The 144,179-nt window shown below is 36.6% G+C and overlaps 1 protein-coding gene across 10 annotated transcripts; it reads right to left on the bottom strand.

Moving 5' to 3' along the window:
* Positions 1-9,013: 9,013 nt before the first annotated feature.
* UBE3A (ubiquitin protein ligase E3A) lies at positions 9,014-101,431 on the bottom strand. Of its 10 annotated transcripts, XM_013049946.2 has the most exons (16): positions 101,296-101,431; positions 100,634-100,684; positions 97,684-97,784; positions 97,132-97,265; positions 76,895-76,958; positions 74,660-74,779; positions 71,311-71,355; positions 49,483-49,790; positions 41,802-43,048; positions 32,527-32,671; positions 29,396-29,601; positions 28,569-28,733; positions 26,883-27,038; positions 26,715-26,788; positions 12,161-12,304; positions 9,014-11,172 (listed from the first exon to the last, which is right to left on the bottom strand). In XM_013049946.2, exons 6-16 carry the CDS (start codon positions 74,677-74,679, stop codon positions 11,052-11,054), a joined length of 2,631 nt encoding a protein of 876 aa, XP_012905400.1. In that variant the 5' UTR covers positions 74,680-74,779; positions 76,895-76,958; positions 97,132-97,265; positions 97,684-97,784; positions 100,634-100,684; positions 101,296-101,431; the 3' UTR covers positions 9,014-11,051. The 10 variants fall into 10 exon arrangements, with proteins under 10 accessions (XP_012905400.1, XP_012905399.1, XP_012905402.1 ...); XM_013049945.2 differs by lacking the exons at positions 97,132-97,265; positions 97,684-97,784; XM_013049948.2 differs by lacking the exons at positions 74,660-74,779; positions 97,132-97,265; positions 97,684-97,784.
* Positions 101,432-144,179: the final 42,748 nt, after the last annotated feature.

The raw sequence follows: 144,179 nt of genomic DNA on the forward strand, positions 1-144,179 counted from the left end.
TAGATTTTGGATACTAGCCCTTTATCTGATATGTCGTTTGCAAATATCTTCTCCCATTCTGTCAGTTGCCTTTTGGTTTTCTTGACTGTTTCCTTTGTTGTGCAAAAACTTTTGATCTTGATGAAATCCTGATAGTTCATTTTTGCCCTTGCTTCCCTTGCCATTGGTGATGTTTCTAGGAAGAAGTTTCTGTGGCTGAGGTTGAAGAGGTTGCTGCCTGTGTTCACCTCAAGGATTTAGATGGATTCCTGTCTCACACTGAGGTGCTTCATCCATTTTGAGTCTATTTGTGTGTGTGGTATAAGGAAATGGTCCAGTTTCATTTTTCTGCATGTGGCTGTCTTATTTTTCTGACACCATTTGTTGAAGAGACTGTCTTTTTTCCATTGGACATTCTTTCCTGCTTTGTCAAAGATTAGTTGACCATAGAGTTGAGGGTCTATTTCTGGGCTCTCTATTCTCTTCCATTGATCTATGTGTCTGTTTTTGTGCCAGTACCATGCTGTCTTGATGATGACAGCTTTGTAATAGAGCTTGAAGTCTGCAATTGTGATGCCACCAACTTTGGCTTTCTTTTTCAACATTCCTCTGGCTATTCAAGGTCTTTTCTGATTCCATATAAATTTTAGGATTATTTGTTCTATTTCTTTGAAAAAAATTGATGGGTTTTTAAAAAATAATTTATTTATTTATTTATTTGACAGAGAGATCACAGATAGGCAGAGGCAGGCAGAGAGAGAAAGGAAGCAGGCTCCCTGCTGAGCAGAGAGTCTTATGTGGGGCTTGATCCCAGGACCCTAGGATCACGACCTTACCTGAAGGCAGGCTTTAACCCACTGAGCTATCCAGGTGCTCCAATGGTGTTTTGATAGGGATTGCATTAAATGTGTAGATTGCTTTAGGTGGCATAGACATTTTCACAATATTTGTTTTTCCAATCCATGAGCATGGAACATTTTTCCATTTGTTTGTGCCTTCCTCAATTTATTTCATGTGTACTTTAAACTTTTCTGAGTACAGATTCTTTGCCTCTTTGGTTAGGTTTATTCCTAGATATCTTATGGTTTTGGGTGTTATTGTAAATGGGATTGGCTCCTTACTTTCTCTTTCTTCTGTCTTGTTGGTGGGTGTATAGAAATGCAACTGATTTCTGTGCATTGATTTTATATCCTGACACTTCACTGAATTCCTGTATAAGTTCTCAAGATTTGGAGTGGAGTCTTTTGGGTTTTCCACATAAAGTATCATATCATCTGCAAAGAGTGAGAATTAGACTTCTTCTTTGCTGATTTGGATGTCTTTAATTTCTTTTTGTTGTCTGATTGCTGAGGTTAGGACTTCTAGTACCTTGTTGAATAGCTGTGGTGAAAATGGACATCAGTGCTGTGTTCCTGACCTTAGCAGAAAAGCTCTCAGTTTTTCTCCATTGAAAATGATATTTGCTGTGGGTTTTTCCTAGATGGCTTTGATGATATTGAGGTATGTACCTTCTGCCCTACACTTTGAAGAGTTGGAAAGTATGTTGTACTTTGTCAAATGCATTTTCAGCATCTATTGAGAGTATCATATGGCTCTTCTTCTTTTATTAATGTATGTATCACATTGATTTGTCATGTTGAACCAACCTTGCAGCCCTCAAATAAATCTCACATGGTCAGGGTGAATAATCCTTTTAATGTACTGTTGGATCCTATTGGCTAGTATTTTGGTGAGAATTTCCACAACTGTGTTCATCAAGAATATTAGTCTGTAATTCTCTTTTTTGATGGGGTCTTTGTCTGGTTTTGGGATCAAGGTGATGCTGGCCTCATAAAATGAGTTTGGAAGTTTTCCTGCTATTTCTATTTTTTGGAACAGTTTCAGGAGAATAGGAATTCATTCTTCTTTAAGTGCTTGGTAGACTTTCCCTGGGAAGCCATCTGGCCCTGGGCTCTTGTTTGTTGGGAGATTTTTGTTGACTGCTTCAATCTCCTTACTGGTTATGGGTCTGTTCAGGTTTTCTATTTCTTCCTGGATCAGTTGTGGTAGTTTATAAGTCTCTAGGAATGCATCCATTTCTTCCAGATTGTCAAATTTGCTGGCATATAGTTGCTCATATGTTCTTGTAATTGTTTGTTTTTCTTTGGTGTTTCTTTTAAACCTTTTCTCATAGTTAAAAATTTTTTGGATCTGAATTCTCTGCCCAAATTGGACGTTTACATACTTCTATTAACCTTTGTGGTTTGTTCATGTCTGGCCTATTAGATTGTCTCTCCATAATAGACAAAGCATTTTTGAATCAATATAAAACTAGTTGCAGCAATCCTACAATGTGGCAAGCATTCAATTGTTATTTGTTAGTAAACATTAATGAAAGGGAACAACTTGACACTTCAGTTGGAATAGGGTAAGACACGGGTTTTGGTATCTCCTGTAGAAATCTTTTATTGTATCATCATCATATATGCCTCAGGTTCTTTGTGGGCACTAAATACATATCTAATATTTATTTATTTATTTATTTATTTAATAATATTTATTTAATAAATAAATATTAAATGTTAATTTATATATTTATATATCAGACATCATATATTTATAAATATATATAATTTATATTTTTATTAAATATTAAGTAATATTTAATAAAATAAATAAAAATAAATCAGATTTTTTAGTGGAGACTGTAGTGGGGTAGTGTGGAGCAGCAGAAGACAACTTTCTTTTTGTAAACCTACTCTCTGGCTCTGAATTGTTTTCTCAGTCATGAAATCTCAGGTCATGTAACATTTCTGGTATTATGTCCACACTAGTGAAACTCCTTAACTCAAAACATAACTCTCACTCAGGTCTTCTTCTGGTTGGGAAGTCTAAAGATAGGTATATGAGCAACCAGTTTCTTTTCTCTTCTGCCCTTTCCCTTTCTTCTTACTAAAAATCTCCTTCTGGCCCTTCTGGAAGGGAGGGATTTAGAGAAAAGGAATCTCCCATATCCAGTTGGTGCATCTATAATAGGATATTGAAACTTCAGGGAGAGGTGAGAGTTAATTTCTTTTCTTTCTTTTATTTTCTAATAAAATATGTCCTACTGGGAGTCTACATTCTCAAACTAGAGATTGAGAATCTCTAGTTTGGCTGGCAGCTTCCCATTTCTCTTCCTTCTTACAGCATTTGATGGTACTCAGATATTGGGTGGTTGGCCACTCTCAATAAGCCAACACGTGTAGGGTAATTTGCAAGATGGCTCATCTCACAACTACATGTGGCATATAGGAAACATACACCTCTGCCCCATTATTGGTGAGTGTGCCCTTTATTCAGTTGTCACAGACCCCTTCAGCCACATCTTATCCAAGTACCCTTTCCAGGAAGAGTCAAGTACCATCCTTGTGTTCCCCCAAATCTAAAGATCACAGGGTCAAGGTCTCCAATTATTTCATTTGAAACATAACTCACTGAGTTTAAGATGAAGGAAAGCCTCCAGCTCTTTCTATGAAACCAGTATTACCCTGATATCAAAACCAGACAAAGATGTAACAAGAAAACTACAGACAGTATTTATCAACACGGATACAAATATTCTAAAAAAAAACCACTAGCAAACCAAATCCAGCAGCATATAAAAATGTTTGTGTACCATGGACAAGTAGGATTATCTCATGAATGCAAGGTTGGTTCAATCCATCAATGTAATAATATACCCTATTAGATGCAGAAGCATTTAATAAAAATCCAATATCCTTTTTTGATTAAAAAAAAAAAACACTTAATGGACTAGGAAAGGAAGAAATTTTCCTCAACCTGAAGCATCTATGACAAACTTACAGCTAAAATCACACTCAACAGAGAAAGATTGAATGCTTTTCTCCTAAAATCAAGGATAAGACAAAGATGTCTGTCCTTGCCACTTCTATTCAATATTATACCATAAATATTAGCTAGGCACTTAGGCAAGAACAAGCAAAAAGAATCCAGAGTGGAAAGGAAGAAATCAAACTGTTTCTATTCACAGACTCATGATGTTGTATGTACAAACTAGGAAGGAAGGAAGGAGAGGAGAAAGGAAGGCAGGAAGGGAGTAAGGAAGGGAGGGAGGGAGGTAGGGCAATGCAAGATCAATATACAAGAAGTATTTATATTTTATATACTAGCAATTAGCAATCCAAAAATGAAATTCAGAAAACAAATCTGTTTATAGTAGCATCAGAAATATCAACTTAGGAAAATATCTAACCAAAGTAAAAAACTTGTACACTGAAATCTACAGAACATCAATGAAAAAAATTAAGGACCCCCGGGGCGCCTGGGTGGCTCAGTGGGTTAAAGCCTCTGCTCGGGTCGTGATCCCAGGGTCCTGGGATCGAGCCCCGCATCGGGCTCTCTGCTCAGCAGAGAGCCTGCTTCCTCCTCTCTCTCTGCCTGCCTCTCTGCCTACTTGGGATCTCTGTCTGTCAAATAAATAAATAAAATCTTAAAAAAAAAAATTAAGCACCTGAACGAATGGAGAGATCCCAAGTACATGGATTGGAAACCTTTATATTGTTAAAAATAGCAATAGTCCCTATAAACACAACACAAACCCTATCAAAATTCCAGATGTGTGTTTTGTTGATTATAAAATTCATATGGCACTGCAAGGGACCTCAAGTAGACAAAATGATCTTGGAAAGGAATAAAGATGGGGGACTCCCACATCCCAAATTCAACATCTAGCTATATTAATTAAGCTATGATAAGACAGTGTGGTACTGGCATAAGGATAGACATATTGATCAATAGAATAAAATTGCAATTCTGAAAATAAAGTCTAATATTTACAGGCAATTACTTCTCAATAATAGTGCCAGGACCATTCACAGGGGAACAAGTCTTTTCAACAACTGCACCTGGACAACTGGAGATCCATCGGCCAAAGAATGAAGCTGGACTTCTACAATGCACAATATGCAAAAATGGATCAAAGACCTAAAACTGTAAGGCACTTAAAAGAAAACAGGTATGATTGCAGTAGGTTTTTTTTTCTTTTCAAATATGACACCAAAAGCACAAATCTCTCTCTCTCTCTCTCTCACACACACACACACACACAGAATTTGGACATCCCCCAAATTGAAAACTTTGGTGCTTCAAAGAGCATTATCCAAAAAGTGAAAATACTATCCAGAGAATGAGAGAAAATAATTGCAAGTAATTTATCTGGTAAGGAACTTACATCCAGAATAAAGAATTCAGTAATAAAAAGAACCCAATTAAGAAATGGGCAAAGGATATGAATAGACATTTCTCTAAAGATGAACAAATGGCCAAAAACTCACGAAAAGATGCTCAACCTTATTAGTCATTAGGGAAATGCAAATCAAAACCATGAACTACTTCACTCCCAAAAGGATGGCTAGAATAAAAATGTCAGTAATAAATGCTGGCCAGGATGCAGAGAAATTGGAACTCTCACAATGTTGATGGAAATGTCAAATAGTACAGCCACTTTGGGAAAGTTTGATAGTTCCTTGAACGGAGTAGGCATATGACCCAGCAATTTCACTCCTATGTACAAAACCAAGAGAAATAAAAACTTATAGCCACATAGAAACCTGTACACAAATGTTCACAGCAATAGTATTTATAATAGCCAACAAACAGAAGTAATGCAAACATCCATCAAACGAGTGAACAAAAATATGGTATATCAATACAATGAAATATTATTCAGCTGTAAAAAGAACTGAAGTACTGATACATGCTACAACATAGATGCACCTTGAAAACATTGTTCTAGGTGAAAAGTCAGATACAAAAGGCCACATATTGCACGATTCCATTGATATGAAATGTCCCAAATAAGGGACTCTATAGAGAGAAAAGATTAGTGATTACCAAGGACTTTGGTGTGTATTGTAGGGGAGCTTTGGGGATATTGTTGAGGGGAGAATAAACAGTCATTCCTAATAGGTACAGGATTTTTTTTTTTTTAGTCATAAAAATGCTCTGTATTTAATGGTGATGATTGCACAATTTTGTAAATATTCTAAAAGCCATTAATTGTACACTGCAAAAAAGAGTGAATTTTGTTACATGGATTTTATCTTACACAAAAACGAGAGATATACCCCTCCCCACTTTGAGGTAGATGAGGGAGGGTCAACTCCTGCAAAAGCAATCCTATCTCCAACTTCTCAATGGACTCCTTTTAATTGGCAAATATTGATAGAACCTATTGCAGTTTGTCTTGCACCAGGTTTTCTAGCATCTATATCTCAAATTCATTGAATCCTAATAATCAGCAATGAGGTGGGCTTGGATATGATAATCCAAGCTGAGGCAAGGGCAGGGCCCGGAATGAGACCTAGTCATCTGACACTGAAGGTGGCACCCTCAACACCTGTGTACCATTTACCAGACACATGCTTATTGTATTTTCTATGGTTTTCTAAAGACCAGAAGACAGCTAGGATAATTACTTCAGATTCTGTTCAAATGAACCTAAGAATCCTGATTTGAGGATTGATTCGTAGTAAGGCTTATGATGCATTCATTCATTGTGGTGCTTCATTTAGTACAAAAAGCAGTGCTTGGCAGAGGATTGTTCTTTGATAGATATGAAGGTATGGAACAGTGGGGTTGTATAAGATGCCTGCCCCTGTGGGAGAGGAGTGTGGTCACAGACATGTCTGCACAGAGGCTCCTGGTTGTGAGAGCACATCCAAAGGGTAGGGCTGGGGAAGTCACACAATCTTGCTCTCAAAGACATTTGTCCTTTTCATTCTTTCCCTCTGTCTTTCCATGGGTTGGAACAGTCATTGTTCCAGGGGAGCCACTTCCTCACAAAGCAAGTCCTTTAGCCACAAATATTTAAACATTAAAAAAAAAAAAAACAAAACAAAAAAAACCTTTTTGTGGGGCACAAGTGTGGGGAGATAAGAAGAGGTCATCTTTAGTGATAAAACAGGAAGCTTCATTGAACACCCTATTGCATGCTGGGCCGTTTTCAATCATTCAAGTGGTGACAAGCTGGTAGAAAGATTAAAAAAACACTATCTCTGCCATGAATCTGCTCACATCCTGGGTCACGGTTATGGGGCTGGGAGGAGAAAATCTCACGTACTCCTTGTTTAAATAAGAAATGTGCCCCAATGAGCTGAACTACCATGTTAAGTATGGGTTGCTGTGAGGTCCCACAAGCACTTGGAAGTCCATTTTGATGGTCCATGAAGTTTTTATGGGTAAAGTGTTTTTAAATTTTCCTTTTGAAGGAAACTTGAGAAATATGAATTAAGCACAAATGAAGATGTTGTGCTTCAGGGAAAGTGCCTGTAACAGATGGCAAAATTGGAAAAGCACGTGGGACCCAGTTTATGGAGGGCCTTGTATGCCAAGCTTGAAGAATATTCAAACAGGAGCAAATTTTGAAGCAAAGGATATTTAAATTAGCAAAATTGTTTTAGCAAAATGAAAAAGATTGGAAAAGGTTACAGTCAGGGTGGTTATTTGGGAAGCTACTGAAAGCAACCAGGTGATTCAATGGACCAGAACCTGAAAGGAAGTATGATGAACTGGGGAGACTGGAGGGGAAAGGAATTGATAAAAGCTGTGAGAGCTGAGGGATGAGGGGTTTCAATGACTGGGTTGAAAGTGATCCTTTTAATTAATAGTAGGTAGAGATGCAAGATGAAGCAGTTCTGGTATTAGCTTTGAGGTACCAGAAAAATTATCCTGGGGATAGAGTCTGAGAAAAAAAATATAAATTTAAGATAAGAATCTTCAGGAGTGGTTGAGGTTGACTAGAAGAGAACTAGACAAGAACTTTGTAAGTAGAATTATACTATTCATCCAAGATCTGGATGATAAACATTCAACTGAAAAGGACCAGAGTAACAGCAAAATCAATTCCAAGGTGTTGGCAAGGTTAAACAGTTCATACAGACAGTTGAAAAGGTTGTTTTGTTCAGGAAAGCATTTTCAGTGGCACAGAAATGGATTAGCAGCAATTCTCTAAATGTCTGCTAATGTCTCAGTGAGACATTTTCATCAAAATCTTGCAGTGTTTAACAAATGCCAACCTACTGGATTTGAACAGGGAAAGGGTTAAAGCCTTGGGACTTTCAAGTTGTTAACAGTCTTCCCCAGGAAATTCTTGATAGACTAGTAACAGAGAACACAAGAGGGAGCAAACAGAAGTTTGTTCTTTAATTCTTTGGTTAAAAAAATTTAAAAAAAAATTTTATGTATACATATGAGAGAGAGAAGGTAAGGGGATCAAGACTACAAATAAAGTAGCCTTAGGAAAACAATTCTTCTTGAGAGACCATTATGAAATTCTAGAGGAAACCAAAACCAAAACCAAAACCAAACAAAAAAGCCAAAAAACCAAAATGGGGCCTGAAATCCCAGCCATTGTGTTTTTAGGGGAAAAGGGAGTGGTGTTACTAAGTCACAATGAATGAGTATCAGCAAGTTCAGTTTGAAGCCTCATTTTTAAGGTTTTGTTTGTTTTTTTGGATATTTCTCCCCCTACACAGGTATGCATCCCAAAATAAAGCTAGGGAAGTAGTTGTATTTTATCACACAATTAACCACAACTTTGAATAGTAGTATAGGGTGAGGAAATCCAACTCATTTACTGAAGCTGCCAGGCTCCAGAAAGTTTGATAGCAGGTTCTATTTTTATGTTGCATGTTTGAAATTTTCTAAAATAATAAAACTGTAAGATAAAGTTTCTACTTCATTTGGAAAACTAATTATTTTAGTTTATGGTTCATGTTATCCCCACAGTTTCCTGCAGACTGTTGGCTGATTCACAGATAAACAAAATATGTAAGTGTTCAGGCAAAAAAGTACTTTCATAAGAAATTTGGGTAGACAAATTAATTATAGTCAAAAGTTCTGTTTTCCTCTTCCATGAGATACTGTTCAATGGCATTCTACTAAACAGTATGGAACAGGAGGCAATGGTAAGAGAAGTGGTAACATGCCCAGGATAATTACTAAGCAAGTGAGAGCGGCTAGTATGGACAACCAATGACTTTTTCTCTTAAAATATTTTCAAGGGTAGGTTTATTTTGAACTGTTTGTTAAAAGTCTATTTGATGTGAATTCTATATCTGATAACCTATACTCAATTACCATTCACAAACTTCATACAGAAAGGTTAATACAATTATAGAACTTCAATACTGTGATAATAGAACTTGATAACTGAAGAACACACATTTCTTCACGAATTTATTATATAAAATGCCCCCAGAGTATTTGATTTCTCTCCTTCTTTCATTATACACAAGCACATGGATGAGACGCTCTTTAAGATGACTATAGTATCATGAGAGTCCCTTGCATCAAGGTAGTGTACATACCTTAACAGTTCTAAAGGCTGGCCCAGAAAACAACAACAAAAAATGTTACCTTATCACAAGATGAAAGCACTGTTTTCGTTTTCCTCTAAATTATGATGAAAAATGTCACTGTTTTATTTAGCATTACGGTACACAACAGATCTGTCTCAATTACTAAAATAATTAAAATAATCCTGAAAGATATCCTTTCTCCCCTCCCGTGATTTGAAAAGCTGTATTTTTCCTGCCAATTTCAAACAAATCATCAGGTTGATCTAATCTGTCTGTTACAACAATCATCAAAGAACAAGCTCAGCACATTAGCTGTATATAGCTTGTAGTAAAAGGATATATCCATATCTCTTAGTTAAAAATACATAATCCTTTTATTTATATTGTAATAAAAGAAATTAACATCACAGACACAGAAGACTAGAAAGGGGAAACTACTTACTTCTGAACGTCCAGTAATTTAAACCTATTTGTACTTTTCCACATGGAAGTAATATTTAACACTTACTTTCTGAAGTATAACTTAATCTTTGGGGATATACAATGTAAATAGGACTTAAGAGTAATAGTTCCATTCATTCCAGGTCTGCTTAACATATGATTAAGTGAAACAAGGCACAATAGCCATCCTTTCTATTATGTTGCAACACTGATCATGTGCCTTGATAAAATGGCTGTAGACAAGATGATGGCAACATGAAGGGAAGACTTTGGATTGTCTATTTAAAATGCAGGTAATAAGTAATTAATAAAAAATTTAAGTGCACTTTCACATGCTTTGCGTTTATAATAAACAACAAACTTCCTAGCTTTCTTGCAACAGGCTTGACTACCATTTCTTTTGGCCAAATGCACTTTTCCCCAGTAAACTTAAAACAACAACAATAACAACAATAACAACAACAACAACAACAACAACAAGATAATCCCTGTCCTTTCATATACTAAGAAAGAGGATTGGCTACTGAAACAGTTCATTGCAAGACACATGAAGACGACATACTGTGGCATGAGTTGTTTTTAATTTGTTGTGCTGTTACTAAAGTAAAGTTCTGAGGGCTGCAGTTAAAACATTCCAAGTTCTCCCTTCCATCTTTATTGATTTCAAGATTTTGCACAGAAAACTCTTTGGGGACTAGAACAGCAGCAATTGCATCACACTGTTTTCAAAACTTCAAGTTTCAAAGCAAATTGTTTAAAAAAAGAAAAAAAAAAACACAGTTCCTGATTTGAGTTAGATACAGGGACGAAAATAGCACATAGTTGAAGGTTACACAGTCTACAAATGGTGGCAATATATTCCTTGGGAGAGTAGTTTTGTTGGTATATATTTTTTAAATACTCAAAAAGGCTCAACCTCAAGCAGTAATAAACACAAGCAAAAGTGATTTAACCCTTAAAATAAATATTCAGAAAAACCTCTCTGTACATACAAGTGAAAGAATAAGTAACACTTTCACGCAAAAAAATAAAATAAAATAAAATAAAATAATACTAATAATAAAGGATTTGTTCATATAAGTAGCTGAAATCTGCTGTTCCAGCCCACATATCCCCAATAAAGAAGGGAGGCACAGACATAAGGTGACTACTGTGGTTCACTATCATACAGCCTTTTTGTACTGGGACATTATCACCACCAAATTCATCCCTCTTGTTATAATTATTAAAATTTAAAATTTTTCTTTTTCTTTTTTTCCATTCTTCTTCTTCTTCTTCTTTTTTTTTTTTTTACAGCATGCCAAATCCTTTGGCGTAAGTGATGGCCTTCAGCAATCTTTCTTTAAGTTTTTCTTTGCTTGAATATTCCGGCAGTAAAAGGACATTAAAGCAAGTATGAGATGTAGGTAACCTAAACAGAGAGAATAGGAAAAATAGGAAAATAAATCATGGAGAATATGCTCAGCACTAAAAAAACCCCTACTTTTAGATAGTATGTATAGTTGAGAAGGTTTGCAATGCAGGGTACCCATTAATGTAACTCATAAACTTTTTGTTTTTCCTACACAACTACCAAACATCAGTTTGTTTTTATCTTATTATTCAATCCTAATGATATGATGATGATGACTAATGATAACATATTTTATCCGCTGAGTCATTATGACATAACACATATTGTTTAACTGTTAGATCTCATGTATCTTCTCAAAATGAAACTATCATTAACCCCACTACAGAGCTGACATTACTGAGAAGTTAATTTACTCCAGGATGAAGATAATACTCAAACCTGGCTTTTAAGATTTCAAAGTCTATGTTCTTTAATGCCAATTAGAAATATTCTTGGCAGCTATGAGCATATAAGTGACTTAATAACAAATATACGTAAAGTTACATTAAAGCCATTATGCATCAAATAATGTGGAATACTAATAGAAATGCTTCTATATATTTAAACCCTTAAATATGCTACTGTTCATGTAAGATCCTTACTCACAAAAACATTAACTTATACAATGAAGAAAGAACAAGATTATGAAACTTGATTCTAATGTTAAGATTATGAAATCTAGTGAACAATTTTGAGACTCAATTTAACCATTCTTAAGTAGATTACATAATACCACTTTCAATTTTAAAAATTCTGAAAAACTGAATGAATCATATCACTTTGCAAAATTCAAAATCAAGTGAGCCCTTTAATGGCTTTGAACTAGGCCAGTGTTTTAAAAATTACTTCAAACAAAAGCAGCAAAATATTCTCTGAATTACCAGTTCATGTAATTTGGAGAGTTCCACATAAAACTTTTAAAAGTGCTCAGAAGCTCCCGGACAGTTCCCATGTCTGTGACATGGAATTTAAGGTTCTAGGTATACAGTCACAATTTAATAATTACCTTTCTGTGTCTGGGCCATTTTTGGCTATAATCATCTTTAATTTTCCTAGTCCACCCACAGGTGCTCGGTCTGTACCTGTTGTAAACTGCAAGAAAAGTCTTTTCTGCTCATCTGTAAATGAATGAACGATTTCCCAGAACTCCCTAATGAGAAAAGGTAGAATACTGATTTTAGTTTGGTCTTCATTTATAATTAGTACTAATGTAAGTTTATGACTTATTAAAACTGTATTATGGAGATAACCTGGAAGTTAGTATCAGAAACCCTAAACATTCATTCCTGGTGATCAAGGATCTACAAATTACTGATGCATATTTATCTTACGGAAACATTTAAAGGTGTAGTTCATGGCTACATTATCTAGAACAGTAGTAACTGGTAAACTGAAGTGTCCTATAACAGGAAATAATTATGTAAACTATGGTATACTCATAAAATATTATCAGGAATAAGAGACAAAACCCAAAACTCAAATCCTGTAAATCGAAAATACGAGATTGGGGGGAGGGAGGTGATACCAACTAAGGATAAAAATAAAAACACATATACATACACACAGACACACATGTAGTAGTAGTAATACAAAGGCACAATTTTTTATTTAAACCAGAACACTTTTGATTTTGTGGGCTGTGGAAGTAGGGATGGGAATAATTCTGGTATTTCTGCTATATGCAATGATTTAGTCCCTGACATTCCTAAAATCTATGTGATAGAAGTCATGTTATTATAATGATGCTTGTTATAGTCACTCTAAAGACAAAATGAAGTTCATTAAGAGCAATCTTGGCATAAGTGTATGAATAATGAGGTATCCATAAATTTAACAATATGCACTAATTCTCAGCTCAAAAATTTCAGGAAAAAAATATATTTTAACATTTATTTGAAAAGCTCTTTCCAGAATCTTGGCAGAGAATGTCACACTTCCTACATGTGTAATTATAATTCTAGTTTTTTATATCCTTGTATTTCAGTATACAATTTCTATTACTAAAATGTGGGCATTTTTATTGGTATAATGCCAATACTTCTGACAGGGTTAGCAGCTTAATAGACTTCTTGGTTCTCCTTCAATGTCCTCCCACTTCTCTACCCTGATAGTCTAACACCCTCCTCAGTTCCTGCAAACCTCCCATTCACCTGGAGAACACAATAAAGAACTACATCATAACAACAGGAAATTAGACATTGGAACTTGCAGGTGCATTTTCAGGAAGAATTAGAATCATTCCACAGTCAGATCATTCCTATTGGGTGGCTGACAAGAAGAAAGTCTCCTATGGCCCAGAGCTCTCTGTCAGGGCAGAACAGCTAGCTCCCCTGCAAATGGGTAGTCATCGAGTCTTCTTATCAGAGCACTGTAGGAGTGCTCTGAAGCCTAACTGAACCACCCACACCTGAAAAGGCAGATAGAAGGGTACCCTGACCAGTCTGTCTACATTATTTATTTATTTGGTTCTCTCTAGAATTTAAAATTAGAATTTAAAATACTGGGGTTACTACCAGTTTAGACAATGAAAACACTTACTGAATGAAATTCTTCTCTTTCTGTAAGTGCTATGTTCTGTATTAAAATTCTGAATTAGGAATGCAACTACTTAGAAAACTGAAAATGAAGGAAAAAACTTCTGCATTTCTCCCTGAGTGATAGGTTCATGGATCACATCCCATTCACATCTCCTAAAACCTATGCAGATCAAAAAAGGAAATCTGATAAAAACACCCATAACCTAAGTTTAGATTAAAACTAAGAAAACAGAAGAGCAAACTCCCAAGTGACATGTAAGCTGGAAGTATGAACACCTGAGCCTAAACTATCACAGTCCTACAAGAGCAATACAGAAGACAGGGGTGTGCAGAATAGTATGGGTTAGACTTCACCCTGGGCAAACCCTCACCTCAAGAGTGAACTGCTAAAGAAAGGTAAGTGCAATGGGGTGGCTAAAAGGGCGGGCCCTGGAAAAGTACCAGGGTAGAAATGACAGGTAGAATCAAAACCACAGTGAGATACCACCTCACACCAGTCAGAATGGCTAAAATTAACAAGTCAGGAAACGACAGATGTTGGCAAGGAAGTGGAGAAAGGGGAACCCTCCTATACTGTTGGTGGGAATGCAAACTGGTGCAGCCAATATGGAGAACACTATGGAGGTTCCTCCTTATTGAGGTTCCTCAGTAAGTTGAAAATAGAGCTACCCTACAATTCCGCAATCGCATGATTGGGTATTTACCCTGAAGATACAAATGCACTGATCTGAAGGGGCACGTGCACCCGAATGTTTATAGCAGCAATGTCCATTGCCAAACTATGGAAAGAAATTAGATGTCCATCAACAGATGAATGGATAAAAAAGAAGTGGTGTGTATAAGTATATATACAATGGAATACTATACAGTCATTTAAAAAAAAAAAAACACCTGAAACCCTGCCATTTGCAACAACGTGGATGGAATTAGAGGGTATTATGCTAAACGAAATAAGTCAATCAGAGAAAGACAATTATCATATGATATCTCTGATATGAGTAATCTGAGAGGCAGGGTGGGGGGTTGTGGTGGGTAGGGAGGGGAAAAAATGAAAACTAAGATGGGACCAGGGAGGGAGATAAACTGTAACAGACTCCTAATCTCAGGAAATAAACTGAGGGTTGCTGGGGGTGAGGGAGTGAGGGACAGGGTGGCTGGGTTATGGACTTTGGGGAGGGTATGAGCTATGGTGAGTGCTGTGAATTGTGTTAAGACTGATGATGATTCACAGACCTGTACCCCTGAAGCAAATAATACATTATATGTTAATTTTTTAAAAAATGACAGATCAGCATGATGCTGGGAAGTGATGGGGAGTACCCTGGGAGGCAGAGGTGTCTCCTGAAAGTAGCTTCTGGCTATAATGGAATGGAAGCAGCTAATGAAAGATTCAGGCCTTAAACAAGATGGAGCTGAAGAATCAGAAGGTGCTAGGCCGCATAGCCTTATATTAAAGAAACTGCTGCTACCATAGTAACAAAAGAGGGACCCATTCAATCAAGAGACCACTTATGCCACCCAAATTTCTCCCCACTGTACCAGGAGATCTACTAATAGCAGGTCCAGGAAAACCTCAACCAATAGAAACAAAATGGGAGAAACAGAATTCCAAAATCCAAATAATTATGAAACAAGTTCAGCAAATAAATAAGCTAAATTGTCAAGCAGAAAAAAGTATACTTGAAAAATTGAGTCATGAAAAATGGAAAATCCCATATTCCAACATGAAGAGAAAATGCAATAGCAGATCAAAAAGAACACCATTAATCAGAAATACAAAACTCAGAAATGAACAAAAAAAATCTGAAAAAGAATGACAATACTCAAATATACTCAAGAAATATGCAAAATAAATTTGGAAACAGAAGGTTAACTTCTATGGTGACCAAAGGAATGACCAAAATTTTTAGTAGGGACATAGAGAACACAAAAGAACAAGAAAAAATGTATATATCTGGAACACATATCTATGGAATAATCCAGGTATGATTCGCTGTGACATTACTTCTCATAGCAAAATGCTGGAAATAAACACTATGTCCAGGAATATTAATAATCTATACTGCTTTCACACAGTAACAGTAGTCAGCCATACGAAAGAACGTTGTGCCCTAAACTGACTTTTAAAGACCCTATTCCCCAAGATTTTCTTCTAAAAATGGCTTATTTCAGGCCTAGAGTTAACTCCTAGAGTTAGCTCCAGGTGAGCTAAAAATTTCAAAATGTAAAATGAAGTGATGTTAGAAGCATACCAAGACTAAGCAGTATGAATATCCCTAAGAATAATGACTTTCAAACACGTTCAATATATAAAAATCTAAGAGTTCAAAACAGTATCCAGAAAGAGGCAAAAAACAAAATAAAAAACAAAACCAACTAAACTCCAAACCCAACTGTTACTACTCAAATTATTACAGTAACTCCTTACTCTTAAATACTTAATTACCTTTTATTGTGCCTTTTCAGTAAAACTGTTTTACACAGTAATCAAGTAACGACTACCGATGAGGAAAAAGAACACCAGGTATATATGTAGAATTAACAGAAGCAATTTTTTTCCCCCAAATTACCATTTTGCAAGCCCCAGGGAAACAATGGATTCAGATAAGGATACTAATAGATATGAAAATCAGAAGAAATACAGATTAAGAGGTTTGGGAAAGATGATGGTAGCAGTGACAGTTATTTTGTTTTTGCTTTTCTTTTTAATCTTCCTACTCTCTCCCGTAAAACCAGAGCTAATTGGATGGGAAAATGGAAGACCTATAGATAACACCTTCAAAACTAGGTGACAAGATATCCCCCCACAAATCCTTCCATGTAAATGAATAGAACACACACTGACAGCTGGAATACCTGGTTGGTATCCATGTCAGTGGGTGAGGATGCAAAAGGAAGGCAACTGGGTTTCTTACAGCCCTGGGAGCAAGAGAACCTCAAAACCACCAATCCACTGGAAAGCGCAGGACAATTTGAGAGGACAGCTAAAAGAGAGTTACACAATTTGTAGGCAAATGCAGATCATGATACAGTACACAGCAGAAGCTCTGAGCCCTTAAAGCCCTTGAACACCATAATTTCTTTCTGAAACTGAGGAGAAACTGCTGAAAATAAGGTCCAAATTCACCAAATCAAGAATAAAAAGGACAAGAAAAACTCAAATAAATGTACTTTTCTTTTTTCTTAAATCATTTTGCAAAAATACAATGCACAGAGCTGAAGCATGAAAAATCTGCCCTGGCCTATCTCTCCCTCTTCCAAATATGAGAAAACTCATCTCACTTAAAAAGCACACCAGAAAAGATCACAAACACTAAGAGTTACTAGAGAGGAATGATAGGTGTATGTACACATAGGAATGATATCTCTATAGAGAATAAGAGTACATCGACATCTGCCAATAAAAACATGAAAATTGTAAACAAATTTCAAATGAAGCTAAAAATTTTTAAATAACAGTAGTAGAGGACAACAGTTAGCTGTCCTATGAAAGGACAACTAACTTAGAAAAAAATTTCCGACAAAATTTCAGAAAAATTTCAGAATTAATGAAAAAAGATTCTGGAAGGTATGACAGAACTAGGGAATAGCTGGAAATAAAAATAAGTCATGTCAAATTGAGGAAGCAAAAATTAATCTAGAGGAACCACAAGATAAATAAGCACAATGATAATATAACAGAAACAGAAGATTAAAAACTTAAATCAAGAAAAGAAGCCATGCCTGAGAGTCCTCTTCTCAACCCAGACACACAGTTGGCAGGGGATTTCTGCCACAAGAGGTGCTGGCCCGGGAAGTGGTCCCCTTCTTGTGGAGCCTCAGAGTCCCTCCTAGTCCACAGACACTGAATGGCCGCAAGCACCAGCAAGGGGGATCCTGCTATAATACAATGGAGCCCAGGAAGAGCTTTCCAGCCCTATGGGCTTGATACATGTGCAACTCAGCCTGGGGAAGCTGTTAATTTCACCTCCCTAAAGCAACACGATCATGGACCACAGGGAGCCCTCATGGAATGAGATAAATAAAGCAGAGCAGAACAATGGCACAAAAGCTCTGAAAACTAAATCTGTCACTGGAACTACAACCCACAAAAAAGTATGCCAGCACCTGCATGCTACACTTGAATAGTATGAACAGGATGACTGCCTGCTAAAGTAAGAAAGTGTAAACAGGACCCAGATCTCCTAACAGACACAATGCCCAGGACACAATCCAAAACTACAATACGAAGGAAAGAAAATCAAGTGGTGTCAACATTGGGATGAGTAAAATGTTGGAACAGGGGTGCCCGGGTGGCTCAGCCAGTTAAGCATCTGCCTTCGGCTCAGTTCATGATCTCAGAGTCCTGGGATTAAGACCCCACATGGGGCTCTCTGCTCAGGCAGAGACTGCTTCTCCCTCTCCCTCTGTGCTCTCTCTCTCAAATAAACAAATAAAATCTTTAAAAAAAAATAAGATGCTAGAATTATCTGACAAGGATTCTAATGCAGTCATCATAAAAATGATTCTACAATTTTAAGTTCTATTGTTTTCACAAATGAAATAGGAAATCCCAAGAAAGAAAGAGAAGTTATAATTAAAAAAAAAAAAAAAAAGAGTCAAACATAAATTATGGACTTGAAAAACACAGGGTAAGAGAAAAATACTGGATGGGCTCAGTAATAGAGGATAGAAATACAGAGGATAAAAAACTGAACAAGGGAGAAAACTGGAAAACAAAACAAAACAAAAAAATCAAAAACAAACCAGAATCTCAAGTACCTGTGGAACAATGACAAATGACTAGACATTGGTACTAGAGCCACAGAAAGAAAGAAAAGAAAGAGAGTGGACTGAAAAAGTATTTGAAGAAATAATGGCCAAAAACTTTCATGTTGGGCAAAAAACACACCCACAAATTCAAGAAGCTGAACAAACCCCAAATGGCATAAACAAAACTACTCTTCAGGAATACAGGGAAAATAAAGATATCACCAGATAAAGGAAAACTAAAAGAATTTGTCATTACCAGACCTGTCTTTTTTAAGAATAACTAAAAGGAGTAATAAAAGATGGGACTCTTAAAGCCAATGGAAAAAAGAATGGAAATAGCAGAAACAGATATATACGACAGACTGCCATTCTCATCAATTTTGTAAATCCTATGTGATGACTGATACAAAAATCACAACAGCATTAATATTCAAGACAATATTTAAAAGTGGGGAAAGAAATCAAAATGGGGGGGGGGGTGCCTGGGCAGCTCAGTTGGTTAAGCAACTGCCTTTGGCTCAGGTCATGTTCCAGAGTCCCGGGATCGAATCCTGAATCAGGCTACCTGCTCAGTGGGGAGTCTGTGCTCCCTCTGACCCTCTCCCCTCTCATGTTTGCTCACTCTCAAATAAATAAATAAAATCTGGGGCGCCTGGATGCTCAGTGGGCTAAAGCCTCTGCCTTCAGCTCAGGTCATAATCCCAGGGTCCTGGGATAGAGCTCCGCCATTGGGCTCTGCTCAGCGAGGAGCCTGCTTCCCCCCCTCTCTCTGTCTACTTATGATCTCTGTCAAATAAATACATAAAACCTTAAAAAATAAATAAAACCCTTAAAACACAAAAAAGAGAAAAAAAAAAAAAGAAATCTAAATGGAAGCAAGGTTTCCATACTTCACTGGAAGAGGTGTTGATCCACTCTCACATACGTACAGAACAACCAGGAAGAATACTATACTGAACAATACAACCCAAAAAACACTAAAAATAAATCAAAGTGTGTCCAAAAAAAATAAAAATGTATGAGTAATTAACCCATGGAAGGCAAAAAGACAGAAACAAGCAATCATAAAGAGAGAAACAAAATATAAAGTGGTAGACATAAACCCTAACCTATCAATAATTACCTTAAATATGAACTGTCTAAATATATTAATTATAAGGCAGACTGACAAAGTGGATGATTAAAAAAAAAAAAAAAGAACCATTAACTGTTTCTAAAGTCATTTCAAATTCAGCAACAGATTGGTTGAAAGTAAAACAGAAAAAGATACCAGGCAAACATTAAAACAAAACAAAACAAGAATGGTGTGTTCATATTAGATTCAGAGCAAAGAAAATTAAAATCCTAAGGAGGGACCTTACATAATAATAAAAAGACATAATGACTCCAAATGGGTACGTACAAAAAAAAAAGAAAAAAAAGACAAAGAAAAAAAGGTAATACTAAATGACAGAGCCTCAAAATACATGAAGCAAAACCTGACAGAGGTAAAAGGAGGAGGAGATAAATATCAGGAGAGACCTACAGAAATATGCTCAGCTGATTTTTTACATATATGAAAAAGTAATTTATTAGAGGAAAGATAAAAGTAGTGTATCTAGACTATGCAAAGAACTCTCAAATTCAACAGTAAAAAACAATCAAGTGCACTCTTGCCATTTATCAGAGAAATGAAAACTTGTGTTTACCTAAAAAACCGCACATGGTTATTCATAGCAATTTTATTCATAATAGCTCCAAACTAGAACAACCATGAAGTCTTTAATAGCCAAATAATTAAAAAGACTGATGAATCCATATCAAGGAATAAATACTACTCATCAATAAACAGAAACAAACTATTGATTTGTGGGAAAAAAAATGTGGGTAACTGTCAAAAAAGCCAATCCCAAAAGGTGACATATTATTATATGTGATTCACTTTATACAACATCCTTGAAATTACAAAATTAAAGAAATACAGGAAAGATGGATGGTTATCAGGGATAAGGGAATAGAGTGGGGTTAGGGATAGGGTAAAGGTATAGATATATAGGTGTGACTGCCTATAAAAGAGCAACAAGAGGAGGAATTCTTATAGTGATTGAATTTTTCTGTATCTTGACTGCATCCTACTTGTGATACTGTACTAATATTTTATAAAACTTTGCCACTGAGAGAAAAATGGTCACAACTGTATGCCAATCTATAATTATTTCCACAATAAAAAGTTTAATTTTAAAAAAGTGTTAAAGAAAATTAACAGATGAGTAGATTTTGGAGGAAAAAAAATCAGCAGAGACAGAGAGGCACATCACATAATTATAAAGGATCAACTCACCAAAAAGACATACTGAGGCTCAAAGTGTATGTTCCAATCAAAACATTTTCAAAATAAAGTAAAAACTGATAGAGCTGAAAGGAGGAATGGACACATCCACCATTATGGAGGACTCAACACCCCTCTCTCTGAGCATCTCATAGAAATACAAATCAGTCATCTGCAAAGTCATCAACAACCAGAACCTAAATCAACATTTATAGAACATTCCACCCAACCTAAATCAACATTTATAGAACATTCCACCCACCAACACAGAATACACAAATTCAAAAGTATTAGAGGAGTCAGGAAGAGTTAAGTTCTCTGATTATAAAGAGTCAAACCAGAAATCGGTAACAGAGGAGGAAGATAGCCAAAAACCCTGGAAATTCAACAATATATTTTGTTTAAATTACAAAGAGAAAGTCTCAAATCTTAAAAAATACACACACATGAAAAAAATGAAAATGAAACATATAAAAATATGGGATATAGCTAAAGCAAGGATGAGAATAATATTTAAAGCACTAAATGGTTACATTAGGAAAAAGGAAAGGTCTCAAATCAATCAATTTCTATCCTCAGTAACCTAGACTCTTAAGAAGAGCAAATAAACCAAAGTAAGGAAGTAACCAATAAAAAGCAGAAATCAATGAAATTAAAAACAGGAAAAGAACAGAGAAATAAAAAGCTGGATTTTCAATATAATCAGTAATTTCAACAAACCTTTCAAACAAGATTAACAAGTTTAAAAAAGGGGGAAAAACTCCACAAATTACCACTATGAGGAATAAAGAAGGGTATGATAGTTCAGATCTGCAGACATCAAACAGATAAAAATGGAATATTATGAACTCTGCACACATAAATTTGACTACCTTAATAAAGTGGATCAACTCCTTGAACAACACAAATTGCCACCGCTCACCAAATATGAAAGATAATTTTAATAATTTTATAAACACTGAAAAAGTTGAATTTGAAACTAATATCCTCCACAAAAAGTAAATTCTAGGCCTAGATGATTTCCTGGGAGAACTCCACGAAACAATTAAGAAATAATTTGTACCGGGGTGCCTGGGCAGCTCAGTGGTTTTAGCCTCTGCCTTCAACTCAGGTCATAATCTCAGGGTTCTAGGATCAAGCCCCACATCAGGCTCTCTGCTCAGCAGGGAGCCTGCTTCCCCCCCCCCCCTGCCTGCCTCTCTGCCTACTTGTGATCTGTCAAATAAATAAATAAAATCTTAAAAAAAAAGAGAGGAAGAAATAATAAGTACCACTTTAACGTAAGCTCTCCTGGAAAACAGAACACTTCCTAATTCTTTATGAGGCCAGAATTAACCTTGATGTTAAAACCAGACCAAGACAACATTAAAAAAAGACAGAACCTACAGACCAGTATCTTTCATCAACTCACAAAAATCATTAACCAATTACCAAGTCAAATTTGACAATGAACTAAATGGAAATGACTCAGATATGTAACACCGGTTCAATAATGGAAAATCCATTAATGCAATGTGCCATATCAAACAGAGGATAAAGAAAAATCATGTGGGGCGCCTGGGTGGCTCAGCGGGTTAAGCCCCTGCCTTCAGCTCAGGTCATGAACTCAGAGTCCTGGGATCGAGCCCCGCACCTGGCTCTCTGCTCAGCAGGGAGCCTGCTTCCTCCTCTCTCTCTGCCTGTCTCTCTGCCTGCTTGTGATCTCTCTCAAATAAATAAATAAAATCTTAAAAAAAAAAAAAAAAGAAAAAGAAAAATCATGCTTGTATCAATAGATGCAGAAAAAGCATCTGACAAAAACTAAAAGCCTATTCACAATAAAACTTAACAAACAAGGTATATAGGGGAACCTCCTTGAATCTGTAGAGAGAGCACTAACTACACTAATGTCAAGCTTAATAAAGATAAATGCTTTCTCCTAAATTTGGAAACAAGTCAAGGCTTTTGCTTTTACTACTCTTATTTAGCACAGTGGTAAAAGTTCTAGCCAGCATAAGGCAGGAAAAAAAAATAAATAAAAGGCATACAAATTTAAAAAGAAGCATAACTATCCTTATTTACAGAATACATGACTGTCTATACAGAAAACTCCAAGATGTCTCAAAAAACAAAACAGAACAAAAAAACCTTTTAAAGGGGGAGTTCAGTAAGGCCAAAAGATAAATGGGTCAACATATTATAAAACAAAACAAAACAAAACAAACATTTCTATATACTAACAACACGTGGAAACCAACATTAAAAATACAAGCCATTAAAATAAAATAAAAATACAATACCATTTACAATCACCACAAAGGATATCACATACTTAGGTATAAATCAAACAAAACATCTACAGAATCTATGTGCTGAAAATTACAATGCTGAAGAAAGGAATTTTAAAAAGACCTAAATAAATGGGGAGCTATACTGTATTCACAGATTGGAAAAATCAACATAATAAAAATGTTAATTCTCCCCAATTTGATCTTAGTGTAATTCCTATCAAAATTCTATCAAGATTTTCTGTAGGCATAGACAAAGTGAATACGAAATTTATATGTTAAAGCAAAGAGTAGCTAAAATATGGAAAAGGCAAGAAATCTTTCATTTAAAACAGGAATAAGCATTCTATCTGATGTTAATGCTTACCATTTACCTGTACTGACAGTGCAGTACTGGCAGAGGGATGGATAGGCACACACATGAAGGGAAGACCACAGGGATTTCAGAAAAAGATTCACACAAACATTATAAACTGATTTTTTACAAAGATGCAAAAATAATTCAGTAAAGAAGGACAGCCTTTTCAACAAATTATATGGCAACAAGTGGACATTCATAGGCAAAAAAGTGAATCTTGACTTGAATTTTATATATTATATAAAAATCATCTCAAAATAGACCAAGACTTCAATATAAAATGTAAAACTATAAAATTTTTAGGAAAAGAGAGAGAAGGAGGGGGGGGGGGGAGAGAGAATATGTATCTTCAGGACCTGAGGCTGGCTCAGAGTTTTATATCTGACTTTACCAAAAACATGATCCACAAAAGGAAAAATCAAAGCTCAACAAAATTAAAAATTTCTGCCATGCAAAAGATTCTGTTAAGATGGAAAGATTACCCACAAGAGTAGGAGAATGTATTTGCAAACCACCTACCTCAAAAAGGACTAGAATATATGAAGAACTCAAAGTTCAACAATTAAATAAAAAACAGTTCACCAAAAACAATATACCGATGGCAAGTAAGTACAAAAAAAGATACTCCTCATCACTGACATCAAGCATAATTCAAATTACTACACAATAAGACATTACAACATACCTAGCAGAATGGATAAAGCTAACAATTTTGACACAACCAAATGCTAGCAATGATATGGAGAAACTGAATCACTCGTATATTCCCCAGGGAAATGTAAAATGGTGCAGCAACTCTGGAAAACAGTTCAGCAGTTTCTTAAAAAACTAAACATGTACTTATCATATGACCTAGGATTGCACTCCTGAGCGTTTGTACCAGAGAAATGAAAACAGGTTCTCACAAAAATCTCTGCTTAAATGTTTAGTAGCTTTATTTCTAACAGCCAAATACTGACAACATCCAAGTGTCCTTTAACAGCTGAAAGGTTAAACTGAATATGGTCCATCTATGTCACAAAATACTATGCAGCAAAAAAAGGAATGAGCTGTTGATACATGTAACAAAGTTGATGGATCTCAAGACAATCATGCTGGAGGAATATGAGCACACCTAAAAAAAGGAGAGCAAAAGGAACCCTTCTGGTGATGAAAGAGTTGTACACAATCATTATAATACTAGTTATGCAAATCTATGTAATGTGATGGAAATACACAGAAACACAAATACATAGAAATAAGTTCATGAAAAACTGATGAAATCTGACTATGGTCTATAGAGTGAACCAGTACCAATTTTCTGAATTTGATACTGTGCTACAGTAATGCAAAAATGTTACCATTGTGGGAAAGTGGATGGAGGGTACAGGGTACCAACCTGTACTTTATTATTTTTTTCTAAGATTTTATTTATTTGACAGAGGGAGAGAGGTGGTCAGGCACAGAGGGAGAGGGGGAAGCAGGCTCCCTGCCAAGCAGAGAGCCCAGTGTGGGGCTTGATCCCAGGACTCTGGGATCATGACCTGAGCCCAAGGCAAACACTTAACTGACTGAGCCACCTAGGTGCCCCTCCAACCTGTATTATAAAAGAAAAATCCAAAAAATCTATAGTTTTTTCAAAATAAAATTCTTAAAAAACCCCCCAAAACAAAATACCTTCCAACAAAGAAATGTCCAGGCCCAGATAGTGTCACTGGTGAATTTGAGCAAATATTTAAGAAAAAAAATACCAATCTTATACAAGTATGTCTGAGAATGAGGAACAGTACTCCTTTCAACTCATTACGTAAGGGTAGCAAAAACCTGATGTGTATTTAAAAAAAAAAAAAAGGAAATTATAGGTCAATATTCCTCATGAATACAGACCAAAAAACCTTAACAAAATCTTAGTAAAATAAACAGAGGAACATATTTGTAAACTGAAAGGCCAAAGCTATGTTAGGCTTATCTAGAAATAAAAGGCTGATGCAGTACTGAAAAATAAAATGAAATTAATCACATTAACTGTGAAGTGACGATAATCAAATGTGAATTTGACCAAGCCTTTAAAACAGAAACTATCAACTAAAAAGAAACGTAGTCCCTGCCTCTCACCCAAAAACACTAATCCAAAAACACTAAGGAAGACCACTGAAAAAGATACTTCTAAGTCTCTCAGTAGTCAAATGAAATCAGGGAGAGCTTTATCAGCAATTGGAAAACATATACACAAAAACTTGCTTGAGAGTCAACATTTTCACACTTTATTTTTATTAATGCTAGACTTTTAAATGTTCACATTTTACATATAGTTACTTTTTAAATAATTCATTTTCATTAACCTTATTTGTGGTAAGTTGTACTAGAATTTTATTTTTAATATTAAAAACTAAAATATTTCTATTGGTATTTTATATTACACCAATGTTATACTACTAATTTTTAGCTGAAATGTATTACATAATTTCAAAGTTTTTTTTATTCATTTCACTTCAATGAATCCTGAATAATTTAAATGAAATAAATACCAAGATACCGATATTGCCAATTTTTTCCTCGTATTATAATAACTATTCCAAGTCTTCAACTTCCTACTAGTTGTAGATCCTATTTAATGAATTAATATTTTCATATATATGTTGACAAAATAAGTTTGAATTGAGACAACCTCCAGGAACCGAGGTTGCAAAAATGTATTTGCATTTCTTCCACCTTATCCCACTAGGGGGCATCAAAAAAGCATCTTTGTCCCCTTTTACCAATCTCTACAAGGCAGGAAGAAACCTATGTCTTTTAAGACTGAATTGTGTAGTACAGAAAAGGAGATAGTACAGTAGGAAGGGCATTTGAAAGCAGAAAAGATAGGGAATCTCTCCCTCTTGCTGAGAAAATCTGAGGCTCAGTTTCTTCAGGGGTAAAATACATATTAACATGTATGTTGGCATGTGATTGTAACGATTAAGTAAAGTAACATTTCACACAAAAAGTGTTTCATATAGGGTGGAGAATAACAGCTCACAAACACAGAATTCAAAAGAAAGGAGAAATATTCAGAGATGGTAGCTCTATTTTCTCATTTTCTAACCAGCAGTAAGCACATGTTAATCAGAATCACTAGGAGTATTAGATAATTTCTATCCCAAATGCAGAAGAAAACATATGACTTACATAAAACACTTCACTCGATAAATAAACCATACACTGGTGACTGTATTACAAATACATTTCTAATATTACAGATTGAGAATTCGTGAGTTTGCTTACTTGGTAAGTAATACCTAGAGAGATGAAATTCTAATGCATTAACTACACACCCCATTGACAAGTTAAATCTTTCTTTTAAGAATTAAGCACCTCACCTAATCAGAACAGAGTCCCTAGTATAGCCACCGTCATATTCCGTAGTTTCTTCTAGTGCTTGGAAATCTAGATTCTGAAAATTCAAGAAAATATGTCTTAATATATATACCATACCATTATAAACAATAAATCAATTGGATATTTTTGCAGACACTTTGCTTTCTTACCCGGCTTCCACATATAAGCAATTCAATTTCCTCTGGTCTGAATAAATACTTTAAGGGAGACTCATTGGTCACCATATGAAAACCTCTCCGAAAGGCTTTGAATTGTTTTTCTACTGATTTATTGAGAATGTAGTCAGAATAGAGATTGACAAATTCCTGCAGAAAACATTAACCACAAGAACTTCTTATAATATGCTATACAAATAAAACACAACAAGATACTGGGCTGCATATCCTTTTGTTTTTATTTTCCCGAAGAACAATAATCAAGAATATTTTTAAAGATTCAAACCTTACACATAACAAAGGAAAACACAGGTATAACTCAGAGATATTGTGGATCTGATTTCGGTCCACTGCAATGAAGTGAGTATTGCAATAAAGTAAGTCAAATGAATTTTTTGGCTTCCCAGTGCATATAAAAGTTATGATTATGTTATACTGTAGTTTATTAAGTTTGAAATACAGAATACCTTAAAAAATGTACATTCCTTAATTTTAAAAATACATTGCAAAAAATGCTAAGCATCATTTGAGGTTTGAGTCATAATCACTGAGCACAGATCATAACAAATATAACAATGATGAAAAAGTTTGAAAAGTCTGAATTACCCAAGTGTGACACAGAGACTCAGAGTGAGCAAATGCTGTTTGAAAATGGTGCTGACAGACTTGCTCAAGACAGGGTTGCCATAAACCTTCTAATTTATGGGGGAAAAAAAAAAGAAACATCTGCAAAGTGCAATAAAGTACAATAAAACAAGGTATGCCTGCAACTTTAATAATTTCACAGCTCTCTGCAATAGCCAATACTGAACTATAAAAAGGCCATGTACATAAACTAAATATACATATAAGTTTCAATTTTGATATTATATTAAGCAAGACTGAATATAAAAGCTGGACCTCAATACAATTTTGAAATCCCTCAACCAGGTGTGCAAACACAGATAAATCGTATACATCTATTTATAAAAGCTAACAATGCAATGTACCTGATTTGAGCAAACCAGGAAGCCTCATGCTGTCTATGCTACAATATGAGAAGGGGCCTACTGTATCCAGTTCAGCAAAAATGCTGGTGTTTTACTTGATACATAAGCTACTGTATCAAATCATAAAAATAAATGCACTTTGTATCCTAACTTGGAGAATATTTTATCAAAAATTATGCTTTTATAAACAATTTTTTTAAGGCTTACTATTTATTATCTTAATTTTCCTGTCATGTTCTGGATTATTCCCAATTTCCGAATGGATACAAAAAACCTATCTGATTCAACACTTTTCACTAGCATATTTAAGTCACATATATATGTGTATAAACTGAAGATAATCATCACTTGTGGGGAGAGAAGGATCTTAATCATGATGTCCCTGTTCCCTCTCCCATGTGAAGTGTAGTATCAGAAACACACTATTTCTTGCTTTTTTTATAGCCATACTATTTCATTCACTATCTCCTACTCCTGTCCTCTCTCTTAGAAAGGGCTTTAGTGCCCAACTACAGGCTCTCATACCAGCTTATATTCAAGATTTAGGAAATGAGCTATTTCATTTACAGGAATTTGATTACTTGATTTCTTGAGTTTTTGTATGAAGTATTTGCTACTTCTTTAGAAATTACTGTTTAAAACTCTGTTAATAAAGAGACAAAGACAATGATGGTATTAAAACACTTATTACCTTCCTGTTTTCATTCGTAATTGGAATTTTATCACCATTTTCCTTTAGATCATACATCATGGGATTACCAAAGAGGTCTGTCTGAGATATCTGGAAAGTGATCATCATGTCATCTTCCACATTTCCTTCATATTCCAATAAATCTTTTAAACTCTGATATAGGACCTAACAACCAAAAATGAAAAATTAGGGTTACCACAGTACTATAAAATAATTTGTATCCTTCTTCTAGGGAAGAAAAAAATAAATAAATAAAAACAAAAAACCTGACAGTTAGAACTAAAGCATAGAAAAGCATTTTCTCTGTCGCCAAATGTTTACGATACAGAAAGACTGACAGACACTGATCTAATTCTCTGCTGAGAAAACCCGAGCATCAATTTAGCAATGGATTTTCACTGTACTCTATGAGAGAACCTCAGAGGTTTCTCACAGTGAGGGAGGGGGTAGGGACAGAAACAGATATACTAACTGTAGCCACCAAACCCCCTCTCCAGAGCAGCTCTGATTTCACCTGGAAATCTCATGTGGCTTCATTAAAAAACAAAAAACAAAAAAGACCTAAAACCCCAAATCCTAAATGACATGTTAGAACAAAACTTGTTCCTACAGAATCAATCCTACAAAACTTGCCTGCTGACAGTTATATTTCCCCTTTGAGTTTTTAAGTGTTCATGGTACTTCAACAGATTAAAATGACTTTATCTCACTAGGTATAAATATTAATAAAAATGATTTCAAATGAAAACTAATTTTTTTACATAAATTAAACCTTAGTTTTGCTTTTAAATAAAATCTGAACATAAAATTAAAAATTACAGACTTACAGGGTGAGAATCTCCTAGGTCACGAAAAGTTCCTTTTTTCCCCATTAGCTTCCTGTAGACAACCATGGGAAAATGTACATCCAGTATACAGTTATTGTAAATAGCCAGACCCAGCACTATGCCAATCAGAGTGAACTGACCCTCAGTTTCAAAAGAGGATGGATTAAACCAAAATAATTTTGTAGATTCATCATATGTGAACATACCTATAAAAAATTATTTTAAAAAATACATTACTTTTATATTTTATTAAAGACCGATGAATACAAATATAAATATAAAATAATTACACAAACTTATATGTAGTAAGTGTACAAAGTTTTTTTCTCTATTACATTAACACTTGAGAGACCAAAGCTCATACATGATTGTTATAAATTGTGGCAAATGGTAGTATGTCATTTTAAGAAGCCATGGAAACAAAACAGTAAGAAATTCTGGCTGCATTTTCCAAGAAGGTAGGGAAAATGTTCCTTAAAGTTCTCTAATTGTTTACTAATAGACTATTAATTGTCTACTAATACAAACAATAACTTAATTTGTATTGATATTTTATCCACTGAATAGTTGAAAATAAATGTAAAACCAAAAGAAAAAAAAAAGCTTTATTAAAACATATTTAATCTACATGTGCTGATTTCAAAACATAGTTTTGAATTTCATCCAAGAAAAGTTTTTGTTTTTTGAAAAGTGCAATGATCCCATGAGGTTTTTTTTAGTACCTTTCAAACAAAGTCAGATGAAGCCACGTACATAAGCTTAAATAAGTTTGATGAACTTAGATTATATCCAAAACCCAAAGCTATTTAATATACACATTAATTGTGAGCCAATAAATAAAACAAAAGTAATTTGCATTCATAGTCTTATTTCAATTTTACATGATCTTCATGATTCAAAACCCAAGCTTAGAAATCTTTTTGTATCATTCATTTTAAAAACTAGGAATGTTTGGTTTTACCTATTGTGAATACCATTACTAAAGCAGAATTATCTTCTTCCCTTTAGACAGAGTATCTAAAGAAAAGGTTACATGGTATTTTATGAATTTATGACTTTTCTCACTTTGCTAAAATGTTTTTCAATTGCTACTGTGCAACTGAATGAAAATATCTTAAGAATTAGGTCTGAGGGGCGCCTGCATGGCTCAGTCCATTAAGAGACTGCCTTAGGCTCAGGTCATGATCCCAGAGTCCTGGGATCAAGCCCCACACTGGGTTCTCTGCTCGGCAGGGAGCTTGTTTTCCCCTCTCACACTCCCCTTGCTTGTACTTCCTTGCTCTCCGTTTCTCTGTCAAATAAAATCTTAAGAAATTAAAAAACAACAACAACAAAAAAAACAAAACTTAGTTCTGAAAAAAGGGGCAATGTCCAAAAGCACAAACTTGAGAAATCAGTATGACATATAAATACATTCACTTATGAGATTTTTAAAAGCTTTAAAAGTATTTTTTTATTTTTATATTTAGTTTAAGTTCAATACAAAAGGAACTGTAAAATGTTCCCTGGATCATCAAAGTATAAAGTAAGCTAGGACATATTTTTAATGACATTAATATTCATGAAATAAAAGTGAAAATTATCCAATTCTCACCTGAATTTCAGTTTAGATCCAAACTTTTTTTTATCAAGAACAGTAAAAAATAATTACAATTAATAAATAAATTTGATGAAATATCACAAATGTATGTCCTTGGTCTCAAGAGCAATAAACTACAAATGAATCAGAATATAAATTATAGAGGCCATTACTCTCATCTGTGTTATGAAAGATTATAATTTTAAGGTTCAAAGTGATTCCATCTTGGGCACATTTTTGCCAGTCCCTGGAAGAAATGCACCATAAAAAGTGGCTCTTCTAAAATATTCATTTCTTATAGTTTTAACTACTATCATTTCAATTACCTTACTATCAAGTGGAACTATTAAATATTATGTTTTTCTCTTGAAAGTATTTCTGCATATAATGTTAGTATGCTTTACAGCTGATGTTTAACAAGTGGAGACACAAAGGAACCAGAGCTAAGGTTTACCAAACCTAAGAAGATCACTAATTTTCTTTCACAAAAAAGGCACGGTTTTAGGTGTCTTGATTTACTTTGAGCAAATTACGTGGAAATTACATAGGCTTCTGATTAATAAACGTTAGCTAAAGTAGTCTTAACTGTATATAAGTCATGAACTCAAATGTCTACTTCCACTTATATGTATGTATATATATTACCAACTAAGAACAGAAAAGTCAATTCAATTTACATACTGAGAATCAACAAGCTCAATTTTCAAAGCTTAATGGAAATGATATACGCATTATTCTATGTCACATTCTTCACAACTCTGACAGTACATTTAATGGAATTATTTTCCTGTAACTGTCATGCATTGTTTTAAAAATAAGCAAACCTAGTAACCAAGTTAGTGGTTATATTACAGAACTACACAGTCCTATACTACACAGTTAAGAATACAATCCAAGATGCTGCAGTCTTTTACCAGCTCTACTTTACCCATTTTTATCAGTAAAACTCAAATCCTTCACTTTCAGACTGACATATACAGATCAATTTTTCCCAAACTGTTCAATAAAAAACATTTCTGGGAGGCAAATGTGGGGTAGGAAAGAGTTCTGGAGTTTAAAGAGTTGGGAAAACAATGTAATATTTCGCCCCATGAAATCCTGTAGCAAATAAAACCTAATTAATTTGATACCCAGTCAGGGTTTCCAAACTTTGAGCATGATACACTTGTGAGACATTCTCAATATCCTTCAGACCACTGTTTAAAATTCTTATTTCAGAAATGCTGTGAGTTTGACAAATGTTTAGAATTAAAAGAGCAAGAAATCTTTCAGTTGTTCGAAAGTACCATTCTAAAGTGTTTTCAGTTTATTTAACTACGAGGTAATGTCCTGTAGTAAAGTATTTGGCTAAGTAATCTAAGTAAGAACTTGAGTAAATGAGTGATACAAATCAGTACCCCAAACCCACAAGTTCCATCATTAACCATGACTCTAGGAAATCCACATCAAAACCTATTACTGTTCTTTGTAACTGAGAATATTTATAAACCCTCGTAAATAAACCTTTAATTCAAAAGATACGACATCATGATCACATCACTGAAATATTTACCAATATCTGGATTGAAGATTTCCTCCACAACCAGCTGAAAAAATTCTTTGGAAACACCTCCCTCATCAACTCCTTGTTCTCCTTCAAATTCCACATACAACTGTTTCTTCAAGTCTGCAGGATTTTCCATAGCGATCATCTCTAGCTAATGAGTGAAAAGATAAAGTAAAAGAATATGACTGCCAGTTTAAGAATGAAAGCAAAATAAAAATAAGGAGAAGCAAAAAATAAGAACCAGGAGTAGGGCTATGGAGCAAATAAAAAATACTGACTTTTGGTCCGTTTTAAATGGAAACAGGAAGCAAACTGGTAAAAAGCCAGTAAAGGCAAAGATTCAGTCTCACAGATATTAGAAAAAAATAGGACAGTAAAGAAACCAGCACAGATTTATAAAAGGTTACTTTCTAACTACGGATTTGTTATGAAATTAACATATACTAGAAAATTAAAAGTTTTGTTTTTTTGTTGTTGTTGTTGTTGTTACTTCTGTATAACAAACCTGAGTTGTAAGGTTAGGAAGTGAAAAGAAGTCTTGACAGCCAAATACATATGAGACTCCTCAAACTAAATCATTTCAACAAAAACAATGGAGTATAAAAGTTTGGCTTCAAATCTGTTGACTAGTAGTTCTTTATGTTTAATAGAACAGAAACTAAGAAAACAATTTCAATTAAGAGAAAAAACACCCTGAATAAATAGGGAAACAATTTATGGTCTCTTATAGTACTTAGTATAAATTGCCACTTCTTAGTTGATCACAGCACATCTCATATACACTTTTTTTTGGAAGCAGATGAGACATACGCTTGCTCATATCCTTACTCCTCATTTCTTACTAACAAGGTATCAAACCCTAGTATCTAGCATTTTTTAACTATAAAGCCTTACCAGATACTTCTTTGCATTTACAGAATAATATACATAGTAACTGATCTCAGTCATTAAGAAATTAATGTGAAAATCCATACTAGATTCTAATGTGAAATTATACTGCATTTTTTGTTTTTAATGTATCTGAGATTTACTGAGATTTACTAGCAGCTTGCCTGACTGTTCACCCATCTTATTTGCTACGCTGACTTTAAATGCCATTTGGCTATTAAAAATTTTTTAAATTTGCCAAAACAGAATATTTAATAAGGGTGTTCAAGTAACTGCAACTATTCCAACTAGAATTTTAAAAATGGTTTTGAGCAATTCAAACATCAACAAAGTAACTTTATTACAGTCCTAAAGTAATGACTTTAGGTAACAGCACTAGTTTGAACATTCTAGCATGTCTATAAAAATAAAATAAAATTTCCTAGTCCTAAATGAAGCCAGTTGTCCTCAATCAATGTTTTTCAAACAGCCAATTGAGACTCCCTAGTGAGTAGCCTAGTCCGTTCATTTAGCAGTATAAAACCAACAATTGGAGGAAAAACTCAGAACTCCACATACTAATGGCATCTACTGTTCTCTGAAACTTCTATTTCAATTATATGTAGAGACAGATATGCACGTGTACACCTAATGCTATGCAAAATATCTTACTTGGGACTCAGTCAAAAACATTTTAAGAACAAAGGCTGAAATGCTCTCTTAGATACCTTCAACTTTTGGATTCTGTAATTCTGTGAATTTTGGATCTTTAGCTTTAAGTAATGTGCTGCACAACAGAGATCTTTAATATTTACAAAATCATTTTTATGCAAAGTTATATTAGGATAACTTATTTTTGAGACAGCGTGTAGTGGAGACTGAGACAGAATACTCTGTACTAGTTCCAACTATCGCTTAACTTTTAAAATTTAAATTTTAGCAAGCGACTCAGGTAAGCCTCAGTTTCCTCATCTGCAAAGAAAAAAAAGGAATAGTACTCTTCATACTGAAAGATGTGAAGGCTTAATAAAAATATATAGCAAAGAGTTCTAGAATGGGCAATATTAAGGAAACATATCATGTTGCAACCTTTTAAAACAACTTTGATTTTTGAACAAAAAATTCACAAAATTTGGTGCTATAGCCTTGTCCCAAGTTTTGAAAATAACCTTGGGGAAAAATAGTTCCAGTTGGAAACCTGTTTCAAGCCACAGAAAATAAAGAATGCTGAGAACTAAATTAGAATTATCAGCTCCAATGTGGTTTACCCATCACGCCAACATCCCATATTGCCATGGAACGCATTCCTAGTTTCCTTCTTCCAGTTCCCACCTGCCTAGGTGTTAAAGGAATATAAGTCAATGTTTATATATGCCCTTATAACACAAAGACAAACCTGCTTACATCAAAAGTATAATGCATTCCAAGGTGAAAAAAATTATCTGGTATTTAAATTATGCTTCCTATAGTTCTTCCTCAGTAACATTCATAAATGAGAGCAGACTCCATTATCAATGTGACTGTATCTTTTAAAGGATTTGATGTTGTTTCTACAGAATTCTGAGACCATGTGCTGCAGTCTTAGCTCCACGAGAGACACTTAATATGACACTGAAACAAATTTATCTTCATTCTTAATATTAAATATTACTATCTATCTCCACTGAGTGCCAAAATAATTCAACGTCATTTTCTATCATTGTAATTGTAAACATACAGCTTTATCTTTTTTAGTTTCGTCTTTGAAATGAGAACACTATTTTAAGAAGAAATAAATACATGTGAAACAGATGAATTCCCTGTACAACAATGCCTTATAGCACTAGTTTTTGTTGCTATTGTTACTTTAACTTGTATGGAAAATGTTTTCAGGCTTGCCTGAAAACCGAACAAACCAGACATGACAGAAAAAATATTCCAGTAAAAATAACACAACAATATATAGCACTTACATACCAGGGGACTATTCTAAGCACTTCACATACACCAATTCACTTCACTTTCACAACCTTATGTGGCCAGTAATTTCAGGCTCATTTTAAAGATGAAGACCCCAAAGTAATAAGAGATTCAATAACTTGCTTCCAGTATTAGTAAATGGTAGGACAGAGCTTGAATTCAGGCAGCAAGTTCTTAAATACTATGCATTCCTGTTCTCTGCAATGACTACCAAGTAACTTATTTTCTTCCTTGTGCTTTTCTATATTTTTAAGCATTTTTTAAAAAATAAACATCTATTTTAGATTCAGGATGTTAAATGCAAATATGTTTTGAAATAATGTTTTGAAAAACAGGTGTCAAATGAACTCTGCAGGCAAAAATTTCCCATTATTATCTTATTAGATTATCATTATCAGGTATATATTAAGGGGTTCTGGAATACTTTCAATCATTTATGTATACATGGGTAGCCTACCTTTAAATAACAATTTTTACTTTTAATTGTAACATAAAATTTTACCAGTTATCATTTTGACAAAGGCCATTATGAAGTAACACACTGCATGTATTTTATTTTTCTTAAAACAACCACTTCTGACCCATTGAATTGAACAGTAAAGGTGTTATCACTTTCTGTAATATATACATACCATTTAAAACAGAATTTGGAAAATCAAAAGCTGTCCTGAATGCAGCAGGATATGTGGAAACTTAAAAGACTATGTCAGTGAACATTTATTCTGACAAGGAGAATTTGTATGCATCTCTGAACGGAAATCACTTAGTATACAGACCTGTGTTTTTATATATAGAATTTCTTAAAGAAGGGTATATTAATTTAATATGAAGACTGGCAAAAGACAGATTTTGGGGGGAAAATAAACAAAAATAGACTGGACACAATGACATCTACCTCTTCCTTATAGGACTTCCTCTTCTTACTAAGACTCTTGATTTCATCAATTGTTGGACAAAATGATTTTCAAATTCTGAACTTTTAATTGGCCATGATGATGAAATCCTGGAGATCATTTTTTTAAAACTGATCTGGTATCAAAGCATTCCCAGAATACCTAGGTAGGATGACATCTTAATAATAAAATATCATATTTGCCAGATTTACAAGAGTCAAAAGGAAAACCCCATCCTTTAAAATCTTACGGTATTCTGGGCTATTACTCATGATAAAGTCATCTTTATCCATAATTGAAAAAAATACCTTAATGGTAAAGATATTTAAGTAGTAGTAGTAGTCACATAAAACAGACCTCTCTAATACTTGAGAAAACCCAGGATCTCTAAGAATGGCAACTTCATTCAACTTAGTAGATTCTATGGTTAAACACTTTGTTTACCTTTAAGATACTGGCTACAATAACATCTTTAGATTATCCAAATATATTTAATTTTTTTCAATTCTCTAAAACAGATGAAGGAAAGTTTTTTATATCTTACGTATAAAGTTTAGATGTTTGGTAACAGTCATATCAAATAATCACATCTGCTTTTGAGACCAGAAACCCTGACTTCTACTTCCAATTCTACCATTAATTTCTGTAGGCCAGAATTTCTTTTTTCTCACATATAAAGCTAAGGAGTTTGACAAGTTTCATTGTTTTAGATTATTACAGGATCCCGAGAATCTAAGTAGATCTACTTAATTCTCTTAATCTCCTTTGAGAACATTAAATTACGCATGAAGTTCTTCATTTCATTTAGAATAAATTATAAGAAACAATAATGATCACTGCATTGAGCACAATACAGTGAATGTATAAGATACAATTAATCATACTCAGAGCAGCACAGGATAATCTTATTCTTAAAGCACTATCGGTCAATTATTAAATAAAAAAATGGAGTTTTATTTCAATAATAACCAAAAGTATTTGATGAGGAAAATGGTGGGGACTAGGACAGATAGCACTGTTAGAGCCCAGAAAAAAAATGATTTTTTAGAAGGGATTGAGCAGAACCAATTGGTAGTGGGGTTATTTATTTGTGTCTATCACTTTGATCTGTTTTAGTCCCTATTCCGGACTCTCCTATAGAGTTCTCCATTTCAGCCATTCCTTTCAGTCTTTAGATCCCTACACAGAATTCTAGGATTCCCTGACTAATCTGAACCAAGTCATACACCAACGTCAATCCTTACTCTAAACCTGCTATTTTCATCATCCTCTCAAAGACTGCCAGTCTCCTAAATGTATAATTGTATATAAATATGGCCTCAATAAATACATATCTATAAACCATACAAAGAGCCATCTTTCCCAAATACTGGTTTGCAGTATGGCTTTATCAGAGTATCTGGGGGCACTACCAGAAATATAATTCCTAGGCTCTACAATGAACTCCCAGTCTGAATCTCTAGATGGTAGAACCTTGGATTTTTTTTTTTGTTAAACAAATTTCCTGTTCAGATGTGAAGACAGTTTGGGGTACGTCATAGATGGCAATATTGTCTTCCATGATACTCCATCCTCTACTAACATAATCTCTTAAAATAAAAAATAATGAAAATAAATGTTCAGACCCTTTTCCTTTGGAAATGCTTTGTCTAAGAAAAATGACAACTTATCTACTTTTAAAGAATACACAAATAGATAAATGTTATTAGTAAAATATAGTAAAAGCCTTGTCATGGTTTGGATTGTTAATTCAAGTGAGCTCATAAGTATCACTGTATTATTTTCTAAGAAACAACAACAACATATAGTGAAAATAAGTCCAGGGAGAAATATTCCAATAATTTGAAGTGTGGTATAGTCCTTAAATGATTCTGAGACATCTACTTGTGAAAAGGCAACTTATATTTTACCATACTTCACGGACTCTAAAATTCATTTTTTCCCACATTTTAACATCTCTGAAATCAGGATATACCATAAAACTGGTAGCATCTCAAGACAACTGGCAGCATATTTTCCTACTACTGAAAGTGGTAAGAAAATAACCGTGTGTCCTACAATCAACAGTATCTAAGTTTCAATACACTAATTCTTCAGCTGTCATCAAAGACAACTCCTCTAGGGGCACCTGGGTGCAGCTGTCATCAAAAATAGTTCCTCAAGGGGCTTTTGGGTACAGCTGTCATCAAAGACAGTTCCTCTAGGGGCGCCTGGGTGGCAGAGCTGGTTATGGATCCAACTCTTAGTCTGGACTCAAGTTATGATCTCAAGCCCTGCATTGGGCTCTGCATGGATTCCACTTGAGATTCTCTTTCCCTTCACCTCTGCCTGTCCCACACACGCTCTCTCTCTCATAAATAAGTAAATCTTTAAAACAAACAAAAACCCAGTTCCTCTGAAAACTCCAGCTAGGAAATAATTGGCTAGTGTGGTTTGAATTACATAGTACATGAAAGTGAGAAACAGTTTTCTTTTAAAAAAAAAAAAAAATCTGTAATTATTAACGGAAGGTACTACTCCTCCCTTTCCACAATGCCAGCCAGTCTTATGATTAGTAACTAAAAAATAAGACCTAACAGAAAACATACTCAAGTGTGTCATATATGTAGTCATTATTTTCTGGGCCTCATTTGTAGACAAATGAGTAGATGGAACTCCAAGGCTCCTTTTAGCTCTTAAAAGTCTACGATTCTGTAACCTGAATTATTCAAATATTAATACTGAGCTCAGCAAATTTCTCATTTCCTCTTCTCTTCCCAACCCCACTCTGTAGTTCAAATTAGCTGGTCATAAAAAGTAGTCAGTAAGTTTTTTTACTTTTGTTTTTGGTGTTTTTCTTTGTCAAATTGTTACAGAAGAGTAAGAATAATAAAAAAGCAAAGATCCTTGAGGAATAAGATGTTAAACACCCATCAGTACTTTTGAGAGTTCAGCTGAGAGGATGACCTAAAACTACTTTTTGTCATTAAAATACTATGACTTTCTCATAATCACACCACTATGAATATTTTTTTAAAAATAGGAGTGTCAGGGCGCCTGGGTGGCTCAGTGTGTTAAAGCCTCTGCCTTCAGCTCAGGTCATGATCTCAGGATCTTGGGATCCAGCCCCGCATCAGGCTCTCTGCTCAGCAGGGAGACTGCTTTCCCCTCTCTCTGCCTGCCTCTCTGTCTACTTGTGATTTCTGTCAAATATTTAAAAAAAAAAGTCTTAATTTTACTAACTCACAAGGCCTACTGTGATTTTTTTTTCCTAACATTTTCACATTGTTACTTAAAAAAAAAAAAGAAAAAAGGAAAGAAGAGTAAAATTTGTTTAGTATGAGCATTTAGTATGAGCATTTAGCACTAAGAAGATTCTCAGTGGTCATAATTCATCTTTACATCTCTAATGATAAGCAAAGTGCCTCACACACAAGATTTCTGAAGCAAACTGCTTTTGTGGACTTGCAATATTCATGTACAGATATTATCTAGTGAATCCTGATTTAAAATTGGTCAAATTGTAATATTCAGGTTTGACAGAATTAAGAATTCACTTAAAAAAAAAACAGTATAATTAAGAAGTTCAGAGTTCTACTCTTAAAACCCTCTTTTAAAAAAGACCTTATAAACCAAAATGACTGTTTCCTCAAAATTCTAGATGATAAAAGAAGTACATAACAAGTACTTAAACGTTTCTAAGTTCTTGGCCTTGCTTTACTAAGAGGGGGTGGTGGTGGGAAACGAGGCAGGGGAAGGAAAATAAGGTTGGGTAGATTTCTTAGCTGACAGCAGGTAAGGAAGGTAGACAATTCTTTTTATTTCTAACTCTGTGTTAATCTTATAAAGAGTAGTTTCATTGTTTTTTTAAATTAGGCAAGGCATAGCTTTTACTGGAAATAGATGGAAGGATCCCAACCCAAGAAGCCAAACATAAAATGCATGGTCTTAGGATTTACAGTTCTGCTCTATCGAAATTCAAAGACAGACCTCAATGTACTTTCCACAAAACATCACTCAACGTCCTTATATGATACCCCATCATTCTGCCGACCTACATAAAAGTTGCTGGCTGTCTGATGATTATATTAGTTATTTATGTAGCTCAAAACTACAAGAGTAAAATAGAAAGAACACCAGAAAGCAAGTAATGATAATTTCTCCAAACAACTAATGCCTTTCTGCCTCTGTTGAAAAACTGCTTGAGTTGTCTAAGGCAGAATCTCTCAACACCAGAAATATATTTGGTGTTTTTAAAAACCAGTTAAAACAAACAGAAGAGGCACACAATCTCTCCAACTTTCAAATTTCTGAGATATCAAACAACTTTTTCCATTGGTTTACAGTGTTATGAATACTCAGATTTAGACAAATCCATCCTAAAACTAAAATATACTTTAAAATAAGTATCACTATTTCCTAGTTGTGTCTTGCATTCTTATCTTTTATTAGTATGGAAGGTTAACTGTACCTTAATTTTACCTGACATCAAATTTTACTTTAAGTTGTTTAAAAACAAAACAAAACTAGTAATGATGGGTGTATGTAGTATCATAAATAAAACTCTGTTGGTAAAGGGGGTGGCCCCTGGCTGGTACAGCATGAGACTCTTCATCTTGGGGTTTTGACTTCTAACCCTATGTTGGGTGTAGAGATTACTTAAAAGTAAAACTTTTAAAACACACACACACACACACAAATAACCTGTGATAAAGCACCCTAGGACAAATGAAAATTTTGGTACTTGATTGGCAATTGGTTTCTGTCTTCTGCCCAGGCCTGCATTCTTAAATGGGGGCACTAAAATTCTTACTTTTTGTGGAGGCAAGAAACTAACAAAAGGCAATCTGGAGAAACAGGAAGTTGGAAGGTTTGGAAGGTGGGTACTTGAGTTCCTAATATTCTCCCAGCTCAATCTCCCTGGATTGGGTTAATGATAAAAAGCACCATTAATTTCAAGATTCCTGGAGTTTCAGCCAACTCAAAGATACGTAAATGGTAAGAAAATATCACAATAAGGCAGTGCTATACGAGGCATTCTAAGTGATCCAGCAGGAACTCTTACTAGCAGCATGCACCAAACTACCCAGATCACTTCACCTTCACGATAACTCTAAATTTTACATCATGGAATTTCTGGATACCACTTATTATTTTATGGTATGATTTTATTGTTGCACTCTTCCCAGTTAAGATTTGACATTCATACGTATTACTGAGTATCTCCACATTCCCCTTGTTCCTGTGCTTTGGTCCTTTCCCAACATCCACTTGTCTTCTGAACAGAGAAGAAATTTTTGGAGTTATTTGTCAATATTTGGAAAATCTATTCATTTTCAAATAGAGTGTGATCATTATTCAAGACAACCAATACTTTGCGGGACACATTTATAAATTTGGACAGGAACAACAAAAGAATATTTACAACTTGTAATACAACAACATCCATATATTCCTATACCATATAATGCCATATTTTTTTCCAAACAGTCACTATCAAGTGAATGCACTGAACTGTATTACAATCTCCCCAATATTAGGTATTTATTCTAGTACTAATTTTTAAGCATAAGCCCAACTTACCCGGACAAGTGCATCATCTATGATATGGTCACGTCTGACTTTGAGTCTCAAATACGGATTCAACTGCTGTCCTTGAACTAAGCTGTAGAGAACAGTGATTCTTCGTTCACTGTACATGCGAATTCTATTGTCATAATATAATCCCAAATTCTTTGTGACAGCATTCAATATAAAGGGACATGTCATGAAAGAGAATTTGTTCTCTGTTTCTACTTTGAAAAAAGTATAATCTTTATCCATTTCTAGAACATCATTCAGTGGTTCATTAATAAACTCTTCAAAAGGGATAAGTGGTTTTCGACAATCCAGAGTTTTAACACCAAGTTCAGTTTCCAGGGGGTCCACTCGAGGACCTTTCTTGTTTCTTCTTTCCTCTCCCAAAAGCTCCTGAAGTGTCAATTCACTGGACTCAGGGATGGGCTCTTCATCATCTTCTTCATTATGATTTGTGTCCACTTCCCCACCCACTACATTTGCATAGTAAACCATTTTCAAGCACTTTGAAGCAGCAACAATAGCATCATCATCATTCACTAGATTTCGACTGTTAAATTCATTGCTTATGACTTTGTAAGTAATAAGTTGCTGAAATGTTTCCATCATTCTACGAATCTGGTCTGCACTGTATTTAGACCACAGTCTAACCAATTTTCCTTGGGCTGCGAGGGGTAGCTTACTCATTGCTTTGCAAAATAAAGGCAAAGCCATTTCCAGATATTCAGGACTGTGGAGATTTCTATTCTCCATTACAATAATGAATAAATTCAGATAATTAGGATCTCGAGAGTATACATTGTGATACGTCAAGTCACATTCCACATTAGGTGACAAATATACAAGTGCATTGAGAAAAGCAGTTTCTATTTTTTCATTAGAGAGTAATCTGGTGTAGACCCTTCTAATGGCCTCAATATCCACAGACACATCATCAGGGCCTAATTTTTGTAAGTTGTTATCGCCTTGTGAACTATCAGTTATCCTTGAAGAAGATGCTTCTGAATCTTCTTCCATAGCAGCAGCAGAACATGCAGCTTTTTCCTTTTCATCTTCATCCTTGTCTTCATCCTTTCCTTGAAGAGATTTCAGTTCTTCCTTGGTGTGTTGTTTGACTTTCCGAAAGCTCTGTACCAATGCCTCAGCACTAGAAAAAACTCTTCCAATAACACGGATTAAAGGGGAATAATCCTCTCTCTCTCTACATAATTCAAGAATTTCATATACCGTCTCTTCTGTTAGGTAAGTCACATCTAAAAAATTAGAGAAAAAAAGGAGAACATTTATTTTTATAAGTATGTTTAGTTTGTCTTAAGTTCTAGTGCAAAGTAAAACAGCCATTTTGTACTCAATACCATTTATGACTTACAACTCTTTTAAAACATTTCTAATACTTAGATTCAACAAACAAAACAGATTTACTTATTTTTGTCAGTGAACTACTACAATAGCCAACAACCTCACCCAGTCTTTATACATTCTTTCAATAATATGTAGCTTTCAATGAGCTCAAACTCTTTCACAATCACAGTGGAAATTAACATGCAGCTTTAACATGTAAATATGAACCAAGACAATCATGTGTTGATTTGATTCATCACAATATACCTCTTACAACCTTATTTTAGAGCAGAAACACATTCTTCTGAGAGGTTTCTTTCTTATTTCACTCTTCCCAAAAGACTGAGGAAAAGTCAAGAAAGGTTCTTTGAGCATCCTCTTTGGGAAACAGCCCTTGTCTTACTTTTATGTATCTTAAAATCAAACTGGTTCCTTCTTAGTCTTTTCAGTTTTTCCCAGGGTGGTCATTCCAAGGGTGATTGAGAAAAATTACTACACCATTTCTCATATCTCAAGCTGACAAACAATGCCATCTGTAGCCAGGAATCAGGTTGGAAGAAACAGGAAATAGTGACAAGAGTAATAAAATATTGAGTGGTAGAAGGCAACTTAGAAGACAACAAGTGAAAACAGATTACTAGGTAGTCACCAAAATCTTTTTCCTCTCCTTTCTGGGCAGATTTGGATCATATCTCCCAGCTTTTCCAGATTTTTGAGGTTAAGTGCTACTTTCAGGCCAAGGCTTTTCCTTCTGGCTAAATGAGATGATGTTCCCAGGATGCTTGGGAAGCCATGTGCTGAAGATTTACAATGACACTACAGCAGCATTTCTGAATGATTATGTGATGTGGAACTTTGCCAACCTTGAATATCATGGCTATTAGAGGACCTAGAAATAAATTTCCACTTTGTTTAATAAGCTAGTGTTCTGGTATATACTTAATATTGCAGTCTAGTTGATCCTTACTAATACAGAAAGAAGCTTTTCACCTTTCCCCACCTTGCCGTTAAAGTCTTTAAAATACCAGCAGACTGTCTAAATTATGCTTAATCCTTCTTGGTACTTTTCTGGTGCTAAAAATTTTATAGGTAAGATGAGCTGTTTGGTTTTTTCACAGACTGCATTACCATCATTACCATTATATTTGCAGTCTGTATTACTCAAATCCAAGGGAATTTTATTATGTTTTTCTATCACATCCATGAAAACCACATGATCAAGAAACAACCCTTTGTAAGAGGCAAAAATGACAGGAGGCAATGAAAGGCTAGACCAAATATCAATTTATTACACATTTTCAGAGTTATACTAATGTTAACAAGTTGAAATTCCAATGAAATCACAGAAGAAACAAGAATGAAAAGAACATTTCAAGGATTTTTGAGATAAAAATCTCTGGAAGGAGGGACTACTACAGGGATGAAAGAGTCTGTAGCAGTTTGCTGGTATGCATTTTACTTCCCTCTCACATCTGTCTCTAAATAGTAGCTTAGACCTCCATTATCACTTTTTTAAGTACTTTTATATTTGCTCTTTTTATATTTGCCAGGGAATACCCTTTTAAACAAAAACCAGATAAACATATGGCTCCAATTCTCTTCACCAACAAAATATAAATCTATACATACATCGCTTGAAAGGAATTAAGAGTTAAGTTTGGAAATTATGGAATGCATAAGCATTCCACTCCCAAAATGGAATGCCACTGAATGAAACACATTAGAACAAAAAAGGAAAACTCCATGTGTGTTCCCTCTTATGCTTTGCTTACTTACACACACAAAAAAGAATTTTAACATGCTGTTTTCTAAAACTCCAAGTTGTCATCTTTTATTCAAATGTTAATTTAATTTCATCAGTTTCATATGAACTTTCATAATATTTAACTCTTTCATAGAAAGCACTGAATACAGTGATTGAAGAGGAAAACCACATAAAACATTCCAACTCCAAGAGTAATAGAGCTCAATGCTTGGAGACATCATACAATTGACAACTCACAGATTCAATACCTCAAATGATAAACTCCCTGGTACTTACCATGAGTTTCAATTTAAAAAAGAAGGAAAAAACCCAACATTTTAAAAGTTGAAATTAGCTTAGCTCTGATGTACTCACTCTCATGATCTATTCTCAAAAGAAAAACAAACCAAAAAAAAAAAAACCCACCTTTCATTTTCTCACTTATAATCTGAGATAAGCTAAATAATCACAAAATCTCACCTTACAAAAGATAAGAAATATACCTCAACAACACTATTTTTCTCTTATGACTTGCATGAATATCAGGCAACTGGGGATAAAATAAACTTTTTTAATACTCAAATAAGAACATAAATGATCACATTTCACATGAAAATATAGAAATAAAAACATTCTGGCCCTATAGTCAAACAACCTCATTAATAAATGAGGTTGTAAAAATATCCTTTAAACATCAGATAATTGAATTTCATTTTACATATCAACTGTAAAACCTATTCTAAAAGCTAAAGGAAGAATGAATGCTCTGAGCAAAGATAATTAACAACACTTTAAAGTTCCATGTTACTTATATGTACATGTGTGCTTTTTGTGATCCCTAAGGACTATCACACATATCTGCTATTGCTCAAAGTATTCAAATGTTGGTCGACAGCTAAGACTAACCAATTACTAAAAGGATATAAAACCATTAATGATCGACCAAAGGACATAATTTTCAACTGATATAAAGATGTCTACATTCAATGCTGGATAGTACCCCAAGAGTTCTGTGTCCTGTGTTATCCTAGTTTAGTTCACATAAATATAGCAACTTATATTTTATACTGAGATTATTTATAACTCCAAATTAGAATTATTAATCATTCAGTATCTAAAAGGTGATCTTATGAAACCTTGGTCTTCCTCTAACTCTCTAATGTACCTGGACAGACACTATAGGCTGGAAACTCCAAATCTACTCACCCCTCTTCTCTGACATGCCATCATGTAACAGAAACTATAAAAACTAAACACTAGTATTGTTATCCTCATTTGCACCTGGGGGATGACATGTGGCACAGGTCTGCCAATTACCTAAGTGGAAGTCCACTGATGCACTTCTGAAGGTTTCTTTTCCTGTTAAATGGGGTCAAACATGATTAACTCATATTCTGAGTGCAACAGAATCTCCTAATTTTTTATTAATATATCAAATAAGCTAATAACATCTTCAAATTATTTAAGCATAAGCTATACATGTCTCTACAAATTATAAAATACTGTCCTTCAAATTAAAAAGTAAAAAGCAACGTTTACTGATATTTCCAAGACCATTTTCCATAAGGCAAGTACTATACAAGTCAATAAAAAACACCCATCAAATTGTGGAAGAAATCAAAATGGAGCACGCCAAATAGTCTCTGCATTTTGAATAAACTATTCAGATACATTATTTTACAGGAAAGAGAAAAAATGATATATTTTGTCTATTAATTTTATGGAGATTACATTTGTAAAATGTAGTACACTATAATAAAAGCCTAAATATACCAAGGAAGTGGCAGGCCTGTCAACAAATACTTAAATGAAGCACAGGATAATTTTAGAGGCACAGAGGTAATTCAATCTTCATTGTGACAAACATGAGGACTCATATACATGTACTGTACAACATATAAAATTTCTCAATAAAATTTCTGCCTCTTTTAATATTTGTTTCACAAAGACAAGATACATGCAAATGATCATTAAATGAACTATAAAAGTTCAACCACAAAAATAACAGTTTACCACACCATGAATCTGATCTTTGGCCCCTCCTGTCAACACCTGTAGTTTCTTTTATGGGCTTTAACTCTTTAAGAGTTAATCTTTAGATCTGTTCTATTACGATATGTAGATACACCTGCTTTTCAAAAAATCCCACTAGGCAACTTCACTTATAGTAAGAAAGTTAAAAAGCAAAAACACATTTAGTGTTTGTTTTACTGGAAGCCATTATAGAGGCAAAACATACTCAGAGGAGCAAGAGTAGCACTAACAATGCCCTTCCCCAGGAATTACACTCAGCATCTCAGCCTCAAGTCACCATAGCTTTGAACTGTGTCTGCGGGCGTCTGTGTCTATCTCAATTCATTTTGTACATCCATTAGCAAGATGTGTCCTAAGGTATCAGAAAAACCTGAGAGAGGCTATTTTTTGGATAAGGGAACCTCAAAATATTTTCTGTATAAATTAATGATAATTGCTTCTTCGCTGTGTATGCCATTTTGGCTCATGAAAGTTTCATAGGACTGCTCTACTTTCAGAGGACATCTTCTGCTAAACATCAGTAATCTCTTTCCAAAAAGTGTAAAACTGCTAACCGGGAGCTTATTTCCCATTATTTTAACTGGAAAAAAATTGTAACACCTTCTTACAAGAAAATGAAAAACCCCCCATTTCCTAAAATGTAACCAAAGTAGAGTAAGTAACTATTATAAAGTAACTGTCTTGTTGGACATAAAACAGTTTCCTAAATCACCAAATCATAAACTTAATAACAAAAAGTTATTTTTCATGAATCACATGCAGTATCTTAAGGGACAGCAACACTCTAGACCCAGACACCCTTTGTTGACATGTTGTTCAGAATACCTTCAAGTGATTCTGACATTCTACTAATTCCATATAAAATTTAACAATACTTTCCCTAGATAGTGTTTTGTTTAAAATACTAAACTGAATTTTTCAGACATAAATTAGTTTAAAAAACATTAGATACAAATATTCACAATGTTTATCAATAAAAAGAGATGTTCTACTGAGAAAATATTTAATGAAGAAACATTCCTATATGGGATATATGTGTATTTTGTAATATATGTATGTTCCTGAAAATAATCTACAAACTTTTAGACTTAAAATTTTTATGCAAAAACAGAATTTGGGGCACACTAAACAATACATATGGAATTTTGTAAAGAGAACCAACAAATATAATTAACAATAAAAATGAAAGTACTAGTGTAGTTAATGCATTTTTAATTCCTAGTAGAAAAAAACTATAGTAAATAGGAAGTTAACAGAAAAAAGGGAGTAGGAAGATAGAATAGCATACTGGAATAAAGTATAAGGAACTGTTAAATTACACAGACTTGAGAAAAATAGGAAACAAAGACTCGGAATAACCACTCAATAAGCACCTATGATTAAGTACATAGCAAAAAGATGTGTCCATCCACCCTGTACTATAATCCCCTACTGCAGACTGCATTTAACTGCCCCAGCGCATTCTACATTTAGTAACTGTTACTCTGTGATGAACACTTGCTTGAGAAATGTGTATAATAGACTCGCTGCAACTTCCCTGTTACACATACTAACAACATTAACCTACTTATCTATAGTGTATGAGCTAAATCATGTAACAAGCACACCTTTTGAAGCTCTGTAGAGTTACCAAGTTATGAAAACACCTTTTACTGTGAGGTTAAAGTAAAAAGTACAAGAAAATTCCATGTCACCAATTAAATTAATCCTGCATTTAAATCATGCTACTGAAAACTTCGGAGCTGTTCTTCAACTTATACACGTCTTCAACAAAAACCTTCCTCTTTTAAAAAATAATTACCTCTGGTAGGGCTGAGCCCTATCAAATTATTCAGAAATTCAATTACCTTGTTACTAACACTGATTAGTAACTGAGGAAAAGAAAGCTTGGATTTAAAGATTTAAAAAAATTTTTTTAAAAATTTTTAAAAAATGATCCTGAAATGCAGGATCATTTAGAAAATAAGGGCTTGGGGGAAGACTGCCACTGGTAGGTGGTGACAATTCTTCGCAGCATGAGTGTGCCAAATGCCTAGAAGAATCTGAGCAGGATATGGGAAGAATATTAGAAAGAAAAACTGAATTATTTCTCAACGGCTATAAAATTTTGCTTTGCCCTCAAGAAATGGAAAAGAATGCCAACACTTCTTTCTGTTTCTTTCACCTCACAGTTCTAGGTTTCCACAACTCATTCCACATATTCAGTCCAGCTATTCGATAATAGTTAGATTTTGTGGTCTAGTTTAGGAGATTACCACTTAATATATTTTTCCTAGTGGAAAATGTTCAAAAACTTCCATTAACAAAGGAATCCATTAACAAAGGAACTTTTGGAATATAATCTGCTTTTAATTAGGGACCATTAACACTAAAATGTTCTTAAACCGTTACTTCAATTATTAGTTCTGCCCTTTATCGCAATAAGTAACAGAGTGGTAAATAAATACCACTGTACTATCATGTCCTAACGTCCACACAATTAGACAAAACAAAAATGTCACACATTTTATTTAAATCTCCAACCCAGGTTTCAGTCAAAAACTCTCAATTAAAAATAGAGCATCTTACCTCTAAAATCATCTCTTGCTCCTTGTCCTTCCTTCTTGTTCATTTTTATGTCAGAGCAGGAATTGTTAGGGGCACCTTTCGAGTTTTCAAGGTAAGCTGAGCTGGCTCCTTTCTTGGAGGGATGAGGATCACAGAGTTTTGCATTAATCTTATAAAGCTCGAGGGCTTTAATAGCTGCTGCATTGTTATCCATACGAAGAAAAGTTGGACAGGAAGCACAAAACTCATTCGTGCAGGCCTCATTTCCACAGCCCTCAGTTAACTGGTGGTAGTAGCGTTCTATTAGATGCTTTGCAGCTGCTCGCTTCCTGTAGCAAACATTCAAACAATAAGCACAGTGATTAAGATTAGTATAGCTCCCATGTAAAAAGCTCAAGGGACCTTAAAGCAAGGCAAGTTAGTCAAGCAATAAAGTAATAAATCTGCATATTAAGATGAAGTGAAGAACATGGAGATTCACAGTTTATATACAACTTTTAAGTAGTGAAATGTCTGATAAAATACTGCCTAAGATAACTTTTTTTTTAAGCAGAAATTCTATAAACATTTTATTTATTCTTTTTAAGAAAGTAGCTTCAGAAAAAGAAAATAATCTAGGTCATCTATTCATATATATATGAATATGAATATATATATGTATATGAATAGATGTATTCATATATATATGTATATGAATAGATGACCTAGATTATTTTCTTTTATATATATATACACATACACACACACACACACACACACACACACACACACACACACACACTTTTTAATAAAAACTTTTACAAAATCTTCACACATAAAGACCCAGAGGTGGCCATGTTGTCTGTGACAGCTCTAATTCCAGCTGTCGAAGGCTTTTACCTGGGACTCCCCATAGCTGACAGCAGGGCAGCAAAGGCCCTCCTCTTGCCCATAAAGCCCAGCTCCCTGCCTGCCTCAAAAATGGTTTTATGTTCTGGGACTGTAGAAAATAGGTAGGAAATGCTTTGGGCTAGAATAGGAAGGACAGGGAGGACTACCTAACCTGCCATGTTTTATCCAAACTCTTCAGGCAAATCCAGCCAGGAAGCCTAGCAAGATGAATGAAAACCAGGGACCAAACTGAGTTCTGGAGCTTCCCAGAGACATGGAGTCTGTGACCATGAGTTCCTGCACATGGTAGTAGGAAAAGTTTGGTGTTTGTGGAACACTCAAGGCAGGAACAAACAAGCCCTTAAAGATCCATCCCTCCATGGCAGGCACGCACTTCTACGCTAAAAGAGTCAGAAAGACTCTGTTCTGCTTCCTAACTCAGACCAACCCTCTTTTGACTCTAAAACAGTGTTAACTCGTCAGCCTATTTAAGACACAAATTTTCCTTCCTTCTGTGGAAGGAAGTCCTTGTTCAACATCTGTCCTATTATAAAAGGGCTGGGGTACGAGTAGGGTAGCAGGTTGGCATGGAGGGCCACATGACTCGGAAGAGCTGAGAGTGGAAAGGATTCCCTGGTTCTCTGGGGGGAATTCTGCAAAAGGTATTTTATTGACCATTTTTCAAAAGGGTGGGGGAAAAAGGAATGGTCTTAACGATGGTAAAAAAGAGACCTGGCTTCTTTTTTGGGTTCTGAAATCCCAATGTTTTGTTCAGTATTAACAAAAGCCCTGAACAAACAGAGGATGCTGCTCGGGGCAGCAGGAAAAGAGGATGGATTTCATAGCCAACCAAGAGAATGGCAAACAGTGCCAATCAACTCAATTTGGGGGGATCTCTGTGTGGTGAGTATGAATTAGCAGGTGAGTGTGGTGGGAAGAACCTGGGGTTCGCTAGCTCCCAACAATCAATTCTAGCAGGTTCATCAAAATCATTGCTGAAATCAAATGTGCTTTTCTTTGGTTTAAAAAAAGGGAGAAATAAACTTGTTTGATGATATATGTGCTTCAGTTATTCAGCAGAACAAATGAAAGTCACAAGGTTTATGGCCAAGGCTTTTAGTAATTAATCATTTTAAAAAACTAACATTAAGAAAATGAGAGTCTAGTTAAAAGTATCAATCGAACTTCCCTTTATGTAATTACTATTTTGTTTTAAGAGTTTGTAAATACTTTGATTTATAGTTAACATAGAACTTCTAACTGGAAACTTTTTTTTCCCTCCAATTATCTACCATGAGAGATATAAAAATAAACTTATAAATGAAATATCCAAAGCTGTGTTATACTACAAGAAAATGATTCTGAGCATATAAAGCTGAACCTAAAACACGTCACTGAACTTGCTCATTAATCCCACGTCATAGGAACATGGAATATTTTAAGTTCCCTTAGGGCAAAGTCTTGTTTCACTACTATACTGTGAACCTAAAATATGTAGATTCACGTTCTTAACTGGCTGTTCTAGCAGAGCTTGCAAAGATACTGAAGAGATTATTTCATCAAGCAAGAAGCCAAGCTACAATATCTATCTCTATGGTTTATTCAACTCTAAGATCTATGCTTCTATTGTCTGATAATGTGAGATTACCGTAACTTAAAAAAAGTAATCTACTGGATCCAAAGAAACATAATTCATAGCTATTCCTTTGGGTCTGAAATTCACATGCACGAAAATAAAAACTACAAAAAATTGAAACTATTAAAAAAAATTTACATGACTCTCTAAATGTTCCACAATTATTTTACTAACATGTAAGACTAAATGGCAAATGGCAATAGAGTTCACATCTTGTTAATTGTGAGCTGTATCCTGTTAATCATGAGAAACTGACAAGGCGGCAAATAAGCAGTAGATAAGACTTTTGTCTCAAAAGTAGAACTCTGTCTCTAAACTATCAAGGTAAGTGACAAAGACTAGCACAATTAACCCTTGAACAATGTTGGCATCCAGAGGTGCAACCCTCTTGCACAGTCGAAATCTGTATATAACATTAGATTTCCCCTATAACTTAACTTCAAATACCCTACCACTGACCAGAAGCCTTACCAATAACATAAAAAGGCAATTAACACTTTCATATGTTATATGTAATATATACTATATTCTTACATTAAAGTGAGCTAGAGAAAAGAAAATATTTATAAAATCTTAAGGAAGACAAAATACATTTATAGTACTGTCCGGATTTATCAACATGTAAAGTGTGTGTGTGTGTGTGTGTATGAAATACATAATTGCGCGGGTGTGTGTGTGTGTATGAAATACATAATTGCGCGGGTATATATACATACCCACACAATTCAAACCTATGTTGTTCAAGGGTCAACTGTAATTTAAAAACACTCAATTCATTCTGATGCTTCTATTTTTCAAATGTTCCATGCAAACCCATGCATGCAAAGAGAGAGAGAGAGAAAAAAACCCTACAAAACACACTTAAAAACTGCATGGGCATCACCTATTTTATTACACGTACCTACAAACAATCCAATTTCTGAAAATTAAGGATTATTCCAGATATATCACCATGCAAAAGAGTAAAGTAACACCATGTAAAGAAAGAGAAATACAGAACCTAGAAGATTTATATATACCATATGTTGCTTATCATTTACTAAAGAATGGGAGATTAATAATACCATCTTCTCCAGAAATACAGTAGCTTTCCCTAAGAAAATGTAAATGGAATGTATTTCTACTATGTAGGAAAATTATGAACATATATCAAAATCTTAAAATTGTAATGTCTTAAAAAGTCTAAAAAAATATGGAAAAATGTATTAACATTTTGATTTGAATAGCCTCAAGACTTACTAAATTGTCCATATGACTTTAATGACTGATTATCAAAATTCAAAATACCAAATACTAGTTTGATATATATACAAATACATGACTTGAATAGCCTCAAAGCTTACTAAACTGTCTGTATGAGTTTTTAAATGATTAATTATTAAAATTCAAAATACCAAATACTAGTTATTTTCTTAATAAGAATATCAGGTCTTGTCCTAAGAAAAACCTTCCCAAAACCCAGTAATATTACCTAATGCTTCTGTGTGTAATCCATAAAGGAGTGTGAACAGCAAAAATAGGACAAGACTGAGAAATTAGCAGATCTGAGTTACATGACAGCTCCTTCTGCCTCTAAAAATCTGTAAGATCCTAAACAAGTAATTCTCTGACCCTCGGTTTTCCTACCTTTCAGTTCTAAAGTTCAGGTTATTCTACATAAGAGATAGGCAAACACAGTACTAGTGATTGATGAGTGTCTGGTAACATACTATGCACTCTGGCATAGGTTATCTCATTTGAATCCCATGAGGATTACCTTCAGTTCACAGCCAAAGGAGACAGAACTGAAATAAAATCATGTACTCAAGATCACATGAAGGAAAATGCAGAATCAGGACAAGAACAGGAGTCAGGGTCTTTTGGCTCTGGAGTCTAAATCATTTCCACTACATTGTCTCACAGAAAGTGACTGATTTCAAAATAATCCTTAAAAATAGCAGTACTAAAAACTCCTATAGAAAAAAACCCCATAAATAATATGTACTTGAAAAAAAAAAAGCAAAACCCTGAAAAATAAAAAATTTGAATCTCATATTTATGCATATCCGCTACCTCATAAGTATACCAAATTTTTTAAGGAAAAAATACCACAATATTCTGTAAAGGTAATGTATCTGTAATTTCTTGAGAACCAATGTGCTATAGATGTTCCCACTCTGGAAAGGCTGTAAGCCCTAGCAGTTAAGAGCTTGCACTCTGAAGTCAGGCTCCCCAACTTCACATGTTGGCTCTGCCACTTATAATTATGTAACTGTAAATGAGTTACTTAACGTTTCTGTGTCTCAGATTCCTCATCATTAAAGTGATGGTATATATTAACAATTATCATGGGTGTGAGAGAATTAAATGAGTTAATGTATATAAAACAGTAAAAACACTGCCTGGCATCTAGTAAGCCCCACAATGAGTTCACTGCTACTACTGTTATGATTATTACTAAGATCTAAGTTTATGAATTGGCTATATAAACCATCATTGTGCTGATGCTCAGAGCAGTTATGTAACAAGTTATAAATCTAGTAAGAGATTTGAGGCCAGGCTTAACTCAAACCTGGGTTTTAATACCACTAAGGGGAGATTTAATACCAGACAGAAGAAAGCAGGCCCCTCTATTCAGTCCACTTCTCTGCCCAAGACCTAGAAACAGAAGCTACACAGGTGAGACAGGACTGAAAAGAGGCCATGCCAGAACTTCGTTATCAGCAGAATCAATCATATTAAACATTTTTTCTTATTTACTCAACCAATGATACCCTGAATTATCTCTGTACAATTCTGTATCCCCATCTAATTTAGAGCACATAGAAGGCCTCTATGTTGGTAATGTGTACATAAATGACATTTTTATAGATAAGTAAGTTGTACAAGGTTAATCCCTATAGAGTAGGAGTCACCAAATCTTAGCTTATGGGCCAAATCTAGCCTGCAGCTGGTTTTTACAGCCCCCAAGATAAAAATGGTTTTCATAATTTTAAATGGTTGACAAAATCAGAAAAAAATATTTTGTGATATGCAGAAATTATATGAAGATCAAATTTCAGTGAACAAAATTCTTATTAAAACATAACCAAGATCATTAATTTAATTATTGTCTAAGGCTGTTTTCGCATTACAACAGCAGAGTTGAGTAGTTTGAAGAGACTGTATGGCTTGCAAATCCTAAAATAAATCCCACCTGGCCCTTTACAGAAAAAATTTCCCATCTCTTAATTTAGAGTCTGTGTTCTTTACTTTCTGTGACATTTCCATCTAAGCACATGGCCTGCTCACTTTCTCCTCTGCAAATCAATATAGCAAAATGTGTACTTTTCCCTACCTATGATTAAAGCAGAGAAAAAGAAAGAAAAAGGAGGACAAGAGAAAAAAAGAAAAAGAACAAAACAATACAGAAAAAAGGAAAGAAATGAAGAGACTCTTTCCCTAACCAGATCCCTTTAGGGACATCTTACTGCCACTCAATCAAAATTACAAGAGAAGAGGAGCTATGGCTTAATTTCATTTTTAGAAAGTTTGTATTTAAATTCCAGTTAGTTAACAAACAGTATATATTAGTTTCAGATGTACAATACAGTGATTCAACACTTCCACACAACACTCAGTGCTTGTGACAAGTACAGTCCTTAATTCCCATCACCTAATGAACTGATCTCCCCACTCATCTCCTCTCAATTTGTTCTCTATAGTTGTGCTATAGTTTGTTCTCTATAGTTTGTTTCTTGGTTTTTCACTCTTTTCCCCCTCATGTTTGTTGGTTTTGTTTCTTAAATTCCACCTATGAGTGAAACTATAGGGTATTTGTCTTTCTCTGACTTACTTCCCTTAGCATAACACTCTCGAGCTCCATTCATGGTGCTGCGAACGGCAAGATTTTATTCTGTTTTTATGGCTGAGTAACATTCTACTGTGTATATATACCACATCTTTATCCATCCATCAGTTATTGGACACTTGGGCTGTTCTCATAATATGGCTATTATAGATAATGCTACTATAAACACTGAAGTGCATGTATCCCTCTGAATTAGTGTTTTTGTATTCTTTGGGTAAATACCTAGCAGTGCAACTTAAACTACAAAAATCCTAGAGAAGAACATACACAGTAACCTCTTTGACATTGGCTACAGCAACTTCTTTCTAGATATGTCTCCTGAGGCAACGGAAACAAAAGCAAAAATGAACTACTGGACTTCATCAAGATAAAAAACAACTGCACAGAAAAGGAAATAACCAACAAAACTAAAAGGCAACCCACAGAATGGGAGAAGATATTTGCAAGTGACAGATGTGATAAAGGGTTAGTATGCAAAATATATAAAGAACTTAACACCCCCCCCCAAAAAATTATCCAATTTGAAAATGGGCAGAAGACATGAACAGATATTTTCCAAAGACATCCATATGGCCAACAGACAGATGAAAAGATGTTCAACATCACTCACCGCAGTACAAATCAAAACTACAATAAGGTATCACCTGTGTCAGAATGACTAAAATCAACACAACAAGTTGTTAGCAAGAATGTGGAGAAAGGGGAACCCCTCTTGCACTGCTGGTGGGAATGCAAACTGGCACAGCCACTGTGGAAAACAATATGGAGGTTCCTCAAAAAGTTAAAAATATGGCTTACTTTCTATAATTTCCTCACATTTCATACTTTTCTTACTGAGTCAATAATGATGGGAGGGCAAGTGAGATCGTCCAGTGAGAAAGCTCTCAAAGTTAAAGTAGACAAGTGAAAATATACACTTAAAACAGACAACTTTCTATTTACTTATTTTATTTGTAAGGCTCAATTTGTTAGACAGTTCTACAAATAAAATTACATGTGGTAGGCCAAAGTTACTCTAGAAAAGTTGACAGAAATCTTTAAAAAATAGTTTCACCTGAGAGGGAAGGACACTGAGGTCAGCAATTTGAAATGCATTGGTGGGGGGGGGGGGGGAGATGGAATGATACACTGATAGACAAAAGGATATGTGATAATATATTATTAGTAAAATCTAGATAAGCTTATTGTGTCAATTGTAAAAATCTTTTAACTTTGCTGCATGTTTGTTCATTTTTCAAAATAAAATACAGGGAGAAAATACTGTCACCATACTATAACTTTTCAGAGCAGTCAAGAGCCAGAAGAAATCGTTTCAGCCACTGGTGGATGAAAAAGGAAAATCAACATGTTATCAATGGCACTAATACTGTGTTTTCTGACTTTAAATCTAATTTCTGAATCAATCCAGTATTCAACAAACAAAATAAAACAAAAAATGCCTACAATACTAATACAAATAAAAGTAATAAGCTGGCAGTAACTATGCATAGCAACTTAATTTACCTTCATGGGAACAAATACTAGGAAAGTATGTTAAATATTCCTATACCAATGGCAAGCCATTGGGGTTAGAACCACTGAAATGGCTGCCAACAATGTAAAAGATGAAAGTTGCAAATAGATCTTAAACTTAACAGGTAGTCAGAAAATATGTAATGAATATAAGAATGAAGATGAAGCCACAAAAATTGCTATTGCCCTAAAGTGAAGATGTGTTAGTGAACAATAAGCAAACAAGATTGAAATTAGAACATTAAAGAAATAGTAACTGTGACATGCATCATAAAAACTAATGCGGGGTGCCTGGGTGGCTCAGTGGGTTAAGCCTCTGCCTTCGGCTCAGGTCATGATCCCAGGGTTCCTGGATTAGGCTCTCTGTTCAGCAGGGAGCCTGCTTCCCCCCCTCTCTCTGCTTGTCTCTCTGCCTACTTGTGATTTCTGTCAAATAAATAAATAAAATCTTAAAAAAAAAAAAAAAGATAAGGTACAGAATAATTAAAAAGGCAAAGATTAAATAAAAAAAAGTCAGAGTGACTTTAATTGAATATGAAGTTAAATAAAGATGTGAGGAGATAAGAAGCTTATATAATGTCTACAAAGCTAACAACCACTTACCAAGTGGTTTCTCAAAATAAGTTTATTTCTTTGCTCCTTCTGGGATGTTGCCTTTGTAAACATTCGTTTAACATAAAAATTTTGGAAGAGTGAACAATGGTATTCTAAATATACTACACCTCTTAGAAATGGATGACATAAGACATTTGTGAGACAGTTATGGTAGGTTTCAAGTTGGGTCTGTTAAAATGGAATTGCACAAAATATTAGATTATTTCAAGACTGAATCTATGATTGTGAAGTCATTATTACCACATCCAACCAATAAACCATTTACTAGAGAACAAAATATAATTTTCAGGGAAAAATTTTAATTATAAATCAGTATTTTTACTATAATGAACACTTTTAACATAATAATAATTCCTAAACATTACTAGACAAGGAAGGAAATTACCTCAACATAATAAATGCCATATATGATGAAAAGCTAAGATTACACCTAATGGTTTAAAACTGAAAGCTTTCCTTCTAAAATCAGAACTATAGGCAGGGATGCCAGCTCTCACCAATTCTTTTTAAAACACTACTGTAAATCCTAGCCAGAGCAATCAGGCATGAAAAACAAATAAAGGCATCCACGCTGGAAAGGAAGAAACAAAATATATGTATATGTATAAATATATGTAGAAAATCCTAAAGACCCCACACACACACACAAAAAACTATTAGAACTAATAAGCCAAATTTAGTAAAACTGTAAGATACAAAGTCAACCGATGCAAAAACCAGCTGTGCTTCTCTAAATAATGAACAAAAGGAAATTTTAAAAATATTTTCATTTACAACAGCATCAAAGAGAATAAAATACTTTACTAATAAATTTAACCCAAGAGGTGGAAGATTTGTATTACAGTCCTCCTTATCCATTGGGGGATACATTCCAAGGCCCCTGATGAATGCCTGAAACCACAAGAGTGCCAAACCCCGTACATACTTACTTATGATAAAATTTAATTTATAAATTAGCCATGACTAACAGTAATAATAATGAAATAGAACAATTACAACAATATAATAAAAGTTACATGAATGTCGTCTCTCTCTCTCTCTCTACAAATATCTTATTATATTCACCCTTCTTCCTGTAATGATGTGAAAATGGTAAAATAACCTACACGACGAAATGAAGTGAGATGAATGACATAAGCATTGTGATATACTGTTAGGCTACTATTCTGATAATATTTTAAGAAGAATCATCTGCTTCCGGACCGCAGCTGACTATGGGTAACTGAAACCACAAATAAGGGGAGACTACTGTACAATAAGAGCTACAAAATACTGCTGAAAGAAACTAAAGACATAAATGTAAAGGATCCTATGTTCATGGACTGTAAAATGTCCATACTATCCAAAGCAATCTACATATTCAATTTAATTCCTTTGAAATCTCAACAGCATTTTTTAATATTAAAAAAATCTAAAATTCCTGGATATGGAATCTCAATGGAACCCAAAGAGCAAAAACAATCTTGAGACAATCTTGAGGCAAAAAAAAAAAAAAAAGCCAATTTCATACTTCTTGATTTCAAAACATCTTACAAAGCTACAGAAATCAATACAGAATGGTACTGGCATAAAGATAAGACACACAGACCAATGGAACACATCAGAGAAGCAAGAAATAAACCCTTACATAATATATAGTTAAATGAGCTTTATCACAGGTGCCAAGGCTATACAATGGGAAAAGGAGAGTCTCCCACAAATGGATATCCATATGCAAAAGAATAAAGTTGGACCCTTACATCTCATACTACATGGGAAAAAAAAAAAAAAGTTAACTCAAAATGGATTAAAGACCTAAACATAAAACCTGACATTATAAAACTCCCAAAATAAACGCAGAGAAACAGCTTCATGATATTGGATTTAGCAATACATTCTTCAATATAACACCAAAAGCATACACAATAAAAGCAAAAAACAGACAAATAGGACTACAATGAACTTAACTTCTGTACAGCAAAGGCAATAACCAACAGAGTGAAAAAGGAACATACAGAATATGATCTATTCAATCTCCTGGGTCTGAACATTCTATGCCAGGAAGCAGAAGAACCAGAAGGCTAAAACTCAAAGATAAGGAAAAACAGACGGGATGAGAGAAAGTAAGAAAGAAAGCATAAAAAGACAACAACCAAAAATGGGCGTTTTAATTAACATTTAACAATAAACATTAGCATGCCCAAGGGAATAGGAAGGTGCAGCAAAGCAGAGGTCAAGATTTTTGAAGACAAAATGGTTGGGGAATTAAGATGCTAGAGAGTTCCAAGTTAAGCATATAAACAAAGACTTCAGTGATCTCTGGTTAGAGTATGAGTTCCTTAAAGGCTGTGAAGTGACTAGGAGGTCACCAAACAATAAAGACAGAGGAGATATACACATTGTAGCTTTAAAGGAGCAGGAATTTTCATGCTGAGAGAATAACAATAGTCCAGAAGCATCAGTGGAGAACAAGATAACAGTGTGTGGGAAACAAACAGGTCAAGGCTTGCTGCATCTATAACCTAGCCTCTCTTATCTAGTGAAGCAGAAACCATTCTTGCTGAGTCACCACCTTTTTTTTTTTTTTAAGATTTTATTTATTTATTTGACAAAGAGAGATCACAAGTAGGCAGAGAGTCAGGCAGAGAGAGAGGGGGAAGCAGGCTCCCCGCCGAGCAGAGAACCTGATGTGGGGCTCGATCCCAGGACCCCGAGATCATGACCTGAGCCAAAGGCAGTGGCTCAATCCACTGAGCCACCGAAGCGCCCCGAGTCATCACTTTTCACTCCTTATTTTGTTTAACCTTGCTGAGAAATGTAGACCTTCTGGAAACTTACTGTGTGCTTTCTGGACACCATTTCCTGATTTCCTCCTTTCTCTCTGGTTGTTCTTCAGATTTCCCTTTCTAATCTGGAAATGTTTATACTCTCCAGGGACCAGCCATGAGAGACTTTCTCTTTTAAATTCTCTCTGGGCTGTTTCATCTTCTTTCAAGGTAATACCTGGTGGCTTCCAAATGTCTCCTTCAGCATAGTTCAAACTCTGATTGAGAATCTAGTACTATTCCAGGTCCTCTGACTACCTTCATATGGGTGCTTTCTTCAAGAAACTTACTGTTTAAGGAGGTAAAAGCCAGATGACTTTAATAGCATAGGAAATACAGAGGTATGGCAATTTAAAGAAAGGCAACTTAGCCAAGGATGACTAGCAGCTGATGACACACACAAAAAACCAGAATGTTTCTGGTAAGAAGGAAATGAGGGAGTAAGGCACAAGGGCCTGAGAACAGCTTATGATAACTTAGGTTCAACAGTATAAAAGTTCAAAAAGAGGACTCAAAAATATGAAATGGCAGGGAGGAGCCAGATTATGAGACTCTGTAAGAAATAAGGAATTCTGATTTTAGTCAGCAGGAGTAATCAATAAAGACGACTTTCTCCCCATAAAATGCACATGTACTCCATCTTGCAAAAAGTTTAGAAGATTCATATACCATTCATAAACCATTGAATACGAACACCTGCAATACAAGTCACAAAAGGATTTAAGCAAGTAAATGACTAAGTCAAATCTGCTTTTATGATTAACTACATTTTGTAAACTGGGACCAAAGCTGGCAAGAGTGGAAGCATACAATCTAGTTCGGTGATGACTACTGTAAAAGACCAGAGAAAGAAGTAGTAGCAGCAGGAATGGACAGAAGAAAACTACTGCAAGATAATATTTAAAAGATGTAGTTTGTAGGGCCAAAAAGTGTGGAAAGAGCTAAATGCCTAGGTTTCTGTTGTCGGTAACTGGGTAGAAGGTAGTACTACAACTGAAATAACTGAAATAACAAAAACCATGAACATTCATTAGCCTACGGTTAATGGTTTTTGTTATGTTTATCCTTTAATACTTATAATTATCCTAAGAGACTGGAGAAGCCAAAAAAGGACCCAGTAAATCAGAAAGTCCTGCTTTTAAATAAATTAGGGGTAATGGCATCCTTTTTCTTTTCATTGACCTCTTTTAGCTTTGAATCCCACTTATAGCTAGTAAGTTTCTATATAAAAAAGTACACCATTTCCATTAATGTTTCCTAAAACCTTTTTAGGGACACATTAAGATATAATAAATAAAATGCATACTTCACATTGATTCTAAAAACCCTTTATTAGAGTATTTCAACAAAAATGGCCAGGTTTTGCTCATTCTACTTTCGGAGAAGACTCAGCCAGATGCAGTCCATCTACTCATCCATCTCTACCAGGAATAAGAAGCTCGATACGATACCCTCTATTTAAAAAAGAACGTATAAGGTTGCCCGGGTAACTCAGTTGGTTAAGCGTCTGACTCTTTATCTCAGCTCAGGTCATGATCTCAGGGTTGTGAATCCAGCCTGCAGGCTCCACACTGGGTGTGAAGCCTGCTTAAGATTCTCTCCCTCTCCCCATCGCCCATCCTCAAAAAAAAAAAAAAAAAAGATAAAAGAGAATGTATATAAGCTTATATGATGCTTCATTTGGTAGAAAAGTAAACAGACTAGGACTCAGGTGACTTCTATGCCTGACATTTTTCACTACCTCCTAAATCTATCAGAAAACCCAGGACTTTTCAGTAGTGTCAAGGCCTTTCACTACCTGATCAAGGCTTTCTCTTCCAGCTACATTTTTTGGCACCCTTCCCCCATCTCCTAAATCTAAATTCCAGAGATACTGAACTTCTACAGTTCAAAGGATGTGTTCCTGCTGTCTTCATTGGCTCCAGGTCTCAAAAGTTTTCTTCTTGCCTAGAATACTATGATCTCTGTTTATACCAAGTTATTCTCAAAGACTCAGCTTAGATATCGTTTCCAAGATGATTACATATCCCTTCTCTGCTCCCACAGCAACCTGTACCTACTCTCAGCACACCTCATTATAACTGCCTATTATTTAAATGGTAAATTCTCTGAGACACGACCAAATAACTTCTTTACAGTTATATTTTCAGAACCTAGCAAATCATGAAACTTTAATAAAAATCCTTCAATTTCTCTTCTGATATTATCTCGATAACAGTGTCAATTAACCCTACCTTTTTATAGTATTTAAGCATAACGCCTCCCAGTTTCAGAATAAGGAACCCTTGTGCACTGTTGGTTGGAATGCAAACTGTGCAACCACTCATGGAAAACAGTATGGAGTTTCCTCAGAAAATTTAAAATAGGATTACCATATGATACAGTAATTCCACTACTGGGTATTTATCTATGAAAACATTAATTCAAAAATATATTTGCACGCTACATTTACTACAGCATTATTTACAATAGCCAGGATATGGAAGCAATCAACTGTCTATCAACAGATGAATGGATAAAGATGTGGAGTGTGTGTATCTATACATCTAGTATCTACACACACACACACAATGCAGTATCAAACATAAAAAAGAATGAAATCTTGCCATTTGCAACAACATGGATGGATCTAAAGGGTATAATGCTAAGTGCCGTAAGTCAGTCAGAGAGAAACAAACATTGTACGATTTCACTCATATGCACAATTTAAGAAAACGAAACAAAGAAAGACAAACCAAGAAACAGACTCTTAACTACAGAGATCCAAACTGATGGTTACCAGAAGAGATGGTAACCAAGAAGCGGGGAGAGAAGAAACAGGTAAAGGGGATTATAAGCATATATTTACTGTGATGAGCACTAAATAATGCAAAGAACTACTGAATCACTATACTGCATCTGAAACTGACCTAATACTGTATGTTAGTTATACTGGAATTTAAAACAAAGTGGAACAAAAGTAAGTATTTTTTTTAAAAATCTCCCAGTTTCATAAGTATATCAGAAGTATAAAAAAAATATGCAAAGAACATGACATTAGAGTCTATGAAAGGATCATGAAAAAAGATCTCTATTCGATTCAAGAAATTTGTATCTTTTACTTCAGAATGTACTTCAAGATGTTATTTAATCCATAAACACTATTATACACACTAAGTATACCTCAAGTGGAAGTCATACAGAAATATTTTCCTCCCACTTCATACAGAAAATAAAAGCATCCAAGCTATATCTCAATTTCTGACTTCTCAGTTATAAACAGAACAGCTAGGAAGCTGCTACTCTAATCTAATAACAGGTAAAAAGCTGAACAGACTAAAAAATGAATAACTCTTCTTCTATTGAGAGAGACAAGAATACAGAACAGACTGCTGCTCCAAAGACTAGAGAGAAAGGCAAATACAGGGAGTCATGGCTTACTGAAGCAGAGAGCAGGAAATTGCCAGAGGAACCTGTGATGGGACAGGAAAACCTAAACTTCATGCACAAATTTCTGTAGGTTCAGCACAGAAAAGTCTTAATTGTTAAAAACTCTAGGGGGCCTAGTCCCAGCAAATCCCCCCAAATTTTGTGCTATTTACATCAAGAAGTTCGACCACATTCTCAGAGCAAATGTTGGAGAAAAATCCCCTCATGCTTCTAGCAGGGGAGTGAAAAAGGAACCATTAAGAGATAGATACACCAGAGCGCTTAAGGCTTGGCCTCAGAAGAAACTAGTTAACCCAAGCCTAATCTATCAGGTATTCTCAGACCCTAGCTGACCTATGTAAGAGAAACATCCAATTCTAGCCCACTCTAGTCATCCTGTCCCACTTAAGAGAGGAGGAAAAAAAAAAATGAGAAATATTTGTGAAGTTCACAATCCTGAGACACAGGCGGGCTCACCAGAAGACTGAGACTGAAACAGGGCTATAGAATGCTTCCTTTCCCCTATATCTTACCACCATATTACTAAAGGCTTACTTATAGCAATTCTTTTTACCTGGGAAGTCATACCAGCTATCAAGAAAAACTATGAGGCGTAATTTTGCCTTCAGGCAAAAAAAACACAAAAAAACAAAACACTGTCTGTAAAGATAGCCAGCATGAGAACTAAATATAGCAGAGATGTTGGAATTATCACACCAAAAACTTAAAACACCTGTGATTGATATGAAAGGGATCTAATAGATAAAGTAAACAGCATGAAAAAACAGCTGAACAATGTAAGCAAAGAAAAACCAAAGACCCAAACAAAAAAAGCCGGAGTTCTGTAACAACTGTAACAGAACACTGTAACAGAAATCTTTGATGAGCTTAATAACAAACTAGAAACTAAAAAAGAAACTCTGAACTTGAAGATATATCAAAAGAAACTTCCACAACTGAAAATCAGGTGCTACTACACAAGTTCTATGGGTTGTTTACATATTTATTACTTATTTACACATAACCTGAGGTCAGAAAATTCTTCCTACATTTCTATAAGGGAATTAAAAAGGCAGAAATAAACATTTTGCATTAATTTAGTAATTTCACTTTCATATATTAAGTATTTATCCTATTGTAGACCAGGCATTCTCATTAGACTTCTACCCTAGAATTAAATGAACCAGACAACCAAGAAATCAATATGCAACAAGTCAAGTGACATTAAATCCCATGATGATAAATCTAACAGGGTAAGGCTAATAGAGAACACAGAACATGACCATTCTTCGATAAAGTTGGTCAACAAAGGCCTCTCTGATACAGCATCATTTAAGCAGAGCGCTCTGAGGCAACGAAAAGGAAGCCATGTGGATATCAGAGAAGGGTCACAAACAAACGGCACAAATCTTAAGAACATGAAAGCATAAGGACAAGACATAAAGCCAGTACAAAGATGAGCAAAAGAAATGGAAAGGCCACACAAAAGCAAGGAAGCTCATACAGGGCCTTGCAGATCCTCAGATTTTACTCTAAGATGGGAAGCCCTTGCAAGGTTTTGAGCATATATAACATGGTCTAACTTTAGTTTTAAAAAGTTCATTGTGGGGACACCTGGGTGGCTCAGTTGGTTAAGAGGCTGCCTTCGGCTCAGGTCATGATCCCAGCGTCCTGGGATTGAGTCCCACATCGGGCTTCTTGCCAGCAGGGAGCCTGCTTCTCCCTCTGCCTCTGCCTGCCACTCTGTCTGCCTGTGCTCACTCTTTCTCTCTCTCTCTGACAAATAAATAAATAAAATATTAAAAAAAAAAAAAGTTCATTGTGAGGAGGACTATGTGGTGCAGTCACTTACGCAACCAACTCTTGGTTTCTGCTCAGGTCATGATCACAGGGTTGTGGGATAAAGCCCTGTGTGAGGCTCCCATGCTCAGCATGGAGTCTGCTTCAGATTCTCTCTCCCTCTGTCTCTCCCACTCATGTCCTCTCTCTTTCTCTAGAATAAATAAATACATCTTTTAAAAAAATCACTCTGGCAGCTACATAGAAAATACAGTGAAAGGAGCAAGGATGGAAGCAGCAAGACTACTGCGAAACAACTGCATTCTTTTGACAAGAGCTGATGGCTTTAATAAGAGTGACAGAGGTGGAAATAGTATAAAAAGACAAGGGGTTGAATTATGGTATTTTCAAGGTGGAATCAACATGATCTGCTGATAATTTGAGTGAGACGAATAGAAATCAAGACGCTTCTAAGTTTTGGATAAACTGGAAGAAAAAAAAGAGTTGCTACCAACTAGGATGGCAAAATAACAAGACAAGTAGATTTGAGAGGATAAAAATGAAGACTATTTTGGACTTGATAAGTCTGAAAATCAGACATTCAATTATTGGATATATGAGTCTACAATTTAGAGGGTAAGTCGGAGTTGGAGGTAAAAATATGAGAGCTGATAATGCTCTTACCTAGAGTCTGGGTCTTAGGTCATACCAAAATTTATAGAAAACTAAGTATTTATTTAAACAGCCTTGACATATACTGAACCCTAAGTCAATTGATACTTCTACCCTTGTTCAATTTACTGTCTTCGTTATACACCGGAAAACAACCTAAGCATTAAATACAGGCATGGAGAGTAAATACCAAAGGATAAGAAATCTGAAGTTATTAGAAACTCCTTTGAAATCATTAAAAAAAAATTAAAGAATCTAAATTAATATGTGCAAAAAGATGTCACTAATATAGAAGTTTAAACCAACTACAGAGAGAATATACACACAATAAAAAGATCTGGATTGGGGTGCCTGGGTGGCTCAGTGGGTTAAAGCCTCTGCTCTTGGCTCAGGTCATGATCCCAGAGTCCTGGGATCGGGCCCCACATTGGGCTCTCTGCCCAGCAGGGAGTCAGCTTCCCTTCCTCTCTCTCTGCCTGCCTCTCTGTCTTCTTGTGATCTCTGTCAAATACATAAAATCTTAAAAAAAAAAAAAAAGATCTGGATTATTGTGTTAGTTCTATTTCTAGGTTAGACTATAGAATGGCACGCAAATGTTGAAAATTTTTACTGTTTTTCTGCACCCTAGAGAATAGACAACACTAAGGATTTCTAAAAACAAATACATATAGTCTTTAATTTTATATAATTACCCTTTAAAATTCACCCAAGATGCTCCCTAGTTAAAACATGCCAAATGCAAACGTGTCTCCAAGTGCCCAAAATATCATACTTAATAAATATAAGATGTTGCCATTAATCAAAGATCATAACTAATTCATAGGTAAAACAAAGAATCCTTCATTATCTATTCTATAAATCAAGACTCACAAAATTATGGTAGAATAAGCACTGACCTATTCACCTAGAAACTACTGCCTGGTATGGTTTCCACAGGTATAGGAATTTGAGAAATGGGGGCAGACATGAAGACTTAGAGCTATAATACAGAGATTATGTCTGGAACGTTACACACCATTATCAAGACCCTGTGGTAAGTCTAATTTCCTGCTATTCTACCTTAACATGGTCAAGTTTTTTGCTGAACTCAACCAGAACTTAATACCAGAGCTTCATCTGGAATCTTGTGACAATATCCTATCATGCCTCAGATTCTTGTCATCCTTGATTTTTACTACAAGTACCAAGCTTCACTACACTTTCCTATTCTTTACTACTGATTTGTCCCACCAATTTAACTCTACTAAGATCCTTAGAAAAACACTTATAATACAGGTTGTCCCTAATCTTCAACTGTTTTATATAATCCCCAACCTCTTAGCTTTCACTAAAGTCTGGATTACTCCAAAAGACACTGCTTATCTTGTTTCCCTTTTCTGTGAACTTTTTCATAGACAACTAAAACTAAGTCCACCATTCCTCTTCCTAATTCCTTGCATTTGAAACAATGTCCATCTAAACAAAATAAAAAATAACACAAACACAACTTACATTTCGAAAGTCATGTTATCTACCTAATACCTTTACCCTCTCTCCTGCTAAATTATACCTATTACACTAAAGGCTCCATTTTGCCCCCAGTTACATCACGGTCATGCTGCAATGTCTATGTTCATGATCTATCCCAACACTTGAGCTCCCCTCACGCCCAAAATACTTGACTTTCTTCAAAAAGTTTCACCTCCTCTCTATGTCAGCCAATCACTACCAAAGGAATATTGAACACCCAACCCTTGATCATCATCATCTACGTCGTTCTAAAAAATTCATTTGCACTGAACTATTTATTTGACTTATCTGGCTTTTTATAACTTAACCAATTATGGCCATCACCAATGACATAAATTCAACTACTTCAGTGTTAACAACCTACGCACATGCCATTAGTTGTTCTATCCTATCTGTTCTGCTAGACCCAACCTTGAAATACCATGCCTCTTTTCTGGCTATTAAAGAAAAGTCTTGAAATTCTGAGTATGATAAGTCTCCTAACTTCAAATGGCCACTCAGTAGCATATGAGAGTCAATATTACGTGGTCTTCTACTTCACTCATTTCCCCCAGACTCTTCCAAGTTTTCACAGGTTCCTCAAGTTCCCTAATCAAACTCTGTGTTCCACAAATACTATTAAAACATATTTCTTAAGAAGTTACATGGCCACAAAGTTACAATTGAAAAATAACTTCATTAGGATGGCAACTATCAAAAACAGATAATTAAAAGTACTGACAAGAATGTGGAAAAATAACCCTTGGTTGGAACATAAAATGGTGCAGTCACTATAGAAAACAGTATAAAGTTCCTCAAAAAATTAAAAAAAGAATTACCACATGATCCAGCAATCCCACTTGTGGGTATATACCCAAAGAAATCAAAGCAGGGTCTCAAAGGGTACACCCATGTTCATGGGAGCATTATTCATGATTGCAAAAACATGAAAGTAACCCAAGTGTCCATCAATGGGTGAAAGGATAAACACAATGCCATACACACACACACACACACACACACACACACACAGAGTATTATTTAGCAATAAAAAGGAAGAAAATTCTGACATGCAACAATGTGGGTGAACTTGAGGAAATTAGGCTAAGTGAAATAAGCCATCACAAAAAGACAGATAAAAATGATTCCAGGTACATGAGATAGAACGGTCAAAATCATAGGCCTAGGAAGTAGAATGATGGTTACCAGAGGACGGGGAGAAGGGCGTATTGGGAGTTATTGTTTCAAGGATATAGTGTCAGTATTACACAATGAAGAGTTGTTAGAGATGATGGTGGCAGTGGTTGCACAACAGTATGAACGTAAGAGAATTACACAGTTAAAAATAAAAAAAATAAAGTTAAAAATAAACTTTGTTACATGTATTTTACTGGAAAAAAAAAGTTTGGGGGAAAAAAAGGTTACACAGACACACAAATTTGAGAAATACTTCTTATAATCGCTTCCTGGAGATTCACAATGTGTAACAGCACTTTAAAGTATATTTCCATTATTTTCAGTAAAGAAACCTGTTTAACTAGTTTCTAAACTTACTCAACAATTGAACCTCCTTTACAAGAAGTATCTAGTATCATCTCAGAGGAGACAAACAGTGGTGTAGCAGACCGAAACAAATTTACTGAGAAAATACTTCAGGTAAAAATGACCCTGTCTTCCCATTCTCACCTACAAACACAGTTAACATCACATATCCAACTTTACCTCCTTCTAGTTTAACAAGATGGGGTCTTTGCCCTTATTCAAGAGCAATCCCTATACCTATATTCTTCATTCTAACCCTTTCTACCTCAAAAACTTTACTTCAATAATTACCACCTTCCCATTACTTTAAACTTCTTAAATTCTTATAACCAACTCTGAAGTCTTATCTATTTCACTTTCTAAATATTTGTCTTACAGCCAGAGAGAATGTTATCTTTAATTTCTATTAGGTCGGGCACCTGGGTGGCTCAGTGGGTTAAGCCGCTGCCTTCGGCTCAGGTCATGATCTCAGGGTCCTGGGATCGAGTCCTGCGTCAGGCTCTCTGCTAAGCAGGGAGTCTGCTTCTCTCTCTCTCTCTCTCTCTACCTGCCTCTCTGTCTACTTGTGATCTCTCTGTCAAATAAATAAATAAATAAATCTTTAAAAAAAAATTTCTATTAGGTCAAGTGTCTTTTTAAGGCTTTCACTGACTGAACTACTAAAGCCCTGGTTACCCTACCACCACACACTTCTCTTCAATACTGTTTCTCTGCTGCCAAAACTATTAAAATTTTATGTCTAACAAGGTTTACTACCCTTTCCTTAGCAAATTCTTTATTGACTCCCAAATACCTATGAAATAGGCCTAGGTCTTCTACATAGCAGGCAAAGCTCTAGCCCTTCCATCAAGTCTTACCTTCCTCATTTTTGGGCCTTTCAGTTTATGATGCAAAAATCTTCAACTGCATACTGTTCCCTATGCTCATTATGCTGCTATATAACTTCACCCACACTTCTGCTTAGAATAACCCTGCCAATGGTTTCTGCTACCTAATTCCCAGTTACACTTCAAGATTTAATTTGGCCTACCCTGGTACCTACTCCACTACCACATGAATTAGGTTCCTACTATGTACCTAGGTAACTAGTACTCCTTTATGTTCCTGTTGCATAATGGTATCCTTCTACCACCAGGACTAAAGATCTGCTTCTTTCAAACTGAGTAGACTATAAAATTCTGCGGGTTAGGAACTAATTATTACACATCTTTGTATCCACAACATATCACCAGCTGAATAAGGAGTGTTTAATAAATGATCGTTAACCTGAACTCCTTCCCCTATTTCCCCACAACTGCTAGGTAACCAAAAACACATTACAATCCAGGAGTCTACAACTATCTATCTAAAAGTAGAAATCTGGTGACACAGTACCAAAGTTGAGAGGTATTTATCTGGTAGGAAAAATAGTAACCTGAACTCCTTCCCCTCTCTATTTCCCTACAACTGCTAGGTAACCAAAAACACATTATAATCCAGGAGTCTACATCTATCTAAATGCAGAAATTTAGTGACATGGTACCAAAGTTTAGAGGTATTTATTTGGTAGGAAAATAGGTACACTCTTCTCTCCCAATTTATTTTTTAATGTATTACTCTTTTATAACTAGAAATTATTTTCAAATAATTTAATACCTTTAAAGCAATCTAGGGTAACTCAGAAGACACCACAGCCACAATCAAATTACACTTACATTCGGCTAGCTTCGATGTCGTCAGACTGAGGTTCTCCTGGTGATCTGTAAAATGCAATTGAGGAAAATTAAGCAAAATATTCCGTATTCCAAAAAGGGGCAGACATGTTATATTAGTAGACAATTTTGAAAACAAGATTTAATCGTTAACAGTTTCAAAAGTAACTAAAGATTTCAACAGAAGAAAAAAGTGATCAAATTAGATTGCCATTCAACACGTTTATTATAAAAGCTGGACTAATAAAAAAAGTCAGTGCATTTTTTTAAGGAAAGGAAACTGTAAACACTACATTTAGATACCAACATACAAAGGAGTAAAATGTATAATGAATCATAATTATTCACAAAGTCAAATATTTATAATAAAAACATACAACTATGAAACTTTCTGCAGCCAACTATTAGTTATCCAAAATACTAAAAGTATTCACTGGTATTCATAGTCCCAAATGATACATAGGTCGGGGTCAGCAAACGATTTCCTGGGACAACACACTAAGGCCTGGGTCAGGCATCTATTTTTGTAGTATTATTAGAACAGAGTCACAACTCATTCATTTACATATATTATCTATGGCTGCTTTGATACTACAAGAGCAGAGTTGAGAAACTCCAACAGAGCTATATGTCCCACAAAGTCTAAAGTATTTATTTATTATCTGGCCCACTGAGAAAAAGTTTGCTAACTTCTGCTCTAAATAATTTAATCTAATAGGCCTAGTGAATTCTGAGACACTTTAAGTCAGATTTACCATTCTAATCATGATTATTTTAGTTCAACAATAAAATTAACCTTCCCTGAAAATATACTGGCAAGATGCACTACCTATCAAAAGTATACCAAGCTGGGGTATTAAAATTTTACTATGGATAACTGTAAACTGATTTCAATTATAAAAAGTTGCCAGTTGTCTTCTATTCTTTTTCAATATACTGTTACTAACTTGCATAGAAATATTCAAAATTCTAAGACATTAAAAAGTCTTATTTTCATTTGGGGGTATGAATGAATTTTGCCTATTCCTACCATGCAGTTAAAAAAATAAATTCCTCTTACCCTATTCAGTTTTATAAACAGCATCAGTCAATATATACTAAGTTAAATCAACATAGTATTGATTGCTAACTCAAATTCTCAGAAAATTTTTTTAGAGATCAAAAACTAAATTTTCCAAATGACATTACAACCTATCTGTAAATTTATCACTGACTTGAGATTTCAAATTGTGAATAACTTTAATAAAAGAATCTTAGAATCAGAGCCACCAGCAAAAAAAAAAAAAAAAAAAAAAAAAAGGGAAGAAAAGAAAAAGGAAAGGAAACAAACTGTTTTCCACATTTCTTAGCTTTTAAAAATCTTACTTATTAGACTTTCAAAATTACCCTTCACTGCAGTTCACTCAGAGTCCAAGGACAAGAATGCAAAAAAAAAAAAAAAAAAGGAAAAAGAAAGAAAAAGAAAAGAAAGGAAAAAAAAAAGGCAAGACTCCAGCAGCTCAAATATTTTGGTATTTTAGATCCTCTTTGAAGTATCTTTACATTTTCAATTTTGCACAATTATATTAACTAAAAATTGGGGCATGCTGGAGGTGGCAGTGACTTGGCACTGACACAAATGCAAAAATTTCACTCCACCCTCTCCCCCAGGGAGCAAGCAAATCACCTTTGTGACACACCTGGTCTCCACCAGCCTTGTGGGTAAGTACCCCAAGATTGCTTCCAAACTTGTTTGTATGTCTCAGACAGAAGAGCTAAAAACTGATGATAACCCCATGTACCAGCTGACTCATTTTTGAAAGTGCGACCCTCCAGCATCAGATGTCATACTGTAAGGAGGCAGAGCAGGCTTGCAAAACAAAAAATAAACCTGCTGGCACTAAGGGAAGAGAGGCAGATTAGAAGCTTTCAAACACGCAGGCGGCAAAACTTTAAAAATTAAGAGGGAAAGAGAAAGAGAGAGGGAAAAAAATGAGGACACAATGACAGGAAAATTAAAATACTACTGCAAAAAGGTAAGACACAAGCAGAAGGAAAACAAATCGGAGTCTTAGAAGCACAATATGTAACTGCTACAAAGTTTTGAGAAATGGGACAGAAGTTAAATACATCATCAAATGGTAACTACACTGTTTTCCGATTTCTGTTCCCTAAACGAGAAAATATGTAAACATTAGATCAAACTGTCACCAAATTATAAAATAGTGGATTATCACTTAATATTAACATATACTCAAGAGAGCTACAAAAACCATTTATTTGTCAAACCAAGTGATTTAAACCAATTCAGTCTAACAGGAGAACAGAAGAGTAAGAATGGGATAAAAGACAGGTCTATCCTGGGTCTCATAAACATGGTTATTAGCCCAAGTTGTTTTCTACTCAAAACGCAAACTGTTTTTAATTAAAAGAAAAGTGAATATAAAAAGAATTAACAGAAACACATTTCTTGCAGTAATAACAGTACATGTCTGAATAAATTTCTAGTCATTCTGCTTATATTTCTATAATACTATAAATAACTTACCAAAATATATCCTAAAGTTAGCATTCATTTCCAAAACTATGAAATCACCTAACATCTAGCATTTGTTTCCAAGCTTTACCCTGGCCACTAAAAAGTCTCATTACTGTCCAGTTTTGGGAAGTAAGGATCTAGTACATGCTCTAACTTTACCAAATTCAGAACATAATCGAAGGGGGGGGGGGGGGAACCAGAAAGTTACTGACTTAGGTTAGCCTAAAGTTTGTCAGACTAAGAAACGAGAAAAGAAATTTCAAAACAAATAATAAGTAACATTAGAAAATAAAAAATAAATCTTGGAAGTCTTGATTTAGATCACAGAAAAGTGATCACAAAATGCCTCCAAATCTAAATACTGCATGATGAGCCTGAACAGTCATATGGAGGCTCATTTCCAATAACTGGTGCAGCCTGTCTAGCCTATAAGCCACTCCTTAACCTCCACTGTTAACTCTTTAGGAAAGTAAATTATACCAGTTTTACTAAAGTTTCAAAATTCCTAGAGAAGCATTTTAGTTAAAACTCACACCACCTAAAATGCGCATTGAGAATTTTTTCATAGTGTTTATAATGTTCATAGTAACATGCTTACTAAAAAACTTGAAATCTTTAAGAAATACTTTCCTGTTTACTTATGCACATAGATTGGGGGCCGGGGAGAGGGGGGAGCATAAATTATTTTAGGAAAGATATTTAATGGAGAAGCACATTAAAACTTAGGTATTCACATCATTCCTGCCAACTATACATTCTCTTCATTTTTTATAGCATGTATTTTACTTTACAGTAACAGCCTTTTAAAGGCTGTAAAATAACATTCAAAATTACCTTTTACAAGCTGTGGCCATTCGGTGACATCAGGGTGATCACAGCTTTGAGTCACTGATTAAAAACAGGTTGTCACACCAGTCTAGCTGCTAACTTGATCTGAGCGTAGGTTTAATAACTCTAATAAATTAAACAAATCTTTAGTTAGAACACTTTAATATATAAATCCAATCCACTGTTCAAAAAATAATCTCCAAAGCTTCAAATTAAGTGTCAATGCAACGTTCATCAGAAGAGTAATTATTATAGAAATGTTTTTAAGGACTATTTTCCAGCATTATTTTTTTCCCCTTAAAGGATTTCTTCTCTTGAGAAAATGTGGTGATAATCTCTTGTACTTTTATGGAGTGTTAACAGTTTACAAAGCACTTTGGTCAACAGTATCTTGCTTGAGTCTCCTGACAACTTTGGCTCTACCTAACTAGGGCAGATACTACAGTAAGAATTTAAGAAAACAAACAAAAAACAAATTAAGCAGACTTAGAGTGATTAATTGACTTGCCCAAGACTTTAGAATTAGTGCTGAAGTTAAGATTAAAACTCAGATCTACTGACTTCCTATCAACGGTTAGAATTTCTTGGTCTTACAATACAAGAGTTTCCATATGTTATATACATGTAATTGAGCAAAGAATCATAATGTGGATTGAGATCCCACTATTACGGCAATTGTTTAAATGAGACAGGGTTTTCCAGGTAGCCAAATGCTTAACAGATAATTACACACACACAGAGAGAGAGAGGGAGAGAGTCTAGTCCTACTTATTCTATATTTAAGTAAGGTAATCTAACATTAGCTCAAACCTCTTCGGTATTTCATGAAAATCTGTTCTATTCTTTCTCAGCCACAAATCCACTAGTACTTAATTTCATGAAAGAGATTGGCAAAATATAAAAATATGTCCTCCTCTCTCAATCTAGGATCTTTTGATTCCCTTACCTGGCCTTAGCTGAACTTTGAGTGTCATGGTTCATCAGGCATCCTAATGTTATATATAGTTCTGGCAAAGATACACATCTGAAATATTCCAGTATGGAGAACTCGTTTTGTGCAGCTAGTTTTCCCCCTTAATTATTTCCCTACCAACTGTATATCCAGGCCAAATCTGAAAAGTGAACTAAGGAAAATGAGAAAATTAAGAGGGAGAAACAATACCCTTGACAGTTAACACCTTCAAAGTGACAAGAGACAACTATAGAAGGTAGTTACCAGCATGGACCCAACTCAATATAAAATAGTAAGGTACCTGAGAATACCAAGAGAAGAGCTGAAATATCAGTGCTCAGGCCCAGACCTCTGCAGCAGCCTATACACTGGGGCTTCGAATTCAAATAAGGGTGAAGGCTGACCTTAGTATATATAATTAACTTTAGGTGACTTCAATAAATGGGACTCCTAATCCTTGGAAGAAATAATACAATTTCCCTATCATAGCTACATGTCTCCCAATAAGAGCCTAGGACATTACTGAGGCGACATGAGGAAGAGGAAATGGCATTCCTGAAATGAACAACATTCCCTCTTGGGTTCTCTCTCGTACGACTAAATGTGTATGTAGATTTAGAGGACTCAAGTCTAACTTTCTTATCAGTCATATAAAAATAATAAAGTTAAAATATCTCTTAACTAATCAACTGAAGTAAATTAATTCATTGAAAAGCGACATGTTTTTTTGAAAATTACTGAGTCAAGTTATCTCTACAAGTCTCCTTTTTTATGAGGTCTGGTGTTCAACAGAGCACAAACAAGCTTCAGAGCCAACCTGGATTCAAGTTCCTATTTGGTCACTTACTAGATGGCAACTCTTGGGCAAGTTTCTTAACCATTCTGAGCCTCATTTCATTTACAGGGAGAACTAAGACTGTAATAGTGTCTTTTTCAGAGGGCTGTCCTGAGGATGAACAAACGAACATATAAACCACTCACAACAGTGCCTGGCACATAGAGCTCAACAAATGGAAACTATTATTAATTCACATAGCCAAACCTGCCCCATCCAATCTCCTCATGTGTAAGATTTCACTTCTCACGACACACTAACCTTTTCTGATTTCTTTCAGAATCCCACTTATATCCCTTATGGTCTACCTGGTAGCACAGTGATTTAGTACCTAGCATAATGCTTTAAAAATGGCAAGTGCCCAAATATGCTGAAAATGTTTGCCATTATTCTAACTATGACATTAAGATATACATGCAATTTTGAATTCCAAAAAATAAAAACAGAAACATACCATATTTCGCCAAACTTCTGAAGAGCTGGTGAATTCTAATATCAGGTTCTTACAGATTTTTAACCTAAAATATAAAACACCTCACTCAATTCTTTTCACATAAACAACTGAGTAAACTCAAAAGAAAAATTTCCCCAAAATTCATTAAAAGGAAATTCATTTTGTTAGTATTTACGAATATCCAAAAACACAGGAACAGACAAGTGTCCCTAATGTTGTTGCTGGGATACAAGCAAAGGTGGTTAGACAGGCCCTGTTGCCTCAGTGCTCTCAGCTGACAGAGCCATGTTTCCCATATTCATCCACAGAGCTTAGAGCTTGCCATTTCTTTACTCTTCCCTCCTTCCAAAAGGGCTAAAAATGTATGAAAACTGTTTGACTGTATGCCTCTAATTCTTTCAGATACCTAAAACAATTTAGCTTTTAATTAAATTCTCTATGCTGAGCATCTGCTATGTTAGGTGCATTTTACAGGCACCTGTCCACTACCTCCTGGGATTAGCAGCCTTGGGGCAGGTCCTTAAGTTTCTGAGTCTCAGGTGTCAGGTCCTTGTGAGTTTTAGACAAAATGTTTTCAAAGTATGTAAGACAATGCTTCCCCACACATAACAGGAGCTCAATACATGATAGCAATGACTATTTCTTAAATCAAAACTTAATGCACCAAAAACCAAATTCTGAGCACCCAAATAATCACTGTAAATTCTTAACTCATTTGTTTATGATCACAGCATTTCTCAGTGGACAAGAACTGCAATATTTTAATGCATTTCCTTTTACCATATATGAAAAAACCAGCTCTCAAAGATTAAGAAACCCACCCAGTGCCCTACAGGTTGATGGCAGAAAATGCTCAGTATATATATATATATATATACTTACTTTAACTTGGTTAATTAGGGGGGAAAAAGTGTGTGTGTGTGTGTGTGTGTACACACACACTTTTTCCCCCCTAATTAACCAAGTTTTAAGATCTTAGAGGACCAAGTTTCAATCTATCCAATAATAGAATCAGCTGGGAAAATCTGTAAAAAAGTGGATACTTGATCTCTACTTTCAAAGACTGTGATTCAATGCATAAACTGGGGGTACACGAATCTGCATTTTTAACATACACTGCAGGCAATACACAGATCTCAATTTGAGAAACCCTGCCTTAGAAGAATAGGAACACATAATCATAGGGAAATATACCAAATTTAAAATGATACCGGATAAGTAAGACAAGCTGTAAGAACCAGAAATCTTGGGTAGTCTCTTTGAAAATTTACCATGAGCACCCTAATACCAGACCTAGTGCCATTATTTTATTTGTATCTGAGTCCCTCTCCAATAGAGGGCTCAGTCTAACAATAATCAAAGAATAAGAAATAAAATCTAATAAGAAATGCCTTCATTGGTCTACATTCATCTGCCCTCTAACATTTTCATTATTCTTAAAATGATCCATTTTCCAACTCTCACTCGCCATATATATATATATACATATAAATATATGTATATATATGTGTATACACACACACACACTTCTCTGTATTATTATTACTACATCTGGTAAGTGCTTCATCTCCTCTCCAATAGCTTATTTCCTTCACCTCCTTCTAAACCTAGGTCAAAAGTTAATTTCACAGTCTATCTTCTCTATCACTTTTTTGTTGTGTTCCCTCAGTAGTTCCCTTCTCCTTTGCGCTGTGGTTATGTCTTAAATTTATAGGTAAAGCTAACCTGTTGAAACTCTTAAGTTTTCCACATTTATAAATTTCACAAATGACCAAAGGCTATTCTCATCTATTCTGGAGTTAGGCTAAATGTTTAATACTGCTTTCATATAGTATTCCCCACATAAACCCCTCAACTCCATTAACCCTTCTGAGTACCAGGTCCTTATTTTCTTTCCCTTAACTGCTAAAAGACCTGAAAAGGATTAGCTCAACCTCTGATATACAAAACCTTCCATCTACTGACATTTTTCTTATAGAAGTTAATCACTCCTCAGAGTATTCTAAACCCTGTGGCCCCTAATCCTACTTTATTTCTGTAGCTTTTCACACCACTAATAGTTCCTCACCTCCTCTCACTTCCGTAATACACTCTTTTACCTGTGACAGCAACTAGGTCTGTTGGTTCATCTTCCTAGCTCTAAGTCTTGGTCACTCAAGTTTCTTGCACTAAGTCCCTTTTCATCTGTGCAATTCCATCCACTTCTGTAGCACCTCTACACTTAGGATCCCTAACTCTGTATCTTTAAGCCTTTATCTCTTAAGTTATAAGCCTACTACTCTCAATTACCACATACACCTGATGCATCATTACCATCTAAAATCAAACTCAGTTATCTTCCAAAAGTCATACCACCTTAAATGGTATGACTGATACCACTGATCTCTACCCACTCATCTTGCTGTTCTTCTGGTTAGAGGCTGAAAAAAATTGGTTGTCACCATTCTTTATTTTCTCCCTCTCATTTTTGTTTAGCCTAACCACTATGCAGGTTGCTACCTGTTAACCTTCAAATTCTTATTCACTCATTCAAAAAATGTCTAGTAGCTGAAACGAATACAATTTCCTACATAAATTATATCACAATTAAAAAAATTATAATAGATTGAGTGCCAGTGAAGTGGATAAAAACACAGTTAAGACATCAAACATAGTCTCTTGTCCTCATATAATAAGCAAAATGGGCACAAATAAAAGCCACAGTAAATTACGCAATTGCAATGCATAATTTAGTGTTGTGAGGGAGAAATGGTAAGAATATGGTAAGTGTATATAGAGTTCTGACTTAATCCAGGAAAACAGGAAAGGCATTCTTCATGAAGTGACATATAAACTAAGCTCTGAGGCATGATCAAGATTTATCACACATATTAAGAAAAACCTGTGAGGTAATAATGGCTCTATCAGTCCATTTGCCCAAATTGGAAAATTCTGAGTCATGTTCTAAACAGAAGGCCCCTCTTTCTCAGTAAAACAAATTGCTCTCCCAGTGCTACCAATTCTATCTCAGAAATCCCCCATATTCCAACACTACCCCCAATTCTTCCTTTGTTGCCTTTTGGTTGCTCTCAGAATAAAACCCGATTTCCCAAACATTTCAGATCAAACTATACACAATTTGGCCAAAACTTGCCAGTCCAGACTCTGCATCATTCATTTTTATACTTTTAATGCTTGAAGATGCTCACAGAGAGGAGAGTTTTCTCTTAGGTGACTTGCTTTATTTATATTTAGGTCATTTAACTAGTAAATAAAGGTTATGATTCAAACACAAGTTGTATGATTCTAAAGACCATGCTCATTCCATTGTACCATGCTTTTAATTTATAATCAAATTCTGTAAATTTTACCTTTGAAATATCTCCTGCTTCTTTTTATTTTCCTCCATGCATACCAAAAAAGTACAGACCCTCATTACTTCATCTGGTTTCCCATTTGCTTTTATCCCTTACTTCGTCTACTAGAATTATCTTCCTGACTTTGTTCATATCACTGTCAAGCTCAAAATAGTCTATGCTTCCTCAATGCCTACAGGATAAATTCCAAACTCCACATATCATATGAGGTCCTTGTCACTGATCTCTACCCACTCATATTTACTGCCCAATACATAACATTATTACAACGTACTTGATGATCTGGTCCCATCCCTGAATTACTGGTTATTACATGCTGGCCTCTGGAATTTCTGACTTCAGTTGTTTTGTTTCTTAGGTCACTTCACTCAGAAATACTTCCCTATCCCTTGCTAACTAAATTCCATCCCCCAACAATCTACCATACCCTATTAAAAACTCCATTCATTCTAAAGGCTGTATCTCACAGAGTTCTCAAAGCTCTTCTGTAAATAATCACAGTCTTTTGGATCTTATTATATGTTACTAATACAATACACATAAATTTCAATCCTATCATTTGTTATTTTCTACCTTGTATTATAGCTATCTGTATACATTTATCAGTGCTTCTAGTTATAACCTGGTTCATGGTATGGCTCATCTTACCCATATTTTTACTCTCCTAGTAATGGAGAGACTGTTCTCTTGACACCACAACTTCCCTCTACAAAATCAATAACAAAAAAGAATCAGGATCCTGACAAAAGATTGTGGGCTAGTTCCAAATGGAATTCATGTATAAACAAACAAGAGTATGATTTTCCCCCCAATTAACACAAATTTAATCCAATGCCAATTTAATCAAAAGTCTGAAGACCAAGCATACCACAATAACCAAGAAAGTTTCACTTTCTAATGGAGGAATAATGTCTCTTTTCCCCAAGAAACTTGTTCTGCCAGGGATTAAACCATGAAATATTAAATAATTAAAACCAGTACAACTCTCAAAAACCTGAGAGTATTTACTAAAACTAAATGCATGCATACTCTAAAACTGAAAACTTCCACTTCTAAGTATACATCAAACAGAAATGAGTACATATTTAGTGGAATGTTTAGAACAGCAATATTCTAAGTAGTCCCAAATCAAAACTAAGTATCTGCCCATCAACAGCAAAACGAATAAACTGTAGTGTAATCCTAAAACAGAATACTATTCAGCAACTATCATAAACTCAATGACTACAACCAACAATGTGGACGAATGTCATAAATATGTTAAGTGAGAGAAGCCAGACACAATTTAAAATGATGGATTCTAGTTACATAAAGCATAAAAACAGGAAAATCTAATCTATGCTATTCGAAGTCAGGATAGAGGTTCCTCTGGGAGACAGAGGTAATAACAAAGAGTATAAGGGGCTTCAGAGTTGCTGCTGCTGTTATTTCTTGATCTGACTGCTGGATAAACATGTGCTCAGTGTGTGAAAGTTTGACAAGCTCTGTGTACGTTTTATATGCATTCTCATGTATACTTCAAACAAACGTTTATTTTTAAAGGTAAGTTATGAGTATTAGATAAACAGGTTAAGTGGAACAGAAGGTAAGCCCAGAGAAAGATTGAGAAGTGTGTTAACAGTTACTTTTTGTCAAAAAAAAAAAAAAAAAGGACAACATATGAAACAGCTGTTTTCAGATCTGGTAACAGGAAATGCAGGACTGTGATCCATTAGTGAATGAAGAGAAATAAAGTGGGCCCCCCAGTTTAGATTTCTGTCTGGAGGCACTTTCTAATCTGTAGCCAATGAAGGGAAAATCTAATCCGAGAACAACAGTATCACTAAAATGAAAACCAAGAACTCAAGAGTTCCAGAGGCTGAATGGTAGAATCTCTAGAACAGAATGAGAGGAGGGCAGCTATGCAGAGAAAAGGCTCCAGAAATCTGCCACTTGGCAGTCCTTTGATTCTGCTCCTAAGCTGTAAGGTAAAAGATTCCTTGAAGCTAGAAAAAGAGGAACAGTGAGTTCAATTCCCAGTGCTCATACAGGACAATGCCTAAAATCCCCCTAACCAGAATGAAGACTGACACTGGGGATATTTTGTGGAGAAGGGCCATGACTTTATAGTAGCTACTTAAATAAAGACACCCTAATATAGCTTTTTGAGGGATCAAAGTGACCAGCAAGTTACTTAGTTGGTTGCCAAAACAAAGTTTAATACTCTAAAAAAAAAAACAACAAAATCTAGTCACTCAATAACAGGCCATTATGTGCAGCATCCAATAAGAAATTACTAAATATGCAGCAAGGAAATATGACGCAGAACCAAGAGAAAAACCAATCAATGGACCCTGAAATCAATGAACTGATGGTACCAGCACATGAGGGCTTTCAAATACTATTAAAAATATCCTCAAAAATTCAAAGACTATGTAAGAAACGGAAAATACAAATATAAATCAAATGGGAGTTTCAGAAATACAATGTATAATGACACTACAGGAAGAAAAAAAAGGAACAATGAAACAGAAAACAAAGCAATCTCAAGCACAGAGAGACAAAAAGACCAGAAAAAATACGTTAATGACCTATGGACAAGATCAAATGATTTAACACACCCGTAACTGGACCGTGTAAGAGGAAGGTAAATGATTTAAAAAATACGTAGAAGAAATAATGGTTGACACTTATTCCAAATTTGATGAAACCATAAAACCTAAGTAGGATAATCACAAAGGAAACCAGTGATAAACAGAAAATCTCAAAAGGGGGCAGAGAGAAAAGACTTTAAGTACAGCAGAAGGAAGAGAAGTATGACCACAGACTTCTCATCAGAAACAAAGGCTAAAATGGGGCACCTGGATGCCTCAGTTAGTTAAGCATCAGACTCTTGGTTGACTCAAGTCACGATCTTGGGGTCAAGCGATCAAGCCCTGCACTGGGTTCTGTGCTTGGCGCAGAAGTCTGCTTGAGATTCATTCCCAGAACCTCCCTCTTCCTCGTCTTCTGTTCCTTCCCCTGCTTACGCTCATGCACACACTCTCTAAAATAAGTAAGATCTTTTAAAAATATATAAATAGAATCTTAAAAAAAAAAAAAGAAATGGCTGAAAGAAAAACAGATCTAGAATTGTATATCAAGTGAAAATACCCTCCAAAATATGAAGAGAAACACCTATACATCTACCAGAATGGCTACATCAAAATAACTAAGAGCCCTAAATGTTAGATAAGGACGTTAGGCGACTGGAAATCTCATCTATTGTTGGCAGGAGTGTAAAAACAAACCAAACCAATCTGGAGAAAAGATCTGGTCTACCCTATAACCCAAAAATCACATTCCCAGGCATTTATCCAAGAGAAAAGATACCATATATATCCACAAAGACTTTCAAATAATTGTTTACTTTAGCTTTATCCGTTAACAGCTGAAAACAGTAAAAGAATGACATTACAAACAACTTACACATGCAATAACATGGATGAATCTCAAAAATATTACGCTGAATCAAAGAAACCTCATACAAATTCTAGTCCAAGGTAAACTAATCTAGGATGAAAGTGATGAGAACGATGTTTGATTTGGAGAAGTGATGTGGGGACAGGAACTGACCAGGAATGGGTACAGGTTCTATAACTTAGGTTCTATAGGACTTAAGTGCTACAAAGGTGTACACATTTGTCAAAGCTCATAGAATGGTATATGTGGCAGATTTTACTTTCCAAAGATTGCTACCACAATATAATCACACATGCCTTTCTTACAAGATCAACACTGGCATTCTCCATCAGGTGGTGAGGTCTATATCCTTTTTCCTTTATATGAGGGGCCTCTAGGATTCTTTCAGTCAAGAGAGTATGGTGCTCTATGACTTAATGCTAGGTCATAAAAATGCCATTCAATGCCATATTGAGTAAGTCAGCCACTTGGCAAGTAAGCCAAGCAACCACATACATATAAAGGCAGTATTTAAGTGTTCTAGACCTCAACTCTAGCTGAAGTCCTAATAGCCAGCATCAATCTCCAGACTTGTAAGCCATACTTCAGATAATTCCAGCCTCCAACTATCAAGTTACATCAATTATCAAGCCACTCTGACGTGCTTGAAGCCAAGACAAACTACGCTTTCTAGTCTCTGCACAAAGCACAGGTTCATAAGCAAACTAAATTCTGATATTTAAGGGTGATTTGTTACACAGAAATAAATAACTAGAACAATATACTAAAGTCAGTTAAATTCAATAAACTAAACTTAGTTAATAATAAGTTACTAAGTTTCAGTTGACAATATACATGCTGAAGTTAAGGATGAGGAATACTAATAACTGCAAGTTACTTTGAAAAGCATCAAAAAATAAAACAAGGGGCGCCTGGGTGGCTCAGTGGGTTGGGCCGCTGACTTCAGCTCAGGTCATGATCTCAGGTCCTGGGATCGAGTCCCACATCGGGCTCTCTGCTCGGCAGGGAGCCTGCTTCCTCCTCTCTCTCTGCCTGCCTCTCTGCCTACTTGTGATCTCTCTCTGTCAAATAAATAAATAAAATCTTTAAAAAAAAATAAAATAAAAAAAAATAAAACAAATAGATGGGCAGATATGACACAAAGCAAAATGTTAACTGAGGAATTACATTCTATAATTATTTCACACCTTTGTGAATTTGAGTATTTTTCCTAATAAAACAGTAAAAGAGAAATAGAGGTATTTTCATGCAAATAAAACCTTAAAGTTTTTGGGCCAAAAGATCTGCACTTCAAAAATTTCTAGGGGCGCCTGGTGGCTCAGTCATTAAGCATTTGCCTTCTGCTCAGAGGATGATCTCAGGGTCCTGGGATCGAGCCCCTCATCCCCCACATCCCCTGCATCCCCCCCTCCCCACATTGGGCTCCCTGCTCTGAGGGAAGCCTGCTTCTCCCTCTCTCACTGCCCCTGCTTATGTTCCCTCTCTCACTGTGTCTCTGTGGAATAAATGAGTAAAATCTTCAATAAAAAAATACATAAAGAAATCTATACAAAATCTACACAAAGGAAAACGAAAATGGTAAATACGAGCATAAATATAAAAAATGTTGATGATTTGGCTTAAAAACTTCGTTTAATAACTTGGTTTGATAATTTCTTGGTTTTTAAATGTCTTTACAAAACAATTAGCCATTTAAAAGAAATAATTACAAATAAGACTGTGGAATTTATACCTTATGTAGAAGTAAAATATAAGACTACAAATTTATACTGTATGAGAATTCTCACAATATACTCTTAGAGGTTTATTTCTGAAAGTAGACTGATATAAACCAAGGGATATTCTAAGTACTAGTACAACCACTGGGGGCAGAGGAAGAATAAGGTATAAGCTAATAGCAAAGATCAAACAAACTTCTATAAAAATGCTCAATCCAAAAGAAAACAGGAAAGGGGAGACAGAAGATAGATGGAACAAATAGAAAATGTATAGTAACTTGGTAATCTGAAACCCAACCATATAGTCAATTATAACAAATGCAAATTGACTGAACACTCAGAAAGCAAGAAATTATAAAAATCAACCCAAAAGATGCAACTATACATTGTCTAAAAGAAAGACATTATATACATAATGACACATAGGTTTGAAAAGATGTAATATTCCAACATGAAGCATAATAAAGGAGTGGTGGTTATACTAATACCAGACAAAGTAGACTTTAGGACCAGGAACATTACCAGAGAACCAGAGAAATAACAATACAGAATCAATCCATCAGAGAGATCTAAGAGATCTAAACGTGACTGAACCTATTATCTACAGCTTTAAAATATATGAGGCGAAAATGGACAAAACCTGAAAGAAAAGATAGCAAGCTCACAATTACAGTTGAAGATTTCAATACTCCTCTCTTGGTAATTAATAAAATAATTAACCAAAAAAATCAGTAATGACACAGAAGAAATACATACATCTAATAAAAAGTTTGTATCCTGAAAAGAATGAGCAAAATATATGGATACTCAAAAAAGATATATACATGGCTAATAGCACATGAAAACTTCTCAGTATCATTCTTCATCAGGGAAATGTAACCATGATTTTTCACAACCTTTAGTATGAAAATTATTTTTTAAAAATAACAAAATAACAAGTGTTAGCAAAGATGTGGAACAACTGGAACCTTGTGATTGCTGGTAGGAATGTAAAATGGGTACAGCCATGCTACAGTTGTACCATGGGTACAACATGGTTATGTTGATTCACCCCTCCAAAATTACCAAATGACCTAGCAATACTATTTCTAGGTATATTTCCAAGAATTAAACATGCAAGAACTGAAAGCAAGGACTTGAAGAGATTATCTGTACACCCATGTTCACAGCAGCCTATTCATAATAGCTAAAAAGCAGCAGCAACCCAAGTGTTCAGTGAATGAATGGTTAAACAAATGTGATATTTTTACATACAATAAAATACTACTCAGCCTTAAAAAGGAGGGGCACCTGGACAACTCAGTCACTTGAGGATTAGACTCTTCATTTCCCTCAGGTCATGCTCTCAGGGTTGTGAGATGGAGATCAAGCCCAGCTTTGGAGTCTGCTTCTCTCCTCTTCCTCTCCCCTTCCCCCTGCTCATCTGTGGGTGTGAGTGCTCTCTCCTCACAAAAATTAATGAAGGAAGGAAGGAAAAAAGAAAATTCAGATATATGCTGTAACATGAGTGAACCCTGAGGCTATCAGGTTAAGTGAAACAAACCAGAAGCAAAGGACAAATACTGTATGATTACACTTACATAAGTACCTGGCAGAGTCAAATTTTTAGAGACAGAAAGTAGAACAGTAGTCACTAGAGGCTGGAGGGAGGAGGAAGAGAACAGGGGCGGGAGAGTGTTACTATTTAAAAGGTACAAAATTTGAGTTTAGGACTATGAAAAAGTTCCAGAGATAAGTAAGAATGATGGCCATACAACATGAATGTACTTTATGCCACTGAACTGTACACTTAAAAAAAGTTAAAATGATGGGTTTTATATGTATTTTACTATAGTTAAAGAAAAAGAAATTGCAATGGGATACTACCATACACCCATCAAAATGTCTACAATGTCTATCAAATGTTGACAAGGATTTGAAAGATCTGGAACTTCCACACATTGCTGGTGGGAATGCAAAATTGTTTAACTATTTGGAAAAGAATGCCTTATATACTTGAACATAAATCTTTCATGTGATCCAGTAATTACATCTCAAGGTGTTTACCCTGGAAAGATGAAAATATGTTCAAATACACGTGCAAAGAGTACCTTTATTCACAATAGCCTAATCCCAGAAAAAAATCTAAATGTTCACCAAAAAATGAAAAGCAAACTATGGTACAGCCATACTGTAATTTAAAAAGTAATAAACACAAAATGGAAGAAATCTCAAATTCAAGCTAAAGGAACAAAGCTAAAAGAAGAGTATTTAACTTTTTATATCAATCATAAGAGTATATAACTTATGATACCAATTCTAGAAGAGGCAAAACTAATAAGCAGATCATTGGTTGCCCAGGCCCAAAAGGGAGGAATGACTACAAAGGAACATTTTTTCAGAATAATTCAAATGTTCTACATCTTAATTGTGGTAATTGTTACAGTATATGCATCAAAACATATCAAACTGTACACTTAAAAAGGGGTATACTTTAGAGGATATAGGTTATACTTCAAAAACTTTATTAGTTTATGAAAACTTAATATATAAAAAGGTGGCACTTTGGGGCACCTGTGTGACTCAGTTGGTTAAGCATCCAACTCTTGGTTTCAGTTTAGGTCATGATCTCAGGGTCATGGGACTGAGCCCCAAGTTGGGCCGTGCATTCATTCATCAGTCTGCTTGAGATTCTCTCTCCTTCTCTGACCCTCCCCTGCTCATGCACACATGTACTTCCTCTCTCTATAATAAATAATATTTGAATAAAATTAAAAGGTGGCATTTTAAAACAAGAAAGTATCCCTCAAGTGGTCTAGAGAATTGGCTATCCAGGTGGGAAAAAAATAAAAGGTAGCTATTTGTATGCTGTATCTAAAAACATGCCAAATGCAATCTGGATCTAAACCTAAATCACACTATATGCAAAAATTAACTCAAAAACAGATGACAGACCTCAAAGTAGAATTAAAACTATAAAATTATTAGAAGAAAACGGGCATAAACCTTCATGACCTTAGATTATGCAATGGTTTCTTAAACACCACCACCAAAGGCAACAAAAGAAAAATACATAAATTGGACTTCACCAAAAATTAAAACCTGGCTGCTTCAAGGAAACAATCATGAAAGTGAAAAGACAACCCAATAGAATGGGGAGAACTATGTGGAAATCATCTCTCTGATAAGACTTATAACCAGAATGTATAAAGAATACATAAAACCGAATAAGAAAAAGACGACCCAATTAAAATACAGCAAAGGATTTGAGTAGACCTTCTCCAAGACGGCCAATCAGCACATAAGATGTAATCATCATTAACCATTAAGCAAATGCAAATCAAAACCACAAAGATATCTTAACACCCATATAAATTACTAAAATAAAGAGATAATCAACTTTGGCACAGAAGTAGAGCTATCAAAAACACATACATTGCTGAAAACTATAAAAGGGTGAAGCCACTTTGGAGGATCCTGGCAGTTCCTCAAAACGTTAAACACAGATAACTTACGATCCAGCAGTTTTACTCCCAGATATACCTGAGAGATGACTATATATGTCCATACAAAAGCTTTTATGTGAATGTTCACAGAAACATAATTCAAAATAAAAAAATGGAACAATCCAAATAGTTATCAACTGATGACTGAATAAACAGTGCACATATTAATAGTGTAATATTATTCAGCCATAAAAAAATGCTGTTATGTGCTACAAGTAAACCCTGAAATACAATACCATATAAAAGAAGTCATACACAAAAGAGCACATATTTTATGATTCCATGTATATGAAATATCTAGCAAATCCATATAGAAAGCAAGCAGATTAGTGGCTGTCAAAGGCTGGAGGACAAAAAAATAGAGAATGACTACTAACAGGTACATGAAACAGGGATGAAAATGTTCTAAAATTAGCGGCAGTGAATACAAAAACCCAAATATACCAAATACAAATATACTAAAAATGAATCGCATGCTTTAAAAGGGTGAATTTTATGGTATGTGTATTACATCTCAATAAAGTGGGAACTATAAAAACTATATGCTTGTTTTTTGTTTTGTTTTTTTTAACTTCGCAAAAAAGGAAAAAAGCTGCATGTATCTGTAGTTACACAGATATACTTACTTTGTATTTGCCAGGCAATTTTCTGTTTTTCTACACCTACATTTAACAACTGTTATGTTTTAGAATTAAGAAAAAGCAAACTTTCATTTATTTTTGTACTTAAAAATACACAACTATATGTTTATTTCCTCACTCAAAAATAATTCTACATACCAATCAATATTTAAGAGGGGGACCAACCAGGAAATATAAGAGATTCTCTGGAAATATTAAAATATTAGAATTCTTGGTTTTATGATTTATGGGAATACTCTAGTAGTTAAAACTGAGACTGTGCTACAAATCTGGGTTATACACAATCAGTTACATATAGGAAAGTAACTCTAGGATCATTATCACTGAAAAGAAATGAACTCTCTGAAATGACAGTTGGCCTGCCCCTCCCTCTGGGTTCTGTGAACAGTTCAGAAATTAAATAAATTATGCTTATTTACCTACCTGAATAACTACGGAAAGTACACTCATGACTGGCCAATATTAAAATGCTATTTTCTCCCAATAAGGCAGCTTTACTTAAGTGTTTTATTACATGGCTTAGTGGCACTGAGAGTATCTTACCTAAGTGCAGATCAAGTATCATCTTCAGAGATCCTTTAGAAATTCTAAATTACCAGATTTATTTCAATTTCCTGGCTTTAATGATAAACCACTCATTCTGGTCAACAACTCTATGATCTGAAAACAGAAGCAAATGTGCCACAGTCCCAAGGACTGACTATTGTGAAATTTTCCCCTGGGTTCTTTTTGCACTATAGTTCAACTGAGTTCTATCTTATACAGTGCTTAACCTAAAATTAAACCTAGAATTATGCTAGCTTTCAGCCTGTGTTATACACACACAAAAGATGTATAGCAGAAGACACTAAAATAACTAAAGGTAGGTGGGTTTTCCTTGAAATAATCATAAACACATATTTTCAGGTTTACTATATTTTATCTGTGTATCAAATGTAGTATATAAACTCATAAAATTTGATTTAAGGATAACAAAAGACTGGCTTCTAATTTAACTTCAAAATCCTTTTAAGAAAATTTAGCACATATAATTTTAAGTCAACTAGACTGCCTCTTGTTAAAAGAAAACTGTTGCTCTGAACACTAGCCATATTTGAAGGACTTAATAAAAATTGAGGGCATTTAATTTTCTATGAATGTCTAGTAAAATATTTAATATAGCCTAATGATATTCTTTTGACCAGTTACCAACTGGAATAGTATTTCTGAATCAATCAGTACATGAACATTCATTCATTTACCTAGCACTCACAAATGCTTGAAATTGCACATTAAAAAAGAGAGAGGGTGCCTAGGTGGCTCAGTAAGGTGGAACATGAGACTCTTGATTTTGAGGTTGTGTGAGCCTCAATTGTTGGTTGCACAGATTACTTTTAAAAAATCTTTAATAAAAGAGACAGACAAATATTTACTTTTCATTAGAAAAGATTCGTAAAATACCTTTTACATATACTTCACTCAGGAAGTGAAATTATTTAATTGCAGTTGAAATTCCTTACTTACTCAGGAAAAGCAAGATTCATTAACACCATAATACAAAGAAGCACTAAAATCAATGAGTACAAAGAGATTCTCAGGGAGGCTTCCCTAAGTAATATTTCGGCTTATTTACCAATATTCCCTGAGGCCCGTGATGGGTGAAATTTGTTGTCTAACTGTGCTCCAAACAAACTGAAACACACTGGCAAAGGGTCTGGCACAAAAGGTTAGACATCTCAAAAAACTGAAAAGGCCAGTACTGTTAGATGGTTCTGTTTAGCGAGGAGTATGGAGAAAGGTAAGGCTGAGGAAGTACAGAATCTAGATCATGTCAGACTTTGTAAACTAATAAAGGCTTCTGAGTTTTACTCTGAAAGCCAGAGAAGAATTTTAAATAGAAAATTACAAGGTCATAATTCTATTTTTATTTTTTTTTAAAGATTTCATTTATTTGAGAAAGAGAGATCACAAATAGGCAGAGAGGCAGGCACAGAGAGAGGGGGAAGCAGGCTCCCTGCTGAGCAGAGAGAGCCTGATGTGGGACTCAATCCCAAGACCCTGAGATCATGACCTGAGCTGAAGGCTGAGGCTTAACCCACTGAGCCACCCAGGTGCCCCAGAATTCTATTTTTAAAAGATCACTTGAAAAGACAGAATTGTTATTTGTTCACAGTAATCCAAAAGAATTATAAACTATTAGAAATGATGGAGTTCACCCAAATTGATGGATACAAAATCAATACCAGCAATAATCAAATGGAATAAAAAAGATGCTATTTACAATGCAAAAATTAACCAAATAACTAATAAATTCAATAACATATGCGTAAAAGACATTTATGAAGAAAACCACAAAATACTGAAGATTCAAATAAATAACAAGGTAATTCTCAATTTATATATTCAATGCAATTCCAAATAATATCCCCAAAGGAATGTGATAAACTGGTTTTAAATTATTATGAAAGAATAAAAGTCTAAGAACAAGATAGTTCTGAACATTAATAAAGGGGAGGCCTGTATTCCCAGATTTCAAAACTTAACTATTTAAAATAAAACAATGTAGTACTGGTGTAAAAAAAAAAAAAAAAGACAAAAAAATTAAAAATATAAGAAAGAAATTAAAATCAAACCCAAGCACATAGCAGATGATACAGAGGACATGCAAAAAATAAAATAAAATAATGGGGGAAGAATTCAATACTTAATGTTGGGACAACTTGCTTATCATTAAAAAAAAAAAAAATCTGATTCCCAACTCCCTCCCACATGGACCTAAATGCAAAAAACAAAACAAAAAACCATAAACCTATTAGCAGACAATATAAAAGAGAATTTCTTGAACAAAAAATACAAATCATAAAGAAAAAGGTTCATGATTTCAACAACTGAAACTTGAGATTCTATATCCCAAAAGAGAATACCATAATAGGCAACCAGCAGTATTTTTTTCTTATTCTGATAACTTTCATGGCTGCACTATAAAATAAAAAGGTTGGAGGAGATGATGGTCTAGGTCCTTTACAACATAAATACTATATACTAATGTCTCATTCTTTATAAACAATAATTTACGAAACATTTAAAAGACGCCAGAAATAATAAAATTCATGTCCATTTACCCACCATTTACACCATTTAATGTAAATTAAAATGAGGTATATAAAAAAAGGTATCATTTCACATCCATTTCAACTTTGCAAAAATTTTAAAATAGGACAATTCCAAATGAGGGCGAGGATACTGGAAAGCAAAGTGCAAATATGAAGTATATATTGGCATGATGATTTTAAAGTTTTTTTTATTTCCCCCAATTTATTTATTCGTCAGAGAGAGACAGCACAGGCAGGCAGAGTGGTAGGCAAAGGGAGAGAAAGAAGCAGATGTGGGACTCAATCCCAAAACCCTGGGATCATGACCTGAGCCCATGGCACTGGGTTAACCGACTGAGCCACCCAGGCATCCTGGCATAATGACTTTAAAGAAGAATTCAGAAATATTTACTAAGGTCAAAGTTATTCACAACCTATTCTCAGGCAATTCATTTTCATGAATCTTCTTAAACACCAATACCAAAAAATGCGTAAAAGCAATCATTTCAGCATTATTTATGACAACAAAAAAGAAATAACTAAAAATATCCATCAATAGTGAAATATATACATTTTATAAATGGAGTACCATATAGCAAATTGAATACACTTATTTCAAAAAAATGCTTTTTTTTAAAAAGGACTCTGATGAAAGATTATATACAATACAGTACCATTTTGTAAAAATTTGAAACACAAAACACTTGTCACTTATGGATACTTCTACAAGCATACAGTAAAATTATAAACAATATGATGTATACTCAAGAACCTCAGGATAGTTATTGCCTTACAGAGGGTTAACAGCATTTACTTCCCAAAGAATCAAAAGTGGCAGAATTTACAGTCCTGGATGGTGTATATTTGCTGTATTATTTATGGTATGTTTTAACTATCTTATAATTAAGATACATACATATATTCAAAAAGAAAAAAAATGAATATATAATACCTAAATTGAAAATTACCTTGGAGATCATCTAATCCAATCCACGTATTTTTTTTTAAAGATTTTATTTATTTATTTGCCAGAGACAGAGGGAGAGAGAGCGAGCGAGCACAGGCAGACAAAGAGGCAGGCAGAGGGAGAAGCAGGCTCCCTGCCGAGCAAGAAGCCCGATGTGGGACTAGATCCGGATCATGACCGGAGCCGAAGGCAGCTGCTTAACCAACTGAGCCACCCAGGCATCCCTAATCTACGTACTTTTTAAAGAAAAGATATCAGAGTAAGAATATAAAATAAGTATTACTGTAGTCTTGACAGTTTTAAACATATGCTACTTGTCTAAAACAGCACCTACGGGAATTAAACTTGATCACTTAAGAGAACCTTGTAGACCATAGTGATCAGCCTCAATTTCTCAAAATCTGATGTCAGCTAGAAATACGGAGAACACGAACACACCCTTCCTAGAAAAGCCTCATCAAATTCAGCACACAGAGAGGCAATGAAGTGGGGCTGTAGTACAGATGTCTTTAGGCCACTGTCCAGGCTGATCCCTAGTCCTGTATCCACTTAAAATCAGTTAAAAGTTCTGAAGCTTAGAGGATTTTGTTCCTGGTGATTCTTACTCATCAGCTCACAACAGACAGTCCTGAATGGAAAGCAGTTACATTCATCAAGCACTTACAAATACATAAAACTGCATGTGGAAAAAAAAAAAAAAATGAGACACACAGCAAGTGTTCTCACAGAATCTTCAATTCAGGAGGAAAGCAAGGATTTTATTTCAGTTGAGGTAGCTTACCTATTTTCCAGCTGAGATCCAACTATTTTTAAGTTCATCCCTCTTTGCCTTTCATTTAGCCCAAAAGATAAGAGAGGAATTTTAGAGGGAATAAACTAACTCCCTAATGAGTTACTGACACCAAAAAACTTTACTTTTTCATTTTGAAAATAATTAGAAATAAAGTTCACTGGGCAATAATTAATGAAGTATACAATAATATGAAATGCAGGAATCTAGTTTTATGTGTTTAAAAGTCTAAAGTTAGCTTGGTTTTTCTAATACATTCTCCTAAAGTGTTCTCATTTCAACACTATATATAGACAACTTTTAAGCACTTCTATTCTGTCAAGCACAGTGTATCACTACCTTAGCTACCAAACTTTATCCATTTAATTTTCTATTTTGCCTCTCTATTCTTAAAACATTTTAATGTGTCCTAGTCCATTTCTGGCTGCTAAAAGAAAATACCACAGACTGGGCGGCTTATAAACAGAAACTTCTTTTTCAAATTCTTGGAATCTAGGAAGCCCAGTATTAAGGTGCTGGCAGATTCAGTGTCTGGCAAGAACCAGCCTCCTAGTTCACAGATAGCTGTCTTCTGGCTAAGTCCTCATATAGCAGAAGGGTCAAGGGAACTCTGCAATCTTTAATAAGGCACTAATATCATTCGTGAGGACTCTACCCTCATGATCTAATCACCTCAGGAAGGCCACAATTCCTAATACCATTACAATGGGTGTTACAATTCAATCATATGAATTCTGAAAGGACATAATCATTCCATATATAGCAATATGTCACAGACATAGCAAAATGTGTAAGAAATTGAGTATGAATGAAATAGCTGAAGTAATTAGAGAAACTTTTCATTCCATAGAAGCTCTAAATATAGAATATCTTAAACAGCATAGTTTTAATCACTAACATGCAATACGATACATTGTCAGCCCACTTCAGAAAACTAGAAAAGAAAAATTTTACCCAATTACTTTTTGTGTGAAATGGGATTTATTGATCAGTATACGTGTCATATACAATAGATGCTCAAAAAACATGTATTTTTCCCCCAAACAAAAACTTCATATTTAACAAAGGTAAATACTTAACATTCTTATGTATGGTACACTATGAGGTTATCAGTATTGGCACATACACACACACAGCAGCACAATAAATAGAATTCTTAAGAAAAAATACTAAACTAATTAATAAGCTGGAAATACCTGTATTTCTCCCTATGACCCATAAGCTTTATACAGAAAACATTGCTGGCATTTCATCTTTTCCCTTCCCAAGAGGATTATGCTTTACATCTGATAAGAGAAAGGAAGTATTTGTTGGCAGTATGAAGAAATTCCCACAGTGGTAGCTGCAGTGCTAGAAATGATCATCTCAGAAGAAAATAACACCAGTTTTAAAGATGGAGCTAAAGACGGTAAGGAAGTGACAAAATGTGACATTTGTCTATACTGAATTCTAGATACATGATTCTTACATTATTTTCTGTACTGAGTATATAATTTAGAGAGAAAATTCAGAATTTATTCTGCATTACGAAAAATATGAAAGTAAACAGATTAGGATAGTGGCTACAGCCACAAAAAGCAATTCTAAGACTACCTTCTCACATCCAAGAATAGAAATCTATTATAATAGAAGCTTGAAATGGATAAGGTATCACTTTTGATACAATGAGAAAAATGTCATCACATTAAGAACAAAAAATTACAAGCCTGCACACCACAAAGAGACAGGTTAAAAAAATTTTTCACGTTAGTCAAGGATCTACGCTTGACTAACCTCAACTAACCCCGAAGGGTACAGAAGGTCAATTTCTATAACACACTTAACTGTTTAAGAGTCACCACATTAAGCTCTATATTGGCCAGCCAAGAGTTTCATTTAAGGAATATTTTATCCTACTTAATCAAGTGTTCAGGGCTCAAATGCAATTTCCATGCTTTTTATTTGTGGCATAGATGTTAACTTAATAAAGTCTTACATAGGATTCTTTTCTATGATCCACATGGGCTATCTTAATAGATTCCAGAAGACTTCCTAGGATGGAACTTTTGGAATAATCTTATCCAATAAGAATCTATGTCTCTAAAACCTCTTTTACTTTCAGGTCAACCTTAGGATTCACCTTAATTCAAATTAACACAAGAGGTCAAAAGTAAAGCAAATTAGGGTGTCTAGGTGGCTCAGCAGGTTCAATGTCTGCCTTCACCTTAGGTCATGATCCTGGAGTCCTGGAATTGAGTCCTGTGCCAGGATCTCTCCTCAGTAAGGAGTCTGCTTCTCCCTCTGCATGACTCTCCCCTCTCTACTGCTTTCTCTCTCGCACTCTCTCAAATAAATAAAATCTTTAAAAAAAAAAAAAAAAAGTAAAGCAAATTACAGAAGGCATTTTTTTGACTTAGGATTAGTAATACTGAATAGTGCATCAGTAATTATTAAGATCTTACTATTTATTTCAAAGGTAGTTAGCAAATTTAAAATAAACTCACATACTAAGTATTTCCCAAAATAATACTTCTAAAGTATGAAAGGGTTAAAAATGTTTATAGAGAAAAGCATGAAAATATACCAATGTTCCAATCACCAGCTTATTACTAACCAACTTGTTTTCTTGGGCAAGTCACTAAGTCACATATAAGATCACTTTATACAGTATTATTCTACTTTTTTGAGAATCATCACATCTGAAAAAACAATCCTTTGAAAGAGACAAAGCAAGTATCACCTTCATTTAACAGAGGTTAACAGAACAAAGGCTTTGAAAGGTTAATGACCTGCTCATGACCAGCTAGGAAGCTACATTGGAAGGATGAACCCATGCATCTTCTGACACCAAAGTTAGTGCTTCTTCCTCCACATCAGTGGTTCTTGGTGGCTTTTGTTCACTGAACCTGTTGAGACTCTGAAACTTAGAATTTATATATAATTTTAGGGAATTCACAGTCACGAAGCTTAGCATCAAACAGAAACAACTGTCAACCAAATCTTATTTGCAAACAGCAATATTCAAAAAAAAGGTATTAGCTTTATTTCATTCTCAGATTGGCCTTAAACTTACAAAGTTCATTTTGACTCATTATCCATAATGGTGTTACTTCATTTTGACTCATTATCCATAATGGTGTTACTTATTAATGATAATTTAAATCAAAGCACACTACAGGTAACATTTCTAAGGGTAAATAAAAATTAAAGTTGGCAAAGAAATTTATCATCTATTTATTAATTAGTTATTTCATTTAAGAAATTATATAGCATCTTTAAGTATTTTAAACATCTGTTCTGGACATAGGATATGTTTGTAGATTAATACCATTACTACTTACTGTAATTTTACTTGACTTCCTTTATTAGAAGAAAAAGCCCCACTTCCTGCACTGTTATGCTCAGAAAAGGCCCAATGATGGCATCTTGTGAAGTCTGCCTTCTAATAATAATGTAGAAAAGATTCAAATAGAAGCAAATTACTCCTCTCAACAGGTAGGACAGAACATGCACCACTGAATGCAGAGAGTCCTGAACTCTAGTCCAGAGACTCAGACTGCAGTTCTAGCTCTATCACCAGGTGACTTTCAGAAAATCATTTTAAAACTTTGCACTTCAATTTCTTCATGTATAAAATAAATGGAGTGACTGGCCTCAAGAATAGTCCTACTGAGGCTTGAAACTTTCTATAAACCTAGAACCAGAAGAAAGAATGATAAACACCAAAGAAAAATACCAAAGTACTTACAGGCAACTGACAAAGTAAATCAATTTCTTTCTCTTTCCTTCTTTCTTTTTTTTTTTTTAAATACATAGCCATTCACACACAGACACGCACACACAATGTGCCAGGTTTTGGATTACAGAGTAGGACCAAGGTAGAGATATAAACTATCTCACAAGGGGGCGCCTGGGTGGCTCAGGTCATGATCCCAGGGTCCTGGGATTGAGCCCCACATCGGGCTCTCTGCTCAGGGGGGAGCCTGCTTCCCCCCTCTCTCTCTGCCTGCCTCTCTGCGTACTTGTGATCTCTGTCAAATAAATAAATAAAAATCTTAACAGAAAAAGAAAAACTATCTCACATATGCCACAGTTGTATAAAGGAGTAAAAACAATATTCTTTAGACTAGAAGCTGCAGCTGCAAGTGTTGAGTCCAGAGAACTGCCCTAAGACTAGAAGAGCTCAGAATAATGAGGCTCCATTATGTGATAGGATTTCCCAAAAAATGGTGCTACGTGGAGAAAGTCACTAGACTGTAAGCTTCCAAAAGATAGACATGATTCCTGACTTTGTAGCTCCTACATATAACCCAGCTCACAGTCATAGTAGGTACCCAATAAATGTTAGCTGACTACTGATAACTAATTCATCCATATGCTGGCAACACACTTTCTGGTAAACACTAGGAGACCCTCCCCTTAAAGAGTGAGTTCCCAGCTAGTGAGAATGAAACAATGTAAAGGATAACATGCTAGAGTCCACCCTATGTAAGATGCTTTGAGAACAACAACAAAAATAACAGAGAAGGAAGACTTCAAAGGATTAACTTATTAAGAGGCTATGTGTTCGACATTTTATAAACTATTCCTCAAAACAACTCTTAGTTTCACCATTCCCTTTTTACATATGACAAAACTGCAGCTCACCAAGACTAAGCAACTTGCCAAGATCAGACAACTAAGGTGAGCCCAGAATTAAAAGTACAGTGAACTGCACATACTGCAAGGTTTTTGAATTTCTCTTTACATCTACAGTGAGAGGAGAGTCAAAATCGGCCAAAACTCTGTTATCCTGAATTATCCTGAAAAGAGAAAACTTGTCTTCACTTGTAAAAATAAAAAAACTTTTTAGCAGCTCTATGTGCATTTAATGGAATGTCTCTATGTTTTGACCAATACAAGTTTGGGTCTAAGCAAAAATGTGCCACGTGGTAAGAACATAACCAATAACCATTTAAGAAAATAAACATTTATAAATATTTCAAGTGCTTGGGTTGAAAAATTAACATATGATCGACAGTTTTGGATTATCCCACTGACTGCTTATTTGAAACAGCAAATTATTTCTGATGGGGGGGGTGCTTTTGTTTTTGTTTTGTTTTGTTTTTGGCAGGGATGGCAAAAGGATCATTTATAAAATGATCTGAAGTTTAAGAAATACAAATGATTAAAGGTTAAATACTCAAGACACTGTTAAGTACCCAATAAATCTTATTAAATGAACTTAACAAGTGGAATGAGAATATGTCTGCCTCACACTTCTAACAAATATACTTAAGAAGGTATTTTTTAAGCCAAGAAAAAAAAAATGCACAGTTTAAGAGGTAAAATAAAAACAGCTTATAAAACCTCTAAAGAGAAATCAGAACACCGTTATTGTATCTCTGTGTAAAGTTAAACTCCTCAGGAACTAGGCAATGTCCAGACAATAGTGTACATAATACTTAGCATACCAAGGCTAGTTAATAAATATTGATATAAGACTTAGTTTCCAGTTCTAATTTTGTATAAAGAGAGGGTCATTATTTCTTGAATCTGTTTCTTTTGTTGTCATTATTATCAGTTTCTTTAAAGAGCTTCTGGGTCATTCTTTGGGCTTATCAGGACCATCACTAATACATTATATTACATTTTATTTTATTCATTTTATTACAAATGTGATAACTCAGATTTATAAGATCTAATTCTAAAATTATTTCAACTATACATACCAGGACAAAAATTTTATTTTTATCTTCCTAAATTCTAAACTTTTGTACCTGGTTTACCCAGTAATCTAAGTAAGAATACTCATTAGTTAGAGATTATGAAATAAACACCTCTCATCCCTCTTGTCTAATTCACTCAAGATTTATTGCCTATCTACTGTGACTTTGACAGGTGACTTTTTAACAGTTATACTTCCAAACTTTAGGTCATTTCCATTTCAAGGCCCCTACCCTCCCCCGAAGAATATTCTGGAATAATTTCCTGCTTCTTTTAATATTACAGGCAGTGGAATTCTTCAAAATTATGGGTCATATCTATACCACCTCATGATTTATGAAGGATAAATCTAGACTGTAAATCCCATACTGCTATTCGTTTACATTTTCCAAAGTACCCTAGCACTTAATAAATATAATCTGAGACAGATTTGGTAACGCTTCTATTTTAGTATGCCAATTGGCCGTTTTTGAAAATTCAGAGACTAAATTATCTTTGAAGAATTCTAAGCTCAGTGTCTATGTTAAAATTATTCCTAACAATTTTATGGACTAAAGCATTTGCCACATTCAATTCTGACTTTACCAACAAAACCTCCACGCCATGACGAAGAAAGAGTCCTTTTCATTTTCTCAACTGAAAAGGGAAAAAAAAAAAAAAAGCCAACTGTTTGCAGGTTTGCATTTCACAGTATCTCTGGCAAACCCGATACCTCACATTTAATGTGAAAATCCCGATAATCGATAATCTGTGAACATAACCCTTGGGCTTGATTTCCCACTTCATCCGCCCTCCCTCACCACCAGTCCACCTCCAAAGCACACATCTAAACATTTTTCACCAAAAGGGCCCAAACCTCGAAAAAAGAGCTCCCCTTGGAAAGAAAAGGGCAGCCCTACGCTGCCTGGGCCCCAGGCCTGCTCCGTGAGCTTCGCTCCAAGGAGGGCCAACTCTCGACGCCCTACACGCCCCGCCCCGGGCCCGCTGGCGTCCCCTTAGGCACAAAACCCTCCCTCCGGCCCTCAGCCAGGGCTGACAGTTACGGTAGCAGCAGCCGCTGCTTCCAGAGGCCTACTTCTGGCACCGACCCCTCCAAACCACGCGCCCCAAACACTCGCGGTGGCGCGTTTGGGAGCGTCCCTAGCTTAGGCAGAGCCAGCCCCGAAGGGTGGTTTGGGCAACAGAGAGAACGAAGGGAAATGCCGCCCACCCTCCCCGGCCCAGGCCCGGTCCTCCGCCACACTGACCTGTTGTCGCCCCCGCGCCTGGGCTGCGGCCCTCGCAGCAGCGGCTGCCTCACTGGTCGCGGTCGCCCTCGCTCGCCGCCTCCGCCCGCCACCGCCTCGTTCCCTTTCGCTGCCTCCACCGCCGGGGCTCATGCGGGACCCGCGCTTCCTTCTCCGGAGATTAAGGCCGGGAAAGGGGGCGCCGGGGCCGCAGAAAACCCCGCGCTCGTCGCCAGCCGCCGCCGCTTCTCCCCACTGGGGAGCTGCGGGGCCCTCTGAGCCGGAGCTACGCTGCGAGCTGCTCCGAGAGAGACCCCAAGGAGGAGCCGAGACAGGCGCAGCTGCCCGCGGCCGTAATCGTTGGGTTCGCAGAGATGAAGCGCAAGTCGGAGGCGGCAGCGGAAAGCGAGCGCCCAGGCTGGTAGATGGCTAAGTGGCAGCGGGGTGCGCGAGCGGGAGGAAGGTGGTGTGTCGAGGTTCTGGCGAAGGGGATTCAAGCTCTGTCGTCTCCTGCAGTCACCCCGAACCGAGCGCCACCATCTTGGGAAAAAACGCGGATCTCGCGGCCGCAGCGATAGCTGGGAGGACTGGCTGGGCGGGCCGAGTATCCCAGCAGGCAGCGCGCGCCGCCCGGTCTGGCGAGAGCTCTGGGCAGGACGCAGGGACGTGGGGCGGGGCCGGAGTGCGCGCAGGGGGGCGCAGCGTTATCCACGCCCTCTCTTGCCGGCTCCTCCCCCTTCCTGCTTGCCGTCGTCGGCAGCGCAGGGGCTGTTGGGAAGGGGAAGTGGCTCGCGGCTCCCTGGAGTCCAACCAGGGTTGGCCGCCATCTTGGGATCGAGAAGAGGGTCAGTGTTTCTCTTGAGCCACCGCTGTCTGTGGCCCTCTCTCCGAAAGAAGAGGGTACACACCGGAAGACCCCTGGGGCCTCCGGGAGTGTTGGAGAGCCCCCTGGTATAAGCAAGTCGACGAATGTGTTGGGACTTAAACGCGTCCGATTTTAGGGGGACGAATCAGCTCTAAAAATCCGCCGGGGGGCGGCGGTGGCTTTGATAGCTCCCTGCCCCGCTGCGAGGCTGCAGCCTCCGGATACCAGGCCTCTGACCCCCAACCCCTCTCCGCCCAGAGCTTCCTTTGTAAATACTGCAGAGGTACCCCGAAAGTGTGAGCCATCTTTCAGGGGACCCAAGGTCATTTGCTCAGGCCTCTCCAATACGGTGTCATTAGTTTACTAGGAGATGAAAGTCCGTCTCGCAGTTTTGACATTCGGTAGGTGATTGTTAAAGATAAGGGTTAACATCAGCTGGATGGATGCTAATTTTGACCCGTATGACAACTGAACCCATTTGGATGCTAATTTTGACCCGTATGACAACTGAACCCATTTGAAATCATGCATCTTCATGTTTAGTATCAAGGTCATCATTTTATTTAAAAAGTTTGATTTTTTTTTTTATGGCTCTGCGACACTTAACTGGCAAATATAGTGGAATCACTAACAATTCATAGTCTTAAGGGCTTGCAACTTTGCTAAGCCCTAAAATACTATATGAGATCCCGTTCATCTAGTATTAAATTTTTTTTGAATCAACAGTCTTACAAAGCGTTGTATTTAGCTGCCATTCTTAGAACATTATAAGTCAGGGATATATTTATGTATACTGCTTCCCAGTTATAAGCAACTGTAAAAAACTTAAAACTATAAAAAATAAGCGGAATTTAAATTGTCCCAGGACAATTAATGATAAATGACAGTATTAAATCGTGTCTGATTTTAACTTACTTCCTCTTTCTTTTTTCATTTTCCCCCATTATAGATCCTCATTTGGAAATAATTTGTAGTTACATTTTATAGAAGAGGCTAGTTAAAATCGTAATCTTTTAAGGATTTTCTGTGCATATTATCAAAATAGGCAAATGAGAATGAAAATCTTCAAAGATTTTTATTAAAATGATCAAAGCAATATGTTACATCAGTGTCTAGCCTGTAAAGACACCTTTAACTATTCTCCTTAAGTAGAAATTGCTTGAATAAATGAAATTTTTTATAACCTGGTGCATCAAAATTCCCGAGTACCAAAAAATAAAATAAAATAAAAAGACTGAAGAGAAATAAGTCTGCTTTTTTTTTTTAAGTTTTATTTATTCATTTGACAGACAGACATCACAAGTAGGCAGAGAGGCAGGCAGAGAGAGAGAGAGGGAGAGAGGGAAGCAGGCCCCCTGCTGAGCCGAGAGCCAGATGTGGGGCTTGATGTGAGGCTCGATGTGGGGCGCCATCCTGGGAGGCTGAGAGCATGACCTGGGCTGAAGGCAGAGGCTACCCACTGAGCCACCCAGATGCCCCAATAAATCTGCTCTTAAATGTCAGAATGATTATTCTGGTCTTTACTAAAATCAAGAAGGATTGCAGTTTCTCCTCTGAATATGGAGAAATTACGCATAGGCTTTTTTAGTTCATTAATAGGTATTTTGTCTGACATTAGTGTCATGCCTGGTTCAAGACCACACTATGCTCTTTGTCTTACCCATTTTCAAATTTTGTGATATTTGCTCATAAAAATTACTAGCACATGGACTGGCATAAGATAAGTGCTCAGTAAATGTTAGGGCTTAGTAATAGTTATATTAGTATTATCAATACCATTGTTTAGCACTGCACACTTCATGAACTCCTCTACACCTCCACCATTAATTCCTACAGAGCTACCTAAATTTGTATTCACCCTGATCTCCTGTCTTACAGTATGAACCATCCTTCTTCCTACAGCTTTTTTTGGGGGGGAGGCGGGTGTAGGGGTACTGGCAGGTGAGGGGCAGAGACTCAGTCCCTTGGTCGTTCCCACTCTTGTTCATAAATTCTTGCTATGCTAACTCTGTCCCTTCTATTTAGAAGAGCTATCTGTACTTGGATTGTCATTTCTTTCTAAGTCCCTCTTCAACTACTGAAATTTAACATTTGTCCCCATTTTATTATATAGCTGTCTGTAATCGCATAAAGGCCAAATCTAAAAGTTGCTTCTCAATTTGCATTGTACCTGACCCTTTTGCAGGTTTCCACATTGGTAACTACTGCCTCCTGGAAATTGCTCCCTTGGTTCCATCATCTGCATTCTCTAGCCTCTTTCCCTATGTCTTGGGCCCTCTTCTTTAAGTCTTCTTTGCAGAATGTTCTTCCTCTCAATCCTCAGTTCTTTTTACCTACTGTATTATACAGTCTGTCCCAGTACTATATATATATATATATATATATATATATATATTCTATATAAATATATATATATTCTTCCTTTATTGCTTATTTCAGTCAGGGATCAAGTCTGAATCTTGGACACTGCTCTCGCTCAGGACCAGACATATCTTCAAACTCTTTTTGGAAATTTGTACTGGATGTTCTACAGCACCTTAAAACTCAGCATGTTTAATATTGAACTCATTGGAGCGCCTGGGTGGCCCAGTGGTTTAAAGCCTCTGCCTTCGGCTCAGGTCATGATCCCAGGGTCCTGGGATCGAGCCCCGCATTGGGCTCTCTGCTCAGCAGGGAGCCTGCTTCCTCCTCTCTCTCTCTGCCTGCCTCTCTGCCTACTTGTGATCTCTCTCTCTCTGTGTCAAATAAATAAATAAAAATCTTTAAAAAATTTAATATTGAACTCATTTGTTCCATTTTCCACCATTAACTGAGATGGGAATTATTTGGAGAACTGCAAGTTTTGGAAGAATGAGCAGTAATTGGGTTTTGCAAATGTTGAATTAGAGATGCCTATATCTCTGGAGTGGATATCTGTAGTAAAGATTGACTGCTAGTTGACCCCTAATATGCATTCTCCTCTTCATCCATGATAATGGAGTTATCTAGCTGGACATATGGTTGCCTATAGTAAAGTAAGTATGGCCACGTCAGTAAGGTTCTGGCCAGTGGGACATTAGCAAAAATGATGTAAGCAACTTCCAGATGATACTCTAAAATAAATGGGATGCCTCTTTTCCTTTGTTTCTTTCTGATGATCCGAATGTAGAAAGGGTTGTGATCTATTTTGGAGGTACAACAAGGTGGGTTCTTGAAGACTTCATGAGTTGGAGCCTGTGTATCAGCTTGAGCTTTGGTGTGAGATGGCTAACTACTATAATCTGTGTGGTTATTCTAGACACCTTTTACCGAAGCTGACTATGTATCCTAATATCCAAGGGAAGAAATCAAAGAAGCACCAATTCAAAGGAATACATGCACCCCTATGTTTATTGCAGCATTATTTACAATAGCCAAATTATGGAAGCAGCAGCAATGTCCATGGATAAATGAATAGATAAAGAAGAGGTGATTATATATCTATAGGAATATTATTCAGTCATAAAATGAAATCATGCCACTTGCAATGACATGGATGAAGCTAGAAAGTATAATGCTAAGCAAAATAAGTCAGAGAAAGACAAATACTGTATGATTTCATGCATATGTGGAATTTAAAAAAACAAATGGGGGAAAGGGGACAAACCAAGAAACAGACTCAACTATAGAAAACAAACTGATGGTTACCAGATGGTAGGTTGGTGGGAAGTTGGGTGAAATAGATGATGGGTAGTAAGGAGGGAACATATGATGAGCACAGTGTGATTTATGGAATTGTTGAATCACTATATTGTACAACTGAAACTAATATATAACACTGTATGTTAACTTCACTGGAATTTAAAAAAACATTCAAGCAAAAAACCTGGAAGGGCTATCATGCTTTGACTTTGGTCATTTTGGTCTCTTTGTGCCTACAGTAAGCCCAGCAGGAGAGTAGGTGGAAAAGAGTTTCATTGACTACCAGCAGCTGCTGCTGCTAATCTGAACTGTTCTGAATAAAATAGTTTGAATGAAATCAATGAAGCCATCCTTAGAAATTTTGTCTCTGACAGGTACATCTTTTATTCTTTGAAATCATTCACATTGCACTTACATGTCTAATACTATTTTTAATATTTATTCTAACAGGAATTCTAACAAAATACTTTTTTAAGTCTAAGGAAATGCATTAGTTAAATAAAATTAATTATTAAAAATGGTGCAGAAATACCTGGATGGTTAGCCAGTTAAACATCTGCCTTTGGCCCAGGTCATGATTTCAGGGTCCTGGAACGAGTCCCACACAGGGCTCCTCACTGGGCTGGGAGCCTGCTTCTTCCTGGGAAGCCTGCTGTGTCTGCTGCTCTCCCTTCTTATGCTCTCTCTCTCTGACATAAATAAAATCTTTAAAAACAATTTATTAAAAATTAATTTAAAACAAAAATTGAAATAATTAATAGATTGAAAATTAATACATTTTTTCTTCAGAATATCTTGACAAAAGAAAACATCTGGCTAGGGAAGAATCAGGAGTGTAGTTTTCAATTGATAATATTTCTTTTTTTTTTATTCTTGCTTGACAGTAACAATACAAAATTATCAAATAGATAAAATTTACTGTTGGTCTCTTTGAAATTGCTTCAAGCAATTCTTAATCTAACGCTTACCTTTTTTGTTTGTTTTTAGTTTTGTTTTGTGACAGTAAATCATCATAATGATACAGAAAAGGGAAGGTTTTTAAAGATAAGAACGTAGATATTATTCATGACATAAAATGTTTTGTTTTTAGTTTGGTTAAGTATTATACCAATTGCATCTGTATTTTAGTACCTAACACAGACTTTCTGAAATGACAGATTATTTCCCCACAGATAACATTTGTGCACCCATTAAATGCTAGTTGTCTGAATAAATCTCATTAATTCTTACAATTTTGGGTATTGTGCATTTTACCAACTAGGAAATTAAGCCTAGAATAAGTAACTTGTCTATGTCCTACAGCTGAGTAGAGGTAGGATTTAATCCAGGGGTGTGTGTGTGTGTGTGTGTGTGTGTGTGTGTCTTGTTGCTGCTTTCCCAGAAAATAAAGATATATTTTTATTTGAAATTCAAATATGTTTCATTGAAGTGCTTTTTAAATCAGCCATTCCTGACAGTATTACAGGTTTCCCCTGCTTTTCAAAAATAAAATGTTCCTATGAAATCTTTTATAAATTGGAACGACAAAAAGCAAAAAGCAAATACCATTAATTTACATGGAAATTTTTTTTAACATTCCCAGATCCAAAAAAATAACCTCTCTTAGGTTTTTCGGATATCCTAGGACACATCTTGATAATTGACACATACAATGAATGGAGATAAAACACATATTCATAGAGTTCAAAGCACTGGCAGCTTTGATGCTGCGATGCTGAGTGTAGTTCCTAAAGAAGAAGCTGGATGGTGACACTGTCACTGCTTTGGGTGTGTGCTGCTTCTATTATGGCTAGCTGCAAAACAAATACTGAACACAATTTTCACTTCTCACCTTTTTTTGTGAAAGCAAAAATCTTCAGATTTCTTTCAGTCAGTAAAAATAGGTATGTGCCAATGTGCGTCTTTCATAAAAGCCAAGTAGTGTAATATGAGCTTTCAAAAGTGGGAGATACCGGTATACCAGAAAAAAATTCTCAACTTGTTACCCCACCAGAAACCTCCTTTTCCATACTGTTCAATTAAAAGCTCAGGTTCTGAGAACCTCAGCCAACCTGATCTGCCACCATTCCATTCCAGCATTCAATCTTATTTTGTGATGTTGGACCAGCTGCTCACCTTCTTTAAGCATCAGTTGCTTCATTTGTAAAGAGGATGATAATGAATAATGATTAAAGAGACCATACATTGCTAAGGACTTGACTGTGTACCTGGAAGATGATGAATGCTCAGTAAATATTAATGAATGAATGGGTGAGTAGATGAAATTGTCTTAATTTGGGATTCCCCAGAAGCAGATTTGAGATAGTTGAGCACAGGTATTTTCTTTGGGAGGTAATCCCCAAAACTTTGATAGGGAAGGAAGGAAGTTAGTTAGGGAAGGAGGACAACCAATAAAGTGTGCAGTATCACTCTCAAGTATCCACTGTGGGCAACTAGTGCTTACTTCTGCTGATGAATTCTGTGAGAAATTGTAGAATATTCACTTCAGTTATCCTGTCAGTAGAGAGAGGTAGCTGTTATTGAACACTGACCATCCCAGTGACTACTCACACTGATGAGGGAGCAGGAGGCTGGCTGAGGACAAAGCAAGAGCTGGCGCCTCGCCCCCCCCCCCCCCCCCCCCCCCCCGGCCTTCCATCCGCTCCCCTCCATAGGTGTAGCATTCCTCAGGCACCCCTGACTGCCATAAAATGATAAATAGTTAACTTGCTAAGATCACAATCCTACAAGACAGGAGTCTCCCTTGGTTTGCAAATGTCCTTGAGATTTACAAACAAAGAAGTTACCTTATCAATAGCCCAAATTCCAAAGACACAGAACTCAGTTTCTCAAGCCTAATGTCACCCTCCCCTCCATAAAAACCGAAGGAGGTGGAGGTAGAAGGAAAAGTAAATAAAGTTAAATTTCTTCTAAACCTAAATCTCATTAACAAGGATGCTTGATGGCAGGAATGTAACATTCCATCAGGAGACTCTCAATTGTCTTTACTTGATAGTAACTAAGCCTTCAATATCCTGATAGTATTCTTTGCCCCAATAGCCCTTCTGAATACCCCTTTGTCCTCACCTACCCAACTCCAGCGTATATAACCAACCACCCCTCACAACCCGCGGCCGCATCTCTGCCTGCCCACGGGCCCTGTCCCCGTGCTTTAATAAACCACCATTTTGCACCAAAGATGTCTCAAGAATTCTTTCTTGATCATCGGCTCCGGAACTCAGCCCACCAAACCTCACCTAGGTTCTAGAACTTCATCAACACTGCTGGCTTGCTGTGGTAGGGACATGGCAGTTCCAGTTGGTCAGGGAGTGCCCAAAGGAGGGGGGGAAGCAAATGTTGGCAATTGGAACTAGAACTGGCATGTACTACATTGATAAGACCCAGGTTGCCAGTAGCATCTGCTACATGAATAAATGCACAAATAAACAAAGGGACAAATGAGCCAAATTTGATGAATTTGCCACATTGAGATGGCCCTCATCGTTGCAGGTTTAGAAGCCTATTAGAGTAGTCCACCAACCAAATTAACATTGTTGAAGCTGAAGACATGGAATTTTAAAATCAGAATGTCAGTTTATTGATTTAAATTGAGAAATAAGGAGGAAGGGCAAGATGGTGGAAAAGTAGGAGACCCTGTTTCAATTGGTCCCCTAGAGTGAACTAAATATCTACCAGAACATTCTGAAACCCCATGAAATCAGACTGAGATGTAAGACTATCCACTTCTGGATCTCTACAGTGGTAGAAGACACCAGTGGAGAGGTAAAGCAGAGTGAGAATGCTCAGACAGAGATCAGAAGATAAACATAAGGGGAAGGGAGCCACTAGAAGCGACCCATTGGAAAGTAATACCCCATATGAAAGTGCCCTGTGATTGTGATGAGGGAGCAGGAGGCTGGCTGAGGACAAAGCAAAGGCTGGCACCTAGCACCCCCTCTCCACCCGCTCCCCTCCCCTTGGTAATATGTGTGGCATTCCTTAGGCACCCCTGACTGCCATAAATGATAAATAGTTAACTTGCAGAGATCACAATACTGCAAGACAGGAGTCTCCCTTGGCTAACAAATGTCCTAAATCTCACTAATAAAGACAATTGATAGTAGGATTATGACATCCCACCAAAAAGTCTCCCAACTATCTTGATGTTAATGGCTGGCCTAAAGACCACATTGATCAAGCCCCAAGGGCAAGGCCTCCAGTAGGCCTCCGACATCCTGGCACCTTGTAGGCCCTCTTTAGCATATGAAAACTCCATTGAAACCTCCCTTTCCCTCACCTTCCCACAACAAAAGGTACATAACCTGCCATCCCTCACAACCCAGGGCAGCAGCTCTTCCTGCCCACAGGTCCTGTTCCCAAACCTCAGCCCACCGAACCTCACCTAGGTTCTAGAACTTCATCCATTGGGGACCAGTATTAATTTGGAGACTGGTTAAAAGCACTCAAAAAGAGAAAAAGATTTTAAGGGGCAGCAGGTGGAATCAGGTGGTCACAGGCACGGGCCTAAGCCCATGGTCCCAAAACGGTCAATGCCGGCAACAACCCATGACAGAGAGAGCCGGGCAGAACCTCCAGTCCATGGTCCCTGAGCCCATGGCTTTCCATTGCTTGCATCACTGCTTGGGCTGGGCACACTCCTGCCCGTGCGTGAGAGAGCCTAGTGTGGGCACAGTCACTGGGCCCCCAGCCTTCTGCAACCTGAGTGACCATGGGGTCTGAGAGCACCCAGCCCATGCCTGAGAGAACACAGAAAGCCCTGACTCAGGTCAAGGTCCCAGGGCCCACAGCCTTCCACGACCTTTGCCTCCACCAGGTGTGAGCACACCCAGCATGGTCATGGACCCCAAACAGCAGTCCCGGCCATGGCAGTCACCCCAGTTTGAGCTCACTGGGACCAAAACTGCTTGCAGTTTTAGTGGCACGCAGGTGCAGACACAAGCGGGAGCCTTGGGTGACCGCTGAGACAGTGGCTGGGGGTACACACTGCCTGTGGAGGTTGTGGTGTTCAGCAGAGTTTGCAGAGGGGGAGTCTGTATATTCTGGACCACCCAGAGGGGAGCAGACTGAGGCTTATCTCTGAAGTGGAGGTCTGTCTAGGTGCAGACAGTTGGCTTTCCACTAAACCTCCAAAAAGCTGTAAAAAGCTGCCAGAGAACAAAAACCACCAGAGAACAAAAGCCTGGAAAACCAGTTTCGACAGAGTCAAGCCCCTACATAGGGAGCAGGGTGACTCAGCCCAAGAAGGACAGACTGAAAAACAATGAGGCAGGCCCCTTCCCCAGAAGACAAGACAAAAGAACAAGAAGACAACCACCATAGGGTCCCCATAAAACTATAAAACCCCAACAGTAGAGGAAAACAATATATTAAGCTCCCAATATTGCCCCCAAACTTGTATATTTCATAGACACAACTTTTTTTTAATTACTTTGCATGATCCTTGTTTTTTTTGTTTTTCTTTTTAACCTACTTACCAATACAACAAGAGGTTTAATACAACATATTGCATAATAACTTTTTAACTTGAACTTTTTTCATAGATATACCTCTGGATTTTTCTTTCTTTTCTTTCTTTCTTTCTTTTTTGTAAAGATTTTATTTATTTGACACACAGAGATCACAAGTAGGCAGAGAGGCAGGCAGAGAGAGGAGGAAGCAGGCTCCCTGCTGAGCAGAAAGCCCAATGTGGTGCTCGATCCCAGGACCCTGGGATCATGACCTGAGCCAAAAGCAGAGGTTATAACCCACTGAGCCACCCAGGCCCCCCCCCCTCTTTTTTTTAATACGTATAGACATAAGCTTCAAGGTAATACTTTTTTCCCTGTTCGGTACTATCCCGATATATAAACCAGTTTTAATTTCCCTGTATCTCTGGAAAGTTGAGTCCTTTAACAAAGATAACAGGATTCACCCTGAAAAACCTAAATAACCTTCCTTGCCCACATTGAGGGTTTATAGCCACCTTCCCATGATATTCATCTGTTGGTGTATTTTTGTATTTATTTTTGTATTTGCACTATATAAACCTTATATGTAGGGTTCATTTTGGCTGTTTTTCTTTTATTTTTCTCTTTTACCTTTGTCAGTCTTTTTGTTTGTTCACTTTTGTTTATATACCTTATAAATCTTAATTTTGGGAATCACTTTGGCTGAGTTTAATCTTTATTTCCCCTCTTTCTTTCTCTTTGGTGGTGACTTCCAATAATTTCAAAACATTCCAGGGTGAACATTGCCTGGATCATGGTTTATATAGTCACCTATATCAACCTCAACCTCAACCACCTCTCACCAAAATGAGGAGGAAGAGGAACACCCAACAGAGGAAAAATTCAGAGACTGCGCCCTTTGCCATAGAACTATTGGGTATGGACATAAACAATATGCCAGAAAGGGAATTCAAGCTAACAATTATCCAGGCAATGGCTAGGCTGGAGAAGACCATTAGTGACAACATAGAAACTCTAAGGGTGGAAGTGAGAGCTGATCTGACAGTACTAAAAAATGCTATCAGTGAGATCCAATCTAATCTAAATACTCTAACAGCTAGGGTAAGCGAGGCAGAAGATCGAATTAGTGATCTAGAAGACAATCTGATAGAGAAGAAGGATTGGGAGGAGGACTGGAACAAACAGCTTAGAAGCCATGAAAACAGAATTAGGGAAATAAATGATATCATGAAACATTCCAATGTCAGAATTATTGGGACCCCTGAGGGGTGGAGAAAGAAATAAGACTAGAAGATAGAGTTGAAAAATCCTGGATGAAAATCTCTTCAGTTTGGGGAATAGAACAAGTGTTCATGTCCTAGTGGCAGAGGGGATACCCCCAAGATCAACAAGGCTAGAAAGACATCTAGACACTTAATTGTGAAATTCACGAATCATAATTTTAGACAAGAGGTCTTAAGGGCAGTTAGGAGGAAGAGATTCCTCATGTACACAGAGAGGACCATCAGAATAATGTCATACCTGTCCACAGAAACCCGGCAAGCCAGAAAGGGCTGGCAAGACATATTCAAGGCACTAAATGAGAAAAACATGCAGCCAAGAATACTTTATCCAGCAAGGCTGACATTCAGAATGGATGGAGAGATAAAGAGCTTCCAAGACCGGCGAGGTTTAAAAGAGTGTGTGACCACCAAGCCAGCACTACAAAAAATATTAAGGGGGGTTCTACAAAAGAAGAAAGAACCCAAGAGTGACAGAGCAGAAATCTACAGAGACAATCTATAGAAACAAGGACTTCACAGGCAACATGGTGTCAATAAAAACTTCTCTTTCAATAATCACTCTCAATGTGAGTGGCCTAAATGCTCCCATAAAAAGGTACAGGGTTGCAGACTGGATAAAATGACAGGACCTGTCCATATGCTGTCTACAAGAGACCCATTTGGAACCTGAGATACATCCAGACTGAGGGCAAAGGGATGGAAGACAGTCTTTCATGCCAATGGACCTCAAATAAAGCTGGAGTAGTAATTCTCACATATGATAAATTAGATTTTAGGCTAAATAATGTAGTCAGAGATACAGAAGGACAGATACTACATCATTCTTAAAGGGTTTATCCACCAAGAAGATCTAACAATTGTAAATATTTGTGCCCCCAACATGGGAGCAGCCAAGTACACAAGCCAACTGTTAATCAAAATAAAGAGTCATATTGATGTGAATACATTAGTTGTAGGGAATCTTAACATGCCACTTTCAGTATTAGACAGATGATTAAAGGAGAAAATCAACAAAGAAACAAGAGCTTTGAACGACACATGGAACCAGATGGACCTCATAAATATATACAGAACATTCCACCCTAAAACAACAGAATACTCTTTCTCCTCAAGTGCACATGGAACTCTTACCAGAACAGACCACATACTGGGTCACAAATCAGGGCTCAACTGATAAAAGATTAAGATTATTCCTCACATATTCTCAGACCATAATGCTTTGAAAGTGGAACTCAACCACAAGAAAAGGTTTGGAAGGAATTCAAACACTGTGAAACTAAAGACTATCCTGTTCAAGAATGTTTAGGTCACTTCAAAGTATAGGGATAGAGGGAATATTCCTCAACTTCATAAAAATCTATCTGTGAAAGACCCACAGCAAATATCATCCTCAATGGGAAAAAGCTGACTGCCTTCCCGTTGAGATCAGGAACACGACAAGGATGCCCACTCTCACCACTCTTGTTCAACATAGTATTAGAAGTCCTAGAAACAGCAATAAACAACAAAAAGAAATAAAAGGTATTCAAATCAGCAGTAAAGAAGTCAATCTCTCTCTCCTCGCAGATGACATGATACTTCATATGGAAAACCCAAAAGACTCCACCCACAAACTGCTAAAACTCATACAGCAATTCAGTAATGGGGCAGGATACCAGTCAATGTACAAAAATCAGATGCTTTCTTATACACTAACAATGAAAATACAGAGAGGGAAATTAGAGAATCGATTCCATTTACTATAACACCAAAAACCACAAGATACCTGGGAATAAACCTAACCAAAGAGGTAAAGGATCTGTACTCAAGGAGCAACAGAACACTCGTGAAAGAAATTGAACAAGAAACAAAAAGATGGAAGACCATTCCATGCTTATGGATCAGAAAAATAAACATTGTTATAATGTCTAAACTCACTAGAGCAGTCTATACTTTCAGTGCCATTCCGATCAAAATTCCACCGACATTTTTCAGAGAGCTGGAGCAAACAATCCAAAAATACATATATAATCAGAAGAGACCATGAATTGCTAAGGAAATGTTGGAAAAACAAAACAAAACAAAACTGGGGGCATCACGTTGTCTGATTTCAAGCTTTTTTTTTTTTTTAATTTATTTGACAGAAAGACACAGTGAGAGAGGGAACACAAGGACGGGGAGTGGGAGAGGGAGAAGCAGGCTTCCCACTCAGCAGGGAGCCGGACATGGGGCTCAATCCCAGGACCCTGGAATCACGACCCAAGCTGAAGGCAGACGCTTAACAACTGAGCCACCCAGGTGCCCCTGATTTCAAACTCTACTACAAAGCTGTGATCACCAATACAGCATGGTACTGGCATAAAAACAGATACATAGACCAGTAGAACAGAGTAGAGAGCCCAGATATGGACCCTCAACTCTATGGTCAAATAATTTTCGACAAAGCAGGAAAAAATATACAGTAGAAAAAAGACAGTCTCTTCAATGAATGGTGCTGGGAAAATTGGACAGTTCTATGTAGAAGAATGAAACTCAACCATTCTCTTACACCATACACAAAGATAAACTTGAAATGGATAAAAGACCTCAATGTGAGGCAGAAATCCACCAAAATCCTAGAGGAGAGCATAGGCAGTAACCTCTTTGATATCGACCACAGCAACTTCTTTCAAGATATGTCTCCAAAAGCAAAAATGAACTTTGGGACTTCATCAAAATCAAAAGCTTCTGCACAGAAAAGGAAAAAGTCAACAAAACAGAGAGGCAACCCACGGAATGGAGAAGATATTTGCAAATGACAGGACAGACAAAAGGCTGATATCCAGGCTCAATAAAGAACTTCTCAAACTCCACACACACAAAAAAACAGATAATCATGTCAAAAAATGGAAAGAAGACATGAACAGACACTACTCCAATGAAGACATACAAATGGCTAGCAGACACATGAAAAAATGTTCATCATCACTAGCCATCAGGGAGTTTCAAATTAAAACCACATTATACCAGTTAGAATGGCTAAAATTAACAAGACAGAAAACAACATGTGTTGGATATGATATGGAGAAAGGGTAACCCTCTAACAGTGTTGGTGGGAATGCAAGTTGGTCCACCCACTTTGGAAAACATTATGGACATTCCTTAATAAATTAAAAATAGAACTTCACTAAGACCCTGCAATTGCACTACTGTGTATTTACACCAAAGATACAGATGTAGTGAAAAGAAGGACGCTCTATACTCCAATGTTCATAGCAGCAATGGCCACAGTCGCCAAACTGTGGAAAGAACCAAGATGCCCTTCAACGGACGAATGGATAAGGCAGATGTGGTCCATACACACTATTGAGTTTTAAGTCTCCATCAGAAATGATGAATACCCTTGGGACGCCTGGGTGGCTCAGTTGGTTAAGCAGCTGCCTTCGGCTCAGGTCATGATCCCAGCGTCCTGGGATCAAGTCCCACATCGGGCTCCTTGCTCGGCAGGGAGCCTGCTTCTCCCTCTGCCTCTGTCTGCCATTCTGTCTGCCTGTGCTCGCTTGCTCTCCCTCTCTCTCTCTGACAAATAAATAAAATCTTTAAAAAAAAAGAAATGATGAATACCCAACTTTTGTATCAACATGGACAGGACTGGAAGAGATTATGCTGAGTGAAATAAGTCAAGCAGAGAGAGTCAATTATCATATGGTTTCAGTTATTTGTGGAGCATAAGAAATAACACGGAGGACATGGGGAGATGGAGAGAAGAAGAAAGTTGGGGGAAATTGGTGGGGGAGATGAACCATGAGAGACTATGGACTCTGAAAAACAATCTGAGGGTTTTGAATAGGTGGGGGGTGAGAGGTTGGGTGACCCTTGTGGTGGGGATTATTGAGGGCACGTATTGCATGGAACACTGGGTGTGGTACCTAAACAATGAATTCTGGTACACTGAAAAGAAATTTTAAAAATAAAAAAATGGGGTGGGGACAAGATGGCAGGGAAGTAGGAGGAGGCACCTTTTCAACCTGTACCCTAAAGTGAGCTGATTACCTACCAAAGAACTCTGATTACCCATGAAATCAGCCTGAGATCAGAATTATACACGTCTGGATCTCTACAAGGGCAGAAGACGCCAGTGGACAGGTAAGGTGGAGTGAGAACGGGGAACTGATATCAGAAGATAAACAAAAGGGGGAGGGAGCCACCAGAGGCGACCGGTTGGAAAGTAATACCCCCAATATGAGCGAGAGTGCCTTGTGTCTGGGGACCAGCATTAACTTGGAGACTGGTTGAAAGCACTCCAAAAGAGCAAAGGATCGTGGCGGGGGGGGGGGGGTGGAACTGTGGGAATCGGGGTGGCTAGGGACAGGGGCTTAAGTCCCTGGTCCCAGGACAGCCTCCCCTGGCGCTGAGCCAGAGAGAGTGCGGCGGAGAAGCCAGGTCTTGGTCCCTAAGTTGCCAGCGCACCTGAGAACACGTGGGGTCCAGCTCCTGTGACAGGCTGGGAGACTCACCAAAGGACAGAACGTGCAAGCCCTGCTATACAGCCTGAGATGCACACGCCCCTCATCCTCCCCTGAGAGAGGTACACCAAGGCCCAACCTGCGCTCTTTGACCAGCGCCATTGTTTCAGAGCCTAACATGCACGCCCCAAACTCTCCCCTGAAAGAAGTGCGTGAACCCAGTCTGGTGCTTTCAGCCATGCGCCCCTTTCTCAGAGCCTGAAACACGTGCACAACCCACAGCCTCCCCTGAAAGGTGCGTGCAAGCTGGGCGCTCTTAGACCCAGAAAGACCAGGCACTCCCAGCCCGGGCCATTGGGAAAATCTCAGTGTGCGACGGCTGCTTGGAACCTCTCTGGCAGTCTGGAGCTGCCCAGACAGCCGTGGGTTTGAGTACAAGCAAAAGATCCTGCATCCCTAGGGACCGCGACTTGGAACCTGCTCTGCCAGCGGCCAAGGGGGAACTTATTTGGGCTCCGCAGCGAGACTGAGGCTTCTCTCTGAGAGGGAGGTCAGGGTGCAGTTTGCTTTCCTCTAAACCTACAAAAACCATCAAAAGTGGTCAAGGTGAGAGAAAAAAAAAGTAACAAGCATAAAAAAAAACCACCAGAGAACAAAATCCTGAAAAAAAAACAGTTTCCTCAGAGCCCACCTCCTTGAGGGGGGCAGGAGGACTTAACTCAGGGAACATCATTGACTGAAAACCCACGTGGCAGGGCCCTCCCCCAGAAAATCAACCAAGAAAGAAAAAAAAAAGACTACAGGAGAACAACCATCACTACTTCATAGGACAACTTTTATTTTTAACTCGTTCCCACTATTCTGGTTCATTTTTTTTTATATAGATAATTTTTTAACCTATTTACCATCACAGTGAGCTGTCCAGTACATCAAATTCGATAATAACCTTCTAACCTGAACTTTTGATACATACACCCGTGTTTTTCTTTTGAATTTCTATTTTTTGAATTTTTTCTTAATTTTACTTTAGTTTAGTCTAGTTTATTCCTTTTTATTTTTATTTTCTAATATTCATATAGAGTTAAACTTCAAAGTAATCCCCTTTCCCCAATCAATAGGTAAACCAATTTTTAATCCCCCTTTATCTTAGGAAAGATGAGTCCTTTAACAAAGATATCAAGATACATCCAGGAAGAATCAAAACCACCTTCCTCGCCCACACTGAGAATTTATAACCACTCTCCCATCTTTTTCTTCCATCACTGTTTCTGTGTTTTTGTGTCCTAATAGTATATAAATACTATCCTGGTAGCATATAAATCTTACACATGGGGATCTTTTTTGATGAGGCTCTTCCTTTATTTGCATATATATTTTTTTTTCTCTTGTCATATACTTTGATCAGTCTTTGTCTTTGTCTGTTTTTGTTTGAATACTTCATAAATCTTACCTTGGGGCCCATTTGGGCTGAACCTTCTCTTTCATCTTCCCTTTCTTTCCTGTCTCTCTCTATATATCCTTTTTTTTCCCCTTCTTTTCTTTTATCTCTCATATGGATGGAGAATCCTGATTGTTCAGAAGTGTTCCAGAGTCCACCTTGACTGCACCACGGTTGATATATCCAACTACACCCATTCATCTATCTCTCACCAAAATGACTAGGAGGAGGAATGCCCAACAGAAGAAAAATACAGAGGATGGACTTTCTGCAACAGAGCTAACAGCTATCAACATAGACAATATGTCGGAAAGAGAATTCAGGCTAACAATTATCCAGGCAATAGCTAGATTGGAGAAAGCCATGGAAGACCAAACGGAATTGATTAGAGCCGAGCTGAAAGCGACCTGACAGGATGTTCACAATGTTAGGGCAGAGCTAAAAGCTACCAGGGCTGAGGTTCACAATGCTCTCAATGAGTTCCAATCCAATCTAAATTCTCTCAAAGCTAGGGTAACTGAGACAGAAGATAGAATTAGGGGTCTGGAGGACAAACAGATAGAAAGAAAGGATCAGGAGGAACAAACAGCATAGAAACCACAAAAACAGAATCAGGGAAATAAATGATGCCATGAAACGTTCCAACGTCAGAAGTATTGGAATCCCTGAAGGGGAAGAGAAAGAAAGAAGTATAGAATATATAATGGAACAAGTTCTTCATGAAAATTTTCCCAATCTTGCGAATGGAACCAGCGTTCATGTACTAGAGACCGAACGGTCTCCACCCAAGATTATAGATTCCAGAAAAACATCAAGACACTTGATAGTCAAATTGAGGAATCATAAATGTAGGTATAATCTCTTGAAAGTCGCTAGGACAAAGAGGCTCCTTACTTACAGAGGAAAGCCCATCAGAATAATGTCAGACCTGTCCACAGAGACCTGGCAAGCCAGAAAGGGCTGGCAAGATATATTCAGGGCATTAAATGAGAAGACCATGCAGCCAAGAATACTTTATCCAGCAAGACTGACATTCAAAATGGATGGAGAGATAAAGAGTTTCCAAGACTGGCAAGGCTTAAAAGACTATGCAACCACCAAAACGACACTGCAGGAAATATTAAGGGGGGTTCTATAAAAGAGGAAAAATCCTAAGAATAGCATTGAACAGAAATAAAGAGACAATCTACAGAAAGACTTCAAAGGTAACACGATGTCAATAAAAACGTATCTATCAATAATCACTCTCAATGTGAATGGCCTAAATGCGCCCATAAAATGGCACAGGGTTGCAGATTGGATAAAACGACAGGACCCATCCATATGTTGTCTACAAGAGACCCATTTTGAACCCAAAGATACACCCAGACTGAAAGTGAAGGGATGGAGAAGCATCTATCATGCCAATGAGCCTCAAAAGAAGGCTGGGGTAGCGATTCTCATATCAGATAAATTAGATTTTAAACTAAAGACTGTAGTCAGAGATACAGAAGGACACTACATAATTTTTTTTAAAAAAGATTTTATTTATTTATTTGACAGAGAGAGATCACAAGTAGGCAGAGGCAGGCAGAGAAAGAGAGGAGGAAGCAGGCTCCCCACGAGCAGAAAGCCCGATGTGGGGCTCTATCCCAGGACCCCAGCATCATGACCTGAGCTGAAGGCAGAGGCTTCAATCCACTGAGCTACCCAGGCGCCCCGACACTACATAATTCTTAAAGGGATTATCCACTAAGATGATCTAACAATTATAAATATCTATGTCCCCAGTATGGGAGCAGCCAATTACGTAAGAAAACTGTTAATCAAGATAAAGAGTCATATTGATATGAATACATTAATAGTAGGAGATCTTAACACACCTCTCTCAGAAATAGATCATTGAAGCAGAAAATGAATAAAGAAACAGGAACATTGAATGACACATTGAACCAGATGGACCTCATAGATATATACAGAACATTCCACCCTAAAACAAAAGAATACTCATTCTTCTCAAGTGCACATGGAACCTTCTCAAGAATAGACCACATACTGGGTCACAAGTCAGGACTCAACCGGTACCAAAAGACTGAGATTATTCCCTGCATATTCTCAGATCACAATGCTTTGAAACTGGAGCCCAATCCCAAGGAAAAGTTCCAAAGGAACTCAAACACCTAGAAGCTAAAGACCATGTTGCTTAAGAATGCTTGGATCAACCAGGAGATCAAAGAAGAACTGAAACAATTCATAGAAACCAATGAGAATGAAGACACTTCAGTCCAAAACCTATGGGATACAGCAAAGGCAATCCTAAGGGGGTAATACATAACCATCCAAGCCTCTCTCAAAAAAAATTGAAAAATCCAAAACACACCAGCTGTCTCTACACCTTAAAGAACTGGAGAATCAACAACAAATCAAACCAACTCCACACATAAGAAGGGAAATCATCAAGATTAGAGCTGAGATCAATGAGGTAGAAACCAGAGATACAGTAGAACATATCAATGAAACTAGAAGCTGGTTTTTTGAAAGAATCAATAAGATCGATAAACCATTGGCCACACTAATCCAAAAGAAAAGAGAGAAAGCCCCAATTCATAAGATTGTGAATGAACCTCATCAGAAGTTATTATCAGCAGTTATATGCCAATAAGCTAAGCAACCTAGATGAAATGGATGCATTCCTGGAAAACTATAAACTCCCAAAATTGAACCAGGAAGAAATTGACAAATTGAATAGACCAATATCTAGTAATAAGATTGAAGCAGTGATCAAAAACCTCCCAAAAAACAAGAGCCAGGACCTGGCAGATTCCCTGGGGAATTCTACCAACCTTTCAAAGAAGAAATAACACCTATTCTCCTGAAGCTGTTTCAAAAAATTGAAGCAGAAGGAAAACTTCCAGACTCTTTCTATGAAGAGTCTTTACCTGATCCCCAAACCAGGTAAAGACCCTACCAAAACGAACTTCAAACCAACATCACTGATGAATATGGATGCTAAGATTCTCAACAAGATCCTAGCATACAGGATCCAAGAGCACATTAAAAAGATTATCCACCATGACCAGGTGGGATTCATTCCTGGGCTACAAGGATGGTTCACCATTCGCAAATCAATCAATGTGATAGAACAAATTAATATGAGAAGAGAGAAGAACCACATGGTCCTCTCAATGCAGAAAAAGCATTTGACAAAATCCAGCATATGTTCCGGATTCAAACGCTTCAAAGTATAGGGATAGAGGGAACATTCCTGAACTTCATCAAATCTATCTATGAAAGACCCACAGCAAATATCATCCTCAATGGGAAAAAGCTTGCAGCCCTCCTGTTGAGATCAGGAACACGACAAGGATGCCCACTCTCACCACTCTTGTTCAACATAGTATTAGAAGTCCTAGCACCAGCAATCAGACAACAAAGAGAAATAAAAGGTATCCAAATTGGCAATGAAGAAAGTCAAACTCTCTCTCTTCCCAGATGACATGATTCTTTATATGGAAAACCCAAAAGACTCCACCCCCAAACTACTAGAACTCATACAGCAATTCAGCAACGTGGCAGGATACAAAGTCAATGTGCAGAAATCAGTGGATTTCTTATACACTAACAATGAAAAGACAGAAAGGGAAATTAGAGAATCGATTCCATTTACTATAGCACCAAGAACCATAAGATACCTGGGAATAAACCTAACCAAAGAGGTAAAGGATCTGTATTCGAGGAACTACAGAACACTCATGAAAGAAATTGAAAAAGACACAAAAAGATGGAAGACCATTCCATGCTCTTGGATCAGTAGAATGAACATTGTTAAAATGTCTATACTGCCAAGAGCAATCTATACTTTTAATGCCATTCTGATCAAAATTCCACCAGTATTCTTCAAAGAGCTGGAGCAAATAATCCAAAAATTTGTATGGAATCAGAAGAGATCCCGAATTGCTAAGGAAATGTTGAAAAACAAAAATAAAACTGGGTGTATCATGCTACCTGATTTCAAGCTTTACTACGAAGCTTTACTACCAAGACAGCATGGTACTGGCATAAAAACCGACACATAGACCAGTGAAACAGAGTAGAGAGCCCAGATATGGACCCTCAACTCTATGGTCAAATAATCTTCGACAAAACAGGAAAAAGTACACAGTGGAAAAAAGACAGTCTCTTCAATAAATGGTGCTGGGAAAACTGGACAGCTATATGTAGAAGAACGAAACTCGACCATTCTCTTACACCATACACAAAGATAAACTCAAAATGAATAAAAGACCTCAATGTGAGACAGGAATCCATCAGAATTCTAGAGGAGAACATAGGCAGTAATCTCTTTGATATCAGCCACAGCAACTTCTTTCAAGATATGTCTCCAAAGGCAAAGGAAACAAAAGTGAAAATAAACTTTTGGAACTTCATCAAAATCAAAAGCTTCTGCACAGCAAAGGAAATAGTCAAGAAAACAAAGAGGCAACCCACGGAATGGGAGAAGATATTTGCAAATGACAGTACAGACAAAAGGTTGATATCCAGGATCTATAAAGAACTCCTCAAACTCAACCCACATAAAACAGACAATCATATCAAAAAATGGGCAGAAGATATGAACAGACCCTTCTCCAATGAAGACATATAAATGGCTATCAGACACATGAAAAAATGTTCATCATCACTAGCCATCAGGGAGAGTCAAATGAAAACCACATTGAGATATCACCTTACACCAGTTAGCCAAAATTAGCAAGACAGGAAACAACATGTTGTGGAGAGGATGTGGAGAAAGGGGAATCCTCTTACACTGTTGGTGGGAATGTAAGTTGGTGCAGCCTCTTTGGAGAACAGTGTGGAGATTCCTCAAGAAATTAAAAATAGAACTTCCCTATGACCCTGCAATCGCACTCCTGGGTATTTACCCCAAGGATACAGATGTAGTGAAAAGAAGGGCCATCTGTACCCCAATGTTTATAGCAGCAATGGCCACGGTTTCCAAACTGTGGAAAGAACCAAGATCCCCTTCAACGGATGAATGGATAAGGAAGATGTGGTCCATATACACTATGGAGTATTATGCCTCCATCAAAAAGGACGAACACCCATCTTTTGTAGCAACATGGACGGGACTGGAAGAGATTATGCTGAGTGAAATAAGTCAAGCAGAGAGAGTAAATTATCATATGGTTTCACTTATTTGTGGAACATAACAAACAGCATGGAGGACATGGGGAGTTAGAGAGAAGAAGGGAGTTTTGGGAAATTGGAAGGGGAGGTGAAACATGAGAGACTATGGACTCTGAAAAACAATCTGAGGATTTTGGAGGGGTGGGAAGTGGGAGGTTGGGGTGCCAGGTGGTGAGTATTATAGAGGGCATAGATTGCATGGAGCACTGGGTGTGGTGCAAAAATAATGAATACTGTTATGCTGAAAATAAAATATAAATTAAAAAAATAAAAGCAAAAAAAAATAATGTTTGTGTCATCCAGGAAATCAAGGAAGAACTTAAACAATTCATGGAAACCAGTGAGAATGAAGACACATTGGTCCAAAACCTATGGGATACAGCAAAGCCATCCAAGCCTCCCTCAAAAAATTTGAAAAATCCAGAATACACCAACTCTCTTTATACCTTAAGGAACTGGAAAATCAACAAGAAACTAAGCCAACCCCACGCACAGGAAGGGAAATAATTAAAATTAGAGATCAATGAATTAGAAACTACAGATAGAGTAGAACACATCAACAGAACTAGAAGTTGGTTTTTTTTTTTGTTTTTTTTTTTTTTATTTTTTTTTTTTTTTAAGATTTTATTTATTTATTTGACAGACAGAGATCACAAGTAGGCAGAGAGGCAGGCAGAGAGAGAGGAGGAAGCAGGCTCCCTGCTGAGCAGAGAGCCCGATGTGGGACTCGATCCCAGGACCCTGAGATCATGACCTGAGCCGAAGGCAGCGGCTTAACCCACTGAGCCACCCAGGCGCCCTAGAAGTTGGTTTTTTGAAAGAATCAGTAATATTGATAAACCACTGGCCAAACCAATCCAAAAGAGGAGAGAAAGGACCAAATTTAAGAAAACTATGAGTGAAAGGGGAGCGATCACAACTAACACCAAGGAAAATTGTGGAAGATTCTTGATTTTTAGTAACTGATTTAATTTCTTTTCTGGTGATCAGTCTGTTCAAATTTTCTATTTCTTCCTGTTTCAGTTTTGGTAGTTTATATTTTTTTTAGGAATGTATCCATTTCTTCCAGGCTCTCCAATTTGTTAGCATATAGTTTTTCATAATATTCTCTAAAAATTGTTTGTGTTTTGGGGTATTGATTATTATTTCTCCCCTCTTATTTGTGATTTTATTTATTTGTGTCCTTTCTCTTTTCTTTTTCAGACTTCTGACCAGAAGCTTATCAATTTTGTTAATTCTTTCAAAGAACCAGTTCCTGGTTTCATTGGTCTGTTATATTGTTAGATTTAGGTTCTATATCATTTATTTCTGAACCAATCTTTATTATTGCCCTTATGCTGACTTCAGGCTTCATTTGTTGTTCTGTCTCCAGCTCCTTTATGTGAAAGTTTAGGTTATTTGAGATTTTTCTATTTTCTTGAGATAGGCCTGTATTGCTATATATCTCCCTCTTAGGACCACTCGAGGAGTCCTGATTTATCCAGTCTGCAACCCTGTACCTTTTTATGGGAGCATTTAGGCCACTCACATTGAGAGTGATTATTGAAAGAGAAGTTTTTATTGACACCATGTTGCCTGTGAAGTCCTTGTTTCTATAGATTGTCTCTGTAGATTTCTGCTCTGTCACTCTTGGGTTCTTTCTTCTTTTGTAGAACCCCCCTTAATATTTTTTGTAGTGCTGGCTTGGTGGTCACACACTCTTTTAAACCTCGCCGGTCTTGGAAGCTCTTTATCTCTCCATCCATTCTGAATGTCAGCCTTGCTGGATAAAGTATTCTTGGCTGCATGTTTTTCTCATTTAGTGCCTTGAATATGTCTTGCCAGCCCTTTCTGGCTTGCCGGGTTTCTGTGGACAGGTATGACATTATTCTGATGGTCCTCTCTGTGTACATGAGGAATCTCTTCCTCCTAACTGCCCTTAAGACCTCTTGTCTAAAATTATGATTCGTGAATTTCACAATTAAGTGTCTAGATGTCTTGCTAGCCTTGTTGATCTTGGGGGTATCCCCTCTGCCACTAGGACATGAACACTTGTTCTATTCCCCAAACTGAAGAGATTTTCATCCAGGATTTTTCAACTCTATCTTCTAGTCTTATTTCTTTCTCCACCCCTCAGGGGTCCCAATAATTCTGACATTGGAATGTTTCATGATATCATTTATTTCCCTAATTCTGTTTTCATGGCTTCTAAGCTGTTTGTTCCAGTCCTCCTCCCAATCCTTCTTCTCTATCAGATTGTCTTCTAGATCACTAATTCGATCTTCTGCCTCGCTTACCCTAGCTGTTAGAGTATTTAGATTAGATTGGATCTCACTGATAGCATTTTTTAGTACTGTCAGATCAGCTCTCACTTCCACCCTTAGAGTTTCTATGTTGTCACTAATGGTCTTCTCCAGCCTAGCCATTGCCTGGATAATTGTTAGCTTGAATTCCCTTTCTGGCATATTGTTTATGTCCATACCCAATAGTTCTATGGCAAAGGGCGCAGTCTCTGAATTTTTCCTCTGTTGGGTGTTCCTCTTCCTCCTCATTTTGGTGAGAGGTGGTTGAAGTTGAGGTTGATATAGGCGACTATATCAACCATGATCCAGGCAAGGTACGTTTCATTTTATCTTTGTTTTTTCAGTAGTGGCTTTGGACCATCCTGGATTTTACTAGGGTCATTTTGCTTGGGTCGTGGTTGATATTTTGGCCTCTGCTCATTCACTCAACCATCCCTCGACAGAATGACTAGGAAGAAGAACTCTGAACAAAGAGTCCTCTGCCACAGAATGAATGGAAATGAATATAAGCAAGATGTCAGAGAAAGAATTCAGGATAGCAATCGTAAAGTCAATAGCTCAGCTTGAAAAAAGCTTTAGTGACAATATAGAATCTCTAAGGGCAGAAATGAGATCTATTCTGGCTGAACTTAAAAATGTCATGAATGAGGGGCACCTTGGTGGCTCAGTTGGTTGGGTGACTGCCTTCAGCTCAGGTCATGATCCTGGAGTGCTGGGATCAAGTCCTGCATTGGGATCCCAGCTCCATGGGGAGTCTGCCTCTCCCTCTGATCTTCTCCCCTCTCATACTCTCTCTCACTCTCTCTCTCTCAAATAAATAAAGAAAATCTTTAAAGAAAAATGCCATGAATGAGATGCAGTCTAAACTGGATACTGAAATATTAGTTTCAGGTGTAGAATTTATTAATCTATCACTTACATACAACACTGGGTGCTCATCACAGCAAGTGCCCTCCTTAATATCCAACACCAATTTAATCCATCCCCCACCACTTATGTCCCCTCCAGTAACCATCAATTTGTTCTCTGTAGTTAAGAGTCTGTTTCTTGGTTTTCCTCTCCACCCTCCCCAACCACCCCTTCTGTGTTCTTCTGTTTTGTTTCTTAAATTCCACTTGTGAAGGGACTCATATGTTTTTTGTCTTTCTCTGACTTATTTTGCTTAGCATAATATTCTCTAGCTCCAACCATGTCTACCAAACATTTACAGAAGAGTTAATACTTATTCTTCTCAAAATTCTAAATAATAGAAAAGGAAGGAAAACTTTCAAATTCATTCTTTGAGGTCCATATCACCCTAATACCAAAACCAGATAAAGACATCACAATAAAAGAATCACAGGCCAAAATCTCTGATGCAAATATCCTCAACGGAATGCTATAAGCAAATCCAATAATACATCAAAAAATAATACATGATTAAATGGGATTTATTCCTATGATGCAAGTGTGGTATAATATTCACAAATCCACCAACATGATATAATACAAATGGTAGAAAACATATGATAATTTCAATAAATGTAGAAGAAACATTTGATAAACTAAAATATCCATTTATGATAAAACTCTCAACAAGGTAGGTCTAGAGGAAATTTTTAATATAACAAATGTGTTACATAAAAACCTCACAGTGGGGGTGCCTGGGTGGTTCAGTCATTAAGCGTCTGCCTTTGGCTCTGGTCATGATCCCATGGTCCTGGTATTGAGCCCTGTATTGGACTCCCTGCTCATTGGGCAGCCTGCTTTTCCCTCTCCTACTCCCTCTGCTTGTATTCCCTTTCTCGCTGTGTCCCTATCAAATAAATAAAGTCTTTAAAAAAAAAAATCCTCACAGTGAACATCTTACTCAATGGGGAAAACTAAGAGTTGTCTTCCTAAAGTCAGGAACAAGATTAGAATGCCAGCTCACTCCACTTTTATTCAACATAGTACAGGTGTGAGGTGATACTTCATTGTTGTTTATATTTTTATTTCTCTAATGTTGAGTGACGTTTGACCAGCTTTTCATATGATGGATGGCCACCTGTATGTATTCTTTGTAACAATATCTATTCATGTTTCCCGCCCATTTTTAAATTGGATTATTGGTTTTTTGGTTGTTGAGTTTGGTAAGTTCTTTATACATTTTGGACACTAACTCTTTATCAGATATGTCATTTGCAAATATATTCTACTGTTCTGTAGGCTGTCTTGAAGTCTTGCTGTTTCCTTTGTTGTGCAAGAGCTTCTTATTTTGATAAAGTCCAAATGGTTTATTTTTGGTTTTGTTTCCCTTGCCTCAGGAGACATATCTAGTAAGAAATTGCTACAACAAATGTCAAAGAGGTTACTGCCTAAGTTCTCATTTAAGATTTTAATGGTTTTCCATCTCACATTTAGGTCCTTTATCCATTTTAAATTTATTTTTGTGTATGGTGTAAGAAAGTGGTCCAGTTCCACTCTTTTGAACATTGCTGTCCAATTATCCCAACATAATTTGTTGAAAAAACTCATTTTCCCATTGGATATTCTTTTCTGCTTTGTCAAAGATTAGTTTTACAGTTGCTTGTTTGTTGCTGGAATTTCTTTTTTTTTTTTTTAAGATTTTATTTATTTATTTGAGAGAGAGACAGTGAGAGAGAGCATGAGCGAGGAGAAGGTCAGAGAGCGAAGCAGACTCCCCATGGAGCTGGGAGCCCGATGTGGGACTCGATCCCGGGACTCCGGGACCATGACCTGAGCCAAAGGCAGTTGTCCAACCAACTGAGCCACCCAGGCATCCCTGTTGCTGGAATTTTTGTTCTGTTCCACTGATCTATGTCTGTTTCTGTGCCCATAACATACTGTCTCAATCACTACAGCTTTGTAATATAAATTTGAGGTTTAGAATTGTGATACAGCTTTGCTTTTCTTTTTCAAGATTCCTTTGGCAATTTGGGGTCTTTTATGGTTCCACACAAGTTTTAGCGTTTTTTATTCTAGCTCTGTGAAAAAATGCTATTGGTATTTTGATAAGGATTGCATTAAATGTGTAGCTTGCTTTGAGTAATATAGATATTTTAACAATATTTGTTTTTTCAGCCCATGAGCATAGAATATTTCTCCATTTCTTTGTGTCATCTTAATTTCTTTCATCAGGGTTTTATAGTTTCTGAGTACAGATCATTTACGTTTTTGGTTAGGTTTATTCCTAGGGATCTTACGGTTTATAAATGGAATTGAATCCTTGAATTCTCTTTCTGTCTCTTCATCATTGGTGTATAGAAATGCAACAGGTTTCTGTACTTCATGTATCCTGCGACTTTACTGAATTGATGCATCAGTAATAACAATTTTTTTCTTTTCATGAAGTCTTTTCTGTTTTCTATATAGTGTATCATGTCATCTGAAAATAGTGAAAATATTACTTCTTCTTTGTTGATTTGGATGCCTTTTTTCCCTTTTTATTGCCTTATTGCTAAGACTGGGACTTCCAATACTATGCTAAATAATAGTGGTGAGACTGGACATCTTTGTCTTGTTCCTGACGAAAGAGGAAATGCTCTCAATTTTTCCCAAATGAGGATGATATTAGAGGTGTATTTTTCATATATGGTCTTTATTATGTTGAGATATGTTCCCTCTAAACCTACTTTGTTGATGGTTTTTATCCTGAATGGATGTTGTACTTTGTCAAATGCTTTTTCTCATCTATTGAAAAGATAATGAGGTTCTTATCTTTTCTTTTATTAATGTGGTGTATTACCTTGGTTGATTTGTGAATATTAAACCACCCCTGCATCCCAGGGGGGGAAAAATCCACTTGATTGTGGTGAACGATTCTTATAATGAGCTCTTGGATTTGGTTTGTTAGTATTTTGTTGAGAATTTTTGCATTCATGTTCCTCAGGGATATTGGTCTGTAGTTCTCTTTTTTAATGGAATCTTTGGTTTTAGAATGGCTTTATGGAATGAGCTTGGAAGCTTTCCTTCTATTTCTATTTTTTGGAATAATTTGAGTGGAATAGGTATTAACTCTTCTTTAAATGTTGGGTAGGACTCCCCTGGGAAGCTATCTGGCTGTGGACCTTGTTTTGGCATCGTTACCTTTTTTTTTTTTTTTAAATTACTGGCTTTTTCCATGGTCTGTAAGTATGCTCAAATTATCGCCACTAGAAAGGGAATTCTCACTCAATCTCTTTACTCTGTATTCTTTTATAGCTAAGGTCTCCTGAAGAAATAAGCTCAAATTGGGTGACTATTTCTTCATTTTCATTCATTTTTAATTTTTCTGCAATCCAGTGTTTGTCCCCACCATCCCACATATACTCTTATTACCCTTAAAACAAGCAAGATCCAGGGACGCCTGGGTGGCTCAGTTGGTTAAGCAGCTGCCTTCCATTCAGGTCATGATCCTGGCGTCCTGGGATTGAGTCCCACATCGGGCTCCTTGCTCAGCAGGGAGCCTGCTTCTCCCTCTGCCTCTGTCTGCCATTCTGTCTGCCTGTGCTCGCTCTCTCCCTCTCTCTCTCTGATAAATAAATAAAATCTTTAAAAAAGAAAAAAAAACAAGCAAGATCCAGCAACTAACCCAAACCCTAACCCTCTATTACAGCCTATATAAGCCTTTTTATTCCACTTACAGTCTCATTTGCTGTCCTGCACTCCTGGGCTTTCTTATAGTTTCTTGATATGCAGAATTCTTTGCTTCCTCAGGACCCCTGCACTGTTCCCATCTGGAACCTAATGCTCTCCCCTTGCTTCACCCCCATAGCTTGTCATGTGGATATCAGAGAGAGCCCTTCCCTCCCTACCTGATTTAAGGTAAAGCTCCTATTATTCTCTGTCTTATAATTCCCATTCTTTTTCTTGAGTGTACATTGAAAAAAACTATATCTATCTATCTATATCTTTCTATCCATCTATTATATATCTATCTATCATCTATCTATTTATCTATCATCTATATCTATCTATCTGTCCATCTATCTATCTATCATCTATCTATCTTGTCCCTCCCTATGAACTTTGAAGGATAGGAGCTGCATTAGTGTAGGTTATCACTATACCAAGACCAGTTCCTGGTATGTAGAAAACGTAAATGAATGAAGGTGTTTTGTCAGAGGTAACTAATAACCCCTTTTCTTCCAGGTTCTTCCAGGTTCTGTGCCTGGATGCATAAGTGAGCTAGCAGAAAATCTTTGACTCAGCATTCTGCACCTTCCCCACCCCCAGATGTTCTGAATTGTGTCAGGAAAAAAGTCATACACCTGGCAATTTTTGTTGCTGTGTCTGATCCCCATGCTAGAAAGGTCTTGGGGAGTTTTGTTTTTAACAATTTCACTCAGAAGAAAAACCTATGTCCAACTTCTTCCTCTGTACAGAAAGATGGTACTGCTGATTACTCTGTGATTATAAGATAATCTTAAAAAATGAACTTTTTGTTTTGTCTGTTTTTGAAGAATAAATGAACTCCAGGGAAAATTACAGTACCTACCAGATGCCATTTTCCTGTGTAGTGCTATGATTTCCAGGTTTCCTTTATAAATGAAGGTTTTAAGAGTTTGAAAGTTTTGCCCTTCAGTACTCTCTGCATGCCACCTTGGCTCCTGAGTGCAGTGTCTAATAGAGCTTCCTTTTTTTCTTTCTTTTCTTTTCTTTCTTTCTTTTTTTTTTTTTTTCTGCATTTCACTTTCCTTCGGGGGGCTATAAATATGCTAACAATAAAATATTCAAGTGAGTAATAATGTACGCAATGTACATTGTTAGCTTTCCTAATAACTATTAGATGGTGGTAGGACTTAACTATTTTGAATGAACTTAAAAAGTCATTAAAAAAACGCTGGTGTCTGCCTAAATACCTTAAATGCACACACACACACACACACATATACACACATTGAAAACTTCAACAAATCATTATATGTGCCTTTCAAGGTGCTTTCTTAGCAGATGAGACACTCTTGACATTCTGATTGTGAATCTGGGCACTTCATTGTTTATTTTATTATTTAAGAATGTTTTGAAATGCAATGCAAAAGAAATAAAGGTAAAAAATATAATTATTCAAAAGAGGAAAGTGGTCACCATTGTTAAATAATAAGACTAGAGGGCACCTGGGTGGCTCGGTTGTTAAGCATCTGCTTCAGCTCAGGTCATGGCCAGGACCCTGGGATCAAGTCCCACACTGGACTCCCCACACAGCGGGAAGCCTGCTTCCCCCTCTCCTACCTCCCCTTCTTGTATTCCCTCTCTCACTGTGTCTCTCTCTGTCAAATAAATAAAATTTTTAGAAAAAAAAATAACAAAAGTAGGAAACCCATGAGAATCACTTGCTTAGAATTAGTTAAGGAGAATGGCCAGGTATGAAATAAACTAATGAATCATTGAATACTGCATCAAAAACTAATGATGTACTATGCTGTAGCTAAGTGAATATAATTAGAAAGAAAGAAAGAAAGAAAAAAGAAAGAAAGTAGGTGTGACATCATGGCAAGAATATGTGCTTGCTTTGCAAATTGATATTAGTTTTCATTTCAATTTGCTACTTTTCTGCTGTGGGACAATTTACACAATCTATTCCAATGTCAATTTTTTTGTTTACTTATGAGGAATAAAAATACATATTCTACTGGGTTACTAGTGAGATTAAAATGAAATACCCATCCCATAACAAAACAAATTAAATATTAAAAATAAATATAGCTTGCTATATGCTTACTTGTATGTGCTTTACGCACAAAATGCTGAACAGATGGAGGAGGTTACACAAGTCAATTGTTAGTATCTCTTTCCTACTACTTGCAATTTCCAGTGTTACTGTCAACTCAATCCAGGTCCTTTATATAGTTTATCTGAATTATTGGGGATATATTGATCCCAATTCTAAGACTCAATAGATGATCAGATGAGGACAAAGTGTCATTCATAAATACAGTGAGCATCTTTTATTCTGTGTTAGGCCTTGTGCCAGGTGCCTGAGCCAGTGTAATGAAGACCCAGTGCTACCTCAAGGACATGCAGAAAATGTTGTTCCAAAACTAGATTTAGTGATGGGAACCGAAAAAGATTCACAGAGAAGAGTGAGCTGGGAGGAAAGGTGGTGAGTTCTGACTTGGACACTAAGGGCTTGCATTTCCAAAGTGCTGTTTAGACAGTGACATCCAATTAACAAGCAGGAATAAGAGACTGGAACAAAGGTAGAGTCCAGAGTTTGAGATGGACTCCAGAGGCAGGCCTGAAGTAGGACTGAAGTTCTACTAGGTAATGTATCTGCCAAGAAAATTCACACAGAAAAGGGGAAGTTCCTGAGAACATAAGTTTAAAGAGGGCTCATGAATTTGGGGTGTGCAGTAAGAAATAAAATAGAGGAGTAACACATTGAGGCCAAAAAACAGCTTTGATGTAACAAGAGATGCTAGGGTCAGTTGTTCCCCAGAGCAAAGAAGATGAAGATTATCAGCAAGGGCTATGGAATCAAGGGATGTGAGGGATGGAGGCTGCAAGGGAGCCTGAACTGGGGGATGTGGGTGGTCACTGAAAAGGGAAAATGTAGAAGAAGGAGAGAGACTGATAATGCTGGATATCAACAGATGGTTTTCCAAATGGAGTTGACTGCAAAGGAAAGCAACAAGAGAAGAGGAAAGCTAAGAAGACATGAAATGAGATGGAAAGAAAAGAAAGTAGGGAAAGTTTTACAAAACTGGGAGGAGGGGGCGCCTGGGTGGCTCAGTGGATTAAGCCTCTGCCTTCAGCTCAGGTCATGATCTCGGGGTCCTGGGATTGAGCCCCACATCAGGCTCTCTGCTCAGAGAGACTGCTCCCCCCACCCTCTGCCTACTTGTGATCACTCTCTCTCTGTCAAATAAACAAATAAAATTAAATATATATATATATTTTTAAAAACCTGGGAGGAGAGGTAATTTTATAAAAATGTAGGGGGGGCAGAGATGTCACTGGGGGCTTGAAGAAGGTGACACATACTTGGAGCCATCATTTTAGATAATGCATAATAAAGTGAAGAAGAGATTAACTGAAAAAAGCTGCTTACTGTGCAGTCCCTCTGAAGGCCGAATTATAGTTAGCATATGATTTGAGAATCAAAACAGCATAGTTTTTGTTTTCCTCCAGAAATTCTTGGACAAAAAAAGGGTGATAGGTTGGAAAAGCAGAAATTCTAAGGTTCCAAAAAAAATCAATGATTTCAAGTGACTAACCATGGAGTCCAGCCTGGGTAGATGTGAAAGTGATGGCCAAAGGGGGGAGAAAAGCCAGAACACAGAAGGTTTTAAAGGCATGACACTCTGCATTGAGATGAATACTTCCATAACCTTGGCAGGAAAAAGTCCATTTCAAGAGCCAGTAATGTTCCCCCTTTCCCCTTCCTTGCTTTTGCCTTCCTCACAGGTGATGATTGATGTAGGAAGCAAAGGCAGAAGAAAAACTGTTAAATTCACTTACTCCCTAGAGCCCACTGACAAGTTTGAAACAGGCAGAGTGACATTCCTCTAGGGACTCAACTGCCTCCATCTTGACACTTTGCTAAGGGCAAAGGCCAATCCTAGCCGACCACACCCCCCCACCTCTGACCCTGTAAGTCTACTTTAACATATACAACTTCCTTTAGAAATTTCCTTTATCTTTCCCCCTCAAATACATGTTGACAATCATCCCCCAAGCCTGGCCCACTGATATACATCTGAAGGGTCTCATGACTAAGATTTTATTAGATGATAATAAGTGACATTTCCAAATAATAGCTAGCCCCCTCAAGGTCCCAGAAACCTTGCTTCCTAATTCCTTAGAGACTTACATTATCCCAAACCACCCCCTCCCAACTTGGAAGTATATAATGGGCCTCTCCTCATGACCCCAGTACAGCTCTTTCTGCTCACAGTCATGTCCCTGTGTTTTAATAAAATCGCCTTTTTGTGCCAAAGATGTCTGAAGAATTCTTTCTTAACTATCACCTTCAAACCCTAACATTCTTTGCTACATCAATGAAGAGTTTTAACCAGAGCTACCTGAGAAAAGCTCATATTTCTAGTAGTAGCTTCCCTGGGATGCCCAGGTCTCCCTTACCTTATGCAAATATCTGCACTGCAGGAGAAGATGTTGCACTAATTAAGGCCTTGGGAATGAATAACCCATATCCATAATGTCTCTTAATGTTAACAAACTATACAAATCATAAAGGTGATTAATAATACCAATACTCTGTTATGCCCCAATAATGGGTCCATGATTAAAGGAGCAAGACTGATTCAAAGCAAAGGTCAAGCAAAGCTTTATTTCGTGCCAAGCATCAAGAATCTAACCGAACGTTCAGGGCCGCACCTCTTACAAGAGAGGGCGACCCTTCTCTGTTTCACAGACTAGCTTTTAAGGGCAAAGGCCATGCGGTCGGGCCTGGCTGCACACAGGTGGCCAATGAGATTGTAACACACACAGGAAACTCCACAGTAATGCTAGGTGAGCAATTGAGTTACAATTTACCCTAGTAGACATTTGAACCAGCCTATTACACCTTGATTGGGATTGGCACCCAAAAGGCTCCCAAAGGGGGGGGGGCTCCCTACTCCTTGGTAGCTAGGGAGACAGCATGCAACCCCCTACTGATCGGATGTCTCACCTGGCCTGACCCACCCTTGTGTCTGGGCTTTTGTTACCTGAAGCTGGTTTCTGGGACTTGTTTTTTGTTTGTTTGTTTGTTTGTTTGTTTTTTCTGGGACTTGTTTTTAAGTGAATCCCCTGGGGGTAGGGAAGCAGGGACAGTTTAACTTCAATGAAAGCCTCTTGCTAAATAGGTCCTTACACTCTCCTGCAAGTAATACAATCTCACACTGTAGTTACATATACCAAGTCACTGGTTTAATCTTTTAGAGTCCTGGAAGATTTAAGTAGCCCAAGATGAAAGTTGTGCCTTTTTCATGTCCTAAAAGGCATATATATGCTTTATTGCCTACCTTTCGATATAGAAGGTTATGATTAATCACAGAAATGTGACTGGATGCACTGCCATTCCTTCTGTTGTTTCTTGCTGCCAGGAAAGAAAACAACAGCCCCTGAAAGACCTGTAAAAGTATCTCTGTTGCCATGTGAAGCATTGACTTTAAATCCCTGTTACTCAATCCTGCCTCCCTGCTGTCTTGGCTTTCCTTTTTCTGTTCTTTTTCTCTTGGCTTTCCAAATTTGGGCTTAGTCAGTGCTGTGGTGTTAACACTGAGGCTCATAATGAGCCAACTCATGCTGACTCAGAACCAAAGAGCCTTATCAGCACTCTACCTACAATCAAGGACAAAAGCAGGGGCCAAGATGCTTGAGCCAGAAATGTTTCCTGGAGTGCTTCTCTTTGTTCAAAATCTTGTAGATGCCTGAGGGGAGAAGACAGGGACAATGTAAGAGGAGATGAGCTTCTAAGAGGAAAATACTATTTCACTAGTAAGGAAAGATTGCAAGTTTTAATATGTGTGTGTGTGTACCTGTACTTTTTTTTTTCCAGGATTTTATTTATTTATTTGGGAGACAAAGAATAGGAGGAAGAGGGTCAGAAGGAAAAGTAGACTCCTTGCTGAGCAGGGAGCCCAATGTAAGACTCTATCCTGGGACTTCAGGATCATAACCCAAGCTGAAGGCAATCGCTTAACCAACTGAGTCATGAGGAGCCCTCATGCATTTATGTTTTAAAACAATTCTGAATATGTAAGTTATTTTTAATTGAAAAATTTACTGATATAATTATAGATTCACATGTAACTATAAGAAATAATACAGAGAGATCCTGTATTTACTTTCCCAGTTTTTCCCAGTGGTAATATTTTGTGAACTTATAGTATAACAATGAGGATACTGACATTGATACAATGCATATTTTCCATTTCTCAGTTTTACTTATACTTATTTGTGTATGGACATGCATGTGTGTGTATTTAGTTATATCCAATATGACCTTATTTTAGATTTGTGTGTTATCCACCACAGTCAGAATACTGAGAGTTTTATCATCCATTGAACCAGTGCACCCCTCCCCCCAATTTTGCTCTTTTATAACCATATCCACCTTCCCCCACTCCTATTTATATCCTTGCCCTTAAGCACTGGCAATTTTGTTTACCATTTCTAAACTGTTGTCATTTCAAAACTGTTATATAAAAGAAATCATATAGCACATAACATATATGATTTTTTTTCACTTAGCATAACTCTTCTGAGATCCATTGAAGCAATTGTGTATATCTGAAAGACCCGCGGATCCCCTTACCCAAGAATCCAACACTGCCACTGGATGCAATCAGCAAGAGGTTCTTTATTGTTACGCAGGCGCCTGCGGGTGGTCAGCAGCTCCTGCTAGCTGAGCACACCCGGCTGGGGTGGTGCCGGGTTTTTATAGACAGGTACAAACAAGTTTTGGGTGGGGCGCAACTGATTGGTTGACAGTTAGAACTTTTGAAAAAGGCATACGTGGAGTTTGCTGATTGGCTTTGGGGACCCGCACGGCGCGAAGAGAGAGGCGGGAAGGGGGAACAAGCTGATTGGTTCTGAGGGCCCGTGCGTGGGAGGAGAGAGGCAGGGAGGGGGGAACAAGAAGGGGGAAGGTAGGAATGCCATCATGGCGTCTCTATTATTTCTATAAGCCAAGCGGTTACAGAAGGGCAAAAGAGTGATTAATAAGCAATTAATAACCTAATTAATAACCTGGTCTATACCTAAAAGCCAGCGGTTTACAGAAAAGCAAACAAGCGGTTAGTTATCCTATCTATCTTCTAGGGGAGGGGTCTTTCATATCCATGAATTGTTCCTTTTAATTGTTGAGTAGCATTTCATGATATGCATGAAACATTTGAACAATTTACACATTTAACTTACCTATATTGATATAACTGAAGTGAGTCTTTTGTAGACAACATTAAAAGTGTTATGTTTTTTCATCTAATGCACCAATATGTCTTTTTATTGTTATATTTAAACCATTTATATTGAAGGTAAATTATATGTTGACACTTAAGTCTGCTTTTTTATTAGTTTTCTGTTTATTTCCTCTGGTTCTTGTTCTTTTATTTCTTTTTTTTTTTTTAAGATTTTATTTATTTATTTCATAGACAGAGATCACAAGCAGGCAGAGAGGCAGGCAAAGAGAGAAAGAAGAAGCAGGCTCCCCGCCAAGCAGAGAGCCCGATGCGGGGCTTGATTCCAGGACCCTGGGATCATGACCTGAGTCGAAGGCAGGGTCTTTAACACACGGAGCCACCCAGGCACCCCCTTTTGTTTCTATTTTTTTGCCTTCCTTGGGTTATTTGAACTACTTTTCGGATTCTACTTTGATTTATTTATAGAATTCTTGAGTAAATTTCTTTGCATAGTTATCTATCTATCTATCTATTTATTTATTTCATGGTCTTTCTTGGTATTACAATATAAATATGTGACATTACAGTCTACCAATATTGACACTTTACTACTTTGTGTTAAGTGTGGAATTTCACTTCTACCTAGATCTCTTTACTTTCTCCTCTTTTAAATTTCATTGGCTTGAATACCAGATGGTATTAACAATTTTGTTCTAATCATCAAACATTTATGAAACCCATGAAAAGGATAGTCCATTGTATGTACCCACATTCCTGTTATTTCTATTGTCCCTTCTTTTCTGATGCTCCAAGATATCATCTCTTATCAATTGTTTTTCACTTGACAAATTACTTTTGGCAGTCCTTAACAGCACATTCGCTGACAAAAAATTATTTAATTGTTTTTCATCTGAAAATGTCTTTCTTTTTTTTCTTTTTTATTCCTTAAGAACAGTGTTCCGAATCATAATATTCATGGTTGATTTATTTTCCTTTCAATTCTTGAAAATGGTGTGTCAGTTTCTTCTGGTTCCCATGGTTTTAGATGAGAAATCTATTGACATTTGAACTGTTGGAGGCAGGCCCCTGGCCAGGGCGGCCTCCACCATTAAAAGATGGCGCCTGGCAAGTTGCCAAGAAAAGTTGCCTCGTGAGACTAAGCGGAATGCCCAAAGAGGAGGTAAACAGCATTGGTTGCTAGCAAAAGTTGTTCGTTTAGGTGCGCAGCCTGATTCGGTCCCTCCTGTACCCTGCTCGCTGATTGGTCATGTAAGTGTATATAAGTATGTAGACTTGGCGGAAATAGAGAGAAGATGCATCTGAACTGGGGCTTCTTGTTGTCCTTGTGCGTCGAGGGCAATATTGAACATTTTCCTCCTATAGGTAATGTATCATTTTTCTCTAGCTCCTTTCAGGAATTTTAAAATTTGTCTTTGGCACAGATTTCTTTTGGTTTGTGTGTGTCATCAAATTTGGGAAGTTTTTAGTTATTTCCTCTTCAAGTACTCATTGAACCCCATTCTCTTCTCTTTCTAGGGCTCCAAGGACAGAAATGTTGGATTTTTTTTTTTCAGTCTTTTAGGTCTCTTAGTCTCTGTTTATTTTTTAAAGTCATTTCTCTCTGTTGTTTAGATCACCTGTCCAAACTGTGCAAATTATATCCTCAAATTTAGTGATTCTGTCCTCTGTCATTCTGTTATCACCATTATATTATTGAACCCAACCAGTGAGGTGTTTTTTTTTTTAATTGCTATTGTATTTTTCAGTTCTTTAATTTCTAATTGAGTTTTTTGTAATTTATATTTCTTTGATGAGTTTTGTCATTGTAATTGTAATTTCTTTGATGAGATTTTGTAATTTGACTTTTTTTCTATTGTGTTAGGAGATTCCAAGTCTTATTTAAACTTTAATTTTAACAGGCAGTTACCCTGTTTAGGTTTAATAGATAAGTCCTGGCTTACTTTTTCCAGGCTGTGGTTTCAAATCGGTTTTATTTCAGAGCCTTGATTTAGGTCTTCTTGACTTATCTACTGGTGTTGGGGTTTCCACTCCCTTTTAGTTCTTCCTCAGGGAGTGGAACAGGTTTCCCCAGATTGAACTACTTAGTGTTTTAGGCAAGGAAGATAGTCTTAGGCCCATGGTGACAAAGAAGCTTCCTGGACTGGGCCACCTGTCATGGTGGCATTTTCCTGTGGTTCTGCCCACCCAAGTATGTCAGGGAATCTCAATATAGCGGGGTCTTTTGTTTGTATTTTCCCTAAACTGTAAACCTATGTAGGGAAAACCAAGACTAGCAGGCAGTAGTTGTGCAGCTGTCCTGTGAGAGGCACAGGATAAACTGTGTAAGAAGCCCTGTGTGGTGGGCTGGCTCTACTATTGTTCTCCAACACCCAGAGCCTGTTTGAAATTCAGCTTACCCATGTGACTCACCTGGCTAACAAAACACAAGCAGAAATGAGTGTCACCTACATGTGGAAGTATTGAGAGCCAGGAGGATTTTTGCTTCTTACTCCTTCCTCTGTTACAGTTACTGATGATGTTTCAGATGGTGGCTGTTTGATCAGCCCACATTCCAGGGTGGGAATGATGACAGCTCAGAGCAGAGTCCACATTGTTGTGAGTGATATAAATGAGCAGGATCCTTTGTGTGAATCATGAAGATTTGGGGTATTGTTTGTCACCATGGCATCACTTAGCCTACTCTGCAGTGAATTTTGCTTAAAGGAAAAATTGAGTGAAGGAAGAGGCAAATCCTGATAAACCTGGAGGGTACTAGAAATGCACAAAACCATATATATTTTTAAAATTACATAAATTAAGGACTTCGCTAATTCAGCTTGTGTTATTTAGTTAAATATAACAAATGGGGTTTTACTCTACAGAAATGAAAATCAGTAAATTTGGTTTGGCAGTATTTGTCTATATTAGACTACCTAAGTAGCCTATAAAAATATTTGCAATGTGCTTTCCAGTAGGAGAACAGGGAACTGTTTCAGAGAAATCTTTATTTCTGTCTCCACTTGGTGTGATCTGAAGATGCCCCCTACCCCACCAAATTTATTTGTTGAGCTCTAAAGCCCAATCTAATGGTATTAAGAACTGGGGCTCTTTGGAAGATGATTTGGTTACAAGGACTCTGCATATTATTTATGAGATTAATGTCCTTAAAAAAGAAGCCCCAAAGAGATCATTTACCTTCTACCATGTGAGCACATAGCAAGATGGCATCTGCAACCCCAAAGAGAACTCTCACCAGAAGCTGACTATGCTAGTACCCTAATCTTGGCCTTCCAACCTCCAAAACTGAGAAATTAATGTCTGGGGCTTATAAGACACCAGTCTCTGATATTTTATTATAGCAGCCTAAATAGACTAAGCCACCATCCCAGAAAAGACACCAGCCTTAAGGATTATTGAGTTCATGGCTTTATGCTTATCCCTCAATTTTTGCTATCTGTAGCATTTACATTTCTTTGTCAGTTTTCTGCACATTTCTGTCTCCGTTTAATAGCCTTCTGTTAAGACCTCCACAGGTCGGTAATAGAATGAGTTCATACTGTACCGGACCAAGTACAGCCTCCAGGTATGAACAAGATTATAGTTGGGGGAACTGGTTTCCATTTCGAAAGAAATAAGTTTTTTTCTGGGAAATCTTAAGAGACTCAAAGAACTTATATTATTGTCAGATGATGTTTATTAAATTAAAATGGCTTTGACACATTTTTCCAATGCTCCTAATGTAATTTGTACAGAGGAAAATTTTCCTGGTCTTTTTGAGATGATAAAATATTTCAGTCAAATTGTTAGAAAGATATCTGTACCTTTTTACAATATTGAATTGTGAAAGTGAAATCAATTTAAAATGACACATGTGCTTCTGAATTAGGAAACAACAAAACCCCTTTTCCCCTTATGCCCCTGGGCCAAACTCTGGTGTTATCCTTAAGCACCATTTTCTACTGAAGACACCTGGGACATCCAGCTCATTATTTTCCCCTCTTTCTATCTTTACAGCTGCTAACACCTACTATTTATTCTTGAGGTTTCTGTTTCCCCTAAGTCTAGTAATGGAATACGTTTCTTTTTCTGCATCTACTGGTCTTTTTCTGCTGCTCTGACCAGGCATATTGCAGACTTTTTTATTTTAAGAATTTTGTTTACCAGAGGTATAAATAAAGAGGAATAAAACAAAAATACAAAAACTTGGCAAGTAGCAACATATATATAGTCTCACAATGTTCCTATAGCTATTCTCTGGCTGGGAAAAAATGTAGATGGAAATGGCTGTGTCAGCCCCTTCACTTAAATCCCTGATTAGACTCCCTCCTTTAATCCTTAAGGAAAGTCTTAATTTCTTTCTCAGTTCACTTATTACTATCCAGGTGTTAATTTCCTTTGTGAGTGTTGAGGTTTTGAGAGTAAGTCCTATTTCTTTCCCATATTTAGATCTCTATGACCTAGCCCAGTGCCCAGGAAATATGAGCTGATGAACAAATGCTTATTAAGTATAATGCATTCTTTCTGTGGGTCCATTCTCTCAATAATTAATTGTAATTAAAAGCTTACAATTGGAATGGTAGAGTGAAGAGCTCCATAAATCCGCCTCTCCATACAAGCGATGAACACACTGGCAGAAACAATAAAAATCAACTTTAAAAGAACTCTTGGAGAACAGTTAAGATGGCAGAGGAGTAGGGGAACCCTAAGTTTGTCTTACCCTCAAATATAACTAGGTAGTTATCAAACCATTCTGAACACCTGAGAAATCAATTGTGGACATCTGAGAAAACAAATACTTCAAGTATACAAGTAGAATAGTGATCACTGTTTGGAAGGTAGGAGGTACAGAGATTTGATTCCAGTATTATAGAGCTGAGGATATTGTTGCCAGGAAGGAGCCTGCTTAAGGGCATCACCACAGAGCATTATAGGCAGAAGAACACAAATTTAGAACTTTATTTATTTTATTTACATATAATGTATTAATTGTTTCAGGGATACAGGTCTATGATTCATCACTCTTACAAGTTCACAGCTCTCACCATAGGACATACCCTTCCCAAAGTCCATCACCCAGCCACTCCATCCCTTCCACCCCCTCACCCTCCAACAACCCTTAATTTTTTTTTTCTGAGATTAAGAGTCTCCTATGGTTTGTCTCCCTCTCTGGCTTCATCTTGTCCCATTTTTTCCTCCCTTCCCCCATGATCCTCTCCGCTGTTTCTCAGTTCCACATATCAGTGAGAATGTATGATAATTGTCTTTCTCTGATTGACTTATTTCACTTAGCATAATACCCTCTAGTTCAGCCAAGTCATTCATTGCAAATGACAAGATTTCATTTTTGATGGCTGCATAATATTCCATTATATGTACATACCACTACTTCTTTAAACATTCATCTGTCCATGGGCATCTAGATTCTTTCCATAGGTTGGCTATTGTGGACATTGCTGCTATAAACATTGGGGTGCAGGTGCTCCTTTGGATCACTATATTTTTTTAATTTTTGTGGTAAATACCCAGTACTGCAATTGCTGAGTCATAGGGTAGGTTTATTTTCAACTTTTTGAGGAACCTCCACTTTTTTCCAGAATGGCTGAACCAGCTTGCATTCCCACCAACAGTGTAAGAGGGATCCCTCTCTCCACATCCTTGCCAACACCTGTCATTTCCTGACTTGTTAATTTTAGCCATTCTTACTGGTGTAATGTGGTATCTTGTTGTGGTTTTGATTTGTATTTCTCTGATGCCAAGTGATATTAAGCACGTTTTCAGATGTCTGTTGGCCATTTGAATGTCTTCTTTGCAGAAATGTAATGTCTTCTGCCCATTCCTTGATTGGATTATTTGTTCTTTGGGTGTTGGGTTTGATAAATTCTTTATAAATTTTGGATATCAGATCAGATAATGATCTGATATGTCATTTGTGAATATCTTCTCCCATTCTGTCAGTTGTCTTTTGATTTTGTTGACTGTTTCCTTTGCTGTGCAAAAGCTTTTGATCTTATTGAAGTCCCAATAGTTCGTTTTTGCCCTTGCTTCCCCTGCCTTTGGGTGTGTCTAGGAAGAAGTTGCTGTGGCTGAGGTTGAAGAATTGTTGCCTGTGCTCTGCATAAGGATTTTGAAAGATTCCTGTCTCACATTGAGGTCTTTCAACCATTTTGAGTCTATTTTTTTGTTTGGTGTAAAGAAATGGTCCAGTTTCATTCTTCTGCATGGGGATGTCCAAATTTTCCCAACTCCATTTGTCAAAGAGACTGTCTTTTTTCCTTTGGATATTTTTTCCTGGTTTGTCAAAGATTAGTTGATCATAGAGTTGAGTGTCTATTTCTGGGCTTTCTATTCTCTTCCATTGATCTATGTGTCTGTTTTTGTGCCAGTACTATAATATTTTGATGATCACAACATTGTAGTAGCTTGGAGTCTGGAGTTGCGATGCCACCAGCTTTGGTTTACTTTTTCAACATTCCTCTGACTTTTTGGGGTGTTTTCTGTTTCCGTACAAATTTTAGGATTATTTCTTCCATTTA

This window comes from Mustela putorius, unplaced genomic scaffold, assembly GCF_011764305.1.
Source record: "Mustela putorius furo isolate JIRA1106 unplaced genomic scaffold, ASM1176430v1.1 tig00003972_pilon_pilon_pilon, whole genome shotgun sequence".
NCBI classification, from domain to species: Eukaryota; Metazoa; Chordata; class Mammalia; order Carnivora; family Mustelidae; genus Mustela; species Mustela putorius.

Bases quoted from the DNA above. Each gene is read 5' to 3' on its own strand.
- UBE3A (XM_013049945.2), bottom strand. From the start codon at position 74,679: ATGGCCACAGCTTGTAAAAG. The intron at 49,791-71,310 runs GTAAGTGTAATT...TGTTTGCTACAG, and splicing joins GACATCGAAGCTAGCCGAAT to GAAGCGAGCAGCTGCAAAGC. The intron at 12,305-26,714 runs GTGAGGTGCTTA...TTTTCTCATTAG, and splicing joins AGGGACTCTGTTCTGATTAG to GGAGTTCTGGGAAATCGTTC.